Source organism: Coregonus clupeaformis, chromosome 30, assembly GCF_020615455.1.
Source record: "Coregonus clupeaformis isolate EN_2021a chromosome 30, ASM2061545v1, whole genome shotgun sequence".
NCBI classification, from domain to species: Eukaryota; Metazoa; Chordata; class Actinopteri; order Salmoniformes; family Salmonidae; genus Coregonus; species Coregonus clupeaformis.
In genome coordinates this window covers 26,939,917-27,078,214 of record NC_059221.1, presented here as the reverse complement: position 1 = coordinate 27,078,214, position 138,298 = coordinate 26,939,917, and the positions used below count along the sequence as shown (strand labels likewise).

The following is a 138,298-nucleotide window of genomic DNA, read 5'->3' as shown; positions in this document are numbered from 1 at the left end:
AGGTCACCATGGCCCCTAATGTCACATTCACTCAACCCAACAAACCCTTTACTCCAACAGTTAAAGCAGCAGAGACTCATGGCTGCCCCCCTCCCCCACATCTGGGTGTGACTTTTCCCCAGCCCCCTGTCACCTACGGCGTTGCGTTACATTCCCCCAGCTACCTCCACGACACAGTCCTCTGTGAGCCCGGGCCGCGCCCCCCCAGCCCAGCTACCCCAGATGGGAGGGGAGAGGACAATGTCTGCAGTGAGGGAGATATGGGGGAGGAACTGTGTTGGTCTTGACCCCGAGCAGCAGGAACGGTTGAGGCAGTTGCTGTTTGAATTCAGAGACAGCTTTGCGCTGAGTGAGGAAGAGGTGGGTCAGACTCATCTGGTGCAGCATGAGATCGACACAGGTGATGCTCGACCTATCAAGATGCGTCCCCGCCGTATCCCGCTGGCACGCCAGGAGGCGGCAGACAAGGCTGTGTTGGAGATGCAGCGGGCAGACTTCATTGAGCCCTCAGACAGCCCCTGGGCGGCGCCAGTCGTCATGGTTCCGAAGAAGGGGGGCAAGCTGAGGTTCTGTGCGGACTACAGGCGGCTGAATGAGGTAACCAGGAAGGACTCATACCCCATACCACGTATCGATGAGTCGCTGGACCTGGTTAGGGGGTCCTCCTGGTTCTCCTCACTAGACCTCCGCAGTGGCTACTGGCAGGTGCCCCTCTCCCCAGAGGCCAAAACTGCGTTCTCCACTAACAGAGGACACTGGCAGTTCAAGGTCCTGTGCTTTGGCCTGTGCAACGCTCCAGCTACTTTTGAGCGTTTGATGGACAGGGTGCTGGATGGCATCCCCCGACAGCAGTGTCTGGTATACCTCGATGACATCCTGGCCCATGGCAGCTCCTTCCAGTCAGCCCTGGGGGCGCTACGGTGTGTGCTGGAGAGGGTGGCTGCCGCAGGTCTGAAGCTCCACCCCGAGAAGTGCCACTTCATGAGGAGAGAGGTGTCCTTCTTGGGCCACCGAGTGGGGAAGGAGGGGATCAGCACCATGGAGGACAAGGTAGCGGCTGTCAGAGACTGGCCCACCCCCCACCGACCAGCGTCAGCTGAAGAGCTTCCTGGGCCTGGCCTCGTACTACAGGAGGTTTGTACGGGGCTTCTCAAGCGTTGCTGCTCCACTGAACCGCCTGCTGCCGAAGGACAAGGCTTTCACTTGGACAGTGGAGTGTGAGGAGGCGTTCAACACCCTCAAACGTGCACTGATCGAGGCCCCGTGCTCGCCCCCTGACCTCACATTGCCCTTTATCCTGGACACAGACGCGAGCAATGTGGGCATGGGTGGGGTGCTGGCCCAGGTGGGGCCAGAGGGGGAGAGAGCGGTGGCGTACTTCAGCAAAACATTTGACAAACATGAGTGCCGCTACTGTGTCACCCGGCGGGAGCTCTTGGCTGTTGTGGCTTCCGTCAAACACTTCAAGTACTACCTGGGTGGTCTGCCCTTTACTGTAAGGACTGACCACTCTGCTCTCCAGTGGCTCATGTCTTTCAGAGAGCCAGAGGGGCAGGTGGCACGCTGGTTGGAGGAGCTTCAGCCATATGACTTCACGGTGGTGCACAGGGCAGGGGCACGCCACTCCAACGCCGACGCCATGTCCCGTCGGCCCTGTACTGCAGACGGCTGCCGCCACTGTGAATGGAGAGAGGGACGGGAGAGAGAGCTGTGTGCAGAGGAGGGGGTCTGTGCCACAGTGTGTCGGGCGAGCGGGCCTGTCTGCTGTGAGCTGCAGACTGTCGACGTGGCTGAATGGGGGCAGCAGCAGGGACGGGACACAGACCTACAGCCAGTGCTACAGTGGGTAGAGGCGCAGGTGAGGCCACCATGGGAAGAGGTGACAGCGCTCTCACTCGCGACCAAAGGGTTGTGGTCAAAGTTTGAGCGACTGCGGCTGGCTGATGGCGTGTTACAGCGGGCATGGAAGGAGTCAGCTACGGGGGAGGAGAGGTGGCAGGTGGTGGTCCCAAAAGCATTGCGGGAGGCTGTGCTCCAGAGTACTCATGGGGGGTGGGGACTGGACACTTTGGGGTCACAAAAACACTGCGCCGCCTCCGTCAGGGCTTTTACTGGGGGGCAGCACAAGAGGGATGTGGAAGACTATTGCCGCCGCTGTGACAACTGCACAGCGAGAAAGGGCCCCCCAGGCCGCTCTCATGCTCAGCTCCAACAGTTCCCAGTGGGGGCTCCCATGGAGAGGGTGGGAGTGGATGTAGTTGGGCCATTCCCCACCACAGACAGTGGAAACCGCTGGGTGCTTACGGCCATGGACTATTTCACAAAATGGCCCGAGGCCTATGCTCTGCCTGACCAGGAGGCAGAGACCATCGTCGACGCCCTGACAGCGGGGATGTTCAGCAGGTTTGGAGCTGCAGAGTCCATCCACAGCGACCAAGGCAGAAACTTTGAGTCCCGTGTGTTCGCCACCATGTGTGAGAGGCTGGGTATGCACAAGACCCGCACTACTCCTCTCCATCCTCAAAGTGATGGCCTTGTGGAGCGCTTCAACAAAACGCTTGGACAGCAGCTGGCCATCGTCTCTTCCAAACACCAGCGTGACTGGGACAAGCACCTGCCTATGGTCCTCATGGCATGCCGCTCCGCTGTCCAAGACTCCACCTCCTGCACGCCTGCCCTCCTCATGCTGGGGAGAGAGATCCGTACCCCCTGCGGAGATGGCGTTTGGTCGGCCCCTGGATAGCCCTCATGTTTCCCCGGGGCCGGAGTATGCCCGGAGACTCCAGGACCGCCTGGAGACAGCCCACACCTTCGCCAGAGAGCAGCTGCTGAATGCAGGTGTGAGGCAGAAGAGGAACTATGACGTGCACACCCGGGGAAGGCACTTTGTGGCTGGGGAGCTGGTCTGGGTCTACAGCCCGCTAAGGAAAAAAGGCAGATGCCCCAAGTTGGACAGTCACTGGGTGGGACCCTGCAGTGTCCTGGAGAGGGTAGGGGAGGTTGTTTACCGGGTGCAGCTTCCTCCCAGGGGGAGAAAGGTGACACTGCACCGGGACAGGTTAGCCCCATATAGAGGGGCCTCTTCTCCCCAAACCCCAGGAACCCCCACAATTCCCCTCTCTGGCAATGACATTCTCCAGGCACCCACCCCCCAGGTGCCGCAGACAAGGCTCCAGACAGCCCACTCCCCCTGTGTCACCGCGTGGTTCCCCAGAGCCACGGACTGTATTACCCGTTCCCGCTTCCTTGTCCCCCATGTCCTTGCCTTCATCCCCTGGTTCCCAGAGGGGCACTCTGCGGCCATCACAGCCACGCAGGCAAAGGAGACCTCCGGGTCGCTTCAGAGACTTTGTTTGTTCCCTCGGGGACGAGGGACTTTGTGGTGGGGGGGCTGTGTAGCGACCCGCACAGACAGCTGTGTGTTATGTGTTAGGCTAGTAGATGGTTGTGTTGTACCTAACAGTACCCAGTGTTCGCGGGGTCCGACATGTCAATCAACCTGCTATCTACCAATCACGGGAATGCCTGGAATGTTCTGATGCCGGGCATCCTGGCGGTTGGCGGAGTGGCGTGGAGGGGGGTTGGGCAGGGGTATGGAGCATTGGAAGTTAAGACCAGGTTTAGCCTTTGTTCTCTCTCTCTTTACGTCTGAGCTTCACAAGAGAAGGTCACGATTGGCTTGTGGGTTATCTTTCATTTATTTGGCGTGGGCTACGGCCAAACAGTAGCCTGTGTAAAGTTGGTTTAATAAACCGTCCATTCGTAAACTCAATCCTCTGTCTGGACAGTTGTTCTTTTATGATCTAGTCAGGACATCACAATATATTCTGAAGAACAAGCAAGCCCCTATCTGAGAAGCATTTCCGACTGATCGAGCGTACTCAATGAGCGTAGATTTAATCAAAAGTGAATTAGTGGCTTGGAAATACTACATTGCAAAAGGAGTTAAATAATTAGTAGGAAACCCTTTAGTCAGCATTTGGATGTCGTCAGATTGACTTTAGATGCGGTATAACATTAGCTAGCTAAGATTGAGGGGACACCAACTCAGATTTAAGCTAGCTACCGTTATTGCTGGCTATTTTTGACGAACTTTGTTAGCTAATGACATTGCCATCCATATGAAGACATGATAATGATGGCAAAGTTGTTTTCTACTAAACATTTGCCTACTTTAGCAATGTCATATTTCCAGGCCACTATAATTGTTGTTCGCCTCCATCGATCACGAGTTTTGGGCACAGCTATGCCAAAGATTTTTTATAACTAAACCAAGAGAGACCACAGCCTGTCGTTTCTAATGGGAACAAAGTAGTCATAGTGGGCAGAACAAGCAAGGATGTGGACAGAGCCAAGCACGAGCTAGCGAGATCCTAGCCCGTTCTAGCATACATCTGCATATTTCCGTTAGGGAACGCCTACTCTGTGAAGTGCGCGTGTGCAATAACTCAATTCGCCTTTGCACTCCTTCTAAACAACGCGATTTTTACAACTTTGGCAAAGGTTAAAGTCTACAAAAAGGAGTCCACTCTGTTCATAACAGATTCTAGTTTTGGGAACCGAAAACTGTATTGAGATCAAATGTTTAATCGATGAGAAAATCTGCAGAATGTCGGCCAAAATCCATCTCGTTTCATCTTCTCCCACTGCCGGCCATATTTGGTAGTGAGTGGAAACGCCTAGCAGATGCTATACATGTATACATCCGGTGAAATATCTGTCTCATTGTTTTATCTGTGGCTATGCGTCTTGAGAACGTGCATAACAATGGTGAAGTTCGTTTTGCATGGCCCGGTGCTCCCCGGTTGAGCGGAGTTTGTATTTAATTCCATTCCATTAGTCCTGAAGTTAAATCTCCACCAACCCGGGGCACCGGGCCATGCAAAACTAACTCCACCAATTGCATGACGCGAACCAGTGACGGAGGTGCAACCTATGAATAGCTAAATGTGTTTTGCATTTGTCCAGCTGAGTGTGTTTCTTGGAGTTCCAGATATCGCTGGAGGAGTCGTGGTGGCCACTGGAGGGCAACTTTACTGGAGCTCATCTTCATGAAGTTAATCTACAACAGTTGATACAAGTATCATATATTAGGTAATACGGGGCTAGCTAGTACAAGTACATATGGATTTACAGTATGAATCATATTTAATTAATGTACAGGTTCCACTTTGGCCCAAGAGAACAATCCAGACTAAGAATTTGCAAAAGGTAAGATCATAATAAATACTAGTATTATATGGGCAGAGTGGACCTGATCCTAGATCAGTAATCCTACTCTGATGGCAAATTCTCTCTCTCCCTCATTCCTTCTATAACTTCAGATTGACCCCCTGGACAATGATTAGTAGATGTGGGTGAGTGGACATACAGATCTGGGACTAGCCTAGCAGCAGCTCTTCTCAACTATTGGCAAGGATTTATTTGACATCCAATCACCATGAGAGATGCTTTATTCTGCATTCAACACTTCTATTGCAGGAGAGGTGAGCACCTATCAGATCCTCCTGCTGTCCTTCACCCCTTGGTGCAGTCTGCTGACCATCGCTAATGCCAGGAAGAACTCCACCAACCGAAGTAGGAGCCATGTTCATCGCCATGCAACGTTCTACTGACCGAGATAGACTATGCTTTGAATAGCAACTGACTGACAGGCAGTCAGAGACACACACACACTCACATTTGACTTGACCTTATATTGACAGCACTCAACTCACAGGTACCCACCTCTCCCTTCCCTTCCCATCCCATCCCATCCCATCCCATTAATCTCCCTTTCTCCACCTTAGGTGCCACGTTGTCTCCCATCTCCTTTATAGTGGCCACAACTACACCCTACCGTATAACCTCTTGGTCTAGCCAGGTGAATGAAGAGCTTCACCAGAGATGGAAGAGGAAGTGAGAGATCCCACTCCCTAATTTGTTCTGTTTCAATTTAAGTCAATTAACTAAGTAGACCAGACCCAACTGCTATCGCATTGGGTGTCTATGGGAGAGCCACCCCCTTAAGTACAGTCGTGGTCAAAAGTTTTGAGAATGACACAAATACTGATTTTCACAAAGTCTGCTGCCTCAGTTTTGATGATGGCAATTTGTATATACTCCAGAATGTCATGAAGAGTGATCAGATGAATTGCAAAGTCCCTCTTTGCCAAAAAAAACATTTCCACTGCATTTCAGCCCTGCCACAAAAGGACTAGCTGCCATCATGTCAGTGATTCTCTCGTTAACACAGGTGAGAGTGTTGACGAGGACAAGGCTGGAGATCACTCTGTCATGCTGATTGAGTTAGAATAACAGACTGGAAGCTTTAAAAGGAGGGTGGTGCTTGAAATCATTGTTCTTCCTCTGTTAACCATGGTTACCTGCAAGGAAACACATGCCGTCATCATTTCTTTGCACAAAAAGTGCTACACAGGCAAGGATATTGCTGCTAGTAAGATTGCACCTAAATCAACCATTTTTCGGATCATCAAGAACTTCAAGGAGAGAGGTTCAATTGTTGTGAAGAAGGCGTCAGGGCGTTCAAGAAAGTCCAGCAAGCGCCAGGACCGTCTCCTAAAGTTGATTCAGCTGCGGGATCGGGGCACCACCAGTGCAGAGCTTGCTCAGGAATGGCAGCAGGCAGGTGTGAGTGCATCTGCACGCACAGTGAGGCGAAGACTTTGAGGATGGCCTGGTGTCAAGAAGGGCAGCAAAGAAGCCACTTCTCTCCAGGAAAAACATCAGGGACAGACTGATATTCTGCAAAAGGTACAGGGATTGGACAGCTGAGGACTGGGGTAAAGACATTTTCTCTGATGAACCCTTTCCGATTGTTTGGGGCATCCGGAAAACACCTTGTCTGGATAAGATAAGATGAGCGCTACCATCAGTCCTGTGTCATGCCAACAGTAAAGCATCCTGAGACCATTCATGTGTGGGGTTGCTTCTCAGCCAAGGGAGTGGGCTCACTCACAATTTTGCCTAAGAACACAGCCATGAAAAAAGAATGGTACCAACACATCCTCCGAGAGCAACTTCTCCCAACCATCCAAGAACAGTTTGGTGACGACCAATGCCTTTTCCAGTATCATGGAGCACCTTGCCATAAGGCAAAAGTGATAACTAAGTGGCTCGGGGAAAAAAACATCTACATTTTGGGTCCATGGCCAGGAAACTCCCCAGACCTTAATCCCATTGAGAACTTGTGGTCGATCCTCAAGAGGCGGGTGGACAAACAAAAACCCACAAATTCGGACAAACTCCAAGCATTGATTATGCAAGAATGGGCTGCCATCAGTCAGGATGTGGCCCAGTAGTTAATTGACAGCATGCCAGGGCGGATTGCAGAGGTCTTGAAAAAGAAGGGTCAACACTGCAAATATTGACTCTTTGCATAAACTTAATGTCATTGTCAATAAAAGCCTTTGACACTTATGGAATGCTTGTAATTAGACTTCAGTATACCATAGTAACATCTGACAAAAATATCTCATAACACTGAAGCAGCGAACTTTGTGAAGACCAATACTTGTGTTATTCTCAAAACTTTTGACCACGACTGTAGACAATGGTAAACAGCCTGAGTGAACTATCTTTATTCATCCACCATATTTGGCGTCACCCTGGCCCAGCCGGGGACTGAAACTCCACCCTCAATGTAGCCCCAAAGATGAAGGAAGCCCACCTGCTTGCTCTGCCCCTCCATTACTGTTTACACCATATTTGCTTGAACAATAAAGTTGTTGCCTGAGTCAATACTTTTAAAGATACATCTTACTTCACAAGGGTGAAAATCCTACATTCAATGCATATCAAGTTTTTCCTTTCCACTATCAACATGAAAAGTTTGTGAGGTATAATGTAAATAAAAACGTTGATATCATTAGTTCATTGATTTGTCATGCCCAATCTGAACATTTAAACCATCACAAGTTATGTTAATGTATTCCATTACTGTACCCTTGGGGACCTGTGATGGAGACATTGTCCTTAAGGTTATGCAGTCATTCTTGTCCTAATAGAGCACTGGTGTTCATGAAACAGAGTACAATTTCTATAAGTAGTCTGCAACTAGGTTTCCGTGAATATGGTTTCTAACATAAGATGGGAAGAACTTCACTAAAGAGCAAGTACAAGTCTGTATTGTAATTATATTTTTAGAATACAGTATTGGCCAAATGACTACATAACACCGGCGACTATAGGGTCACCTGAAATGGCACCCCTACCAGACTCCCGCAGTTCCTTTTAACTGAGGGGGAACACTTCAACCATAGAAAGACCGGTTCGTGACAGGCCACCTATTGAGTTGGATCATGACTTTTGAGCATTAAAATGGACCAAACAACACTTTATCAAAAATATATACTTTTATTACAAGTTTCTCTTTAAATTACAAGATTAATACCACTGGCACTTTCTGTTTGTTTGCCAGTTCCAACAGTCATCAATCAATAATACATACCCCGATGGTAGTCTCTCGACAAACGGGTTGCCTCCCACAATGCCGGTTTAGGCTACACGTTTGGCGTAGAGAAAAGGGCAGAGTTGGAACATCCGGCATTCTTACACACTTGTTGCCCTAGCACAGTGCTTGTTACTCTCGTCGAGAGTACCTAATTTCAGTGCATCATTCAGATATAGCTTGCTAGGTAATGGGTTGGTTGTGCTGGAAAATATATAATCATGCTAGCTAATTGTTTCAATGCACCTTCCAAATGTGAAATTACAAGACAAAAAGGACACTTACCTAAACTGTTCCTTTATGTCCTCGTGGTTGTGAAGGAATGGTAGCTAGCTAATCTCTTTACCAGAGACTTCTGCCAAAATGCGCAGTCCATGGGGGTCTAGAGTATGAAGTAAACGCCTGACTGTGTTTTGGGTCACCACATAACCTGTTTGGATGCATTGAAGATGCATTAGTTTGTATCCATTAAGTTTCCCATGTCTGCCCAGGTAATCATTGTTAAGTTCAATTCAAATCTGGTATTGGGAACAAAAGAGGTCAACACGACTTCTAAGATATACTAGTATTTTAATTAATGCAAACACTTCAATGGTAAATATGATGTTCGTATATACGGGTCCACTGAAATACCACACAGGGCACTCAGAGAACTGATCCATTGTTCTAAGTTCTTCTTCAAATACTCTGACAGAGATAGTTCCCGCTCCCTGCTGGCCAATCAGAGTAGAGACTGAGCGTGGTTTAGACTTACTCAGCCTATCGTTGGCGCACAGGCTGGTCCCAGACCATTGGCGCTTCACTGTTGCACACTGTTACCAGGCATAAGTTGTTATCATCACAACCTGTCCAGAGTCGGCACTTTTGCAGTACACATGTCCTTGAGCGCGGTTTAACAAAGAGGCAGTGTTTGTGTCTGTGAGACACAAGTTCTTATCTCATCCTACCCCCTAACGTTCCTCACATGAATCACAGCTTGTTATGTGGAACAATTTATATCAGTACAGTACAAACCTATTATGTTTAATCATTAATGCATTCTTTCTAAGCTAGGCATCACATCTAGTTATAAGAAAATAGATCCCCACAATCCCCCTTTTCACACCCACTGGGTGTGAACCCAAAATAAGAAAACCCAAAATAAGAAATTTCAGGGAAATTTAGGATTCCCCCTATTGACACCCTCTAGGGTGTCACTCATTAAACTACAATACAAACAAAAATAATCACACTTATATTAATAGGCGATAATGATAATAAAAAGGCCTTCAGTCATTCCATCTACACCTAACTTGTACTAGGTTGGCTACCAGCCACCCAGGAACTTCAAACCTTCACATAAGGAAAGACAAACATTCACAATGGTTAACTTGATTAATAAAGCATAAAACACAGGATTAATAGAACACAAAACACAAGATTATTAAAACATAAAACACAAACAGGGAAGTACATTTTGGCCCCCTTTAGACACCCTCTAGGGTGTCACTCCACCAAGCCTGGTAGGTCATATCCTTCATTCCTTAGGTCGGAGTCCGGGATTGGGCCGTATCTCACCATCTGTTGGGAAACCGCCTTCTCCATCGCCTTGCTCACCAACCCTCGGACACAGGGAATAAGACAACATCCACAAAGAACAAGTATACCCATAGAAGCTATAACTTCACCCAGAATAGTTACAACAATAGTTTTCCATTTACCAAATATGTTATCAAACCAACTGTTTAGGGAGCTATCAATACCAGAGTTATCTGCCAGTTCGTTCGCCAGCGTGGTGAGTCCCTGAAGCGCTTTGGTCACGGACCCGTCCGGTGCTGTATTGTTGGGGATGAAAGTACAGCACATAGATCCAAACAGAACACAAACTCCGCCCCGCTCAGCCAAAAGCATATCTAAAGCTATTCTATTCTGCCATGCCATTAAGCTAGTTGCCGCTGTCTGCTCAGCCAATCCCTTTATTGCATCACGAGTGTGGTTTATAAATATTTGCTGGTTATAGTAAATATAATTTATCCAATCTACGTTTTTATTAATTGTTGACCACCAGAAAATACTTGATTCAAACCCAGCTGCGATCTGATTCCTAGATTTGAATTCTTCTGGAACCCCTCGAGGTACTCCTATCCCATCAATATATATCCTTTCATCAAAGGATCCCGGGAGGAGGTCCCACTTTCTACATGACAACTCACCAGTCTCTGACACGTTAGATTGTTTGCGTATTGTCACGGTTTCTGCCGAGGCTGCTCCTTCTCCTTGTTCGGGCAGGCTTCGGCGGTCGTCGTCCCTGGAGTACTAGCTGCCACCGTTCGTTGTTTCTGTGTTCGTTTGGTTTGGTCTGTTTTGGTACACCTGTTTCTCATTTTGTCTTGATGATGTGTCCTTTAAGTTCTCGTTGTTTCTGTCTTGTGGTTGTGTGTGGTTGTTCATTGTCAGCAGGTGTTTCCATGTCCGTTTATGCTCTATTGCTGTAGAGAGTCCGCACTGTTGTGCGTGTTTTGTTTTTACACGCTGAGTGCGTTCTTTTTCTTGTGCCTCCGGCTCTGTTTTGTAGCCGTTCTTTCGGTGGACTTTATTAAAGTATTTTGGACTACTTCTGTATCCTGCATCTGATTCCACACCACACCTACGCCCCTCTGACAGAACTACACACCTCTCATGGAATCAGCAGGAGCAGCAGCAGCGACCGAGTCATGGGAGGAGCGCGTCCGCGGACAGGATGACAGGATAGCCCAAATCACCAACGCTCTGCAGGGAGTAATGAATACCCTGCATCGCCTGGAGACCAGTTGGGCACCCACGCCTCCTCCCACATTACCACCAGCACCGACCGGTCAGTCCTTTTGTCCACGCTCCGGAACCCAGTGGGATTCGGCTCTCGCTCCCGAGGGCGTATGATGGTACCGCTGCCGGGTGTCAAGGTTTCCTCCTACAAGTTGAACTCTACCTCGCCACCGTACACCCGGTGCCATCGGGACACGAGAGCGTTTCCGCCCTCATCTCCTGTCTCACCGGCAAGGCGTTGGAGTGGGCCAACGCCGAATGGAGGAGAATAGACCCCGCGACGATCACCTATGCGTAGTTCTCCCGTCGCTTCAGGGCTGTATTCAACCATCCACCTGAGGGGAAGGCGGCGGGAGAATGTCTATTCTACCTCCGACAGGGGAGGAGGAGCGCCCAGGAGTTTGCACTGGAGTTCCGGACTCTAGCGGCAGACGCAGGGTGGAATGAGCGGGCCCTCATAGACCACTTCCGCTGCAGCCTACGGGAGGACGTCCGTCGTGAGTTGGCCTGCAGGGACACCACCCTTACGTTTGACCAGTTGGTGGACATGGCCATTCGCCTAGACACCCTGCTGGCTACCCGCGGACGTCCTGAGTGGGGGTCGTCCATTCCACCCTCCAGCACCTCCGAGCCTAGTCCTATGGAGCTCGGGGGTGCTGGCGCTAGAGAGGAGAGGAGAAGGAGCCCCAAGGGGACCACCCCCAGTACCAACTGTGGCCGTGGAGGACACACTGCGGCGAGGTGCTGGGGGGGGTCTCCTAGAGGACGAGACGGCAGGCCACGCACTGGGGAGTCCCTCCAGGTGAGTAGGCGCCCCACTTACCCAGAGCTCTCTGTTGTGCACCTAACCATACCTGTTTGTTTCCCACAGGTTGCACCTCGTTCCCAGCATAAGGCGCTAGTAGATTCAGGCGCAGCCGGGAATTTTATAGATCGGAAATTTTGTGCAGAGTTAGGGATTCCCCTCCTTCCTGTCAACAATCCTTTCCCTGTACATGCTCTAGATAGCCGTCCGTTGGGATCGGGGTTGATTAGGGAGGTCACAGCTCCACTTAGGATGGGGACGCAGGAGGGTCATGAGGAGACTATTCAGCTATATCTTATTGACTCTCCTGCGTATCCGGTGGTGCTGGGGCTTCCCTGGTTGATTACCCATAATCCCTCTATTTCGTGGCAACAGAGGGCTCTTAAGGAGTGGTCTGCCCAGTGTGTAGGGCGATGTCTGGGCGTTTCCATAGGGGCGACCTCGGTGGAGAGTCCAAACCAAGTGCCCGCATTGCACATTCCCCCCGAGTATGACGATTTAGCAATTGTGTTTAGTAAGGCGAAGGCGACGCAGTTGCCCCCACATAGACAGGGGGATTGTGCGATAGACCTCCAGGTAGGAGCTGCGCTTCCGCGGAGCCATGTGTATCCTTTGTCTCAAGAGGAGAAGAGAGCTATGGAGACTTACATAGCCGAGTCTCTGAGACAGGGATACATACGGCCCTCCACTTCCCCTGCGTCCTCAAGTTTATTTTTTGTGAAGAAAAAAGATGGAGGTTTGCGCCCGTGTATTGATTACCGCAGTCTCAATCAGATTACTGTGAAATACAGTTATCCACTCCCTCTGATTGCGACTATGACGGAGTCTTTACACGGGGCGCGGTTCTTCACAAAATTGGACCTCAGGAGCGCATACAACTTGGTGCGAATTAGGGAGGGATACGAATGGAAGACAGCATTTAGTACCACCTCGGGTCATTACGAGTATCTCGTCATGCCATACGGGTTAATGAATGCTCCTTCAGTCTTCCAATCCTTCGTAGATGAGATCTTCCGGGATATGCAGGGGCAAGGAGTGGTCGTGTACATTGACGACATTCTGGTGTATTCTTCTACCCGAGCTGAGCATGTAGCCCTGGTGCGCCGAGTGTTGAGGAGATTGTTGGAGCATGACCTATATGTCAAGGCAGAGAAATGTCTGTTTTTCCAGGAGTCTGTCTCCTTTTTGGGTTATCAGTTGTCTGCGTCAGGGGTGAAGATGGAGATTGACCGTGTGTCGGCCGTGCGTAATTGGCAAACTCCAACCACTGTTAAAGAGGTGCAGCGGTTCTTGGGCTTTGCGAATTACTACAGGAGGTTTATCTGGGGTTTTGGACAGGTGGCAGCTCCCATAACGTCTCTTCTAAAGGGAGGTCCGGTGCGCTTGCAGTGGTCTGCTGAGGCTGATAGGGCTTTTGGGAGACTGAAGGACCTGTTTACCTCGGCGCCGGTGCTGGCGCATCCGGATCCCGCGCTACCATTCCAGGTCGAGGTAGACGCGTCTGAAGCCGGTATAGGGGCCGTGCTCTCGCAACGGTCTGGCACGCCACTGAAACTCCGCCCCTGTGCTTTTTACTCTAAAAAGCTCAGTCCGGTGGAGCAAAATTATGACGTGGGGGACAGGGAGCTGCTCGCCGTGGTCCAGGCCCTAAAGGTGTGGAGGCATTGGCTTGAGGGGGCTCAACACCCTTTCCTCATTTTGACTGACCACCGAAACCTGGAGTACATCCGGGCAGCTAGGAGACTGAACCCTCGCCAGGCTAGGTGGAACATGTTTCTGGCCCGGTTCGTTTTTAAGATCACGTACATCCCTGGGTCCCAGAACGGTAAGGCAGATGCCCTGTCCCGGCGGTATGACACGGAGGAGAGGTCCGTTGAGCCCACGCCCATACTCCCGCCGTCTTGCCTGGTGGCACCGGTGGTGTGGGAGGTCGATTCCGAAATCGAGAGGGCGTTGCGTACCGATCCTAGCCCTCCACAGTGTCCTGTGGGTCGGACGTACGTTCCGCTCGAGGTTCGGGATCGACTTATATATTGGGCTCACACGTCACCCTCCTCTGGACATCCAGGGATTGGCCGGACGGTGCACTGTCTTAGCACTAAGTACTGGTGGCCAATGTTAGCCAGGGATGTGAGGGTTTATGTTTCCTCCTGCTCGGTGTGTGCCCAGTGTAAGGCACCCAGACACCTGCCCCGGGGTAAGCTACAACCCCTGCCCGTTCCACAACGACCCTGGTCTCACCTCTCGGTGGATTTCGTTACTGACCTTCCCCCCTCCCAGGGAAATACCACCATCCTGGTCGTTGTGGATCGGTTCTCGAAGGCCTGTCGTCTCCTTCCCATGCCGGGTCTCCCCACTGCCCTACAGACCGCTGAGGCACTATTCACTCACGTCTTCCGGCATTACGGGGTACCCGAGGATATAGTGTCTGATCGAGGCCCCCAATTTACCTCTTGAGTCTGGAGAGCGTTCATGGAGCGCTTGGGGGTCTCGGTGAGCCTTACCTCGGGGTACCACCCGGAGAGCAATGGGCAGGTTGAACGGGTAAACCAGGATGTGGGTAGGTTTCTGAAGTCGTATTGCCAGGGCCGGCCGGAGGAGTGGGCGAGGTATGTTCCCTGGGCCGAGATGGCCCAGAACTCCCTTCGCCACTCCTCCACCAGACTCACTCCTTTCCAATGTGTACTAGGGTACCAGCCGGCTCTGGCACCTTGGCATCAGAGCCAGATCGAGGCTCCTGCGGTGGATGAGTGGGTGCGGCGCTCGGAGGAGACGTGGAACGCTGCTCACGTACATCTGCCACGGGCCATCCGTCGACACAAGGCGAGCGCCGATCTCCACCGCAGTGAGGGACCGGTGTACGCACCGGGAGATCGAGTCTGGCTCTCGACCAGAAACCTGCCCCTCCGCCTGCCCTGCCGGAAGCTGGGTCGGCGGTTTGTGGGGCCTTTTAAAGTCCTGAGGAGGTTGAACGAGGTGTGTTACAGATTACAACTTCCTATTGATTATAAGAATATTAACCCCTCGTTCCATGTGTCTCTCCTCAGGCCGGTGGTAGCTGGTCCACTCCAGGACTGTGAGATAGCAGAGACTCCCTCCGCCCCCGCTGGACATCGAGGGGGCTCCGGCGTACACAGTTCGGTCCATCCTGGATTCGAGATGCCGGATGGGGGTCTCCAATATCTCGTGGAGTGGGAGGGGTACGGTCCGGAGGAGCGGTGCTGGGTGCCGAGGAGAGATATCTTAGACCCGTCCCTTCTGACTGAGTTCCATCGTGGTCATCCCACGCGCCCTGCTCCGCGTCCTCCTGGTCGTCCCCGAGGCTGGGGTCGGCGCACGGCTGGAGCCGCGCGTCAAGGGGGGGGTACTGTCACGGTTTCTGCCGAGGCTGCTCCTTCTCCTTGTTCGGGCAGGCTTCGGCGGTCATCGTCCCTGGAGTACTAGCTGCCACCGTTCGTTGTTTCTGTGTTCGTTTGGTTTGGTCTGTTTTGGTACACCTGTTTCTCATTTTGTCTTGATGATGTGTCCTTTAAGTTCTCGTTGTTTCTGTCTTGTGGTTGTGTGTAGTTGTTCATTGTCAGCAGGTGTTTCCATGTCCGTTTATGCTCTATTGCTGTAGAGAATCCGCACTGTTGTGGGTGTTTTGTTTTTACACGCTGAGTGCGTTATTTTTCTTGTGCCTCCGGCTCTGTTTTGTAGCCGTTCTTTCGGTGGACTTTATTAAAGTATTTTGGACTACTTCTGTATCCTGCATCTGATTCCACACCACACCTACGCCCCTCTGACACGTATGTAGGTGAGTTCACAATCTGTTATCACCACACAACCATCAGATGTAAGCACGGGCCTGGTTTTGGTTCCTAAAATCCTCTGGCTGCAACAAAGAGGAGAGATTAGTCATGGTCTCTTTAGTTGTGACATTCTCTGTGTGGGAGCAGGAGCTAAGATGCCCTACCCTGTATCCTATCTTATTAGTCCTAGAAAAACAATAATAAGAATCCCCTGAGACTTCAAACGGAGGCAACCTTGGTCGGGGTGACTTTGTTATCGGGGGATACAGATAGTGCAAGTTATTACAAGACTCCTTCACCACATTCCCAGGTGGCTTGAACAATTTAATCATGGAGGATAAACCTGACGGAGAGTTAAAGCCTGTCAAGGGGAACTGAGTAGTTGTTAACCTTGGTTTGGCTGTCCCACAGGCATAACAGTCCTCTTTAGACATAGTTCTTGCCGTATACTGAATCCATTCCAACCACAGGTTAGGATCTCTATACCCCGTCTCCACCTGTACTACTTCCTTCAAGTCTATAGTTTGCACTGTCTCACTACCTCACTCAGAGAGGTTTACTCTATAGGGTGCCCCAGTTGAAGAGGATATCTCACTTGTCAGGTCTGTAACCTGTTTTAGCGTAATTCAAACTTTCAGACAGTACCTACCCTTATATGGGTCGCACTGCCATTTCTGGTCATTCCCTACTTTCACAATACTACACCTGTCCTTAAACTGTGTATGGAGATTGACCCCCCCTGACATACGGGTGTGGTTAATAAACTATCTTTACACATGTTCAGCTCTCAATTTCAATTTCTGATTTCTTTCTTTTTTTTACTGTATCTAAAAAATTGTTTGTTTGTTTTAAGTATTTTGTCCTCTCCTTCATATATATTTATTATTTAATCCTACCATCTCCTACCATCCCCCTTTTGACACATGATTTGCCCATGTGTCAATATTACCACCTACCTAAACAATCACTTAGGTAATATTGGTAATTTATCATCCAATTGCCATCCCGTATTTTTATTATTATTATTATTTTAAAAAATTGACTGTCCCTTGCTTCTTTATTGCTCCTATCTTCCTGATCTCATTACTAAATAAATGATCTAGGTAATAGCTGTTTCGCATTAGATTGTGCCTTCCTCTGATTACTGCAGCTCATTGCATTAATTTAGTTTCAAATACCAACTTGTTGTTTATTAAAGCATACTAAAAATGAAATTTAAATGACAACATTTGATAATACCTCAATTTACTTCTATCCCGTAAAAGTAATCCAAGATTAGTACAATTGACTAGCAACAGGTATCCCTCATTCGGGGAAAGCTCTCTCTCTCTCTTCTGTTATTTTATGGTTCAAATCATATACAGTGGGGGAAAAAAGTATTTAGTCAGCCACCAATTGTGCAAGTTCTCCCACTTAAAAAGATGAGAGAGGCCTGTAATTTTCATCATAGGTACACATCAACTATGACAGACAAAATGAGAAAAAAAATCCAGAAAATCACATTGTAGGATTTTTAATGAATTTATTTGCAAATTATGGTGGAAAATAAGTATTTGGTCAATAACAAAAGTTTCTCAATACTTTGTTATATACCCTTTGTTGGCAATGACACAGGTCAAACGTTTTCTGTAAGTCTTCACAAGGTTTTCACACACTGTTGCTGGTATTTTGGCCCATTCCTCCATGCAGATCTCCTCTAGAGCAGTGATGTTTTGGGGCTGTCGCTGGGCAACACGGACTTTCAACTCCCTCCAAAGATTTTCTATGGGGTTGAGATCTGGAGACTGGCTAGGCCACTCCAGGACCTTGAAATGCTTCTTACGAAGCCACTCCTTCGTTGCCTGGGCAGTGTGTTTGGGATCATTGTCATGCTGAAAGACCGAGCCACGTTTCATCTTCAATGCCCTTGCTGATGGAAGGAGGTTTTCACTCGAAATCTCACGATACATGGCCCCATTCATTCTTTCCTTTACACGGATCAGTCGTCCTGGTCCCTTTGCAGAAAAACAGCCCCAAAGCATGATGTTTCCACCCCCATGCTTCACAGTAGGTATGGTGTTCTTTGGATGCAACTCAGAATTCTTTGTCCTCCAAACACGACGACTTGAGTTTTTACCAAAAAGTTATATTTTGGTTTCATCTGACCATATGACATTCTCCCAATCCTCTTCTGGATCATCCAAATGCACTCTAGCAAACTTCAGACGGGCCTGGACATGTACTGGCTTAAGCAGGATTGAGTCCCTGGCGGCGTAGTGTGTTACTGATGGTAGGCTTTGTTACTTTGGTCCCAGCTCTCTGCAGGTCATTCACTAGGTCCCCCCGTGTGGTTTTGGGATTTTTGCTCACCGTTCTTGTGATCATTTTGACCCCACGGGGTGAGATCTTGCGTGGAGTCCCAGATCGAGGGAGATTATCAGTGGTCTTGTATGTCTTCCATTTCCTAATAATTGCTCCCACAGTTGATTTATTCAAACCAAGCTGCTTACCTATTGCAGATTCAGTCTTCCCAGCCTGGTGCAGGTCTACAATTTTGTTTCTGGTGTCCTTTGACAGCTCTTTGGTCTTGGCCATAGTGGAGTTTGGAGTGTGACTGTTTGAGGTTGTGGACAGGTGTCTTTTATACTGATAACAAGTTCAAACAGGTGCCATTAATACAGGTAACGAGTGGAGGACAGAGGAGCCTCTTAAAGAAGAAGTTACAGGTCTGTGAGAGCCAGAAATCTTGCTTGTTTGTAGGTGACCAAATACTTATTTTCCACCATAATTTGCAAATAAATTCATAAAAAATCCTACAATGTGATTGTCTGGAAAAAATGTTCTCAATTTGTCTGTCATAGTTGACGTGTACCTATGATGAAAATTACAGGCCTCTCTCATCTTTTTAAGTGGGAGAACTTGCACAATTGGTGGCTGACTAAATACTTTTTTTCCCCACTGTATATTATTACCAAATTATAATCTTCTCCACACTTTTCACAGTATTATAAATTACCCTCAACTTGGTAAAATAAACTATCTTAAAGTCCTCCTCTCATGCCTTTAGAATTTACTAGTGTGGATGATTAATTAACACCAGAAAGTTAAAACAGAGTTCAGAGGCCATTGAAATCATTCAACAAACTGTTCCATCCCATATTATAATAAACATTACCATTATTCTAAATATTTCATAAATGTTACTTATCCCAAGTGTTCATTAAGTCCTCATGACATTCATTCTCATAAGAAATCATATATACCCCAAACTCAGCCAAAACCGAAAAACTCCATAAAATTCACTGTGCGTGCTCCTCTAAGACCTATCACCCTTGACCTGCTGAAAACCCCCCTAAATTGAAACAACAAGGCTTTATAAACATCATACTAGGTGTGTTGTTTTTTGTTTGAAAAACCCAATTTGAAAAACAACAACCACAAATAGCCAGGCCCCACTTAAATACTGCCTAACTTCACTACTGCTCCCCCTAGCCCTGAGCAATATTCCAATGAGGTAAGCTAATTCTCTTTCTCCTGGTTATAATTTTTGTTAACCTTCAATTACCATCAGTAATCTAAAGATGGTAGTACACACAAAACATGATACAGATATCCCCAGTCCTAACCCATCAATAATTGTTTGTATTAATCTAATTCCTCATAACTAATCCATAAAACCACTCAAAATTCCTTGATTATTTAATTGATTACCCTAAATCTGCTACATGTGATCTCATCTCAAATGATCCATTATCAATTATTTGATCAACCCCCTAGGAAAATCTGTCTCCTCTTCTATTGTTCCTGTCCCCCCTGTAAATGTCATTTCATTTTTTTTGCCAATACAATCACGGTTACATCAAATGTTCCCTCCTTTGTTACAGTTACTAGCTTTCTGGTCCTTTTTCTCATTTGTTAGAGATATTACCAATATCTTCACTATTTTCTGTGAACCTTCTCTTCATGATTGCTACTGGTGATCCTGCCATCTCTACTTCTGGTGTGGTCTGATGTCTATATTAGGGTGTAAGGTAAATTATTCCTGTTGTGTTTTTCAGCTAAACGTTTTATTTCCCTCAGTTAATGGTATTTTCTCCCTAATATATCTTCATACTCTTCTTCTTTCCCTAAATGAGATGTAATCCCTTGCCTTTCCTCTACTATCCTTCTATCATTACTGGATCAATGATAATAACTGAAATAACTATTACACATTATATTGTGCCCTTTTTCTGATAATGTTATAATTGTAGCCTATTGCATTACTTTAGTTTAAAATATAAGTTTGTTTATTTAACAAATCTAGAACCCACCACAGGCTGGTGCTATTCCCCCAGCACAACAGCCAAAGCCACTTGCATCCCCTAGTGTCCGTATCGAAAATAAATTCTCGTTCTAGAATTCACCAACTATTTGCATACACCACTGGCGTCAAGCAACCCATCGAATAAAGTAATAACAATTAGAATTTATCAAAGCACTGCCTTCCAGTCAAGCATTCAGACCTCCACTTGAAATCCCACAGCTCAACCCAACTCGCTTGACTGTCTCTATTATAATTTTTTTCCTCCCGCTAACCAGAGCTATAAATTACTCTCCTTTGTCCTCAACTCAATTTTCACAGCTCTATCGCCATTTCAGTTCGCTATTCAATTTTTTAAACTGTTCTCTTTGATTAGGCCCTAATTAATAAAACAAATACTTGCTATCGTTGATAAGCATACATTTAATGATATTCCTATCATTTGAACTATCTCTCACCCCTCCCCTTGCTCCTTTCTATCCAACGGGGAAGGCGCGGGGACCTAGTAACATATTTTCATAGACCTTTCTAGAATACTTCTACTTAAGCTATCTAATTCAACCTTTCACATTTCTCAATCCACATAATAATCTAGGTCTATAGCCCCAATGCGAAAGCTTTACTCACTGTCCCTACCTGTGTTCGAACCAGGGACCCTCTCCATACATTGCCAGTCACCCCACACATTCCGCGATGCTTTCAAAGTACGCCAAACAACCACTTCCATGTCGCACAACCAGCCACGTCATCACTCCCGACTAGCCAGCCCTCTCATCTCAAAAACCCTAGTAGCAAAAATAAAACACACTCTCAAACAGCGTTCTGCATTTACCTCTATCATCGGGTTTAAAAACTAACGTAACAACATTAACCATCCTCTATTGCTGTAGTAACGTCTTGTTTGGTTCAGTTTATTTATTACGGAGTGTCCATAATACTATAATAATACATAATCGAATTCCCCTCATACATACAGATTTCACCTTATGCCATTGAAATGCCAAATAAACCATAATAGTTCAATGGAGCCCCCTATTGGCTCTCCACTATTTATACATTACTTCCATAACCACATTAGTTATGGTCCGATTACCCATTAAACCTTATCACATGATCAAACAACGGCACAACCTTAAACTCATATGGGGCGGCAGGTAGCCCAGTAACCAAGAGCACCGTGCCAGCAACCGAGAGGTCGCCGGTTCCAATCCCAGAGCCGACCAGGCGAAAAATCTGCCGATGTGCCCTCGAGCAAGGCACCCAACCCCAATTGCTCCTGCAAGTCGCTCTGGACAAGAGCGTCTGCTAAATGACCAAAAATGCAAATGTAAATATTCTTTACTTTCTCACCCATGATGTACGTCTACGTTCGGGTGAGCAAGTTCATACGTATATATCGTTAGAAATGTATAGGTACCTCTCAAATAATCGCTTCGTGGTGTTTTTAGCCAATTCTTAATCGACACAAATCACCCCCTAGTCCTTCCTGACTCTTCAAAAGCCACACTCTCGCTGTCTCCAGCCCCTCCCCTCGCGGCTCTCCCTTCTGTGTCCAGTCGGAACAGGCTTTGTCTGCTTTTCGTTTTAGCGTTTCCAATATTCTGCCGTTATTTAAAGTACGTTAGTCTATTTATTTAAATCAAATTATTCCCACTAATTAGTTAAAGTCGGTGCATATTTATATTTCAACGATAAACCAAATTATTTCAGTCTAATTATTTAACTAGTATTTTGCAGGGTCAAACATCAAACGTTAAATCAAATTTTAAACCAAATTGCCTCAACATAATTATTTAAAACCAGTATTATGCTATGTTAAACATCAAACGTTACAGTTCAGTTATATCAGTTCAAACGTTTCAGTTTAGTCATACTAGTTATTCATTATTTTACCTTTATGTTCCCAATTGTTATTAACGGGTTATACGGTTTAAGCAACCACAAACCCAACAGTTATTCACAAATTATACAGTTTCGACAGCCACAGACGTCTTTAATTCCTAATTAGTTTTCTATCAAGGTATACAGGTTTATTATTTTTAGTAACCCGCATTCCCTCTTTTATTTCGTCTGCAAACACTATTTTATTACACTGGGATCATTCACACTCTCATGCATATGACACCCTATACTTTAAAGTGCTCCTCCGATCTGGGCGGTACCCCCAAGTACAGCTCCCTGCCGAAGCGCAACACTATAGTGTACTTTAAAGTGCTCCTACGATCCTAGCCGTACTAGTTACGGACCTTGCCGATAGCGCAACACTATCTAAAATTGTAAGTGTCCCTCTGATCCTAGCCGTACTCTCGTAGATACGATCTTTGCCAGTAGCGCAACACTTTTAACCCAATAATTCCCTGTATCCCCAGTTCCCACCCCTGGTGGTCCTAGCCTGGGGATTTCAGTATTTTTCCCCGATCCTAGCCGTACCTAGCCCTCTGGTACGTGCCGGTGGAACAATACTCTATGGTACCAAGGTTTAACATCACATTCACCACAGGTTTGCATGTCACAATATGGTGCTTATCTACTCATAATAATTTCATAATTTAGTTCACTTACATCAGACAGGTGTTTCACAAAATTAATTTGGATAAAGCCAATGTGCAGAACTTCAGTTATATAACAATAGGTGTCTGCTTACCTGTTTTTAGTAGTCCGGACTCTTTGTGAAACACACCGTCCAATGACAGAGATGTCCAATGGGCCGGACAATACCCAGCGAAGTCCCTTCTACCAGATCACAGTCAGTGGTCACCAATTGTTAAGTTGCGTCAATTCAAATCTGGTATTGGGAACAAAAGAGGTCAACACGACTTCTAAGATATACTAGTATTTTAATTAATGCAAACACTTCAATGGTAAATATGATGTTCGTATATACGGGTCCACTGAAATACCACACAGGGCACTCAGAGAACTGATCCATTGTTCTAAGTTCTTCTTCAAATACTCTGACAGAGATAGTTCCCACTCCCTGCTGGCCAATCAGAGTAGAGACTGAGCGTGGTTTAGACTTACTCAGCCTATCGTTGGCGCACAGGCTGGTCCCAGACCCTTGGCGCTTCACTGTTGCACACTGTTGCCAGGCATAAGTTGTTATCATCACAACATGTCCAGAGAGTCGGCACTTTTGCAGTACACATGTCCTTGAGCGCGGTTTAACAAAGAGGCAGTGTTTGTGTCTGTGAGACAAGTTCTTATTTCATCCTACCCCCTAACGTTCCTCACATGAATCACAGCTTGTTATGTGAAACAATTTATATCAGTACAGTACAAACCTATTATGTTTAGTCATTAATGCATTATTTCTAAGCTAGGCATCACATCTAGTTATAAGAAAATAGATCCCCACATCATGAAGGAATAGTTAGCTAATGTATGTCAAGGAGGTCCGATAGTTTTTTCCGTGTGCTTTAGAGCCGTTGATAACTCAACACAATGTAGGTAAACTAATGACAACACCATCTATATTGCTCAATAACACTAATATCTCCCAATGCCTCAAATTTAGGCGAAAAATAAAAGTTGATCAACTCAAGCAAACCGGACATAATGTCAACCTGTGCATGAGAGGTAACCAAGCTTGCCAAGTAGCCTATGCTAACGTTTCAGCATAGTAAAGGCTATTTCTCATAATAATGTGAAACCAGATTATTTTGTAATAATGTCATCTTTCTAGGTGTAATGTGATTTCTCATAATAACGAGTTATTGAATTAGTTCATAACATGATCTTAGAGTATCTCCTAATAATCATATAACAAATATGTGTTTCTGATTGGCAGCAATATGCCACAATAAGACACCTATATGGTCTTAATTTTCTGTGTTTTGAAAAAATGCAAAGCGTGTAGACCTTCAAAGTTGTGAAACGTTACGTTAAATAGTTTGAGATGGTTATTTTGTGATGTAGCTTGGAGACGTACAATTTAGTTGATTTGTTTTTTAACGAGCTTCAATGCCATATAACACTCCTTCCGTGGCCTCCAGCTGCTCTTAAACGCTAGTAAAACTAAATGCATGCTCTTCAATCGAACGCTGCTTGCACCCGCCCGCCCGACTAGAATCACTACTCTCGGCGGGTCTGACTTCGAATATATGGACAACTACAAATACCTAGGTGTCTGGTTAGACCGTAAACTCTCCTTCCAGACTCACATTAAGCATCTCCAATCCAAAATTTAATCTAGAATCGGCTTCCTATTTCGCAACAAAGCCTCCTTCACTCGTGCTGCTAAACATGCCCTCGTAAAACTGACTATCCTACCGATCCTTGACTTCGGCGATGTCATTTACAAAATAGCTTCCAACACTCTACTCTACTCAGCAAATTGGATGTAGTCTATCACAGTTCCATCCGTTTTGTCACCAAAGCCCCATATACTACCCACAATTGTGACCTGTGCGCTCTCGTTGGCTGGCCCTCACTACATATTCGTCGCCAAACCCTCTGGCTCCAGGTCTCTATAAATCAGTTCTAGGCAAAACCCCGCCTTATTTTAGATCATTGGTCACCATAGCAACACCCACCCGTAGTATGCGTTCCAGCAGTTATATCTCACTGGTCATCCCCAAAGCCAACACCTCCTTTGGCCGCCATTCCTTCCAGTTCTCTGCTGCAAATGACTGGAACGAACTGCAAAAATCTCTGAAGCTGGAGACACTTATCTCCCTCACTAACTTTAAGCATCAGTTGTCAGAGCAGTTTACCGATCACTGCACCTGTAGACAGCCCATCTGTAATTAGCCCACCCAACTACCTCATCCCCATATTGTTATTTACATTGTTATTTATTTTGCTCATTTGCACCCCAGTATCTCTATTTGCACATCATCTTCTGCACATCTATCACTCCAGTGTTAATACTACATTGTAATTATTTTGCACTATGGCCTATTTATTGCCTTACCTCCATAACTTACTACATTTGCACACACTGTAAATAGATTTTCTATTGTGTTATTGACTGTACGTTTTGTTTATTCCATTTGTAACTCTGTGTTGTTGTTGTTTTTATCGCACTGCTTTGCTTTATCTTGGACAGGTCGCAGTTGTAAATGAGAACTTGTTCTCAACTGGCTTACCTGGTTAAATAAAGGTTACATTTAATTAGGCCCCGTGTAGCTCAGTTGGTAGAGCATGGCGCTTGCAACGCCAAGGTTGCGGGTTCGATTCCCACGGGGGGGGGGCAGTATGAAAAAGAAAAAAAATGTATGCACTCACTAACTGTAAAGTCGCTCTGGATAAGAGCGTCTGCTAAATGACTAAAATGTAAAAAAAAAAATATATATATTTACAGACATAATTGGGGGGATTCAATTATGCCTCGGTGGAAGGAGTTTGCTCCCGGTGAAAAGTGATTGTATTAGTTTTGGATCCGAACTCCCTTCCGTGCATGAGCCAGCCACTTATGGATTTTGGCAATACTGTCATTTATTTTCTTCCCCAGAGTCAGATGAACTCATGGATACCATTTTTATGTCTGCGTGCGGAAGTTGCTAACTAGCGTTAGCACAATTGCTAACTAACGTTAAAGTAGACTTCCAGTCATTGCGCTAACGCTGGCTCTGCGGAAGTAGATAAATGGCGCTCCTCCCTGACGGCTTTTGCCCTTCAAGGTGCACCGCGGCTCATGTTAATAGAACTCCCTCAATCTGCCGTCTAGCTCCGCCTTTTCCCTGACGTTAGATATCATCTTCCAATCATAGCTAGCTAGGTCACTCCGAACAAAATTGTTTTTAGAAGCTACTAGCTAGCTATGTTGTTCTCCTTTATCTTTGCAAGCCAGTCGGCTAACAGACGTCGACTCATGGACACACTTCAATAACCGACCGAGAATCAGGTAAGATCAGCATTTTGAATGTTCGACCAGCACCTTGTCCTAGACGTTTGAAACAGCGCCAACCTTGAAAAGGCAGCCGGCTATCAAGCAAAGAAACGTTAGCTAGCAACTTGTTTTTGTGTCCAGCTGGAAACGGTAAGTACAAACCGAGTTCACTCGAGTCTGAATTCTGTAGCAGATAATAACATTTGAGACTGAGGTATAAACATGTTTTGCCTACAGAAATAATAAGCACATATCTACCTGTAGTTTGTTGCTTATTTAGCTATTTTGTGTAGCTTGTGCGTTTAACCCTTTCCTCTGTGATTAGAATGAGCCGGAATTTGGGGTCGGCTGATGGTGTCCTCACGCTGGTGTCCTTTGGATTGAACACTGATGGAAACTTCAGCTCTGTGTGCCCGAATGGATCAATATGGGTTTGGGAAGGGCTGGGGGAATGTGCCCAGGACGCCAGGGACATGGCCAGTGTCATCCTGGGTCTGTTGTCAATAGTGTGCTTCATGGTCTCTTCCCTACCGTAAGTCTTGATTGGGTTGACATTATTTCAGCCCATTTCTGATTTATGGACAACACCTTTACTATTCCCATTCTGTTGTGTTCATGAATGCAGGCAATACTACAGCTCTTGTAAGAGTGGGAATATGGACAGTGCCTTGTCCATTTGGTTTCTGCTGCTGTGGCTGGGGGGCGACTCCTGCAATCTTGTAGGCTCATTCTTAGCTGACCAACTGCCGCTACAGGTAAGTGACAGCTATCTGGGTCAGTCAATATTGCTGAAATGGTTTTTGGTGTCTGTCTAAAATGAGGATAGGGATAAACTGAAATTGTCAACTCCATCAAGATACTAATGTAAAGATAATGACATTTTTTAATGTTACAAAAAAAGTGTAATGATATGCATATAAGTATTCACCTTGTCCACTCCACTGACATGTCTCTCCCCCTTCTCTCATACAGACGTACACAGCAGTGTATTACGTCCTGGCTGACTTATTGATGCTGGGAATGTACTTTTACTATGTGGCTAAGAACAGGATGAATAACAGTGAGTTTGTTTTTGTCCATAAATATATTTGATCTCTTTTTCAAATTAACTGCTGTGAGATTTGTTGTCAATACTAAATCAAGGCCACTGGTCAGTGTACATTCCACCCATTGACTATTAATCGATGGGCCTTTGTGTGTATAACAGTATTTCCAAACTCCAGTCCTCGACAACTCCAAACAGTACACATTGTTGTAGCCCCGGACAAACTCGCCTGATTCAACTCATTGAGGACTTGATTAGTTGACAAGTGGAATCAGGTGTGCTTGTCCAGAGCTACAACAAATGTGTACTGTTGGGGGTACTTAAGGACTGGAGTTGGGAAACACTGCAGTATAACGCACAAACGCATGACATGACAGGGTATGGCTGGTCCATGTTCTGCCGAATCAGTAAATGTTCTTTCCAAGAAGCCTTTGTAAAAATGTGTAATTATGCCAAAAAACATTGCAAGGTTGTTTTATTGACTATAGGCTTACAGTTGTTATGTAACAGTTAAGTGAACCTAACAGGTGTGTATTTCAGCATGGGAATAGCTTCAGATTGGACTGTTGTGGTCTATACATAGAGGCTCCCCAGGATTAGGCTAGTGTTGAGAAACATTGCTCAATACTAGTCCTTGTGATGGGAAAAGTCCCCAAACTTTGCTATTTTAGTACACTACCAGGTCCAAATTATTCTACATTAACGTTTTATTTTTTCCACTTATTGTCCAATAATGTCAAAAATGACCCACTACTGATGTCAGCAATACCGTGCATCACCACAACATTCTGTTATTTCGTTTCCTTATTGTTGTGGTAGCCGACGACACAGCGACTCATGGTTGCAGGAGTTTGCTGAGGCAGCGTCTTCCAAAATTGAAGACTAAGCCCTTTTTTTCCTTCCTCAACCCAGCCAGGTCAGTCTTAAATGTGGTCGGTGTGGTCTACATCCTGGGCTTCTCTGCAGGCCTTGTGGCCTTACCTGCGTCAGGGTCCCAACAGGATGTGGTCCTCTCTGGGTTTAAGAGGCGGGCCTTGCTGTCAACCACTGTGGATGGTGTTAAGGTGAAAAGCAATCAGTGGATGTTAATGTAATTTATGTGTTGATTTGACACTGGCCCCTGGCCAACTGTTATGCGTCACATGCAAACTCTGTGTGTGTGTGTGTCCAGGCTTTCAGCACCAAGGAGATCATTGGGTTTATCATTGGGTCCATATCCTCAGTGCTCTACCTCTGCTCCAGACTGCCACAGATGCACATTAATGTGAGTCTGAAAAAGGGGAGTGGGGAAGGGTTGTTGAGTGAACGAGTACTGGGTAGACTTCCTACCTGAAAGTCCTGCATGGCTCTTTTCTTTCGCTCATAGTTTTTTCAATCTCTTTCTCTGTAGTATACGAGAAAGTCGACGGAGGGTGTGTCCTACTTCCTGTTTGCCCTGGTCATCCTGGGTAACACCACATACGGCCTGAGTGTGCTGCTGAAGAACCCTGAGCAGGGCCAGGGAGAGGGAAGCTACATCATCCACCACCTGCCTTGGCTTGTAGGCAGCCTGGGCACCCTCTCTCTAGACCTCCTGGTATCCTTCTCATTACAATGCCTGCTGGGCCTCTGGCCTCTTCAATCACACGTGTACTTGTAACATTTAGCTTTGACTTATCACTTAGCTTCTGCTTTTGACTCTGTCCTTGTATTACAATGACCCTAATGAACTTGCCTAAAGGCAACTGGTTCAGGTTGGTTTGTGACTGGTATGATGTAAGTATTACCTGTACATTATCCTATATTTTGTAAACGTCATGAATTCCCTTGACTCACTGCATCAGATCTCCATACAGTTCTTGATATACCGCAATAACGCCCCTCTAGAGTTGGAATCGCAGCACGATGAACGAGCTGCTCTGCTGGACAAATGAAACTACTCCCTGGGTGCTGGATCTAGCAGTACAGACACTTATCCCCACCAAATTGACTCTCAAATTCACATTCCTAAACACAGTCATATTCTTTTTGACGAACACAGGAAATCCCTTTCTTGAGATTTTATAGTTGTATTTGTTATTTATACAATCAGTTTTTGTAACTTTTTGTGTTTTGAGAAAGACTCCACATTGTTCATTGGGATGCAGCTGTAGTTTACTGTAATTAATGTTTACTCTTAATCTTTTAGTGACAGACCGTCCAGCTGTTACTCTCTAAATACTTGTAGTTTGTTACAAACCCATCCTGACAATCATGACACTACTAGTAACTGCATGGAACCCTCTTGTGGTTGTATTGGAATAGTCTTGTTGTATTTCAGAAGTGATGATTAACTATAAATCTTTTTTGCAGATCACCTCACCTGTCTTCTGAGTACACAGTCATGGAAATCTTACTGCCTTAATATGTTCATGTGGATTTATTGTAACTTTTCAGTAAAGTGTAAATGTCTGAAGTACTGTACTTTTTAATTATATTTGATCATTTACATCAATTGCCTTAAAGATGTCCTCCAGTTTTTTCCTTTTACTGTTAGTGATATCCCAAGTGTAAATACACTAAAGTACACACACTCAAGGGTAAAACCATTTTTTTGTGCAAAATACAGTATATATTCTTTAGTCAACTGCAAACTTCAAGGAGTAGGGCATTGAAGGAATTGGTCTGATGGGAAGCCGTGACTTCATCGGCCTCCCCCATTGCTTGAGGAGCAATTGAGAACAAAATAGGACATTCCCCCCCCACACACACACACACACACACACACACACACTTGTGCTATGTCATGACTTACTTGGACCACCTATTGAGATGTGCCTTTTGTTAAGTAAACCGGGTGTTAAATGAGGTGAAAAGGAGACTGGACTACATTTTGCATATGTACAAATGTGTGTGTAAATTTTTTAGATTTTGATGTCCTTTTTGTTGAAAACATTTTTGGTATGGTTTCAGATCTGGAGACTTGACCAGTTATGTTTGTTCAGTGTAAGAATACCATGATGCGCACTAAAGATTTTGGGTGATGGAATGGTCCTATTTTCCTTTTTTTTTTTCCTTGGTCTGTTCGCCAAACACATGGTGGTGCATCACAGTCTACTGATATGCATAGCAAGGATTTGGGTGATTTTAAGATTTTTATCACATTGATAATGTCTCAATCCCCACTTACTACTACATTTTAGACCATTTTTAAATGGTCCTTAAGAAATGATTTGCTGGGATGTGTATTTAATTTAATTTGGTTAATTTTGATAAATGTTTGCTTATTTCTCACCAACACGCTCAATGGGTTGCATAATAAATCAAGCTTTTAAATGAAACTGAAAATTGCTATGGAACCCTGTAATTTGGCCAGAGTACCTGATCAATAGTTTGCTAGATATGATGGGAAAGTGATGTCATTTGCTGCCTTACTTCCATATTCAGTCCCATACTGTTTTTGACTGAACTTCAAGATTATATAATCAAATTCATGAAAACATGTTAATTTCATATACAGTGCATTCGGAAAGTATTCAGACCCCTTAACTTTTCCACATTTTGTTACATTACAGCCTTATTTTAAAATGTATGAAATTTATTGTTTTCCCTCATCAAGCTACACACAATACCTCATCATGACAAAGCAAAAACAGGTTTTTAGAAATTTAAACAAAGTGTTACAAATAAAAAACATACCTTATTTATATAAGTATTCAGACCCTTTGCTATGAGACTCAATTGATCTCAGGTGCATCCTGTTTCCATTGATCATCCTTGACGTTTCTACAACTTGATTTGAGTCCACCTGTGGTAAATTCTATTGATTGGACATGATTTGGAAAGGCACACACCTGTCTATATACACTGCTCAAGAAAATAAAGGGAACACTAAAATAACACATCCTAGATCTGAATGAATGAAATAATCTTATTAAATACTTTTTTCTTTACATAGTTGAATGTGCTGCCAACAAAATCACACAAAAATTATCAATGGAAATCAAATTTATCAACCCATGGAGGTCTGGATTTGGAGTCACCCTCAAAATTAAAGTGGAAAACCACACTACAGGCTGATCCAACTTTGATGTAATGTCCTTAAAAGAAGTCAAAATGAGGCTCAGTAGTGTGTGTGGCCTCCACGTGCCTGTATGACCTCCCTACAACGCCTGGGCATGCTCCTGATGAGGTGGCAGATGGTGTCCTGAGGGATCTCCTCCCAGACCTGGACTAAAGGATCCGCCAACTCCTGGACAGTCTGTGGCGTTGGTGGATGGAGCGAGACGATGTCCCAGATGTGCTCAATTGGATTCAGGTCTGGGGAACGGGCGGGCCAGTCCATAGCATCAATGCCTTCCTCTTGCAGGAACTGCTGACACACTCCAGCCACATGAGGTCTAGCATTGTCTTGCATTAGGAGGAACCCAGGGCCAACCGCACCAGCATATGGTCTCACAAGGGGTCTGAGGATCTCATCTTGGTACCTAATGGCAGTCAGGCTACCTCTGGCGAGCACATGGAGGGCTGTGCGGCCCCCCAAAGAAATGCCACCCCACACCATGACTGACCCACCGCCAAACCGGTCATGCTAGAGGATGTTGCAGGCAGCAGAACGTTCTCCACGGCGTCTCCAGACTCTGTCACGTCTGTCACGTGCTCAGTGTAAACCTGCTTTCATCTGTGAAGAGCACAGGGCGCCAGTGGCGAATTTGCCAATCTTGGTGTTCTCTGGCAAATGCCAAACGTCCTGCACGGTGTTGGGTCTGTTTCTGACCGTTTGAGCAGACACATGCACATTTGTGGCCTGCTGGAGATCATTTTGCAGGGCTCTGGCAGTGCTCCTCCTGCTCCTCCTTGCACAAAGGCGGAGGTAGCAGTCCTGCTGCTGGGTTGTTGCCCTCCTATGGCCTCCTGCACGTCTCCTGATGTACTGGCCTGTCTCCTGGTAGTGCCTCCATGCTCTGGACACTACGCTGACAGACACAGCAAACCTTCTTGCCACAGCTCGCATTGATGTGCCATCCTGGATGAGCTGCACTACCTGAGCCACTTGTGTGGGTTGTAGACTCCGTCTCATGCTACCACTAGAGTGAAGGCACCGCCAGCATTCAAAAGTGACCAAAACATCAGCCAGGAAGCATAGGAACTGAGAAGTGGTCTGTGGTCACCACCTGCAAAACCAGTCCTTTATTGGGGGTGTCTTGCTAATTGCCTATAATTTCCATCTGTTGTCTATTCCATTTGCACAACAGCATGTGAAATGTATTGTCAATCAGTGTTGCTTCCTAAGTGGACAGTTTGATTTCACAGAAGTGTGATTGACTTGGAGTTACATTGTGTTGTTTAAGTGTTCCCTTTATTTTTTTGAGCAGTGTATTTCACACCTGTCTCACATTTCTGCAGCATTGAAGGTCCCCAAGAACACAGTGGCCTCCAATGGTTAAAAATGGCAACAGTTCGCCTACCTAGCGCGCAGGGCAGCTGAATCAGGTCCACCTACCATCAACAGCCCGAGACGAATAAAAAAAAATAGGAACACAAGGCTTTATCGTTGGGTTTTTTACAGAAATGTTTGCAGATCGACTAGGAATGCCTTGGAGATCGACCAGTCGATTGCGATCAACCGGTTGGTGACCACTGCTCTAGAAAGTTGAGTGAAATTCAATCTCGTGCTTCTCTCCGTTGGCTGATATTCAGCCTATTCTGCGCAGTAGTCTCGGGGGAGCTGTGGGGCTACTGCACGCCCGAGCGCAGTTTAGAGGGAATATTGGTGTCCACATACTTTTGTATATATAGTGCATCATGCTCTTCTTTTAAAGACATTAGTTTGGCTCATGAAATTCCATGGCCAGTTTCTAATGCAGCTCAGCCTCTTTGTCTTTGTCCTCCGGCCCGGGGTTAGTGACACAATATTCCATCCTGGCTGCTGCAGATGTAGCGGGCTTACTTTGATCCTTATTCCAAGCTATGGTGATCATCTGCCTCTAGAAAATGATTACATTACTGCATTAGAGAACATAATTTATTCAAGAGTTGAGTTCATTACATAATTTGTACTATGGGCGTGCAAGAGATGACTGACAACATTACACATTCCCTGCAGTCCAGGGATGGCACATGTTGAATGAATGTGTCTTCCATCTGAACTGTCCAAATGGTCATCATCAGGGGTTCCAGGGGTTGCTGGCTATCAATGACCCGGTCATTTGTCTCTAGTCTTGCTGGGGGTCCGCCACCAGTCTTGAAAAGCTCCCTACGAGCAACAACATTTTGTCGTCTTTGTTGATTTTTATGTTTTTTCAAAGGACCTTAGAAAGACGAGGTGAGATCTTGCATGGAGCCCTAGGCCGAGGGAGATTGACAGTTCTTTTGTGTTTCTTCCATTTGCGAATAATCGCATCAACTGTTGTCACCTTCTCACCAAGCTGCTTGGCGATGATCTTGTAGCCCATTCCAGCCTTGTGTAGGTCTACAATCTTGTCCCTGACATCCTCTGAGAGCTATTTGGTCTTGGCCATGGTGGAGAGTTTGGAATCTGTTTGATTGATCGCTTCTGTGTACAGGTGTCTTTTATACAGGTAACAGGCTGAGATTAGGAGCACTCCCTTTAAGAGTGCGCTCCTAATCTCAGCTCGTTACCTGTATAAAAGACACCTGGGAGCCAGAAATCTTTCTGATTGAGAGGGGGTCAAATACTTATTTCCCTCATTAAAATGCAAATCAATTTATAACATTTTTGACATGTGTTTTTCTGGATTTTTTTGTTGTTATTCTGTCTCTCACTGTTCAAATAAACCTACCATTAAAATTATAGACTGATCATTTCTTTGTCAGTACAAAATCAGCAGGGGATCAAATACTTTTTTCCCTCACTGTGTGTATATATATATATATATATATATATATATATATATATACTGAACAAAAAAATGTATGCAACATGCAACAATTTCAAAGATTTTACTGAGATACAGTTCATAGAAGGATATCAGTCAATTGAAATAAATTCATTAGGCCCTAATCTATGGATTTCAAATGACTGGGCAGGGGTGCAGCCACGGGTGGGCCTGGGATGGCATAGGCCCACCCACTGGGGAGCCAGGTCCAGCTAATTAGAATGAGTTTTTCCCCACAAAAGGGCTTTATTACAGACAGAAATACTCCTCAGCACCCCCCCAGTCATCCCAGATTTGCCAGTTCTTGCTGTGAGATGTTACCCCACTCTTCCACCAAGGCATCTGCAAGTTCCCGGACATTTCTGGGGGGAATGGCCCTAGCCCTCACCCTCCGATCCAACAGGTCCCAGACATGCTCTATGGGATTGAGATCTGGGCTCTTCGCTGGCAATGGCAGAACACTGACATTCCTGTCTTGCTGGAAATCACGCACAGAACGAGCAGTATGGCTGGTGGCATTGTCATGCTGGATGGTCATGTCAGGATGAGCCTGCAGGAAGTGTACCCTCCAAGAGTGTGCAAAGTTTTCATCAAGGCAAAGGGTGGCAAAGGGTGGCTATTTGAAGAATCTCAAATATAAAATATATTTGGATTTGTTTAACACTTTTTTGGTTACTACATGATTCCATATGTGTTATTTCATAGTTTTGATGTCTTCACTATTATTCTACAATGTAAAAATTTTTAAAAATAAAGAAAAACCCTTGAATGAGTAGGTGTGTCCAAACTTTTGACTGGTAGTGTATAGTTGAAGTCGGAAGCTTACATACACTTAGGTGGAGTCATTAAAACTTGTTTTTCAACCACTCCACACATTTCTTGTTAACAAACTATAGTTTTGGCAAGTCGGTTAGGACATCTACTTTGTGCATGACACAAGTCATTTTTCCAACAATTGTTTACAGACAGATTATTTCACTTATAATTCACTGTATCACAATTCCAGTGGGTCACTAAGTTGACTGTGCCTTTAAACAGCTTGGAAAATTCCAGAAAATGAAGTCATGGCTTTAGAAGCTTCTGATAGGCTAATTGACATAATTTGAGTCAATTGGAGGTGTACCTGTGGATGTATTTCAAGGGCTACCTTCAAACTCAGTGCATCTTTGCTTGACATCATGGGAAAATCAAAAGAAATCAGCCAAGACCTTCAGAAAAAAAATGGTAGACCTCCACAAGTCTGGTTAATCCTTGGAGCAATTTCCAAATGCCTGAAGGTACCACGTTCATCTGTAAAAACAATAGTACGCAAGTATAAACACCATGGGACCATGCAGCCGTCATATCGCTCAGGAAGGAGACGCGTTCTGTCTCCTAGAGATTAAAGTACTTTGGTGCTAAAAGTGCAAATCAATCCCAGAACAACAGCAAAGGACCTTGTGAAGATGCTGGAGGAAACAGGTACAAAAGTATCTATATCCACAGTAAAACAAGTCCTATATCGACATAACCTGAAAGGCCGCTCTGCAAGGAAGAAGCCACTGCTCCAAAACCGCCATAAAAAAAGCCAGACTACGGTTTACAACTGCACATGGGGACAAAGATCGTACTTTTTTGAGAAATGTCCTCTGGTCTGATGAAACAAAAATAGAACTGTTTGGCCATAATGACCATCGTTATGTTTGGAGGAAAAAGGGGGGACTGGCAAGCCGAAGAACACCATCCCAACCGTGAAGCACGGGGGTGGCAGCATCATGCTGTGGGGGTGCTTTGCTGCAGGAGGGACTGGTGCACTTCACAAAATAGATAGCATCATGAGGAAGGAAAATTATGTGGATATATTGAAGCAACATCTCAAGACATCAGTAAGGAAGTTAAAGCTTGGTCGCAAATGGGTTTTCCAAATGGACAATGACCCCAAGCATACTTCCAAAGTTGTGGCAAAATGGCTTAAGGACAACAAAGTCAAGGTATTGGAGTGGCCATCACAAAGCCCTGACCTCAATCCTATAGAAAATGTGTGGGCAGAACTGAAAAAGTGTGTGCGAGCAAGGAGGCCTACAAACCTGACTCAGTTACATCAGCTCTGTCAAGAGGAATGGGCCAAAATTTACCCAACTTATTGTGGGAAGCTTGTGGAAGGCTACCCGAAACCTTTGACCCAAGTTAAACAATTTAAAGGCAATGCTTCCAAATACTAATTGAGTGTATGTAAACCTCTGACCCACTGGGAATGTGATGAAATAAATAAAACCTGAAATAGATAATTATCTCTACAATTTCACATTCTTAAAATAAAGTGGTGATCCTAACTGACCTAAGACAGGGAATTTGTACTAGGATTAAATGTCAGGAATTGTGAAAAACTGAGTTTAAATGTATTTGGCTAAGATGTATGTAAACTTCCAACTTCAACTGTATACAGTGGCTTGCGAAAGTATTCACCCCCATTGCATTTTTCCTATTTTGTTGCCTTACAACCTGGAATTAAAATATATTTTTTTTGGGGGGGGTTGTATCATTTGATTTACACAACATGCCTACCACTTTGAAGATGCAAAATATTTTTTCTTGTGAAACAAACAAGAAATAAGACAAATAACTGAAAACTTGAGCGTGCATAACTATTCACCCCCCCCAAAGTCAATACTTTGTAGAGACACCTTTTGCAGCAATTACAGCTGCAAGTCTCTTGGGGTATGTCTCTATAAGCTTGACACATCTAGCCACTGGGATTATTGCCCATTCTTCAAGGCAAAACTGCTCCAGCGCCTTCAAGTTGGATGGGTTCTGCTGGTGTACAGCAATCTTTAAGTCATACCACAGATTCTCAATTGGATTGAGGTCTGGGCTTTGACTAGGCCATTCCAAGACATACATTTTTTTCCCCTTAAACCACTCGAGTGTTGCTCTTTAGCAGTATGCTTAGGGTCATTGTCCTGCTGGAAGGTGAACCTCCGTCCCAGTCTCAAATCTCTGGAAGACTGAAACAGGTTTCCCTCAAGAATTTCCCTGTATTTAGCGCCATCCATCATTCCTTCAATTCTGACCAGTTTCCCAGTCCCTGCCGATGAAAAACATCCCCACAGCATGATGCTGCCATCACCATGCTTCACTGTGGGGATGGTGTTCTCGGGGTGATGAGAGGTGTTGAGTTTGCGCCAGACATAGTGTTTTCCTTGATGGCCAAAAAGCTCAATTTTAGTCTCATCTGACCACAGTACCTTCTTCCATATGTTTGGGGAGTCTCCCACATGCCTTTTGGTGAACACCAAATGTGTTTGCTTATTTTTTTCTTTAAGCAATGGCTTTTTTCTGGCCAATCTTCCGTAAAGCCCAGCTCTGTGGAGTGTACAGCTTGAAGTGGTCCTATGGACAGATATTCCAATCTCCGCTGTGGAGCTTTGCAGCTCCTTCAGGGTTATATTTGGTCTCTTTGTTGCCTCTCTGGTTAATGCCCTCCTTGCCTGGTCTGTGAGTTTTGGTGGGCGGCCCTCTCTTGGCAGGTTTGTTGTGGTGCCATATTCTTTCCATTTTTTAATAATGGATTTAATGGTGCTCTGTGGGATGTTTAAAGTTTCAGATATTTTTTTATAACCCAACCCTGATCTGTACTTCTCCACAACTTTGTCGCTGACCTGTTTGGAGAGTTTCTTGGTCTTCATGGTGCCGCTTGCTTGGTGGTGCCCCTTGCTTAGTGCTGTTGCAGACTCTGGGCCTTTCAGAACAGGTGTACATATACTGAGATCATGTGACAGATCATGTGACACTTAGATTGCGCACAGGTGGACTTTATTTAACTAATTATGTGACTTCTGAAGGTAATTGGTTGCACCAGATCTTATTTAGGGGCTTCATATCAAAGGGGGTGAATACATATGCACTCACCTCTTTTCCGTTATTAATTTTTTTGAATTTTTTAACAAGTTATTTTTTTCATTTCACTTCACCAATTTGGACTATTTTGTGTATGTCCATTACATGAAATCCAAATAAAAATCAATTTAAATTACAGGTTGTAATGCAACAAAATAGGAAAAACGCCAAGGGGGATGAATACTTTTGCAAGGCACTGTAAATGTATCATGATATTCGTAATTGTGGATTGATTCCACTTCTACCCAATGCCTTTAATGAAGGTTTTTTATTATGTTTTCGTGCATTTCTGCGCATTACTTGTCCTTTTATGAGAACAGAAAAATTTTACGTTGTTGATTTTAGTGTTGATTGTAAAAATAAAATAAAAAAATCTTATTTTTAAGACATTAATAATCAAACATGTAGAATTCGATGCAATGCAGCACCCTTTTAATAGTACATTGTATTTCAGTAGTAGCATGTATTTCACCATATTATCCCACTGTAACCTTGACTTTACCCCGTGTACACTCAACCTTAATATATCATGTCATGTGGAGGTCAAGCTGACCTCTGACCTTTCCACTCCACATTCTGGTAGACCCTGGGTTACCCTGGTAGACCTGTCACTGACTCTAATGTTACTGGAAGACACAGCCATGTTGTTTCTCTTCATTAGTGCAGTTATTGTTATTACTGTCCTGTTATTGAAAAAAAACTAGTTATGGAATTCTGACCCTGAGAAACCCTCCTCTCACTCACACACACACACACACACACACACACACACACACACACACACACACACACACACACACACACACACACACACACACACACACACACACACACACACACACACACACACACACACACACACACACACACACACACACACACACACACACACACACACACACACACACACACACACACACACACACACACACGCACACACACATTCTCCCTCATAAACGTACACACATATAAGTGACATTGAGGGCCCACCCAGCGAGGGAGGAAAGGTCAGAACAAAACTATCCCGATGGGTTCTATAAGGAGATGAACCCTGTGGGGGGCTGATCTCATGCAGTGACAGTAAGGGAGTAGGAGTGTGTGTGTGCGTGTAGTTGTAGTCGGTTGTGAAACAGTGGCAAAGAGGTTGTGTTCCTAGGCAGTCCCAGGGCTTCTTACGGAGGGCAGCAGGAAGAGCCAGTGATAGCGGGCCATCATCCATCACCAGGATGAACAAGAGGCTGTTTATAAACACACAATGCTGGGAATGTCTTAATGAGCCTGCTCTCTCTCACTGCAGGGCCAGAGCCCACACCATCACACACATTCCCCTCCGCTCTGCATCCTGGGTGCTCCGCATACTTCATATATATCCCTCTATGCTCTCTAGTTTTACATAATGCAATTAATTGAGGGAGGTATCAACTAATGTTTAAGATTTCACCTCATGGAGTAGGCCAAAGCAAGGTGTGCATCCTCTCAGGAAAGTGTGATGCTTTCACTTGATCTAAATTGTAAGGTTTGCCTACAGTGACCTTTGTAGCACAGCACAGTAGTAGGTGTCTATATTTCTTTGCAGGCATTATTCCGTTCAATAAATGACTGATCATATTTGGTAAAATAATCGCATACATTACACAGTCTATATAATAACCTTATACACTATATATGCCATTTATTTAGCAGACGCTTTTATCCAAAGCGTCATTTTACGTATGGATGGTCCCGGGAATCAAACCAACTACCCTGGCGTTACAAGTGCCATGCTCGACCAACTGAGCTACAAAGGACCACTATAATAACATATTGCATAGATACCTGTGCAAAATCTACTCTGAGAGCCCCTTGTCTTCTTGAAAGACATCCATGGTATCTAATACCCTAATCCACCTCATACAATGTTTCTGATGTTGTGTCCTAAGCAAGGTCATGTGCATGAGTGAGTGACTGCCTCTTGATTGAGAGGGAAAGTTATTGTTTGTACTTTGTGTGTGTGTGTGTCTGTGTGTGTGAGAGCGTGTGCGAGCGTGTGTGTTTGTACGAGTGCATGTTCATGTTTGGCAAGTGTAGGATGCCAGAGGCTGGACTGCAGTCAACATTACAAATGTAAGGGGAGGAAAAATCAAGAGGCTATCATAAGTCAACACACGAGGAGAAGACCCACTGGTGAGCTCATATCACTCTTTTTAATACATTTTACTCGATGGGGAGTATATTTATAATTTTCTGACCTGTTAAAAAGGTTTTTATTTCAATATGATCTGTTATTCAAACTCTGCTATGGACTGTGTATTTGAAAAAATTTGTTTTACCATCATGTTCCCCAACTCCACTAGAATGTGATGTCTTGTTAATGTGAAGAGGTTTAGCTGTCGTACTTCTCCTGAGTAACCTGCTACCTGATGGATGAAGTGCTAAGGCGCCATAGTGCATCTTATCTTACAGACTTACAGAGAAACAGAGATTTAAGAAGTTTTAACAGTGTGCTTTGGAAGGCTAATCAACTCCAACTAAGTCTTGATGAATTCTCTAATGATTTATTAACAACTAAGTCTACAGATTTGTTTTACACATTAGTGATGCACGCATTGAGGAACTGAAATAGGATAGGTTAGAGAGGTTTGGTGGTTACACTTTGACTTTTTAAAAGATTTTTGCCACAATGTCGAGCCAGTGTTTTGACTTGATTCTGTGTCCGTTCAGTCATGACAACAGTATCCAAACTTGTTTGTGAAAGTTTTTAAGACCTAATGTTACAAACAAGTAATGGATAAGGAAACTTAAGTTGGTGGGCTTGCATCTACAGTACGTGGGGGGACTGGACTAAAATCTTGATTCTGTGGAATCCATTTGAGAGAGAAACGTTTCTGAAAACGGCAGTTGTACTATAGAGGAAATGGCTCAAGCTTTCTAAAACGACAACAGTGCCCTACATTTAGCTGAAATCAAAGACTTTCATTGTGAATATTATGTTAGTATGTTCAGAATCTATTATAAACTGTTTGGATCTAGTTAGGGTGAACATGTAATGTCCTAAGCAGGCATTTACAGTGCATTGCAAAAGTATTCATCCCCCTTGGCGTTTTTCCTATTTTGTTGCATTACAACCTGTAATTTAAATTGATTTTTATTTGGATTTCATGTAATGGACATACACAAAATAGTCCAAATTGGTGAAGTGAAATGAAAAAAATAACTTGTTTAATTTTTTTTTTTAAATTACGGAAAAGAGGTGCGTGCATATGTATTCACCCCCTTTGCTATGAAGCCCCTAAATAAGATCTGGTGCAACCAATTACCTTCAGAAGTCACAGAATTAGTTAAATAAAGTCCACCTGTGTGCAATCTAAGTGTCACATGATCTGTCACATGATCTCAGTATATACAGTGGGGAGAACAAGTATTTGATACACTGCCAATTTTGCAGATTTTCCTACTTACAAAGCATGTAGAGGTCTGTAATTTTTATCATAGGTACACTTCAACTGTGAAAGACGGAATCTAAAACAGAAATCCAGAAAATCACATTGTATGATTTTTAAGTAATTAATTTGCATTTTATTGCATGACATAAGTATTTGATCACCTACCAACCAGTAAGAATTCCGGCTCTCACAGACCTGTAAGTTTTTCTTTAAGAAGCCCTCCTGTTCCCCACTCATTACCTGTATTAACTGCACCTGTTTGAACTCGTTACCTGTATAAAAGACACCTGTCCACACACTCAATCAAACAGACTCCAACCTCTCCACAATGGCCAAGACCAGAGAGCTGTGTAAGGACATCAGGGATAAAATTGTAGACCTGCACAAGGCTGGGATGGGCTACAGGACAATAGGCAAGCAGCTTGGTGAGAAGGCAACAACTGTTGGCTCAATTATTAGAAAATGGAAGAAGTTCAAGATGACGGTCAATCACCCTCGGTCTGGGGCTCCATGCAAGATCTCACCTCGTGGGGCATCAATGATCATGAGGAAGGTGAGGGATCAGCCCAGAACTACACGGCAGGACCTGGTCAATGACCTGAAGAGAGCTGGGACCACAGTCTCAAAGAAAACCATTAGTAACACACTACGCCGTCATGGATTAAAATCCTGCAGCGCACGCAAGGTCCCCCTGCTCAAGCCAGCGCGTGTCCAGGCCTGTCTGAAGTTTGCCAATGACCATCTGGATGATCCAGAGGAGGAATGGGAGAAGGTAATGTGGTCTGATGAGACAAAAATTGAGCTTTTTGGTCTAAACTCCACTCGCTGTGTTTGGAGGAAGAAGAAGGATGAGTATAACCTCAAGAACACCATCCCAACTGTGAAGCATGGAGGTGGAAACATCATTCTTTGGGGATGCTTTTCTGCAAAGGGGCAGGACGACTGCACCGTATTGAGGGGAGGATGGATGGGGCCATGTATCGCGAGATCTTGGCCAACAACCTCCTTCCCTCAGTAAGAGCATGAAGATGGGTCGTGGCTGGGTCTTCCAGCATGACAACGACCCAAAACACACAGCCAGGGCAACTAAGGAGTGGCTCCGTAAGAAGCATCTCAAGGTCCTGGAGTGGCCTAGCCAGTCTCCAGACCTGAACCCAACAGAAAATCTTTGGAGGGAGCTGAAAGTCCGTATTGTCCAGCGACAGCCCCGAAACCTGAAGGATCTGGAGAAGGTCTGTATGGAGGAGTGGGCCAAAATCCCTGCTGCAGTGTGTGCAAACCTGGTCAAGACCTACAGGAAACGTATGATCTCTGTAATTGCAAACAAAGGTTTCTGTACCAAATATTAAGTTCTGCTTTTCTGATGTATCAAATACTTATGTCATGCAATAAAATGCAAATTAATTACTTAAAAATCATACAATGTGATTTTCTGGATTTTTGTTTTAGATTACGTCTCTCACAGTTGAAGTGTACCTATGATAAAAATTACAGACCTCTACATGCTTTGTAAGTAGGAAAACCTGCAAAATCGGCAGTGTATCAAATACTTGTTCTCCCCACTGTATACACCTGTTCTGAAAGGCCCCAGTTATGCACGCTCAAGTTTTCTGTTTTTTTTGTCTTATTTCATGTTTGTTTCACAATAAAAAAGATTTTGCATTTTCAAAGTGGTAGGCATGTTGTGTAAATCAAATGATACGAACCCCCCAAAAATCAATTTTAATTCGAAGTTGTAAGGCAACAAAATAGGAAAAATGCCAAGGGGGGTGAATACTTTCGCAAGCCACTGTATGTTCCTTTTTACATTTCACAACAGTCTAGTCAATGCGCATTAACTGTAGTAACATTTAGAGTATTTACAAGTATTTACAAATCATGTGCTGTAAATCCCCCCCCCTATTTTAGCACTGGACTTTAACCACAAATCCATCCCCTGGCCCTCCCTGCAAGGCCACCCTAATCTAAGTGTCAGTTTCCTGTTTAAATCAGTAAACACTGTGCTATCTGAGTCTGGCTACCAGCAAACAGCGTGCAGCGATAAAGAGCCAAGCTGGGAAGATGTGCTGGAGGTTTAGAGAAAGAGAGAGATTTATTGTGTGCTTACAGCCTTCAGTCCAAACGTCGAGTGAATCAAGGGTAATGTGTTTATCCCACCCTTACCCCTCTCCTCCTCCTCCTCCTCCTCCTCCTCCCCGTACTCCTCCTCCTCCTCCTCCTCCTCCTCCTCCTCCTCCTCCTCCTCCTCCTCCAGAAAGCTTCCCTTGGGGATGTGCAACATGCTCAGGCCCTTGTCCAACAAAGTGACAACTGGGCCACACTAGAAGATCCATGGCCACATGTATACACTCCAAGAAATTGTTCCCATCACTCATTGTGATCAGGGAAATGAATGAATGCGCAGCCACATCCACTCTCGTGTACGCGTTCCCTTCATTATCGTGCTCTCTCACTATCTTGGAGGTAGAGTACAGTATAAGGCATAGCAAGGGCTTGTTTTGACGGATATGTGAAGACATAACTAATGCAACAGTATACATGACAGAGGAATATAACAACAGAAGCCTCTCCTGGGATTTGTTAATGTAATTGTACAATGACAAAGAGAATCAAACAAATGTAATAATGACATAATGTATTTGGCATTTCTCTCAATCAGGGAACTTAGCTAGTCAGTTGTGCCTAGGTATCAGATAGAGTGAGATTAGATGGATCCAAAGATGACACAATGTTTTTTAAAGTTTTTTTTAGGGGGTAGATCAGCTTTAATATTGCAGATAGATTGTAACTTCCATCAATGTAATTGTGTACATCACTTCCAATCCCCCATATGTTTTTTTTTCGCAAATATATATATATATATATATATATATATATATATATATATATATATATATATATATATATATATATACACACTAACGTTCAAAAGCAATTTTTTTGTCCATTAAAATAACATCAAATTGATCACAGTGTAGACATTGTTAATGTTGTAAATGGCTATTGTAGCTGGAAACGGCTGATTTTTAGCTCCAGATACTCAACTAGTCTCAAGAAGGCCCGTTTTATTGCTTCTTTCAGCACAACAGTTTTCAGCTGTGCTAACATAATTGCAAAAGGGTTTTCTAATGATCAATTAGCCTTTTAAAATGATAAACTTGGATTAGCAAACACAACGTGCCATTGGTACACAGGACTGATGGTTGCTGATAATGGGCCTCTGTACGCCTATGTAGATATTCCATTAAAAATATGCCGTTTCCAGCTACAATAGCCATTTACAACATTAACAATGTCTACACTGTATTTCTGATCAATTTGATGTTATTTTAATGGACAAACAAATTGCTTTTCTTTCTTTTCAGATCACCCAGTAGTGCTATCTGCATGCAGGGTTAGCTCCAGGTAAATATTGCAATCCTTTAGCCATTCCTGGACCTGTGTCCAAAAACAAGCTACAAATGGACAGTACCAAAACAAATGATCTAAAGATTCTGTCTTTTCGCAGCAAAATCTGCAGAGCTGGGAAGATTGTATCCCCCATATAAATAGCATTCTATGGTAGCAAGAATTTTGTATAATAATTGAAATTGAAAAATTCTAAGTTTTGAAACCGGCGTCATTTTGCGTATCAGTTCATAAACACTATGCCATGGAATCGGTACGTCAAAAATCTCTTCCCAACTATTTTGCAATCTACAGTGAGGGAAAAAAGTATGTCAAAAATGTTATAAATTGATTTGCATTTTAATGAGGGAAATAAGTATTTGACCCCTCTGCAAAACATTACTTAGTACTTGTTGGCAAAACCCTTGTTGGCAATCACAGAGGTCAGACGTTTCTTGTAGTTGGCCACCAGGTTTGCACACATCTCAGGAGGGATTTTGTTCCACTCCTCTTTGCAGATCTTCTCCAAGTCATTAAGGTTTCGAGGCTGACATTTGGCAACTCGAACCTTCAGCTCCCTCCACAGATTGTCTATGGGATTAAGGTCTGGAGACTGGCTAGGCCACTCCAGGACCTTAATGTGCTTCTTTTTGAGCCACTCCTTTGTTGCCTTGGCCATGTGTTTTGGGTCATTGTCATGCTGGAATACCCATCCACAACCCATTTTCAATGCCCTGCCTGAGGGAAGGAGGTTCTCACCCAAGATTTGACGGTACATGGCCCCGTCCATCGTCCCTTTGATGCGGTGAAGTTGTCCTGTCCCCTTAGCAGAAAAACACCCCCAAAGCATAATGTTTCCACCTCCATGTTTTACGGTGGGGATGGTGTTCTTGGGGTCATAGGCAGCATTCCTCCTCCTCCAAACACGGCGAGTTGAGTTGATGCCAAAGAGCTTGATTTTGGTCTCATCTGACCACAACACTTTCACTCAGTTCTCCTCTGAATCATTCAGATGTTCATTGGCAAACTTCAGACGGCCCTGTATATGTGCTTTCTTGAGCAGGGGGACCTTGCGGGCGCTGCAGGATTTCAGTCCTTCACGGCGTAGTGTGTTACCAATTGTTTTCTTGGTTAATATGGTCCCAGCTGCCTTGAGATCGTTGACAGGATCCTCCCGTGTAGTTCTGGGCTGATTCCTCACCGTTCTCATGATCATTGCAACTCCACAAGGTGAGATCTTGCATGGAGCCCTAGGCCGAGGGAGATTGACAGTTCTTTTGTGTTTCTTCCATTTGCGAATAATCGCATCAACTGTTGTCACCTTCTCACCAAGCTGCTTGGCGATGATCTTGTAGCCCATTCCAGCCTTGTGTAGGTCTACAATCTTGTCCCTGACATCCTCTGAGAGCTCTTTGGTCTTGGCCATGGTGGAGAGTTTGGAATCTGTTTGATTGATTGCTTCTGTGGACAGGTGTCTTTTATACAGGTAACAAGTTGAGATTAGGAGCACTCCCTTTAAGAGTGCGCTCCTAATCTCAGCTCGTTACCTGTATAAAAGACACCTGGGAGGCAGAAATCTTTCTGATTGAGAGGGGGTCAAATACTTATTTCCCTCATTAAAATGCAAATCAATTTATAACATTTTTTACATGCGTTTTTCTGGATTTTTTTGTTGTTATTCTGTCTCTCACTGTTCAAATAAACATACCATTAAAATTATAGACTGATAATTTCTTTGTCAGTGGGCAAACGTACAAAATCAGTAGGGGATCAAATACTTTTTTCCCTCACTGTTTATGGGACGACTGGCAATCCTTTGGTCCTTAAATGAAACTGGTATACTTTTTTATTTATCACAATTTTCTTTAACCAATTATGTTCTTTAATGCATGGCCGACAGACAAGTTCCTTACTTTTTCCCCCTTCCACTTTCCTCGTCCATTTTTGCGGTAATGCTGCAATTATTTGGTTGTAATTTTGGGTAGAGCAGACATTTCCATATGTTTTTGTTAGCTGCATTTGCAACATAACTCCACCAGTCCTACCTATGATATCATCTATGAAGATTATACCTTGAAAAAAACATTTTTTTTTTTACAATTAGTATAGAGTTTAACCACAATATTTGTTGCATTATTTGTTCTGCCTCTTCTGGAGGATTAAATTGAAATTGCAACCAACTTTCTATGGGTTGTTTTAGAAATAGTAATATTTGGGAGATTATTTCCTTTTCAAATAACTGAAAGTGAGAGTTTATAATTTGAATAAAGGGAAAAAGGCCATTCTTGAATATTGGGTGAGACAATCTTACTAATTTACTAGAGAACCAGTTCGGATTTAAGTATAACTTTTGTATGACTGAAGCTTTTAGTGATAGGTCTAATGCTTTAATATTTAATCATTTCTGTCCTCCGAATTCATATTCATTATGTAAATAGGCCCGTTTAATTTTGTTTGGCTTGCTGTTCAAAATAAAATGGAACATATTTTTCTCATATAATTAAAAAAACTGTTCGCTAGGCGTAGGCAAATAAGCAAATAGGTAAACTGGGATAATACTAAAGAGTTAATCAGGGTGATTTTTCCACAAATTTACAGGTATTTACCTTTCCATGGTTGCAAGATCTTATCTATTTTTGCTAACTTTCTATTAAAATTTATTGGAGTGAGATAATTTATTTCATTTGGGATATGTATTCCGAGTACATCCGCATCACCATCAGACCATTTTATTGGTAAACTACATGGTAATGTACAATTTTTATTTTTTTGTGATCCAATAAGTAATATAGTACATTTATCATAATTTGGTTGTAATCCAGAGAGGTTAGAAAATGTATCTAGATCCTCTATGAGGCTGTGGAGGGATTCTAGTTGTAGATTTAAAAGAAAACATGAATCATCAGCATACAATGACACAATGTTAATGTGAGGTTGCTTTGTTTGCTTCAAAAGTAGCAGAGCACCTACTCTGGATTTTTTTTAACCCCTTTTTCTTGATATCCAATTGGTAGTTGCAGTCTTGTCCCATCGCTGCAACTCCCGTACGGACTCAGGAAAGGTCGAGAGCCATGCGTCCTCCGAAACACCACCCTGCCCCGCACTGCTCGCTTAACCCGGAAGCCAGCCGCACCAATGTGTTGGAGGAAACACCGTACAACTGGCGACAGTGTCAGCGTGCATGCGCCTGGCCGCCACAGGAGTCGCTAGAGCGCGATGGGATAAGGACATTCCAGCCGGCCAAACTCCCTAACCCGGCCAATTGTGCGTCGCCTCATGGGTCTCCCAGTCGTTGCGGGCTGTGACACAGTCTGGGATCGAACCCGAATCTGTAGTGACACCTCAAGCACTGCAGTGCCTTAGACCGCTGCGACACTCGGGAGGCCCCACTCTGGATATTTGCTGTGTTTGAAGAGTATATTGTTCCAAACAATATGTAAAAAAAATGTTGGGCTAAATCAAAAAGGGTGCTTTTGAGATATTAATATTAATATTTTTTATGTTGAATAAAGTAATGTGAACATTTCTATTTCAGAATCTAGACATACTCCATATTTTAGAGCATAATAACACCAAGATGTCTGTATCATGTGCAGTTCAGGAATCATATAGTCTTACAAGAGGCATGTATAGGTCTAAAAAGGGTCTAAAATATTTTTGGGCCTTCCTGGCGTGGAATCAGCCATTAGAGAAGAACAGAGGACTGCATGCCCGATCATGAATTAGTGAAACATAACTAAATAGTCACCATAACTATGATCACTGTTATTACTCCATGTTATGCATTTGTGCATACTGTATATGCATCCTACCTACAGTGTACCTTGTCATTTGCACTGCTTTGTCAGCATAGATGCTCAGCACGTGGGATAGATAATTTAATTAAATGCTGCTCGATGGTCGGCTTGGTTCACACACAGGCCAGTGTAATTAGACAGTTGAGGAATGAGGTCAGGGTGGGAAGGACACCATTAGTTCTCTAGAATCATGCTGCATGTCAAACCCCATCAGGGAGAGGTTAGGGCAAATCTAGGGTCTCTCTCTCTCTCTCGCCAGGGCTCGACTCGACCCAGTCAACTCGAATTTCCCAAACTCAAAACCTGCCTAGTGTCAAATATTAACTGCAACACAAACAAAGCAAACATAATCTGAGTAAACACTCCCTGGGGGCTCCAAAGATGAGCTATCTGTCACACACACTCTTACAACACACACACACACAACACACACCCACACACACACAGTGGTGGAAAAAGTACTCAAATTCTCATACTTGAGTAAAAGTTAACATACCTTAATAGAAAATGACTCAAGTAAAAGTGAAAGTCACCCAGTAAAATACTACTTGAGTAAAAGTCTAAAAGTATTTGGTTTTAAATATACTTAAGTATCAAAAGTAAAAGTAAAAGTACGAATAATTAAAAATTCCTTATATTAAGCAAACAAGACGGCACAATTTTCTTGTATTTTTTATTTACGGATAGCCAGGGGCACATGCCAACACTTAGACATCATTTAAAAACAAAGCATTTGTGTTTAGTGAGTCCACCAGATCAGAGGCAGTAGGGATGACCAGGGATGTTCTCTTGATAATTGTGCAAATTGGACCATTTGCTGTACTGCTAAGCATTCAAAATGTAATGTGTACTTTTGTGTGTCAGGGAAAATGTATGGAGTAAAAAGTACATAATTTTCTTTAGGAATGTAGTGAAGTAAAAGTAAAAGTTGTCCAAACATATATATAGCAAAGTAAAGTACAGATACCCCCCAAAAAGACTTATGTATTACTTTAAAGTATTTTTACTTAAGTACTTTACACCACTGCGTACACACTTATCCACGTACATTTACTCTCAGACACACACACAACACACTCATACACATGCACACGTACACACTCTTGTGTTCACATGCACACTCAAACAAACAAGCATACATACGGCTGTGCGTGCACACCCACATACACAATACCTACCCAGGAAGAGTAACTACAGCATACTAATAGTACATAGTGTAGATGGGGAAGAGTATTAAAGGTATCAAGATGTTTATGGAAAATATAATAAATACAATAAAGATTGACCACAGGTCATGTCCAGTTCTGTTGGTACAGAGACAAGATAGCGGTGAGTTGCCAGCTACAGCTAACTCATTGATCCCCCTCTGTGAACTCCTGGTCCGTGGTGGGGTGGGATCCATCCACCCAGGCCAAACCTGAGCTCCCCACCAGGGACAGGCCCCCATACGTCAGGACCTCTCTCTTCCCTCTGAACTCCCAGCCAGGACAGCTGTTTGGACATGAGTCCAATCTCTCTCTTCTTCTCACACACTCCTCGCTGTCCCTCGTCTCCCCCTGATGCCTCCCAGAGGAGCAGAGATCCATCGCACTGCCACAGACTTCAGCTGCACGCCTCCACTGTGGCTAACAGTAACCTTTAGTTTTGCATCTCAGAGGGTAGCTTAAAATAGGCAATGATATCACAGCTAGGAGACTGAGGAGACCTGTCGTCAGCATGGATATAAAGAAATGTTTGGAGAGTTGCAGATTCCTCAGATGTGTGATTCCCTGTGTGTGTGTCGATAGATTAAACGGGTGTTCCTAGAGACTGACTGTGGATCAGCTATCCAGATGAGAGAGTGGAGTGAGTCGGAGATGACCATGTCTGCCGGTGGTTACCTCTCTGCCTCTGATGGATACGGCATCACCGAGCCTCTGCAGTACTACGGTGAGGGACTCTTTTTATCTGAACTCTAGTCCGATTTGATGGTGTGCTGATCCAAACACAATGTATCCTGATACATACTCTGTAATTGTATGGTGATGACCTAATCAAATCAAAATGTCATGATTATACATTTATATTTCATTTACATTATATGTTTATGCTTCCTTTGTTCTGCTTTAGTTTGTGTGTTGCTTTTTTGTTATAATTTGTAGTGCCATAGGCCTGTAGATTAGATGGGGAGACTTGCAAGAATACACACAGTGTGGGTGTAACCTATACATTTCTAAACAACTGTCTTTATAAAAAAAAGAAATTGAATGGAAAAATACTTACAAGAATGGGCTGCTAGCCTGCCACATATCCAGTACACAGGATGTTAGCTAACAAAGAATTTGCATTGGAACGAGGGCCTATTTATAATGGTTGCAGTGGAGTGTTGTGACCTAACCCTAATTATGAGGGTTCTTCAGATTGTGGTCCTCTCCTCTCCTGGCTGAGGGGTGGATATGATATGGCTGTATAATGGGGGGTAGCGTTAGTGTGCGTGGGACGGAGGGAGGGAGGCCAGGGTGTTTACATAGGGCTGAAACGGTTTACAAACAGAGCTCACCACAGCGTTGTCACGCAAGCACAAGCTCAGTACTGGCCTCCATCCTCGCCAGGACAGGAAACATCTGGGAGACGCAGAGGATAGACGGGATGAGTGAGGAAAGTGGTGATGGAGAGAGAGAAGGATGGAGGGGAGGAAAAATAGAGAGTCAAGGTTCTAGAATAGAGGGGGTGAGGTGGGTTGTGGCTGAGGATAGGGTGAGTGTTGTTGTTCAGAAAGGAAGGGTCATAGGTTGGATTCTAGAGGTCATTGTGGTGTTCAGTACATGTCAAGACATCTTAAGAGCTCATAGCTATGGATGACTATTCAGGCTGATATTGTATGAAGACACTCGATATGCGCCTGAGTACAATGTAACTTATACATCCCGTAGTATTGATGCATTTTGAGAAAGGATGGACCTTAATCATTAGATTATTTTGTGTTTAAAATAAGAAATCTTTCACTATTTCAGTTCCTATCTGAACTAATAAAACGCTAAGAGACTCAGCTTATGGAAGTGGATCCTTCTGATCAGAGTGACTGATGTTAGGGCTGATCTGTGACCAGTGGTGACACGTTCCCTCTGTGGAGACGGGACTTGAATTTGCTAAATGCTTCACAGCTCCACCGCCCCCCCCCCGCTACGCTTACAAGACATCATCAGACACCAATCTACGAGGCAATAAAATACTGAATGAAACTCTATAAAAAATATTTGAATCATAAATGACCATGTAACCTCTCAGCTGCATCCTGTTTCCACAGTCCAAACTGATTCACAAGGTCTTGCTCAGACATTTTTTTATTACGTCCCACAGGACCAATAAAAGACATGCATGAATCACGTAAGATGGTGGACAAGGATCACATTCTTGTGATGCACTTTGACTTGAAACTAGTGTGACTGGGATAATGGCTCTGGTGGACCCTCTTGGCTAGCCACTAGACATTCCCAGGTCCACCCCTGTGGGGCACGTAAACTTAACCGGTGGGTCCAGGACCAAAACACCAAATCCATTTATTTTGTGTTGTTTCCCCATCACACAGATGTGCTGGGGGACCCTTTGGGCTACCCTTTCCAGGAGCCAGACCTACAGGGCCTATCCTTCAGCCAGCAGCAGTACAGCCCCATCAATGTGCAGTTCTCCGTCTACGGACCTCCATCCTCCCAGCCCTTCCACCCACCCTACACCCACCCCTACAGCCCCCACTGCCTGGACACTCCCTGCGAGCCCAGCCCAGAGCCCCAGTGTGGAGGCCTGGGGAAGGGGCAAGGTGGGGGAGGTCTGCCCCTGGTCAAGAGGACCAGGCTGGGTCTGGGAGGAAGGGTGAGGGGCCAGGATGAGCTGTGTGTGGTGTGTGGGGACAAAGCCTCTGGCTACCACTACAACGCCCTCACCTGTGAAGGCTGCAAAGGTAGGGGAGGCAGTGTTTTCGTCAAAGTTTACAACAACATTTCGGGGGTCAACCTGAAAGTTTTATCACAGAGCCCGCTACTTCCGATATCTGGCTGAATATGGGGTTTGAATTTAAATTAAAAAACGTCTTTATCTGGAATAACTTTAATTGAAATGGACCCCAACTACAGGTGGTTGCTACTCCAACCCATGTCATAATCTCTATCATTACTGTACTCCTGTGTTTTAGGTTTCTTCCGAAGGAGTGTGACGAAGAAAGCAGTGTACCGGTGTAAAAGCGGTGGAGGCTGTGAGATGGACATGTACATGCGGAGAAAGTGCCAAGACTGCCGCCTGCGGAAATGTCGTGCTGTGGGCATGCTGGCCGAATGTGAGGGGAACATACCATATCAAAAAGGCTGTAGGGATATTTGAAACTATATTTGACTGAAAGCAATGTCAATAATTTGAAGAGAGGCAGAGTAAGCTAACAATAAGATCAAGAATCTTGACCAGTGACCATATCTCCAATTTATAGCCAGGCAGACTTAATTTAACTGCTAAGACAACCAAAATACCTTGGACAGGGATCCCTTGGAAAAATGTGTATGATCTCAATACTCTTGTGTAAATAAAGGATAAATAAATATAATATATTTGCCTATGTGAGTCTGGCAGAGGCGGTTGTGTTGCCAGGTTTGCCTATGTGAGTCTGACAGAGGCAATTGTGTTGCCAGGTCTGCTGACGGAGGTGCAGTGCCAATCCAAGAGGCTGAGGAAGGGGACCAAGCACAGAGGAGGAGGGCCTGAGGAGGAGGAGAACATGGGGAGCAGGAGCGTCAGCTCCACCAGCAGGTTACCAGGACAGGTACATCACTTTCTCCTCTCCTCCTACATTCAAACCTTCTCATCTAGTTTTCTGACCTTTCGCTATTGTGTTAACTTTCTTGGATATTCTGAATGGGGAGGACATTGTAGCTTGGCGTTTTTGAAAGATACCACAAGATCATATTATTTGTCCCAAGCAAATATCCAAGGGTCTAGATAGTTACAGACCCTTGGATAATCATCTTGTTGGATGGATTGTAACAATGGAGAACCGCAGATCTCTTCCTCAAATCCCAAGTTAACTTACTTTAGTTCATAGGTGGCCCTCTCCCAGATCACTTTCTTGGATTTCCTGTTTAAGTTCTGGGACCATCAGGGGGCATGTCCCAGATAAAATTTTTCGGACATTGCATAGGCCTCTTAATAGTAGGCTGGACCAATAGTCTGTAACACTTTTGACTGATTTCTTATGGGGGTGCCCTGTAATACGACCCTACTCCAAGTCAGAATGGTCCCACTGGACAAACACTGGTTGAATCAACGTTGTTTCCGCTTAATTACAACCAAAACATTAAATGTGATGATGATAAATCAGCGTGGAAAACTGGGGCATATTTATTACGGAAACCGTTTACTGTTTAAGAACCAAATGGAAGCAAACAGAGCAAAACAAGAGTTTCTATTGGACAAATTCAGGTAGGTCCCTCCCCGTTTAGTTTCTTTTGCTTCTGTTTAAGAAACATTTTGCAACAGAATCGGCATAATGAATACGCCCCAGATTGGATTTGCAAAAAGTCATCAACGTAAGGGAATTTCATATTTTTTCGCCCAACTTTTAACCTAAATCCAATTATTTTTTACAACTCCACCAAATGTAAATCAAAGCTAGACGTTGAACTGACATCTGTGCCCAGTGGGGTAATTTCACTCAGCAATCAAATTATCTGTTTGTAATGCATTTCTTCCTGTAACAGATGGTGTCTGCAAATTTGTCAGTAGAACAGAAGCTTGTTTTGGACAGGATGGTGGAGGCTCATCGGCAGTACAGGGCGCAGGACACTGCACACTGTAGGGTGGGTCGCTGATTAGAATAGTAATTCTGCTGTCAATGGATTGAGATTTTAAAGTTATGTTGTCATTTTTCTACCATCTCATTGAGAGCTTATTCAGGCAGTTCTTTTCTGCAGGTGTTTGATTGGACTTGTACAGAGGTTGGTGGAGACAGACTAACGGACATGGCATGCCCTCCCTCTCAGAGGCTGCTGCAGTTTGCCAAGAGTGTACCTGGTCAGTTGGGCCGCACCTCATACATAAGCTTCCTCTCCTTTCTTGTTTCTGCACTGATATGAAAAAACGACAGGTAAAATGGAAAGCAAATACCTGCTAAGCTTACACCATGTTGCTTTCCCTGACCATATGTTTTCATATCAAAACCAGCCCTGTTTCTCTCTCTGTGGTCACTCTGCATCTGATACCTCCTGCAGTATTAACTAATCTAGTGTCTGGTGTCCGTGTAGGCTTTGAGCTCCTGGACTGCTCGGACCAGACCACCCTCCTCTCTAGTTCCTCTGTGGAAGTCATGTTTCTGCTCTCAGCTCAGCAGTTCACCCAAAACCCAGCAGACTCTAGCCCAGGTATTGACACCACCACACCACCATGAGGTTTGCGGGTGTCTGACTCATTTGTCCTGGCTCCATTTCAGCCTGCTACACAGTAAAATTGCAAGAGTTAATTCAACTCCCATGGAGTAACATTCAACACAATTTTGGGGTTTACGGTTCCACCCCCATTTTGAGTGAAAACCACCCTGGTCATGGGGTAAATTAAAAAAATAGAGTACATATCAATTAAATAGAGTACATATCCAATCACATTCAACTCTTAGAGTTGATTAAATGTAACTACATGCCATTTCACACTTTCTGTGTTTTAAATTAACAACCAACTCCATCAGAGTACATTACTCTAGCAGTTCACTACCTTTTAACACTGTAGGGTGTAAACCCTTATTTGCATATTTCCCGGTGTGCCTTTCGAGTGAATGATCACATTATGCTGGCTTGCTAAGTGATGTCTAGTTCCTATTGGAATCCATTCAGAGCGAGGCTATCCAACAATTTGATATTTTCATCACCAGTCAACCTGCATTCAGAATGATTGTCAGAGTAAAGAATTAGTATATTTGAGAACACCTAGAACTTCAACACTGTGAATATAACACTTCTTGCAGTGTACTCATTTCATTTCATTTCATTTCAGTCATTTAGCAGACGCTCTTATCCAGAGCGACTTACAGGAGCAATTAGGGTTAAGTGCCTTGCTCAAGGGCACATCGACAGATTTTTCACCTAGTCGGCTCGGGGATTAGAACCAGTGACCTTTCGGTTACTGGCACAACGCTCTTAACCACTAAGCTACCTACTCCAAAGAAGTGTAAGGGGGCTGTGGATACTCCATAGATATCAATCCCTGTCTCTGGTTATTCTTAATGAAGTAAAAAGTACACATCCAAATGAACACCAGTTATTACTCCAGGGAGCGAATCACTCTGTTGAGGGTTAAGATAACTCCAGTGAACACTATGATGCCAACTCTCCTTGATTTACTGTGTACTGAAGAGGTAGGGGCTAGGGATGGAAATGGAACCTGGCCGATTATGCCAGAGAGCTCATTGTTTTATTTTATTTTACAAGCACTACAACCTTTCAACCTCTCAACTCATCATTGGCTGAAAACCTTAGAGTACAAGGAAAACATTCATAGTGGGACTGGCCCTGTAAACTCAGGTAAGTCACACTGTCCTATCTAGACACAGTATACTCACCACCATAGTATCCCCTATTACGAGCTTTATTTACAGTACTATTTGAAGAGAGGTTAAAGGGATAAGATCGTTTTAGTTTATTTTATGTTTTAGCCTATTTTCCACTAGCATTGTTACAGGCTTTAAAACTCCTAGCCCGAGAATCTGGACTTTGATAAATAACAAACTAACTAACTTAAAAACTGTTTGGATGAAACCACAACACCCCAGGTGAGTCGAAAATATGCTAAAACTTCTAAATTTAAAGATGTTAAAATGAAGTAAGCGTACAGTGGGGAAATAAGGGAAATGGGGTTTTGTCCTGTTTCCTTCCATGTTGAGTCTTAGCTAGTGTGTCTGTGTGCAGGAGTCAATGAGGACTTGCTAGGACCGGTGCTCAACTTCTTCCACAGCATGGCTGCACTGGGAGTGACCGAGGCTGAATATGCCCTGCTCACTGCTACAGCACTGCTATGCTCAGGTGACTGGCTCTCTATGCCTGACACATTACTGTATGAAAGGCTAAATGTATTTGTTAATTTATTTTAAATACATATAACACAAGATGTTTAGTTGATAAAGACACATTTTCCTCCAAGAGTGTCTGAATATCTCCTCTAGCTTGGCTAGATGGTGACGACCAACTCTATGTCGTTCTGTCATCTGTCTCTGTTAGCAGACGAAGTGTTGCTGCGGGCGGTGGCGTGTGTGGAGAGCTTACAGGAGCTGACCCTGGAGCTTCTTTCCAGGGTGTGTGGAGCCCGGTGTGGAGCCCAGGGCCCTCAGGGAGCTCAGCGCTTCGCTCGCCTGATGGGGAGACTCACAGAGCTGCGCACGCTACGACACAACCACCTCACCCGGCTCCGACAGCAGCTCTGGGACAGTCAGCCCTGAGACAGACACTGAGTATGAAGAACAGAGAGACAGAGATACGAACAAATAGTAAAAATAATCTACATTTTGGCTTAATATTGAATGTTTTATCAAGTTTGTACCAAACAATTTAAGGTAACACTATTGGCCATTTAGTATTATTATGTTTATAATGAAAAATACCAATACCATTCTTCTAAGTGATTGTTTTTTACTGTAAAGTTTGAATCACCGACCAGTATTAAACCAATGTGAGTTTTGTTATATGGAAAACACAGATTAAGGTATTAAAAAAGTATTTTATCATACCTTGGCAGTCATCCTGTTTGTGTTGTTTTCAAGGTGAAGCGGAATCGACCACCTGGTCATTATACTGCCATACAGTGCTCTGGTAGGTCTGTTACACTGTGTTCTCTTGGAGTTTAAAGAGGAAGTTTACTAAAATATAAATGTTCATGATTTTACACTTACCTAGGATGTTGTGGGCTGACAGTAATAGCTTGGCAGACTATTGCAAAACAGCATTGGTATCAATAGTGGCTCACATCAGAAAATTATTGAATACACCTTACAGATACCTCAGTCGTCCAACTTCTATTGTAACCCCATCACTCCCTAAGAACATACACTGTGACATAAGGAATTATTTATCATGGTTGCTGACATAAAAACTTTCAGAAGGCTTTAATAAGTGCTCCACAAAGCTGGGAGACATCCTATTTGCAACATTCAAAAAGCTATAATGTTCTTAAAACAATGTAGTGTAGAAGCGTAAGTAAAATGTAAAAGTCAAGATATATTCAATGGATATTGTTCTGATATCTATCTGTGCCCCTGTGAAAGCTGTCACTAGTGACCACGTTGACGGCAGTAAAGCATAGTCGGGTAGAAATACATAAAATAGACTCTGATATTGTTTGATAGATTCTAAAGTACATCAAGTAATCATTTCCTTTTAATTTTGTGTTATGAGATCTATTCAAAAACAAAAATAAAGAGAATACACAGGGATTAATAAAATAATCATTTAAATAAATTCCTTTAATCTTTATGCACAACTTAATATTTGGAATCCTCAGTTAAGTTGTCCCCTCTGTTCATGGTGGTGTCCAAATGAATAACTTAATTCAAGACATATCTACATGAAGAGAAGAACCAAAACCATGAGTACTACTTTAATTTGTGACTTTGTTTTAATAGCAGATGTACTATTTTGTTACCTTTTTGTGTTTTGAAGTTGTTGTATGTGTTTATAAATGTATTTGTATAGTTATATTTCTTTTTTTCTTTTTCAAGACATACACAACACATGTAAACACAGAAAAGGGGAAAAAAAGGACATGACCAGAAGGAGTATAGAAAAACAGGAATACAAGGAGACAAATACAGCAGTTAAGCGAACAAACAATACATACAAACATACATCATACATACATACATGGATAGATAAAGCTAATCAATGAAGCATCATTAACTGGAATATAATAATTGTAGTAGTAATTGCAGTAGTAATAACAACAGTAATAATTTGAACAATAATATTGTTAAAAAGCGGAATGAATTAACCCCATTTCACTTTCCATTGAGTCTTTCATCATTTCAATCAAAAGGAAAATAATCAATTCCAGTTCATTCTTGTCTCTACTACACCAATCACTCCTCTATTGCGTGCCTAGATATACATTTCCAAAGTGTCTTTATCAGAGTCTGGTGGGGTTAGCATCGTTGGATTGTGGAGCTTTCTGAGAGGATTTGTGCAGGCTAAAAGCAGTGGCTGTGGGGGGAAAGGTGGGGCAACGAAACAATCCATAAAACCATTGGTCTATACAATGTCATTTCCAGGTAATACTTTCTCTTTCCGTGTCCAGTTCATCTTCATTCCCTCTTTGTTGGGTTACATCCATGTCCATCAAAGTCATTGGTGTTTCCTCTCCCTTCTTATCAACCATGTCCCTAGATCGTAGTTATAAACAGGTCTCCAAGCTGTGCAATGGGCTGGCGGGGCGGCAGAGAGAAGCAGCTGGTAGTCTTGCATCTTTTGGGGTCAGATGATCTCCATTCTCAGCATCAGCAGCAGCAGTGGCGTTGTTGTTGCAGTTGAGTGTAACGGGGAGGCTCTGCTGGCGGTAGGGGGCGGGGCGGGAGGCGGAGCGGTGGCGAGGAGGTGGCTGAGGGGGCTTGGCAAGGGAAGGAGCTTGACGAAGAGCCAGGCGAACGTTGTTGCAGTCTGAGCGCTCGGATTCTTCGGTTTCAATGTCTGTCTCGTCAATCAAGGGGATGTTGTGGACCAAGTCATTGATGAGAAATTCCGGGTGTGCCATGAAGTCGTGGATGGAGTTCTTGGATTCCGGCTTCTCAATGCCATCATAAAGTGGGCTACGGAATGCTTTCACCACTTGGATCTATGTTGAGTTTGGTATAATAATGGTCATACAAGGGGGAAAATGTGGAACGGAAAAGGGAATAGATGGGACAAACAAGTGGAGAGAGATTTAGCATTTAAAAAGTGTCACAGTGGCAGATTTATCTGTCTGAACTTACCTGAAAAAGTTGTTATGAAAAGATAAAACTTTTGATTCTTCTGAAAATTCCACTTAATGTTGGTTAAATTCTTAATCAAAAGTTTTATTGTAGTAGGTTTGCCTGGGTGTGGGGAGGCGTGCCTCTTTCTGTCCATTGAGGTAATACCTAAATATTTTTTTTGCCCATTTAGGGCAGGGTTTCCCAAACTCATCAACCTTTGATTATTTTAATTAGCTGTGTAGTGTTAGGGTAAAAAACTAAACCTGTACCCAGGGGGGCCCCTAGGACCGAGTTTGGGAAACCCTGATTTAGGGGACCCCTTTTGTTCAGGAGCATGCCCAGAGGCAACATTTCTGTATAGCCTCTTTAAAGGCAATCAATTACCTATGAGTTGAAATGCCTCACTGACCAGATTAAACCTATTGTATGTGTACAATATGTACATGTCCGCTTGGAAATACCCTGTAACTTTAAAGCAATTTAGGGAAAGTAAAACAAATGAATGGTAACTTAAATAATGACAAATAAAAGTTGCAGTTGTCAGTTCAATATGATACATTTTAAATTAATAAAATACTCATTGATGGATGTACAACATTGTCTGACACACTCACACACACGCACACACATATAGAAATATTTTTGTACAGAGCTATAAAACTTACATATGGGACAGGTGAAACAAGTAGAACACAGAGCATGGGATTGAGACCAGTTTGCAAACCAAACAACAACTGACATGCAGACAGACTGATCATGTGAGAGCCTCATTTACTGCCATGCTGTAAAAAAAACACGTTCAATGTGGTCGTGCATGAGATTGTCTTGATGCAAAAGAAAATGCTTATGGGTGCAGTTGGATGACATACTGTATCTATCGACTGTTGCAATGTCCAATGAGCCATAATGCTGCCAGCTACCAGTAAAGCAAAGGGAAAATCACCAACAATACAGACCAGCCACAGTAATAACAGTGTATGTGAAGTAATCAGTTCAACTTTTTAAAATAATTATTGTAAGTGAATTGTATCTTTCTATTGAATATCTTGAACATGCACTTTGTAAGTTGTTTTGGGTATGTCTCAACTATGTTTTTAAAAAAGATTTAAGGACATTAATACAGTCAACCAGATCAGTACAAAAATGTCAATATAGTAGACAATGGTTGTATTTCATAAGGCACAATAGTCACCACACTGGAATTGCAAGTGTTGTACAACAAATCATTACCTCCAATGTCAGAACAAATGTATCAAAAACTGTTCCTCATAGTCACATTATAAGCATGTGAAACATGTATGATACACCACCAGTTGTGGTGTCCAGCCACAACTTACACTCAGAAAAAAAGGTGCTATCTAGAACCTAAAGGGGTTATTTGGCTGTCATCATAGGATAACCCTTTGAATAACCTTTTTTAATTCCAGGTAGAACCCTTTTAGTTCCAAGTAGAACCCTTTTGGGTTAAAAGTAGAACCCATTCCACAGACGGCTCTACAAGGAACCCAAAAGGGTTCGACCTGGAACCAAAAAGGGTTCTCCTATGGGGACAGCCGAATAACCCTTTTGGAACCTTTTTTTCTAAGAGTGTACCCGTGTCCTTGATCAAAAATAATAACAAATGATGGGTTATTCATCCACTCAAAGTCAGGACCCATTCACACAGAACTCAACATAGGTCTTAAAGGCATTATTGTGAAGTTAACTTTAATATTGTTAATGAGGAAAACAATAAATTAATAAATAAGGTGTTCCTGTAATTACTATGGCTGGTCCTAGATTGTAAAGAGATGTGCATATTGTGAAGTATAATCAAATCAATATAATACATTCATTCCCACAGAGAATGTTATATAAAGCAAATAAGTGTGTGAACATGAATGCAATCATATTACGTTGCGATGGACACTTTGGGCTGAATCTTAACTTGAGATACACTACATGACCAAAAGTATGTGGACACCTGCTCGTCGAACATCTCATTCCAAAATCATGGGCATTAACATGGAGTTGGCCCCCCTTTGCTGCTATAACAGCTTCCACTCTTCTGGGAAAGCCTTCCACTAGATGTTGGAACATTGCTGCGGTGACTTGCTTCCATTCAGCCACAAGAGCATCAGTGAGGTTGGGCACTGATGTTGGGCGATTAGGCCTGGCTCGCAGTCCAATTCTTCCCAAAGGTGTTCGATGGGGTTGAGGTCAGGGCTCTGTGCAGGCCAGTCAAGTTCTTCCACACTGATCTCGACAAACCATTTCTGTATGGACCTCGCTTTGTGCACGGGGGCATTGTCATGCTGAAACAGGAAAGAACCTTCCCCAAACTGTTGCCACAAAGTTGAAAGCACAGAATCGTCTAGAATGTCATTGTATGATGTAGCGTTAAGATTTCCCTTCACTGGTACTAAGGGGCCTAGCCCGAAACATGAAAAACAGCCCCAGACCATTATTCCTCCTCCACCAAACTTTACAGTTGACACTATGCATTGGGGCGGGTAGCGTTCTCCTGGCATCCGCCAAACACAGATTCATCCATCGGACTGCCAGATGGTGAAGCATGATTCATTACTCCAGAGAACGCATTTCTAGTGCTCCAGAGTCTAATGACGGCAAGCTTTACACCACTCCAGCCGATGCATGGCATTGCGCAAGATGTGCGGCTGCTCGGCCATGGAAACCCAGTTCATGAAGCTCCCGATGAACAGTTATTGTGCTGACGATGCTTCCAGAGGCAGTTTAGAACTCGGTAGTGAGTGTTGCAACCAAGGACAGACAATTTTTATGCGCTATGCGCTTCAGCACACGGCGGTGCCGTTCTGTGAGCTTGTGTGGCCTACCACTTCACGGCTGGGCAGTTGTTGCTCCTAGACATTTCCACTTCACAATAACAGCACTTACAGTTGACCGGGGCAGCTCTAGCAGGGCAGAAATGTGACAAACTGACTTGTTGGAAAGGTGGCATCCTATGACGGTGCCAAGTTGAAAGTCACTGAACTCTTCAGTAAGGCCATTCTATTGCCAATGTTTGTCTATGGAGATTGCATGGCTGTGTGCTTGATTTTATACACCTGTCAGCAACGGGTGTGGCTGAAATAGCCGAATCCACCAATTTGAAGGGGTGTCCACATACTTTTGTATATATAGTGTACATGCAAGTAACCCTTGTTTAAATCATGCGCTGATTTAAAAAGGGAGATTTGCGCGAAAGTCTGAGTTTTGGGTGAGCATTAGGAATTATGCTTAGGTCCTTATTCCTGTTTGCTCAGTGTACTGTACTTCAGTTTGCACAAACAAAAATATTTGTTTGTTTATTACCCAAGCAAGCATGGCCATAAAAAAACAATTTCTTCAGCAAGCACATCCAAAAAGACCAACTTTTGTAGCAAGCACAACCAAAAAAAGACCCGTTGTACCTCTGAAAATGACCACAAAGATCTTGGACAAGAAGCGACATGACTCAATAACTGTGTTGTGATGAGGGAGTGAGGCAACACAGAGACACTGTTAAGGTTGACTTCTGCTCATTTGTTTTCTCTCCTACGAGTTGTTTGTTCCCATTAAGTCAATTATTTCGAAAATAAAACATTCTTAGGTACCCTCTGAATTAATGTCCCCTGACGGAATTTGTAAACTTTCGAGTATAGTGCCCTCAATGGTCAATACCAAACAGCGGTTGAAAATGAAATATTATTCAAGTCAATGTGTTCACTTGGTTTCTTTTAAATGGGACACCTAACTTTGAGAAGAAAATGAGAATGCCAGTTTTTTTTGGGTGGAGGTTGAATCCCATGGACGCTCCAGACTTAACACTAGACAAAGGAAGAGAGGGTGCTGGAGGGGAGGACAGACAGGTATTAATGATAATAATGCAAACAAATTACGCAAGTCAGGGTTGGGCTCAATTCATTTCCACTCAGTCAATTCAGGGAACAAATTGGACATTAAATTCATGGTATTGGTAAAACAATTCTCAGTGAAGATAATGGACCATCCATCAACGTACACAGAATAATGACTGAACTCTATTCCTGAATTGAATTCAGTTGAAATTACCCCAACCCTGACACAACATTTAGGATTTTCTTCATGAATCCTTTTTCTAAACAAATACATTCAGCTAGAGATCAGATGAATTTGAGTGTGATTCATAGTCTTCATAAAGCCATGAGAAACATAGGACAGGGGTAAAAACATAGAAACAGAAACATAGGACAGGGGTAAAAACATAGAAACGGAAACATAGGACAGGGGTTAAAACATAGAAACAGAAACATAGGACAGGGGTTAAAACATAGAAACAGAAACATAGGACAGGGGTAAAAACATAGAAACAGAAACATAGAACAGGGGTTAAAACATAGAAACAGAAACATAGGACAGGGGTAAAAACATAGAAACAGAAACATAGGACAGGGGTAAAAACATAGAAACAGAAACATAGGACAGGGGTAAAAACATAGAAACAGAAACATAGGACAGGGGTTAAAATATAGAAACAGAAACATAGGACAGGGGTTAAAACATAGAAACAGAAACATAGGACAGGGGTAAAAACATAGAAACAGAAACATAGGACAGGGGTAAAAACATAGAAACGGAAACATAGGACAGGGGTAAAAACATAGAAACAGAAACATAGGACAGGGGTAAAAACATAGAAACAGAAACATAGGACTGGGGTAAAAACATAGAAACAGAAACATAGGACAGGGGTAAAAACATAGAAACGGAAACATAGGACAGGGGTAAAAACATAGAAACAGAAACATAGGACAGGGGTAAAAACATAGAAACAGAAACATAGGACAGGGGTTAAAATATAGAAACAGAAACATAGGACAGGGGTTAAAACATAGAAATTTGACAGACATTCTTTCACAATAATATGAATGTATTTATTTTTAAGACAATTATTGATGCCATAAGTCAATGGTGCTAGCTGTCAATGATTTTAGCGGCCGATATATTGATGATTTAAATGGTTTGACCATCCAGATCTGTTTACACTTGATTGATATCCAGATACAATGGAACCCTGACTACCACCGGAGGTGGTCAGGAAGATCAGATCACAATCAGATCACAATGCGTCTTTTAATCATCTACACCTGACAAAAAGACACAAAACAAAATAGGCCTATGTTAGGAAATAGAAAGGAAATAAAAATGTCTTCCGTCATGAGATGCAGAACCTACGATGAGAGACAACGAAAGAGACCAAGTAAAATGAGGGTAGTTATTTGTACAAAGCAACACTGCAGATCCTTATTTGGCAGTCTGATCGGACCTAGGGACAGAGAAAATTGTGTATTGGTAAGGTGACCAAAAAGTAATATCTCAGAAATGTCACTGTTGCAGGCTTATACTCGAAGGTTTACAACTTTCCAGAAGTGCACACACTGAAAATACATGTTACTATTTTTTTTATGTTTTTTTGTGTCACTTTTTACCTTGGTTTGTCATCTAAGAAATTGTTTAAATTGGCATGGCTGCTTCATTGTAATGCTCTGAATAAAATGTTGATCTCATTGAAAATAAGCAGCATACAGACAGTCTTCTCTGGGCAGTTTGAAACACAATTGATCACAGACTGCGTCGAGCCAAACAAAGCAGCAAGATAAAGAAATAGATTACGGCCAGGATTAAATCAGATTAGCGGTAACCTGCGTTAGCCGACAAACACATGGCTCTTGTTCAGGCTGTTGGAGGTATAACTGGGGTATGAGCAGTCAAATTGGTGAGCTGCTTCTCTTGTGGTCATTGTCACAAACCCCCCCTCTCTTTCCCTACCACGTTAGTAGTTCAAAACGGTGATATAATGTGTAGACTATATCAATGATCAAAATAATGACACTCAAATGTAAAATCATTCAACGAAATACATAGCCTATGTTCTTCTTATTTGTGCATTCGAAAAGCATAAATTAGAAAACATTTTCAGAACTATAAAATGTTCATACATAAAAAATATAGGTTAAAATAAAACAAAATATAATATAGTCAATAAAAAGCAATTATATTCTTAAATAATGCTGGCCAGCTAATGATCATGTTTGAAGAAGCAAAGTAGTCTACACGGAATTACGAAGACAAACGAGTATGCAGCCTGACACTCGAACAAGAGCTATGCGGTTGTCGGCTAGCACAGATCTGATTGAATCCCGGACTAAGATCATGAGGTAGTAGTGAAAAGGATGTAAAGAAATGTAATATTAAATGAACAAATAATACCACAAAAAGTCAACTGAAAAGGTCAGTGGGTCAGGCGCCTCAGTGTTGACTCCCCCACCCCCCAACACACAAACACACACATAGACAAACACACGTATCTTTGATGCTTAATTGCATTTCTGGGCAGGCAAAGGTGCATTTCAACATGCTCATTTTGATGATGGTGAGTGGACTGTTTTTTGTTGTGTGCCGTTAATGGATGGCAGAAACTCACTCCCAGGCGCACCAGTTGCATTGGAGAGAACTACGTGAGTGGGAGTAGAAATATTGGTTACGTCATGGAGTTGGCTGAGAACTGAGGAGCGACGACGCGCAGCACCCTGAAAGGAACCACTTCTCTTGAAGGTACTCACTACCTCCATCTGTTGGAGAAGAGAGAGAGGATATTAAAGCAAGGACATGACAGTCGTGCAGTACCTCATGTCAGCTGGTAGGGGGCCCTGTGGTGCATATTGGAGGGAACCAGCAGGCAGAATGAATCACGTTTAAAAGGATGGTATAGTAGAACTTGTAGTTTTGTAGAGGTCATGTTCCACTATGAAGGTATCAAAAGCATGTATTAGATACAAAAAAGCATTTTAATAGACAATCCTAATCCAATTTAGACCTCTGTTTTAAATCAATGATGTTGCCCTCAAAACATGGACTGGTAATGTTAATTCTATTTGTCTCATCTAGATGTTGGTGTGAGTATAAGAAAGACAACAATTACAACTCTTGTAAAATATTTCATATACTTGTTGTTAGGATTGATAGGTAAGATCATTGAATACTTGTCTGTGTCACAGTGACGAGGATTGACAATGAACAAAGAATACATCAAAAATAATGACAGAATCTGTAATAAAAATATCTGAACATGCAATGGAATCAAAATTACTCTTATAGGTTACAATAATATAAATAATTATGTTTGTCCTATCGATAAATACAGTGCCTTCAGTAAGTATTCACAACCCTAGAAATATTTCCACATTTTGTTGTGTTACAAAGTGGGATTAAAATTGATTTAATTCTAATGTTTTGTCATTGATCTACACAAAATACTCTGTAATGTCAAAGTGGAAGAAAAATGTGAACATTTATTTTAAAAAATACAACACTGAGTTAGAAACAACTTTGGCAGCGATTACAGCTGTGAGTCTTTTGGGGTAAGTCTCCAAGAGCATTGCACACCTGGATTGTACAATATTTGCCCATTATTCTTTTAAAAATTCTTCAAGCTCTCTTAAGTCAAAAAAAAAAAAAAAAAAAAAGTCGGCTGTTGATCATTGCTAGACAGACATTTTCAAGTCTTGCCATAGATTTTCAAGCCGATTTAAGTCAAAACTGTAACTAGGCCGCTCAGGAACATTCAACAAAGTCATCTTGGTTAGCAACTCAAGTGTAGATTTGGCCTTGAGATTTAGGTTATTGTCCTGCTGAAAGGTGAATTTGTCTCCCAGTGTCTGTTGGAAAGCAGACTGAACCAGGTTTTCCTATAGGATTTTAACTGTGCTTAGCTGTATTCCATTTCTTCTTATCCTAAAAAACTCCCTAGTCCTTGCCAATGACAAGAATACCCATAACATGATGCAGCCACCACCATGCTTGAAAATATGAAGAGTGGTACTCAGTGATGTGTTGTGTTGGATCTGCCAAAAACAAATCGCTTTGTTTTCAAGACAAGAAGTTAATTTCTTAACCACATTTGTTTTAGTATTACTTAAGAATTCCATTTTTGATTCTGTACAGGCTTCCTTCTTTTCACTCTGTCAATTAGGTTAGTATTGTGGAGGAACTACAATGTTGTTGATCCATCCTCAATTTTCTCATATCACAACCATTAAACTCTGTAACTGTTTTAAAATCACCACTGGCCTTATGGTGAAATTCCTGAGCGGTTTCCTTCCTCTCCGGCAACTGGAAGGAAGGTTAGGAAGGACGGCTGTATCTTTGTAGTGACTGGGTGCCCTTCTTTGCAAGGCATTGGAAAACCTCCCTGGTCTTTGTGGTTGAATCTGTGCTTGAAAATCATTACTTGATTGAGGGACCTTACAGATAATTGTATGTGTGGGTTACAGAGCTGGGTAGTAATTTAAAATATCACATTAACCACTATTATTGAACACAGAATGAGTCCATGCAACTTATGTGATTTGTTAAGCACAATTTTACTGTTGAACTTATTTAGGCTTGCCATAACAAAGGGGTTGAATACTTATTGACTCAAGACATTTCAGCTTTTCATTTTTAATTAATTTGTAAAAAATTCTAAAACCAAAATTCCACTTTGACATTGTGGGGTATTGTCTGTAGGGCAGGTACACAAAATTCAGGCTGTAACACAACAAAATGTGGAAAACGTAGAGGGGTGTGAATACTTTCTGAAGACACTGTATAAGAAAACGTATTTTGGTATCTTACAGAATGATCCAAACCCATTGTATTATAAATAACTTTTTCGAATGAGAATATTATGTGCATGTTTTACTCTGTTCATATGACTGTGTTCATATCATATAAAAAACCAAGGAATTAATTGTGGTGAAATGAATTAAGGCATCAAAAGGTGAATAAAGTGTTACACAAATCAACAGAGATGAGTCGAGCATGCAAAAAGCCTCCTCTTCGTAGGACAGTACAGTACATACTAGAGCCCTTGTTGGGGAAAGACAAGGGACAGAGAATGGTGGAGCCCAATGTACTGTACCTGAGTCTGAATGCGATTGAGGCCCCTGAACCAGAGGATCTGCCCTCGACGCAGCTCCCTCTCAGCATGGTCAATCTCTTGCTCATCATCTGCCATGTCGTCATCAATCATCTCCTCCTTACCGAGCGCATGACCCGCCTCCTTCAAACAGGGCAGGCGGCTGGTGGGCACCGTGGTGATGAGCTGTTTGGGTCAGGGTCAGCGTTAGTTGACAAGGAGAAGAACACAACTTCTAAAGCAAAGGGTTTCGGTCTGGTGGGTCTTAGGCAGTCCTTCTTGTGTCAAAGCCAACTAAAGACTAGGTTATGAATATGTGGGTTTGTCTATGTCAAAAGCCTTAATTGGGTCTTGACACAAAACCACTGTAGAACCACAGTTTGGGTAACACATTTACACATTAACTCCAGCATAAGTACCTGTCCCCACAGTAGCTCTCCTACTCCCACGAGCAGACACCACAGCCACTGCTCCACATTGAGCGGTGTGCAGCTGAAAGGTTTCCCCCCAAACTGCACAATCACAAACTGTACAGAACAAGACACAGGACGAGAGAGATTTGATCACAAAAAGTGGTTGCCATTGGTTAGCACAACATATCCTGTGAGACAATAATTAAGTAGTAATGACTATTGGGTACAGTATATGACATGGTTGAATAACATTACTAGTATTGCTATAACGTAAAGCAGGGATGGGCAACTGGCGGCCCACGGGACGCATGCCCCCCTTTTGAAGGCCCGCGGAATATAATTTTTGTAGGAACTCAGGCGGGGTCTCAACTTTCTGTGAGAATAGCAGAATACAAAGGGTGCAATTTCGAAATTTGGTTGTGCATCAGCAGTTTTTCTCTTGTCAGTCACTGATAGTCAGTCAATTAGCCCATGTCAGCAAATTTTTTTTAGATTGCTAATATAGTTTAGCGGCCAGCTATCTAAACTTGTTATCATAGTTGAATTACCGGCCGGGGGGCCCCCATTGATTTTTATTGTCAGTCTCACTCAGATGTCATATTAAAAACAGCTCATTTTTCTCTCCGCCCCATGGCAAAATGAGTAGAATTGCATGAAATGAGTTATACATTTTCAAAATCTTCTTTCCACCCATAGCAAAATGTGTAGTTACAGCAAACTTGCTTTAAAACTGCAACATTTTCTCTACACCCCATGGCAAAATGTGTAGAATTGCACAAAATTAACTTTACATTTCAAGAGGGGGGCCACTAAAATGTTTTGCTCGCAATGTGGGGGGGTATGGATGTGGGTACGTAGACCCGTGAGCAACTACGGCCCCTCATGATGAGTTCAGAATTTTTGTGGCCCCCACCCCCACCAAAGTTGCCCATTCCTGAACATATAAGAAGGAAACGCTTGTGGTCCTCTTACCTGCATTAAAAAAGTCCCCAGCACAATACTGCAGAAAATAGGGTTGTGGAATATGCCGTCAAAAACGTTCCTTTCACCGTGGATCTTGCGGGCATTGATCTCGTTGAACAGTTGCATGAGCACAAAGGTGTTGAAGATGATTGTGTAATGCTCGGAGGGGGGAGAGTGCAGAGGGGCATTGCGTCCACTATCAATGTTGAAGATCTTTTCTCCTGAGATGGAGAGGAACACAAAAAAGACAAGCGGACAATAGAGTCACATATAGTCAAAGATATACTTCCTCCTTGCAAAGGTATACTAAATGATCATGTAAAATGCTACGAGCTAAATAGAGCACTACAGTTCCATGACTGCTTTTCTTCAACCTTCTTGTCCCTCACCATTGCCTTTACATACATCCCCCGTCCCTCCTCCCCCCACCCCCCACCCCCACCCCCACCCCCAGTCTCCATCCCTCCTCCCATCTCCAGCCTCCTCCCACTTCCAGGCTCCATCCCTCCTCCCACCTCCAGCCTCCGTCCCTCCTCCCACCTCCAGCCTCCGTCCCTCCTCCCATCTCCAGCCTCTGTTCCTCTTCCCCCACCCCCAGTCTCCGTCCCTCCTCCCATCTCCAGCCTCCTCCCACCTCCAGTCTCCATCCCTCCTCCCACCTCCAGCCTCCGTCCCTCCTCCCATCTCTAGCCTCTGTCCCTCCTCCCATCTCCAGTCCATGTCCCTCCTCCCATCTCCAGTCTCCGTCCCTCCTCCCATCTCCAGTCTCCGTCCCTCCTCCCACCTCCAGTCTCCGTCCCTCCTCCCACCTCCAGTCTCCGTCCCTCCTCCCACCTCCAGTCTCCGTCCCTCCTCCCATCTCCAGTCTCCGTCCCTCCTCCCATCTCCAGTCTCCGTCCCTCCTCCCATCTCCAGTCTCCTTCCCTCCTCCCATTTCCATTCTCCGTCCCTCCTCCCATCTCCAGTCTCCGTCCCTCCTCCCATCTCCAGCCTCCGTCCCTCCTCCCATCTCCAGCCTCCGTCCCTCCTCCCATCTCCAGCCTCCGTCCCTCCTCCCATCTCCAGTCTCCGTCCCTCCTCCCATCTCCAGTCTCCTTCCCTCCTCCCATCTCCAGCCTCCGTCCCTCCTCCCATCTCCAGCCTCCGTCCCGCCTCCCATTTCCAGTCTCCGTCCCTCCTCCCATCTCCAGTCTCCGTCCCTCCTCCCATCTCCAGTCTCCGTCCCTCCTCCCACCTCCAGTCTCCGTCCCTCCTCCCACCTCCAGTCTCCGTCCCTCCTCCCACCTCCAGTCTCCGTCCCTCCTCCCATCTCCAGCCTCCGTCCCTCCTCCCATCTCCAGCCTCCGTCCCTCCTCCCATCTCCAGTCTCCGTCCCTCCTCCCATCTCCAGTCTCCGTCCCTCCTCCCACCTCCAGCCTCCGTCCCTCCTCCCACCTCCAGCCTCCGTCCCTTCTCCAGTCTCCGTCCCTCCTCCCACCTCCAGCCTCCGTCCCTCCTCCAGTCTCCGTCCCTCCTCCCATCTCTAGCCTCCATCCCTCCTCCCATCTCTAGTCTCCGTCCCTCCTCCCATCTCTAGTCTCCGTCCCTCCTCCCATCTCCAGTCTCCGTCCCTCCTCCCACCTCCAGTCTCCGTCCCTCCTCCCACCTCCAGTCTCCGTCCCTCCTCCAGTCTCCGTCCCTCCTCCCATCTCCAGTCTTCGTCCCTCCTCCCATCTCCAGTCTCCGTCCCTCCCCCCATCTCCAGTCTCCTTCCCTCCTCCCATCTCCAGTCTCCGTCCCTCCTCCCATCTCCAGTCTTCGTCCCTCCTCCCATCTCCAGCCTCCGTCCCTCCTCCAGTCTCCGTCCCTCCTCCCACCTCCAGCCTCCGTCCCTCCTCCAGTCTCCGTCCCTCCTCCCACCTCCAGCCTCCGTCCCTCCTCCAGTCTCCGTCCCTCCTCCCATCTCCAGCCTCCATCCCTCCTCCCATCTCCAGTCTCCGTCTCCCACCTCTACCTGCAGCCCTCCTCCCCTCCCCCCTAGTCTCCAGCCTCCCACCTCCTCCTCCCTTGTGCGTACCCGCGAACAGCAGGGTGAAGATGATGGTGAGCTGGTAGATGGCGTGGCCCAGGATGTTCTTCATCATGGTCCGGGAGATGAGGGGGTTGTTGCGGCCATAAGGCTTCCTCAAGAGCAGGGACTCAGTGGGCGGCTCGGTGGCTAGTGCCAGGGAGGCAAAGGTGTCCATGATCAGGTTCACCCATAACATCTGGACAGCCTTCAGGGGAGAGTCCTGGAGGGGGGAGAGAGAGGGAGGGGGTATGGAGAAGGAGAGGTAAGGAGAGAGGGAGGTAGAGGGAGAGAAAGAGGCAGAGAGAGGGGAGGAGGCAGGCAGAGAGAGGGAGGTAATAAGGAGAGAGGCAGAGAGGTAAGGAGAGAAAAAGAGGTGGGGAGAGATAATTTTGCTTTAAAGCTTGTTTGGAATGTCCATAAACCGTTACCTAAATCCTTGACCATTTACTAGTGAGTTACTTACAGTAAGTGGTCTATTTGGAGTTTACACAACAGTGAATTGTGATGTGGTGTGGAGTGCGAGAGTCAGAGATGGAGTAAATACCTGTGTGATACAGGCGCCGGTGAAGGCCACGATGACAGCCACCACGTTGACAGTGAGCTGGAACTGGAGGAACTTGGAGATGCTGTCATAGACATTACGGCCCCACATGACCGCCTTCACAATGCTAGAGAAGTTGTCATCAGTCAGGATGATGTCAGAGGCTTCCTTGGCTACGTCGGTACCAGCAATGCCCTACACAGAGCCACAAAAAATATCCACTTTAAAAGTACACTGCTTTGAAAAGTATTCACCCCCTGCTTTCACAGGTCTCACATAAAAAAAAACTATACATGTCACTAATACCTATTTATGTGCATGATAGTTACATAGCAGTAATGTAAGTACTAATGTAACAATACTAAAGTACATACCATGCTTATGTAACTATAATGTAAATACATAGGGTACATTTAGGGAAATGTAGTGTTAAGTATGGGATTTAATATTTTCCCAAATGTACTAAAATGACTAAAGATTTGTGTCATCATCATCATCATAATCATTATTATGATGTCTCACCATGGCAAAGCCAACATCGGCCTTCTTCAGGGCAGGTCCGTCGTTTGTTCCGTCCCCTGTCACAGCCACTACCTGCCGCTGCTCCAGTACGGTGCTGTCTATGATGCCTGCAGGGAGAGAAAGTTATCATTGGAAATTATACAGCTGCATGGTTTACAAACTTTTTGCAAAAACAGTACTGTAGCTTTGAGTGGAGTATCTCTGACCCACCTTTGACCAGTGTATGTTTGTCTGTAGGCGAGGACCTAGCCAGAACTCTCAGTTTGGGCCAAACCTTGTCAATGCGCTCCTGCTCAACCTGTAAGAAAGAAAGATTGTATTATAGGGGTATCCACATAAACTGTTGAGTCATGTAACACTGAGTTATTGAAGCTAATGAATTGAGTCAGGGCACTTGCATTTTTAGTCAGTAAAAGAGTGTCAAACAATACATGAATTATGAATTCTACCTCTCCTTTCTCATTTCTGATTCGTCGGTTAAATTCCTTTCCGTCTATACACAGGAAGTCATCCCCAGGCTGGATGATGCCACACTTGGCAGCAATGGCGCGTGCTGTGTTGATGTTGTCACCTGTTACCATACGCACGGTGATACCTGCCCGCTGGCATTTCTTGATAGCATCTGGGACCTGGTTAATAAAAAGACACCAGAGTTTTGCTAAAACCTTGGCACCTCCTCTTACTAGCTGATGTACATCATCCTACAGAGCAATTACTGAATATGTACTAAACCTACAACAAAACCTATAATTTGGAAACACAGAATAAAAATCTTGCGACATTGTGATTTGTCCAAATGATCAGTGACGAAAAATCAAGGCACTGGAACAAAGTTCCTTGTTAGTTGTCGCATCCCACAGTCTGTTGACAGACACTACAGTGCCATTTATGTTATGTGCGTCTGTCCATGAGAGATTACAATACCTATAACTATACCTACAGTATAACAAACCTGTTGTGTCATCCTACTGTGCCAGCCCTTCCATAAGGGCATGGTTCTCCCCTCTCTAATCCTATGTTTTTACAAGTTCTTATTTAGACATTTGTCAACAGAATTATCCACTTGAAATGAAGAGCAAGAAACAGGCAGTTGTCATCCCCGTGGAAAAACTCCACTCCAAATCTACCTACATCTGTAAAAAAAAAATGCACCCCAATAGAGAATCCCTCTGTGTAAGGTCTTGTTTACCTCTGGGCGGACAGGGTCCTCGATGCCCACCACTGTGATACAGATGAGGTCATTGACGATGCCCGCTTCGTCCTCCCAGTCGGGCTCAGGGATGGCCGGCAGGTCCTTGTAGGCCACGCAGATGGTGCGCAGGCCGTCGCAGGCCATAGGCTCGATCACCTTCTTCACCATCTCGTCCCTGTCCCGCGGGCGGAAACCACGTGGATCGCCACCGCCAGCCATGATAGAGGAGCATCTGACAGACAGAGAGTCAGGACACAGATGCTCTGTATATTAGGGCACAATATTAATGTTAGTCGTTTTGTTTTGTTCATCAATCCTCATTCAAGGCCCACTTTATCTTGAGGCCCCCACCACCCCTTTCTCTATCAAAAGCTGTTGCCTGAAATCAAATCCAACTTTGGGCTCAATTCAATCTGTATCGCAGAAGTTCAGCGTTACAGCGTGGTTTTAATTTAAAGGCAATTTTACCGCGTTAGAGGAGACTTCATTCACGGTAAATGCTGCATATCTCGGCTCAATCGGAATTTACCTTTACAATTCTATCACGCTTCAAATCAAATCAAATCAAATTTTATTTGCCACATGCGCTGAATACAACAGGTGTAGACATTACCGTGAAATGCTTACTTACAGCCCTTAACCAACAATGCATTTATTTCTTAATAAAAAAGTAAAATAAAACAACAACAACAAAAAAGTGTTGAGAAAAAAAGAGCAGAAGTAAAATAAAATAACAGTAGGGAGGCTATATACAGGGGTGGTACCGGTGCAGAGTCAATGTGCGGGGGCACCGACTAGTTGAGGTAGTTGAGTTCAGCAATACGGATTGAATAGAGCCCTTTATTTGTATGCGTGATTCACAGAGAAACTACTTTTGCTACTTGTCATGACAAGGCAGGCAGTCTCCAGAGTCAGACTCACTTCTTGAGCAGGATCTCAGAGGCCCCCTTGCTGTAGAGGCGGAAGGATCCATCAGGCAGCTGAACCACCGTGCTCATGGACTTGCGCACAGAGTTGAAGGTGTAGACCTTGTAGAGCTTCTCCTCAGGGATCTGTTCCCTCACAGGGGCATAGTCCCTCTTCAGGTCCAGGATGAAGCCAAGTAGGGCACACTCTGTCTTGTTGCCCACCTGCTTGGGTAGGCCTCCCTCCTTATCCGGGGGCTAAGGGATAAAAGATGAAGATACCATGTTTTTGCTCAATACATGTGGAGGAAAAAAGAGAGAATAGGAGACTGGGCGAAATGAGTCAAGGACAAGAAGGACAATAAAAAGTATGGAGATACAATGTGTATGTACATTCTGAATTCTATGAATGGTTTATATATGTTGTGTTGACATGAACAAAATACATTTCCATCCAAATGGCCATTAAATGTCTTCAACTAAAATAAACTGGATAACCACAAAATAAAAAAGCTGTGTCATTCCGCATTGCAGATATTATCCAAAATACAAATGTGGGAGCATTCAACAGTGTGCAGGTATCTATCTATCTTTCATAATCCACAATCTCTCACCATAATCTTGGAGGTGTAGGCGCTGTTGACAGCTATGGCATTGACGAGCGTGTCCAGCACCTTAGGATTCATCTGGTCAGGGTGCGGGACCTTGTGGAAGTGCTGGTCGCCCGCGTAGGCCTGCACCACGGTCATGCGGTTGGTAGTGAGGGTGCCCGTCTTGTCGGAGCAGATGGCCGTGGCGTTGCCCATGGTCTCACAGGCATCCAGGTGGCGCACCAAGTTATTGTCCTTCATCATTTTCTACAGGGAAGGAGGAGGAAACAGACGGAGAGGAATCTTACTGTTTGGCCTACACCTGAGAAACTACAATACAATTCAGCTGCATGCACAATATACTTTATAGTGTAATCGTACCTTGATTTTGCCACATGGGGGATATTCGAGCAAAAACGTGATTTAACATGATCGTCACAATGTCTGCAGCAGTGCGCGCACAGACACACACACAGTTTATTACCCTTACCTTGACAGAGTAGGCCAGTGATATAGTGACAGCCAGCGGCAGCCCCTCAGGCACAGCCACCACCAGCACTGTGACGCCGATGATGAAGAACTTGACAAAGTACTGCACATAGACGGGGGTACACTCAGTGAGCCACTCCCGGCCCTGCACCACAAAGGTCTCGATCACAAAGTACATCACCAGGATGATCACTGTGATGGCTGACATGACCAGACCTGAGGAAGAGGACAGACAGACACACAGACATGGCTGCTTAGATCAAAGGAACATGTGAAGAGTTTGTCAGCAGTCGAGTATGCACTGCTAGCCAACCTTGTGCATACACAGGTCAAGTCAGAGTGAACAAGCAGGCCAGCAAAAATTAGATTATGAACGCTGAACGCTTTAGTCAGCCCTCACCTGCCTTCCCGATCTGCACGGCCAGTTTAGTGAGTTTGCCCTGGAGCACAGACTTCTCTTTTTTAGGTACGTTGCCCTTTTTCTTCTCCGCTTCCACCTCCCCACCTTCAGCGCTCTTCAAGGGCTGCATCTCCATGGCAACAGCCTCATCCTGTTTCTTGGCTAAGGTTGGGGGTTGTCACAACGTTAGGGAGTGGTTAGGACGGGTTAGAGAAAAGCCAAGAGGTGTAGTGAGCGTTCCGGCACAAAATGGCTGCCATGCTTCCCCCAGGTTGGTTCTACATAAATCAAGATATTGCTTCCATCTTATTTGAGAAGTAAAATGTTTTGAAATATTTTGTATAAATTATTACCTTAAACCATCTGTTGTTTGCATTGTTTCCCAAACGATTTATATAAAGTAGCCTACTTGAAATTAGGGATGATTCCTCTGCCTTGGAATCCCCGTTTCTTACCTTTGTTCTGATTGTTTTCCAGTGTCCCATCTTGCTTGCCTGTGATTAAGCGAGAGAGAGAGAGAAATATCTAGACTGATACAGCTGAATGTGACAGACATATTGCTGCATGGGAGGCAAACATCGCTCCCATTTTAACCCCCCTAAAGGAGTAAAAATCGAATGGGAAAATGAATAGACAAAATGAAAGTGACAGAAACGTGTGAAGAAATCGCCATGACTTATATCAACATGTTAAACGTACTTTTCAAAATATTTTACAGTTTGTAATTTTCTTTCAATTACATTAGGGGTCCACAATTTCCCATGGGAGTCCCATGGAATATCTCTAGCAAACCCCTTCACCAATCTAACTAGTCTAGTAGGGGAAACACCTACCATTCGTGATGCTGATCTGTTTTGCTTCGACTGCAGGGGTATTATTGCCCTCTGATGAGATAGTGGTTTGGGATTTGAGATAGGGACAGGGACAATAAGAGATTTTATCAAATTAAGAGACAAAAACAATCAAAACAGTAAAAAGGATGAGCAACAGAAACAACAAACAAGGAATGAATAAAAATGAATGAATGAGACCTCAGGAGCAGCAAATAAGTAAACAATTGCATCATGTCTTTCTGTGATCTTCATTGTGAAGCTTGGTCCTAACCAGAGGCTTCCCCCTCTGTGTAACCCCATCTCCATCGTGCTCTCCCTCTTTCCATTCAAGTACTGATCGCTTTGCAGACTCCTATGCTTTTAGATATAATTATTAAACAGCTAGCTACCCCTCTTCATATCAAGGAGAGGGAGACGGGGAGAAAAGTCTCTGCCCATGTACTGTAAATGCACACTGTACAGCTCAGAGATGCTTTGCTCTCTCTTTCTCTTAAGCAGAAGTAACATCAGGCCTTGAATGACACAGCTAAATGGAGCATCTCTTCAACACACCTATTGAAACTGCCAATTCATGATACTTATATACAGTGGGGGAAAAAAGTATTTAGTCAGCCACCAATTGTGCAAGTTCTCCCACTTAAAAAGATGAGAGAGGCCTGTAATTTTCATCATAGGTACACGTCAACTATGACAGACAAAATGAGGGAAACAAATCCAGAAAATCACATTGTAGGATTTTTAATGAATATATTTGCAAATTATGGTGGAAAATAAGTATTTGGTCAATAACAAAAGTTTCTCAATACTTTGTTATATACCCTTTGTTGGCAATGACACAGGTCAAACATTTTCTGTAAGTCTTCACAAGGTTTTCACACACTGTTGCTGGTATTTTGGCCCATTCCTCCATGCAGATCTCCTCTAGAGCAGTGATGTTTTGGGGCTGTCGCTGGGCAACACGGACTTTCAACTCCCTCCAAAGATTTTCTATGGGGTTGAGATCTGGAGACTGGCTAGGCCACTCCAGGACCTTGAAATGCTTCTTACGAAGCCACTCCTTCGTTGCCCGGGCGGTGTGTTTGGGATCATTGTCATGCTGAAAGACCCAGCCACGTTTCATCTTCAATGCCCTTGCTGATGGAAGGAGGTTTTCACTCAAAATCTCACGATACATGGCCCCATTCATTCTTTCCTTTACACGGATCAGTCGTCCTGGTCCCTTTGCAGAAAAACAGCCCCGAAGCATGATGTTTCCACCCCCCATGCTTCACAGTAGGTATGGTGTTCTTTGGATGCAACTCAGCATTATTTGTCCTCCAAACACGACGAGTTGAGTTTTTACCAAAAAGTTCTATTTTGGTTTCATCTGACCATATGACATTCTCCCAATCCTCTTCTGGATCATCCAAATGCACTCTAGCAAACTTCAGACGGGCCTGGACATGTACTGGCTTAAGCAGGGGGACACGTCTGGCACTGCAGGATTTGAGTCCCTGGCGGCGTAGTGTGTTACTGATGGTAGGCTTTGTTACTTTGGTCCCAGCTCTCTGCAGGTCATTCACTAGGTCCCCCCGTGTGGTTCTGGGATTTTTGCTCACCGTTCTTGTGATCATTTTGACCCCACGGGGTGAGATCTTGCGTGGAGCCCCAGATCGAGGGAGATTATCAGTGGTCTTGTATGTCTTCCATTTCCTAATAATTGCTCCCACAGTTGATTTCTTCAAACCAAGCTGCTTACCTATTGCAGAGTCAGTCTTCCCAGCCTGGTGCAGGTCTACAATTGTCTACAACTGGTGTCCTTTGACAGCTCTTTGGTCTTGGCCATAGTGGAGTTTGGAGTGTGACTGTTTGAGGTTGTGGACAGGTGTATTTTATACTGATAACAAGTTCAAACAGGTGCCATTAATACAGGTAACGAGTGGAGGACAGAGGAGCCTCTTAAAGAAGAAGTTACAGGTCTGTGAGAGCCAGAAATGTTGCTTGTTTGTAGGTGACCAAATACTTATTTTCCACCATAATTTGCAAATAAATTCATTACAAATCCTACAATGTGATTTTCTGGATATTTTTTTCTCAATTTGTCTGTCATAGTTGACGTGTACCTATGATGAAAATCACAGGCCTCTCTCATCTTTTTAAGTGGGAGAACTTGCACAATTGGTGGCTGACTAAATACTTTTTTCCCCCACTGTACGTCTGTCTGTGAATAAACAGTATAAGAAACAGACATCGTAAGTCAATCACATGTAAATACATCCATGTACAGTACCAGTCAAAAGTTTGGACTCACCTACTCATTCAAGGATTTTTCTTTATTTTTACTATTTTTTACATTGTAGAATAATAGTGAAGACATCAAAACTATGAAATAACACATATGGAATCATGTAGTAACCAAAAAAGTGTTAAACAAATTAAAATATATTTTATATTTGAGATTCTTCAAATAGCTAACCTTTGCCTTTATGACAGCTTTGCACACTCTTGGCATTCTCTCAACCAGCTTCACCTGGAATGCTTTTCCAACAGTCTTGAAGGAGTTCCCACATATGCTGAGCACTTGTTGGCTGCTTTTCCTTCACTCTGTGTTCCGACTCATCCCAAACCATCTCAATTGGGTTGAGGTCGGGGGATTGTGGAGGCCAGGTAATCTGATGCAGCACTCCATCACTCTCCATCTTGGTAAAATAGCCCTTACACAGCCTGGAGGTGTGTTGGGTCATTGTCCTGTTGAAAAACAAATGATAGTCCCACTAAGCCCAAACCAGATGGGATGGCGTATCGCTGCAGAATTCTGTGGTAGCCATGCTGGTTAAGTGTGCCTTGAATTCTAAATAAATCACAGACAGTGTCACCAGCAAAGCGCCCCCACACCATAACACCTCCTCCTCCATGCTTTACGGTGGGAACTACACATGCGGAGATCATCTGTTCACCCACACCGTGTCTCACAAAGACACGGCGGTTGGAACCAAAAATCTCCAATTTGGTCTAATGTCCATTGCTAGTGTTTCTTGCCCAAGCAGGTCTCTTCCTCTTACTGGTGTCCTTTAGTAGTGGTTTCTTTGCAGCAATTTGACCATGAAGGCCTAATTCACACAGTCCCCTCTGAACAGTTGATGTTGAGATGTGTCTGTGACTTGAACTCTGTGAAGCATTTATTTGGGATGTAATTTCTGAGGCTGGTAACTCTAATGAACTTATCCTCTGCAGCAAAGGTAACTCTGGGTCTTCCATTCCTGTGGCGGTCCTCATGAGAGCCAGTTTCATCATAGCGCTAGATGGTTTTTGCGACTGCACTTGAAGAAACGTTCAAAGTTCTTAACACTTTCCGTATTGACTGACCTTCATGTCTTAAAGTAATGATGGACTGTCATTTCTCTTTGCTTATTTGAGCTGTTCTTGCCATAATACGGACTTGGTCTTTTGCGAAATAGGGCTATCTTCTGTATACCCCCCCTACCTTGTCACAACACAACTGATTGTCTCAAACGCATTAAGAAGGAAAGAAATTCCACAAATTAACTTTTAAGAAGGCACACCTGTTAATTGAAATGCATTCCAGGTGACTACCTCATGAAGCTGGTTGAGATAATACCAAGAGTGTGCAAAGCTGTCATCAAGGGAAAGGGTGGCTATTTGAAGATATATTTTGATTTGTTTAACACTTTTTTGGTTACTACATGATTCCATATGTGTTATTTCATTGTTTTGATGTCTTCACTATTATTCTACAATGTAAAAAATACTAAAAATAAAGAAAAACCCTTGAATAAGTAGGTGTGTCCAAACTTTTGACTGGTAGTGTATATATGAAGAGTTCATTTCCAAAACGCTATATGCACAGATTTTTCACATTTGTGTTTTTTCATCAGAAGTGAATGCCTATGGGTGTGTAAAATATTTCTGGTCTCAGATTTTTTGTTCATAGATTTTATATATGTATTAAAATGGGTTTTGTTGCAAAACACTATATATCCATTGTTTAGCTGGAATGGAATGTTTGTATGCTGTATATTTAACATATAAATTCAACTCATCATAAATCCAGCCTCAGGCTCAGTGTTTGGTTAGAGTTAGGACTCGCCCCAAATGGCACCCTATTCCCCATATAGTGCACTACTTTTAACAAGAACAAAGATCTCATTTTACTGTATTGATACACTTTAAAAAATATATAAAAAATATTGATGTCACAAATGTATCATTTGTACAGTTGTACTGTGTAAATCTTTGCAGTGCTACTTTTGTCTCTGAGAGTGATTGTTTTTCTCTGTCTGTCATTGAACAACTCCATGCCATGATTGCATGTGGAAAAAAAACACACCAATCACTTCTAATAAGTGCCCCCCCCAAAAAAGCTAATTTACCAACATTTCTGAAAATGGATATATAGCGTTTTGGAATGAAACTCTTCATATCCATTTTAAGTATCCCTGGTATATGTATTGAGTTTCAAATGTACTATATTTGCTTCATACTCACAAAAATGATACCCAACGTCTTAAGGACATTACACCTTCTGCCTGCCTTATTATCTCACCTTTCTTGTCTTTCTCCTCCTCCTCCCCCTCTCCAGCCCCCAGTAGAGTGAAGATGATTCCAGTTTGAGAGTTGATCCCCACAGCAGTAACTAGCATCTTTCCTGAGCCTTCCATCACATGAGTTCCTAAGGGGACACAAAGATTAAATTCCTAAATAGACATGGGAATAACTCACAATGATCAACACTACAGTGCATTCAGAAAGTATTCAGACCCCTTCACTTTTTCCACATTTTGTTATGTTACAGCCTTATTCTAAAAGGGATTCAATTGTTTGTTTGTTTTTCCCTCATCAATCTACACACAATAACCCATAATGACAAAGCAAAAAAACTGGTTTATAGACATTTTTGCAAATGTATAAAAAAAAACTGAAATATCACATTTACAAATCATGTCCAATCAATTGAATTTACCACAGGTGGACTCCAATCAAGATGTAGAAACATCTCAAGGATGATCAATGGAAACAGGATGCACCTGAGCTCAATTTCGAGTCTCATAGCAAAGGGTCTGAATAAGTATGTAAATAAGATATTTCTGTTTTTTATTTTTAATAAATTTGCTACAATTTCTAAAAACCTGTTTTCGCTTTGTCATTATGGGGTATTGTGTGTAGATTGATGAGGGGAAAAATCATGTAATTCATTTTAGAATAAGGCAGTAACGTAACAAAATGTGGAAAAAGTGAAGGGGTCTGAATACTTTCCGAATTAAATGTATTAATCATATCGCACCTCAAACAGAAGGGAGAATTTCCATTAATATCGTTTGCGATCGATATGCTGTTCAAAGAAGGTTATTGCGGAAAATGTATTTATATGATGTAGATATAGTGGACTGCTAAGTTCACATTACACAGTGACATCATCTTCACTGAGACCTAAAACTCTCATTCCTGGAGTGACAAGCCAGCCTCTTGTTCTAGAGTTTGCATGGTTGGCTTGAGTGTCATGTGCCGTTGGGAACGCAGGTTGGAATCCAGAGGCAATGCAGAATTACACTCACCAATCTGTAGCTACTGTAGTTTGTTTTTTTAATCACTGTGTAAGGTCACTTTCCCCTGTTTTTCCTACTGACCAGTGATCTAATTACTTTTGTACAGCAGAGCTCCATTATGTTCCCATTAATAAAAATACTCTATCTCAAGAGACCAGGGGTTGTTCAATAACACTGCCTAATACCAGGGAGTGGAATAGCTCAGAATACTGCTAAATATGTTTGATGTTGATGATTGCTTACATATGTAATGGCTTGGGACTGTTATGAACATGTGCACTAAACTACAGCATGTAGATGGTCAGAGCAAGTAAAGTGACTGTATTTCATCTGGAACTGATAAATTCCACAGCATTTACAGAGTTTGCATTCATCCAATGTGTGGTGGCCCAAACATCAAGTGATTTATGAGCAACACGAGAGGTTCAGTGGGGAGAACAAGTATTTGATACACTGCCGATTTTGCAGGTTTTCCTACTTAAAAAAAGCATGTAGAGGTCTGTAATTTTTATCATAGGTACACTTCAACTGTGAGAGGCGGAATCTAAAACAAAAATCCAGAAAATCACATTGTATGATTTTTAAGTAATTAATTTGCATTTTATTGCATGACATAAGTATTTGATCACCTACCAACCTGTTAGTTTTTCTTTAAGCAGCCCTCCTGTTCTCCACTCATCACCTGTATTAACTGCACCTGTTTGAACTCGTTACCTGTATAAAAGACACCTGTCCACACACTCAATCAAGCAGATTCCAACCTCTCCACAATGGCCAAGACCAGAGAGCTGTGTAAGGACATCAGGGATAAAATTGTAGACCTGCACAAGGCTGGGATGGGCTACAGGACAATAGGCAAGCAGCTTGGTGAGAAGGCAACAACTGTTGGCGTAATTATTAGAAAATGGAAGAAGTTCAAGATGACGGTCAATCACCCTCGATCTGGGGCTCCATGCAAGATCTCACCTCGTGGGGCATCAATGATCATGAGGAAGGTGAGGGATCAGCCCATAACTACACGGCAGGACCTGGTCAATGACCTGAAGAGAGCTGGGACCACAGTCTCAAAGAAAACCATTAGTAACACACTACGCCGTCATGGATTAAAATCCTGCAGCGCACGCAAGGTCCCCCTGCTCAAGCCAGCGCATGTCCAATGACCATCTGGATGATCCAGAGGAGGAATGGGAGAAGGTCATGTGGTCTGATGAGACAAAAATAGAGCTTTTTGGTCTAAACTCCACTCGCCGTGTTTGGAGGAAGAAGAAGGATGAGTACAACCCCAAGAACACCATCCCAACCGTGAAGCATGGAGGTGAAAACATCATTCTTTGGGGATGCTTTTCTGAAAAGGGGACAGGACAACTGCACTGTATTGAGGGGAGGATGGATGGGGCCATGTATCGCGAGATCTTGGCCAACAACCTCCTTCCCTCAGTAAGAGCATTGAAGATGGGTCGTGGCTGGGTCTTCCAGCATGACAACGACCCGAAACACACAGCCAGGGCAACTAAGGAGTGGCTCTGTAAGAAGCATCTCAAGGTCCTGGAGTGGCCTAGCCAGTCTCCAGACCTGAACCCAATAGAAAATCTTTGGAGGGAGCTGAAAGTCCGTATTGCCCAGCGACAGCCCCGAAACCTGAAGGATCTGGAGAAGGTCTGTATGGAGGAGTGGGCCAAAATCCCTGCTGCAGTGTGTGCAAACCTGATCAAGACCTACAGGAAACATATGATCTCTGTAATTGCAAACAAAGGTTTCTGTACCAAATATTAAGTTCTGCTTTTCTGATGTATCAAATACTTATGTCATGCAATAAAATGCAAATGAATTACTTAAAAATCATACAATGTGATTTTCTGGATTTTTGTAGGAAAACCTGCAAAATCGGCAGTGTATCAAATACTTGTTCTCCCCACTGTAAGTGTGACAGATACATACTGGGAAAATTGTGTATATTGCTTGATGAAATCGTATCACACATATTTCTAAACCTGCATCTGAATACTTTCAATATTTGTTATTCGGCTCCGTCACCAATGTGGATTAGGCTGCTATATCACAATCACAACAGCATGCTTCTTTTAGATCTCTGCATAGACCTAGCCTAGTGGACCTATGGAGTGAGTAGTCCAGTTCCGAGGATCATTATTGGGTAGAGGATGAGTGAGGGTCCCCTGTGGGTCTAATGGATCCATGACCCGGTGCTCAGGATGCTGACCAGGGGCTACAATCTGATTAGTCCTGTCAGGCTCCAGGGAGGAGTCACTCTCTTACTGGGAGAGGCAATGAGATTTCCCCTCTCGGCACTGCAGCCAGCACACAGAGACACTAGGCAGGCCATTCACTCAGGCAGATCACCAGTTATGCATACAACAAAAGTACACACACACACACACACACACACAGGCACAAGCACGTACACAGATAGAGGTCTAAATGTGGCTGAGCACCTGCCTTTTTGCCCTCTTATGAGAAAAATGCCCTTTCAGATTGGTGGCGTCTTTTAATTATTACATTTTATTTCACTTTTAGTCTATTTTCTCTCTTGTTATTTAAATGAATTGCCCATCAAACTTGCTAATTTCTCATTTTAGAATAATGGAAAATCCGCCCTCCCCCGCTCCTCTGCCGACTGCGCACTGACAGCACTCATACTGCAGGCAGAAGCTACCGGCGCCAAACGGTCGTGTAGTAGTGGCTCTGTTTTGAGTTGCATGTGTCATCTCACGGTCAGGAACAGGGAAGGGTTCAATTTGACTGTTTGTTAGTAGGCTTAAGAGGCAGGTGTCAGCAGCAGAACAAACTCCAATCACGGATCAAAGACTAGTTAGATTGTTTCGACAGCATAGCTAACTAGCTAGCTAGCTAACTAGCTGATTTACATAATCTACAATCTCTATGATCAGCTGATAGCCCACCCCTCTTTGCCCTCTCTTTGAGCAGTAGACTATAAACTTGCTTATACAGTGGGATGAGTGGGATTTTGCGTTGGGGGGTGTGCACACACAAACATACACACAGACACACACACACACATACTGCACAGAGGCAAACACCACTGGCATGGCCTCTGTCTCCTGACTGTAACATGACTACTGTATTATATGCAAACAACTCACCAGACAGCAACATGGGGTCCTTGTCAACAGACTTTTTTACATGGTCAGACTCTCCGGTCAGCGAGCTCTCATCGATCTTCAGGTCATTGCCCTGTATCAGAATCCCATCAGCAGGCAGGAGATCACCTGTGTGGGAGCGGAAGCAGGAGGAGACAAGGGACCAGAGACTTATAAGGATCTATAAGGAATCATAAGGATCCAAACATTGTTATGACTGCTTAAAATAAATCTACACAATACCAGATATGTTTAATGTATTATTTATGCATTTATGGTTGAGCTGTTATATGAATGTTTGATTCTTAATAGACCTTTGGTAAGATACAGTCGAAGGAACTACAAATGCATTATACACAGGTAGCTACGTAGATAGTCTAACCAGGTAAACTACATCAGGTGACCTCTCCTGATCCTGGACTGACCGTATTTGATTTGGGCCACGTCCCCGACCACCATTTCAGCCACAGGGATCTGGATGACAGTGCCGTTACGCACCACGGCAAATCGCTGCTCCTGCTCAATACGGCTCTGCAGCCCCCGGAACTGCTTCTCCTTGCTCCAGTCATTAAAGGCCGTCACCAGCACTACGCAGACGACGGACAGCAAGATGGCCGCGCCCTCAATCCAGCCAGCCTCCGCCTCACCCTCGTCCTCCGCACCGGATGCCACATTCCCACAAGCTGCAGAGAGAGAGGGAGAGAGAGAAATAGGAAGAAAGATAGAGCAGAGAGAGAAATAAAGAAAGAGAAAGGGTAGAGAAGTGAGGGAAGAGGGAACTCCGCTCACCTGATGAGTTACCTTAACTGAGAGAACTGAAAACGTGTGTTAACTCCCATAGCTAATGCGTAGGCTTTAGCTCAGAGGGCTAATTAATGCTTTCTTAAGGCATGCGGAAGGCCAAAGTCTGATCCCTGGACAGTCAGTCACACCTACCTTCGCTCTCCTCTCCGGGCGGTTGGTAGAAGGACAGTGCGAGGGAGATGATGGCAGCTATCTCCAGGATGATGAGAGTTACATCCTGTAGGGCCTCCCAGACCAGCTCCAGGAACGACTTCGCCTTCTTAGGAGGGATAAAGTTCTGGCCAAACACCTGGCCACGCTTCTCTAGGTCTGACGGGTTGTCCGATAGGCCTAGAGAGGACAGGGAATGCTGCTACTAAACATGGAGCGCGACATCCCTTCATCCACCTCACTGGATTTAATTTTAAATGCTATTAGAGGGCATCAGATTCTCGTGTGAATTCAGTAGGTAAGGGGGTAGCTAAGGAACTGTTGAAGATTATTGTAGAGTGAAATGTTATTTGGATGTTCTATCAGGACGCCAACATACGACCAAATATTTGTGAAATTGCAGGTCTCTGCCATGAATCTGAATCTGTTTCAGTGCATCATGCTTCAGAAAGTTAGTGTGTAACACTTCATAATAGGTTTATATTAGAAACTGGCCATGTGAAATACTGTTGTCATAAACATTCATTACATTATATTGGTCATAGAACTTGAGATAATTACAGTTTAGGCCATGTTTCTTACAGCCTTGTGTAGGTATTATGACAGAGCATTAAAATAAAATGCTATCAAAATGTCTACATTAGAGCAGACAGAACACAGCATAAGCCATCTTTCAATTACGTCTGTAAATGTACATTTCAATAGTCTCACTCACATGAATCATATAACAGACATATAAATGTTTGAGTGCTGACACTGGGTGCTGGGTGCTCTTTTAGTAAAATGAGATAGATGGGGTGGGAACGGCCCAGATGGCTAAGTCAGTGTGTGTCTGCTTCTCTGTGGGGTGTGCGCTCTGGCACACACACCTCATGTCCTCCCCTGCCAAACGTCACCTGCTGCTACTGGCAACCCAGCCATCTCTCTCTCTCTCTCTCTCTCTTTATTTGTCTCTTTTTCACCCAAGCCCATTTGTTGAGGTAGTCAAAATGTAGTCGCACTATAACCGAGTTCAGAAATTATGTGTGAAACAGTCTGGTGATAAGAAGACACGTGAGCAGGAACATCTCAGGGCGATGAGATATGCAAATTAATAATTCATCTGACTCTCTGTGAAAAGTCACCTTTTACTCATTCAGACAATATTCTCGCAGTTGCCATGGTAATGACAGGTTCATGAACAAATTCCTCTTCATCTCTCTAACTGAAACAGCCTACATGTATCTCTACTGAATTATAAAAACAGTTTTGTAATCATCATAAAAGTGTGCAGATATTAGAGGTGCGTTGAATCGTAGGCATTTGTATCATTTAACGTAATCTAAAAAGTGACAAAATTACATCATTTTAAACTATAATGGGGAAAATAAAGCAATATGATGAAAACATGAAATGCTCATATAGTGGTTTGAGCATCTCTCCTCAGGCCTATTTTATGTTTGCTGCAGGAGGCCATGATGAATGAGAGGAGGTGTCTGTCTCTCTGCCTCACACCCACCAGATTGCTGATGCTTTTGTAGCTTAGCAACATAACATGAAAGCATGTTCGGGCAGACTGAGTTGGGAATGCACAAATACAGATACAAAACCAGGTGGATGAGGACAGTACAAATGAGGACATCTGGTAGAAACCATCTATGCAAACACGATGGCAGTAGCGCTATAGCATAAAATATCATCAACTGGTTCTTCATAAAAAATCCAGTTGATTTGACCTATCAGTTTGAATTTGATTAGTAAGGTAGACTAATAAGGTGTGTTGTATGTTTCCAGTGAAGTATGTCACTGAGAGTGGTGTGTCTGAGTGAGACTCTCACCATCGGCTGGGGATGTCTTCAGTCTCTGACAGAGGCCCTCTGTGTCTGTGTAGTTCTCCTGGATCTTCTGAATGGCCTCTGCACCTCTCAGCTCCATGAGGTCCCGCAGGTCCTCCAGAGTGGCCCCAAAGTCCCCTGCATGGTTGACCTCTGTTCCCCCTCCACTACCTCGCTTCTTGGGTTTGAACTCCACCGAACTATTGGCTAAGTCCCCCATGATAATGTGTGGTAATAGAAGTGTATTGATTCTTCAAAAAACAATTATTCTCTGATGGACTTCTTTGAAAAGGGCCAGGGTAGGAAATGCTTGACTATGTGATTTTTAGATTAATGTTCCCCCATGCCACTCCCTCCTTTGCCCCTTCTATGATTCTCCATATCAGGGCATGTGTGAAAGAACATTTGGAAATGTTTTTGTCATGTGATTTGACGGTGGTTTATTCCACCTTAATCTGGTCTGTTTCACAACCCCAGAAGACAAAAGAGAATCAAGCAAAATGATAGGGGGGATACCAATCCATAGAAACAGATATTTGTAAGGAGAGAAATAGAAAGAAGAGCTCAAGCGTTTGGGGGTGAAGAGGAAGATGCTTTGGCATGTGGAGTGTAGGATTCACCTAAAGGCTGGAGAAGATGGAGAAAATGGGTTTTGTAGAGAATATTCTTACATCATTCAATCCTATCTAAACATTGAGTTGTGAACATTTGCCAACAGAGACAAATAGGATATTCCCCTTAAATTACTATAAAGCCAAGTCTGAAAATAACTCTCATATTGTAAGAATTTCAGCATCTTGACAGGATTTCACTCCGTCATAAAAATGTGATATATAATTTGCACCAAAGAGAATTATTAATGAGCCAATAGGAGTTGCTGGAAACCCACCCCCTCCCTCACTGGGACAAAAATCAAACAAAACAAAAAAACAGACATATAATTTATTTATAAGAGGTCTATTGATTTGTAGTTTATTGATTTAGGATGTTATGGCTTCTCTAACTGCTTAGTAGTGGGGTGGCTCTCTGATCAGGGGGACATACTTAACTGTAATAAATGTTCATACTAAAAATAGGAGGAGAAAGACGTTGGGATGAAAACCCATGCAAATATACAATATCTTCATACTGTTATGTATCTAGGACTCTAAGTTACATCCTTGAATTGTGGCATCAAATTGTAATCATTACAAAGAAATGTGTACATTTCCTTATGATTTTATACTTTTTAGGCCCTATTCAATGTTTTAAAGGAATTAGCAAATAATCTAAAGGTGTGCATGGGATTAGCTGATTATTTTGGCTCCTCATGAATTTGACAAGCCTTTAGGTAATGCATCAGACCTACACTATTCTGAGTATTGTATGACCTTCGCATAATAACCTCCTCTCCTCCTCATCTTCAAACAGTGAATTGCATTCCCTCGATGCTATTCCCCCCTTTACATGCTATATGGGCCCAGGAATCATCAAAATCCCAATAACATTTTTAAGGTTAAACACATTTCCAGAATATATTTGTTATCACAGTACAGTCTTCTGAAAGAGCGTCGTGACGCTCGTATGGAAATAGCCAATCCATGTCTAGAAAGGGCTTTTACCAAGGCGACGCGCACAGCCATGATGCTCAGCGATCTGGGATACAGAGGATCCTCTCCTCCGAGTGATGCGAGGCGAAAAGCGCCTCCATCGTGGCACGAAGCATTAGGCTATATTAAGATTTCTTATATTTCCACAGTATCAAAAAGTGAATGGAAACATATGTGTTTATATATTATAACTTAAAAAATCATAAATGTACCTTGCAAGACGGAGCATGTTTTAGTACATTGTCAAAATCCACCATGTCCTTTACTTGTAACCTTCAGATATCAGTGTTAACCTTGGTCTGCACAAAATCTCTCTCATGTTAGCGATATCCTTCCCTTACGATAGAAATGCACACAAAAGTAGGGAAATATACACCTTTCCTTACATTCATCATTTTTATTATAGTTTTTCCAGAGGTGGAAGGGGGTATGATGGGCCTAATTTGAATGAGAACATATTTTCGAGGCAACAGATTTCAAAAGAATTGCAGCTCACGGAAAAATACGATTGGAACATAATGTGTTTCTTGATGGTGGGAAAAGTATAACATTTTGCCCGCGTGAATGTGCTACATTTAATCTGTGAGCTGGCCTACTACAAGGTTATCACCGGATAGACACGGGCTATGGCTCATTCGCTGAATAACTCACCTCTGTGCACTGATTTGACTCAGTCAGACATAAAATAACGGCATACTCATATCAATCATAGAAGTGACCAGTAGGCCTATACCCTATTCCCAGAATACGCCAAATCGGGATTTTTATATTCCAGATGCCAGTGCTTCCCTACTATGAATAATAATCTATTCCTGTTGCCCACAACATTAATGTAGCCTACCTAGATAGTTTTCTCGGTAATAACTGATAATTGCCTGTAATAACTGACAAATAAATGTTTTATAGTATCTCGTAATGTAGCCAAGTCACTATATTGGATTCATGAATACATTTTATCTCATGGATTGTTAGTTTTATTATAGCCTACCAATGCCATAATATTTTGGATGACTGCTATCAATACTAGTGTTCTACCGAGAAAGGTAGGCTATAATAATAATAATAATGATAATGATAATAATAATAGGCCTAGGTCTAATAAATGGTGCAAATATTCGCCATTTTCACAGGTCACTCCAATATCATGAGGCATTTTGATGCCATAGTATCCTTAGTCCACCATAATGATAGAACACCATTGAACTGAGATTTTTTTTTGAAATACTCACCCGGCCATGTCCAAGGACGTCAAAGGAGAGTTTAGAAAAACAGGAAATCCAATGTTCTTCACTTTTAAATTCACTTCATATCCGACAGAGAAAAACGTTTGAAGGATGTAGACTATACTGACGTGATGTCCCATCTGTTGTTTCTGGTCAGGATATGAAAATGTATAGCACAGAATTGTGCAGATGTCTATGTGGAATTCCTCTAATGCGGAAGAAAATTATATGATGCAGGGTAGATGTTAGCGTGTTTGCATAAATTAATGGTTAAGGACCGCAGGTAGCTATTTGATATTATTACTGTTATTCTGGTCGTTGCTCCCAGTTACTCTCGTTGCTGTAATTTTTTCGTCTAATTGATAATACAGCACAAGCTCCAATGGGTGAACAAGAATTTGGGTCTACATGCTGAAAAGATGCCTCGCTTACCGCACTCGTCCTATGGTGATGGCAACATTAAAATGGGCTGTTCTATGCGACGGGTCGGAGGGGGAGGAGTGGATGGATGGATGCTGCGACTGCCGAGCTGACGCTCGTAGCAATCCCTCCCCTTGCTCACCAATACTTTACAATCACGTTAGACCAGAATATTGTTACTAATATCCCTATATAGACTGTCTGAGCTTTAGACAGTCATTGGTAAAACGTCAATATAATTTAAAATATTCATCAAATCATCATATAATAAATAATATTCAGAATGACTTTCATCAATTCATGGAGGTAGATAGGCCTATATAAGCTACTTGATAGCCCTACATTGAAAAGGGCCATGTAACATGTTTATGTGGCCTCATCACAATGAAATGTTTTTATTATCATCATAATAATTAGCTAAGCATTTAGTCTACAGAACATGCAATAGACAATCAGAGCATATAGTGTTACATAGCCCACTACACATAGACAAAATGACAGGTTGTTTCTCTGGTCTCATTTATATGCACTGTCCATTCATCATAATCAGATCTCTCCTTCTCCCAGAACATGTTGCCTTCTAATGCTAAACTACATTAATTATAGAGGTAGCCATGCAGCCAGCGACTTCCCCATTAATAAAACATAGCCCAGTGCCCACACAGGAGTGGGGTGAGGAAGAAGGAAGAGGAAGGAAGTTATTGAGTCCATGACCTTCACCTGCACGAGTCTGATTTACACTTGGTCTCTTCATCCCTCTATAAAAAGAGACCATATTTTTAAAGCAACACCCACACAACAATTTACATACTCAATTAATTCATTTGAAATCCTTTAAATGTCCTATCAGAATAGTAACAGATGTGAATTGAGATCTGCCGGGCTCTAGCATACCGCAACTGGAAGTTATCCCTCTTCTGGCATAAAATGGAATTGCCTGATTGCATATTCAGAATCTAGGTAGAGATTATTAAGGCTCACCCTGTGAAATGAGCTGAGTTGCTGGGCCTCTTTCATGTCATAAATGTGATTGTCTCACTAATGTTTATTCATTAAACAGCAGGGCACCTCCCATAAGCCTAACGTGACGATGTGAAACCATGATGGTGATTGTGGGTGAGAGATAGGAGGACAATAAAGAAAGGATGTAGTAGGAAGGCTTTTGAAAAATATATTCCTAATTGATATTTTGGGAAAAGTCTAATGTTCAAGTTAGCCTACATTGTAAAGCTTAATTAGATACCTTGATCATCTAACAACGACCTATTGTTGCTCTCTATTGATGGAGTGGATGGAGAGGAATTTAGCATGTGAATGTACCCTTCCTTATGTGCAACTTGGTGAATATATTGGTAAAATCCCAAAGAAAATAAAGAAATGGTAAAAATCTTGGAATAACAATTCAGTATTCTTTACTTTGATTTAATCCAAGATAAATGATAATAATTCACAGTACATTAGCCTGGTAATAGGACTCACGGTCCTGTTAATTGTAGAAAGCAAACTATGCAGGAATACAAATACAATGTTTTGTAGAACTAGAAAAATGTCAACACAAACTTTTAAATGACTAAATATCATGTAATGAATTGAAATTAAATCCATAAATTAAAAATTGCCCATTATTTTCTCTGATGATTTTTTTGAATTATATTTCAGTTCACTTTCTAATTTATTAGTTACAGTATTGTCAACACTATACAAATAATTTTCAACACCTTATGCATATTCATCTTATACCTCATGTGATTGCATTTTAACTGTATTTGTGTTCAAATTTAGAAGGCTTTTGGGGCTTGGCTGGCCTGGGTTGTCTTCACCTTCTCAATCTGGAAACTCTGACACAGCAACCTTCTTGGCATTGTGTCATTAAAGAGGGCTATTATGAATGATAAAATGAGGCAGGATTTTAAATGGTTGGATGCCATATTCCCTGCTGAAAGCAAAAAATTCCCTCTAGCCAGAATTAAATAGTTACTGATAATGGTTTTCTGCACTGTATTTTTAGAAGTGTGTTTGATTTGCACAACAGCATGTCCCAGATGGAGAGAGTTGGCATCATATAAATATCATTTGAAAGTACATACAGTATCTATGGTTGACCATTCTTACTACTAGACTGGATGGATGAGAGCTCTACATGCTTTCAGAAGCCCCCAGAAGCAGTACCTAAAATGAGAAAAACAGTGAAACATTGACACATAGGCTAACCACATATTAAAATGATAAAAATTACAAGTTCACACACACTTTTACACAACATCTAGGTATCAAATCAAATCAAATCTTATTTGTCACATGCGCCCGAATACAACAGGTGTAGACCTTACAGTGAAATGATTACTTACAAGCCCTTAACCAACAATGCAGTTTTAAGAAAAATAAGCAGCAGTAAAATAACAGTAGTGAGGCTATATACAGGGGGTACCGGTAGAGTCAATGTGCGGGGAAACAGGTTAGTCTAGGTAATTGATGTAATATGTTAAAGTGAATATACATAGATAATAAACAAAGAGTAGGAGCAGCGTAAAGGGGGGGGGGTGAACGACAATGCAAATAGTCCGGGTAGCCATTTGATTAGCTGTTCAGGAGTCTTATGGCTTGGGGGTAGAAGCTGTTAAGAAGCCTTTTGGACCTAAACTTGGCGCTCCGGTACTGCTTTCCATGCGGTAGCAGAGAGAACAGTCTATGACTAGAGTGGCTGGAGTCTTTGACCATTTTGAGGGCCTTCCTCTGACACCGCCTGGTATAGAGGTCCTGGATGGCAAGAAGCTTGGCCCCAGTGATGTACTGGGCCGTACGCACTACCCTCTGTAGTGCCTTGCAGTCTGAGGCCGAGCAGTTGCCATACCAGGCAGTGATGCAAACAGTCAGAATGCTCTCGATGGTGCAGCTGTATAACTTTTTGAGGATCTGAGGACCCATGCCAAATCTTTTCAGTCTCCTGAGGGTGAATAGGCTTTGACGTGCCCTCTTCACGACTGTCTTGGTGTGTTTGGACCATGTTAGTTTGTTGGTGATGTGGACACCAAGGAACTTGAAGCTCTCAACCTGCTCCACTACAGCCCTGTCGATGAGAATGGGGGCGTGCTCGGTCCTCTTCTTTTTCCTGATCTCCTTTGTCTTGATCACGTTGAGGGAGAGGTTGTTATCCTAGCACCACACGGCCAGGTCTCTGACCTCCTCCCTATAGCCTGTCTCATTGTTGTCGGTGATCAGGCCTACCACTGTTGTGTCGTCGGCAAACTTAATGATGGTGTTGGGGTCGTGCCTGGCCATGCAGACATGGGTGAACAGGGAGTACAGGAGGGGACTGAGCACGCACCCTTGAGGGGCCCCCGTGTTGAGGATCAGATTGGCAGATGTGTGTTTACCTACCCTTACCATCTGGGGGCGGCCCGTCAGGAAGTCCAGGATCCAGTTGCAGAGGGAGGTGTTTCGTCCCAGGGTCCTTAGCTTAGTGATGAGCTTTGAGGGCACTATGGTGTTGAACGCTGAGCTGTAGTCAATGAATAGCATTCTCACGTAGGTGTTCCTCTTGTCCAGGTGGGAAAGGGCAGTGTGGAGTGCAATAGAGATTGCATTATCTGTGGATCTGTTGGGACGGTATGCAAATTGGAGTGGGTCTAGGGTTTCTGGGATAATGGTGTTGATGTGAGCCATGACCAGCCTTTCAAAGCACTTCATGGCTACAGACGTGAGTGCAACGGGTCGGTAGTCATTTAGGCAGGTTATCTTAGTGCTCTTGGGCACAGGGACTATGGTGGTCTGCTTGAAACATGTTGGTATTACAGACTCAGTCAGGGACATGTTGAAAATGTCAGTGAAGACACTTGCCAGTTGGTCGGTGCATGCTCGGAGTACACGTCCTGGTAATCCGTCTGGCACAATAGCAATAGCAATAGCACAATAGCACAATTGGTTAGGAGCCCGTAAAACGGCAGCCATCTCCTCCAGCGCCAAGTTGCTAGCACCAACTTTTTGACAGATTTCTGCTTAAAGGGATAGTTCACTCATAGTACAAAATTACATTGGTGTCCTTGCCCTGTAAGCAGTCTACGGACAAGGTTTGACAGCAATCCATGCTTTGGTTTAGTTTTGCTGGCATTGCTTACAAATGCTAACGTTTTAGCATTTGTGGCACAAATCCAATCCAAATCCTGGTACCGACATTAGCATTTTTTTGTGCATCATGTCCAAATCATCTAAAACATCTAAAATGTATTGTGAAAATCAACAAAGTCACTTATAGATGATTTGAACATGATGTGGGAAAAATGTTAATATCGGTACCATGACTTGAATGGGATTTGTTCCACAAACGTTAGTACAGTTACCAACATAGACAATATCATGATATGTAAACTTCTTGCCACAAACAGTCATCTTACCAGTGCAGGTGACTCCTGCATCTTCATGGTGGCCACAGTCATGGTTCCCCAGTCCACTGTGGGGACACTGCAGCAAAGAGTCTTCAGAGCCAGAACAGGCAAGGTCATCCAGAGAGATGGAGCCCATGCCCTTTCCAAACCTGGCAGATCCAAAGGCCTCTAGTGCTTCTCCACAGCCCAATTCTCTGCACATCACCTGAGCATCCCTCTGATCCCAGCCATCATCACACACTGTACCCCACTGGCCAGAGTCGAACACCTCCACTCTACCAGAGCAGTTGTTGGGACCGTTGACCAGACGCACGCTGGAAATGACAACTGTAAAAGACAGGGAGAACTGTTAAGATGACGGGGTGGGATTGTTGTTGAGTTGAAAACTTTGTAGATGGAACATGAAGACAATTTACAGATGTAGGATCTTAATTTGATCACCCTGTTGTAGGATACCTTTCCTGCAATGCAGGACATTTAGAACATGTAGTGTATTTGAGGTTTAAGAAGGCTTCTGAAGTTTGTCATTTCCACTTTGAAATTTCAGACTTGAGTTTCCCTTACGAAAAATGTATCAACCCCAACAAAAATGCCCATTAATTATAATCCACATAATAATTCACATTTCCTGTTGCTGCAGGATTATGCCATTGACCTTAACAAGGGCCCCAGGACCAGTGGACGCAAAATAGCCCCATAACATCAAAAATACACCACTATATTTTACAGTAAGTATGGGGTTCTTTTCTGCTCATGCATTCTCATTTCGACGCCAAACCCCACCACTGGTGTGCGTGGCCAAAGAGCTCTATTTTTATGTCTTCTGACCAAAGAACTGGTTCCAATCCAAGTGCCAATGCCATTTAGCAAACTCCAGGTGTTTACATTTGTTGGATGACATGAAAATAGAGCTCTTTGACCATGCACACCAGTGGTAGGTTTGGTGTCGAAATGAGAATGCATGAGCAGAAAATAACCCATACAGTACCTACTGTAAAATATGGCAGTGGATCTTTGATATTATGAGGCTGTTTTGCTTCCACTGGTCCTGGGGCACTTGTTAAGGTCGATGACATCAGGAACTTTACCCAGTACCAGGACATTTTAACCAAAAACCTGGTTGCCTGTTTGGAGTAATGGTATAAGATCCCTCCCAATGTGTTCTCCAACTCATAAACCATTTTAGAAAAAGGCTCAGCACTGTTAACCTCGCAGAGTGAGGTGTTGAAAGGTATTGATGTGAGGGTTTGAGTGTGGTTAGGCCTTACTCCCACTAGGGGGAGTGGTAGGACCACAGTCAAGCCCTCACATCATAACTAGGGGTGGTTTATGATCCCCAATCGGAGACAGCTGTCTAGAGTTTGTCTCTGATTGGGGATAGTATTCAGGCACCTCTCACGTCCACCTGTGTGTGGATCATTGTTCGTGTGTGTCTGCAATTGTGTCCACAGCATGTAAGTCACTTGGTGCTTGTCTCTCCTTGTTTATTTTTGAATTCTTATTAGTGTGACAAGTTTAAATAAAAAGAATGTCACTCCACGAGCGCTCCGTCTACCGTCTCTTAACTAAGCACTGTGACAATTGACCCTTACCTATTGAGAGAAAATAAGTATTACTTGTGCAATAAAATCTCTTTCTCTGAGCAGTTATATTAGTATGAAATAATATAATTCCCCCAAAAAATTTAGCATACAATATAGCTCAGTATTTTAATGATTTATTTTATACAGTCATTTTTGCTCATCTTTATTAAGGATGTCAATAATTTCGGAACCCACTGTATGTAACCTTAGAGTGCTATATAAATAAATAAAGCTAACTGTGCTTTAAATTAACTAAAGGTTACAGTGGCTGTTTAAAGGAAACTGAAATATGGATTACAGTTCTCTTGGCCCATAAACTAGTTTCAGGATCAGGAACCATCTAACAGTTGAATATGGAACTTCCCCTTTAATCTCACCTAAGCAGACCACACTTGCATCCTCAGGATGCATGCAGTTGTACTGACCCATCACATCAGAGGGCCAGTCAAAGGGAGAGTCCTCTGTTCCAACACAGGCCATGTTGTCCAGCAGAATATGAATACCAACTCCCATACCAAACCAGGCCCATCCGGGGGCATCCATAGCCCACATACAGCTGAGCTGTCCGCAGACCACGTCAGCATCGCTCACGTCCCAGTCATCATCACACACCGTACCCCACTGCCCCGCATGATACACTTATAATATAGTTGTATGGAATTGATCTTACTGTTTCTAAATGGGTCCTCTTGTTCTTGAATTGGAGGTTAGGAAAATATGGAGAAGGGAAATTGACAACGAGAGTGAGATATTGTGAAAAACAGGTAATAAATGATCCTTAATTAATCTGAAAATAAACTATTTTTGTCTACTGTAATTGTAGACAGACTTACCCATCATGCAAGTCACACTGGCATCTTCATCATGGCCACAGTCATGGTTTCCTATCCCTCCAGACCTGCATTCCAGTAAAGATCCCTCACTTCCCATGCACGCCACATCATCCAATAGGATTGAGCCACTCCCTTCACCAAAGTGAGCCTGGTGAGGAGCCTCTGTGGCTGGTCCACAGCTCAGCTCCCTACACACAACTTGGGCATCTAGCAAAGCCCAGTTATCATCACAGACTGTCCCCCAACTCCCATCCTTGTAGACCTCCACCCTGCCAGAGCAGCGATTGGGACCATCAACTAGGCGCACTGTCAAGTCAGCTGTTTGAGTTAAGAGGAAGGGAAAGGGAGAAACACTTTACGGGCACTGACTTTTTGTTTTACAAATACGTATTATGACTCGTTTTGCAACTGAAACAAAGTAAGGAATAATCTTTAGATTACTCACAATGGGAATTTGAATCTGAAGGGGATGGACCTGAGAGAGCGAGAGTGAGAGAGCGAGAATGGTATGGTGATACATCTTTCCCCTTCAACTACTGCTGGAGAGACAGACAGCACCTGCCATTGTCAAAGTTCAAAAGCGGCAGGTAGCTTAGCAGGTAATAGCGTTGGGCCAGTAACTGAAAGGTTGCCGTTTCGAATCCCTGAGCTGACTAGGTGAAACATATGTTTATATGCCCTAATTGTGCCTGTATGATGGATAAGAGCATCTGCTAAATGACTAAAATATAAATCTCTTATTCGGACCTAAAATAAACAGACCATAAATAATGGTCAGATTTTTGGTGATAGGTGACCACAAACTGCACTGAGGCAAATTGGTTGTGTCAGTTAGGGGTTTCTTCTCATGACATTTGAATATACAGTATGTCTGATGTGACCATAATTTCTGTGCATGTAGTGTGGTTTTCTGCAATTGAAACAGAGTAAAGACCTACTGGGAACACACTGTTTAAATCATTATTGTTTCCACGTCATGACAATGTAATTACGTTGAACCAACTTGGAATACACGTTGAATTGACATCTGTGCCCAGTGGGGAATCATTTTTAGATTACTCACAATGGAAATCTGAAGGGGACGGACCTGAGAGAGAGAGAGAGAGAGGAAGAGAGACAGAGAGGGAGAAAAATGGTAGCATCACACAAGCCCCTGGCTGGTGTTGGTAGTTTAGATAAATATTCTGAGAAAATTCAACCACAGACTTACCTGACTGCCCCTCACATATCGCTCCTGCATCCTCAGAATGTCCACAGTTGTGTGACCCCAGTCCATCTGAGCTGCAGCCAAGCAGTGACTCTTCATTCCCAGAACATTCCACATCATCTAGCCAGATCTCCCCCCTCCCTTGGCCAAAGTGGGCCTGGTCCGGGGCTCCCAGGGCCACCCCACAGCCCAGTGCTCTACACACTACCTTGGCATCCAGAAGGTCCCAGTCATCATCACACACTGTACCCCACTGGCCTGCATAGTACACCTCCACCCTGCCAGAGCAGTTGTTTGGGCCATCCACTAAACGTACTCCTCCAGCACTGACTGTGGAGGCTGGAAAATAATTGTTTTGTAAAGTCCCACATTAAGGGACTGGGTATTTATATGATAGTCACATATAGAGGAACTACAGTGTATGATTGCCATCATGGAATTACATTATTATTCTTTTTTATTAAGATCAAACTTAATAACAGAATGAATTACAAGTCTGCTTCACTATACTTACTTCTATCTAGAACTCGAGATGCTCCTTCATTGGTGCAAACAACTACATGAGTGGAAAATAATGATAAACATACAATGAGGTAAAGATGTTATATTGTATTGCCATGTCAAAGGTCCTGTGTATGTGTGAGTTGATAAGAGGTGGACACAGACGTGTTTCAGTTCTCATTTGCTATTAGTTAACAGATTAATTGGAAAACAAAGTAGACCAGGATATTAGTAGTCATATACTTCACAGTGATGTTAGTAGTCATATACTTCACAGTGCTGTTAGTAGTCATATACTTCACAGTGCTGTTAGTAGTCATATACTTCACAGTGCTGTTAGTAGTCATATACTTCACAGTGCTGTTAGTAGTCATATACTTCACAGTGCTGTTTTTAGTCATATACTTCACAGTGCTGTTAGTAGTCATATACTTCACAGTGCTGTTTCTGAACTTTCGCAAAGCAATAGGGAATTTATACAATGGAAATGTCAGTGAGCAGAGTAACCACTGTGGATTAACCCAATAATATTAAATAAATGATTATTTGCTGAGAACCTACAGTTGAAGTCGGAAGTTTACATACACCTTAGCCAAATACATTTAAACTCAGTTTTTCACAATTTCTGACATTTAATCCTAGTACAAATTCCCTGTCTTAGGTCAGTTAGGATCACCACTTTATTTTAAGAATGTGAAATGTCAGAATAATAGTAGAGAGAATTATTTATTTCAGCTTTTATTTCTTTCATCACATTCCCAGTGGGTCAGAAGTTTACATACACTCAATTAGTATTTGGTAGCATTGCCTTTAAATTGTTTAACTTGGGTCAAATGTTTCGGGTAGCCTTCCACAAGCTTCCCACAATAAGTTGGGTGAATTTTGGCCCATTGCTCCTGACAGAGCTGGTGTAACTGAGTCAGGTTTGTAGGCCTCCTTGCTCACACACGCTTTTTCAGTTCTGCCCACAAATTCTCTATAGGATTGAGGTCAGGGCTTTGTGATGACCACTCCAATACCCTTGACTTTGTTGTCCTTAAGCCATTTTGCCACAACTTTGGAAGTATGCTTGGGGTCATTGTCCATTTGGAAGACCATTTGCGACCAAGGTTTAACTTCCTGACTGTTGTTTTGAGATGTTGCTTCAAAATATCCACATAATTTTCCTTCCTCATGATGCCATCTATTTTGTGAAGTGCACCAGTCCCTTCTGCAGCAAAGCACCCCCACAGCATGATGCTGCCACCCACGTGCTTCACGGTTGGGATGGTGTTCTTCGGCTTGCAAGCGTTCCCCTTTTTCCTCCAAACATAACGATGGTCATTATGGCCAAACAGTTCTATTTTAGTTTCATCAGACCAGAGGACATTTCTCCAATAAGTACGATCTTTGTCCCCATGTGCAGTTGCAAACCGTAGTCTGGCTTTTTTATGGCAGTTTTGGAGCAGTGGCTTCTTCCTTGCTGAGCGACCTTTCAGGTTATGTCGATATAAGACTTGTTTTACTGTGGATATAGATACTTATGTACCTGTTTCCTCCAGCATCTTCACAAGGTCCTTTGCTGTTGTTCTGGGATTGATTTGCACTTTTCGCACCAAAGTACGTTCATCTCTAGGAGACAGAACGCATCTCCTTCCTGAGCGGTATGACGGCTGTGTGGTCCCATGGTGTTTATACTTGCGTACTATTGTTTGTACAGATGAACGTGGTACTTTCAGGCGTTTGGAAATTGCTCCCAAGGATGAACCAGACTTGTGGAGGTCTACCATTTTTTTTCTGAGGTCTTGGCTGATTTCTTTTGATTTTCCCATGATGTCAAGCAAAGAGGCACTGGGTTTGAAGGTAGTCCTTGAAATACATCCACAGGTACACCTCCAATTGACTCAAATTATGTCAATTAGCCTATCAGAAGCTTCTAAAGCCATGACATAATTTTCTGGAATTTTCCAAGCTGTTTAAAGGCACAGTCAACTTAGTGACCCACTGGAATTGTGATACAGTGAATTATAAGTGAAATAATCTGTCTGTAAATAATTGTTGGAAAAATTACTTGTGTCATGCAAAGTAGATGTCCTAACCAACTTGCCAAAACTATAGGTTGTTAACAAGAAATTTGTGGAGTGGTTGAAAAACGAGTTTTAATGACTCCAACCTAAGTGTATGTAAACTTCCAACTTCAACTGTACACACAAAACTACTATATGAAATCTTAGAGCCCTGTGTGTACATGTAGTACACAAAATATTGTGTTTTAAGTATTTTGTGAAACACACTATTTGCTCATATGGGACAAACATTTTCATAAATAGTTAACATAAATATTCATAAATGGTATTGTTAAAATATAATTTGCTCACCTGCAATCACAAATGCTATGTACCACTTGCGCTTGGGTGTAAGAGTCATGATCAAAGTTGAGAATGAGTATATTGTCATGTATGAACCTTTTTATAGCCAGATTTTGTAACCTTTTGTGTGTCACCTGATTCCTCCAAAGAGGAAAACCGATACCTAACAAAAGGTAGCATTTATTTATCACTGAATACATGTTACATAACACCCGTGATGATCACTATTTGAAGAAACCACACAAAGGCATCTTCTCTGGGAATAAGAGTAACACACTGTTTATCAAAACAGAATACAAGCTTTGGAAAAAAATAATGAATTTAATTTAAATTCAAAGATGGTTGTTTCAAAGCCAAATTAGTATGTTCCAGGTGCTTTCCTCTTCCCACTTTAAATTCCTTGAGGGGTAGGCATGTTTCATGATAGGTAGTAGGGTGGGGTCAGTTTCGTCAAGCTAACTTAGAAACACAACATCTCCTAGTTAGTTAAACATTTTTGCTCATGTAAACTAACCTACTAGGAAATTACAATAACATTTTGGATTTGCTGGTTCACTTAGGGGGCTTACCCTCTGACCAGTTTCCCAGTGACTTTGACAAGTTTGCTTGTCTCACACAGTAAACATTTAAAGCGTTTGAGTGAATTATTGTTCTCTCCATATCAATTATTGTAATAATGTGATGTAAGCCCCTCTCTTATTCAAAATGTTAACATTGGAAACGTAAACACAAGCCAACATTCATTCAGCTCAATACAATCTCAAAGGCTGTTGACTAGTTAATCCCGACAATCTTCCTTTGACAGTGGAGGTAAATATCTTAAATCCATGGTTTAACCAAAATAAGCTCCCAGCAACAATATATAAACGCACATGTTAACTTTTCCCAGTCTAACACTAAGCAAGAAAATTGTCATTTGAGTGTGACGCATCAATATCTCAATGGGTTACACCTTAAAGGGAAACTCCCTAGTCACTAAGGACCCAATTCTAAACATGCATTATGTAAATGAGAGACTAAAGCAGGGGGAAAAAATCTAGTTCAGAATTTTTTTGGGGGGTGGGGAGGTGGGGGGGAATTTGGCTTAGAAGCCTCAGCCTTGACCAAATTCCACAATACTAGAATTCCCCCTTAGAAATCATACAACTGCTAATGCTCTTACTATTGGTTTTCAAACAATATTTAATTATGAATTAATATGCTTGTATAGGAATAAATCTCATATCTTGCACTTTTCACGATCACATTGTCTTTGGATTATGAGAGGCTGAGTCATTGTGAATGAATTGTACATAATCCCCTCTGCATAATCTGTTTTTGGGGCAGGCATTGTAGCTTCAGATCAACCCTTCTCTCCTTCGGCTAAGGCATAGACAATGTCAGAAATCTGGGTCAAAGTTAATTACTACTTTTCCTGCGGTGTGCCAAAGTGCGGCATATATGTTTGGTGTAGTAGCCTATGAAAAACTGTGTTGAGCAGAAGTGAAGAAACAACCACTGACAGCATTGCATTTTACTTTGCCATGGAGATATTCATCCCTATTTCAATGTACTCTCATAGCTAAAGGGGCTCTTTGGGGCCACTTACAACAAGGTGCTCATCATATCTTCCTACCCAAGGTAAGCTGTGGCCTTTTATTTTGGCATAGAATGTGTGTGTGTGTGTGTGATTTTGAAATTGAGTATATCTGAAAGTTACATTCTGTTCTTTGAAATAAATAATCCATAATACTGTACCAAATAACTTAGCATAAATGTGGTCCAACCCCTGCCTCTTGCAGAGCCCCCCTACTTTGGGTTCAGGGAAAGTTATGTTACACAAGTGGATGCAAAATGTTCTGATTACACTGAATGAGAAATCTATGTGCAGTGCATTCCATCACATAAAAGTCCATTATCTTGTAAAAACTTGTTTGGCCATGTCCATTGTGGCTCACACAAAGGTTGGTGTCAGGTGAAGGGAGGGATCCCACTTTGGTTCAAGTGTACACAATGACTACAACAGTGGCGGTCAGTGAAGTTTAAGATGAGGGAGGACAACATTTATTTTTCATGAGCATTGTCTTATTTCTATTATAGCATATTGGATGACTATCATTCATATTCCATTCACCCAGTTCAATGTAACAGAGATAGGTTAAGGCTACTACAATTTTCTCTACACCCATCATGAGGTTTCTACAACCTAGCCTATGAATTAAAGTTTACAACGTAGGTGCACACAGGTTGAGAGAAAATGTTGAGGCGACAGACAGCGACACATGGACAGACAGTGACACATTCAATACCGCCTTGCACACTCTTGCCTGCATCTAGCTGATCTAGGGTGTAATCATTAGTCCAACAGTTGCAAACCAGAGTTTTTATTGGACAGATTCAGGTATGTATATCCCCGTTTCGTTCCGTTTGCTTCCGTTTAAGAAAAGTTTTTCAACAGAATTGGCGGAATGAATACACCCTTGATCACGCGTAAACACAGTTCACTTTCATAGCAGCCATGCTGTATTCCTTCTCGTATCTATACACTCTCCTCCTCTCACCTTTTCCCTTTGCACATCAGCTGTATGTGACCAGGCAAAGAAAAACTTTCCAAGCCAAGCCATATCATAACCGCTACACACAGCCTAGATCTTTGTCACCATATTAGCTAAAGTAATGTCATAGTCAACATAGCTAATAGAACTAATGCGTTAGTAAACCCGCTACAATCATGCAGTAACATTAGTGTACAGTCAAGTAAGCAGTTTAGCACTTACACCAGTGGGCCCCGGTGGCAATAAATTAGTAAAACTAAAAGCTTACCTTGACTTGGAGGAGTTCCAGTGTTGTGTTGGATAGTCATAGCCAGCTAGCTAACATAGCATCCCTCTGTTTGAGAAGGGTGTTTGAGTAGGCTAAACTCTCTAGCTGCATTTGCTACCTAAGTAAGTAAAACTGAACAGATTTTAAAAAATGACAAAATCGCTCTCTTGCTTCCCCTTCATTTTGGAAGAAATTGATTAGTTCAAAACTGCTCAACTACTGTCTTTCTCTCTCTTTGAGTCAACGACTCACCACATTTTATGCACTGCAGTGCTAGCTAGCTGTAGCTTATGCTTTCAGTACTAGATTCATTCTCTGATCCTTTGATTGGGTGGACAACATGTAAGTTCATGCTGCAAGAGCTCTAATAGGTTGGAGGAAGTCATAATTACTGTGTAAGTCTAAGGGAGGGGGTGAGAACCATGAGCCTCCTAGGTTTTGTATTGAAGTCAATGTACACAGAGGAGGAAGGAAGCTAGCTGTCCTCCAGCTACACCATGGTGCTACCCTACAGAGCGTTGTTGAGGCTACTGTAGACCTTCATTGCAAAAAATTGCGTTTTAATAAATTATTTGGTGACGTGAATATATTTAGTATAGTTTTATCTAAAAAGGATAACTTTTTTAATGTTTTACTATTTTTATGAAATTCACTGAGGAGGATGGTACTCCCCTTCCTTCTCTGAGGAGCCTCCACTGGACTACAACTACTGCTATTTGAATGCTAGTCTCATCTTTTTTAATCTAACCACTTTTTATTCTCAATAATGGCCTCACCTACCAACATATCTGCCTAGCCTGCTTCATTTCCTCTTCTGCCGGGCAATCTTAAAGTTGCAGTAACTCACTGATTTATCTCTTTATCAATGGCAGTCTGTTGCCGCCAATGTAGCAAAAAGATAGAAGATGATATGCAACCAATGCATTGAATTCATGTTTCATGGTTTAGATAGTAAACAACTAGAGTCATATTACTTAATGTGTGTGTGTGTGTGGTGGGAGGGGGGTGGAACGCAATGGTCAATGAAAACACTTTTAGATTGCTCAAACACAGAAAGCAACAATATTTGTTACATTCTTTGTCTTCTCCAGACAAACCATGCTAGTCACCGTGGCAGCCCCACCTTGCTTCCCTCCACATCCTGCTCTCTTCCTCCTGACCTGTCTCCTGTGGGTGTTCCCAGCTCAGAGCCATGCTGGCAACATCCTGGTGTACCCTGTGGACGGCAGCCATTTGCTCAACATGGACATCCTCCTACAAGAGCTGCACCAGCGGGGGCACTCTTTAACGGTGGTCCGCTCGTCTACGAGCTGGTACGTCCCTGAACATGCCCCCCACTGCTCCTCCGTCACAGTGCCGGTGCCCGGGGCCAGCAGCCTGGAGGACCCACAGTACATGGCATACTTCATTAAGAGGAGCCTGGAGATATGGACACGAGAGCGCTCCATTTTGTCCTTCATCAAGCTACAGAAGGAGACTATTAATTTGCTGAAATGGCCCTCTTAGCCATGGAGGACAAACAATTAATGGAGAAGCTGAAGGCAGCCAACTTTGATTTAATGTTGACCGATCCTGGATTTGCAGGAGGAGTTGTATTGGGGAATTACTCGGGTCTTCCTATTGTGCTTAACGTTCGTTGGATCACTAATGCAGAGGGACACTTTGAGATTGCACCTTCGCCTATTTCTTACATTCCAACTATCGGGTCGCTGGTCACAGATAAAATTAGCTTAGCCAACAAACTGAAAAACGTATTGCATTATGGAATCGCTATTTATATTGATTATGGCATAACAAGATCCTTATACCAGGGTGTGATCAACAAATACATCGATCCAAACACCAACATCTATTGTCTCATTCAGGGGGCTGACCTATGGCTGATGAGGGTGGACTTGTCTTTGGGGAGTCTGCTGGGTAGCCTCCTACTAGAGATCTCAGAGGTCATTGCAGCTGCCTTCGCCCTCCTGCCTCAGAAGGTGGTGTGGAGACACACGGGAGAGAAGCCCTCTACTCTAGGCAATAAACACACTGCTGGTGAACTGGCTGCCTCAGAACGACCTACTGGGCCATCCCAAAACAAGAGCCTTTGTGACGCACAGGGGCACCAATGGGATCTATGAGGCCATCTACCATGGGGTTCCCATGTTAGGCCTTCCTCTCATCTTTGACCACATGCTGCATCTACAGGCCAGGGGTGTGGCTAAGGTTCTCGAGGTGACGTCCCTAAAGGTGGAACCTATGACACAGGCACTGACAGACATCCTGGACAAGAGGAAGCCCTACAGAGAGAATATGCACAGGATGTCGAAGCTCCACCACGATACACCTCTCAAACCAATGGACAACACCATCTTCTGGCTAGAATTTGCTATGAGACACAAGGGTGCAGCACACTTGCACACTGAGTCCTACAAGATACCCTGGTATGCTTACCACAATGTGGATGTGCTGGTACTTCTCCTGACTGTTGTAGTCTCTGTCCTGTTACTAACTCTAATGACTTGCAAGGTTTTAGGTAGGGCACTTTGCTGAAAGAAAAAGGAAAAACTGCAGTAGTTTCTGAAGAATTAGTTTTACATTCTACAGTACAGTACAGTACATTCAAATTGTCTGGTGCAATTGAAATCTACTACAAGACAATAGATGGTTTATCAATAGTTCTCTTTTTCTTGTAATAAAATAAAAAACAGCAGTTTAGCAAATGTGAAATCAATGTAATCTTGTCAATGTCACAATATTGCTAATTCAACATTTTTATAGATTTTTAAACAACTTAGTCACATATAACCATGTTCATATTCACCTAATACCACAATCTCTTTCTTGGTCAACACAAATAAAAATAATTACAAAATAAAATGGTCAACACAACATAAGGCAAATATGGGCAAACAAAGTGATGCATTTCTTGCTTTTATGTCCTAGATTTCTGAGTGGTGGATTTGACTATGTTTGTGTGGTACAGCTGAATATTTAGAACAGTTAAAAAATAAAGTGCCCATTAGCTGTATGGTATTGACAATACACATCTTTCCAATTTATGAACAGTTCCATTTTTTTGCACTACGCAATAAAAAAGTTAAAAAGTTAAAAGTTAAACTAAATATAGCCTATTGAATTATCTACAGAAGGTTACAGAAATTGTCTCAAGTTTCCGGGGATCATGATCAGACATGCAAAATATCTTAAGTCAGATGTTTAAAAATGAATATAGAACCTATACACTGAGTGTACAAATCATTAGGTATTTCCATGACATACTGACCAGGTGAATCCAGGTGAAAGCTATGATCCCTAATTGATGTGAACTGTTACATCCACTTCAATCAGTGTAGATGAAGGGGAGGAGACAGATTAAAGAAGGATTTTTAAGCCTTGAGACAATTGAGACATGGATTGTGTATGTGTGCCATTCAGAGTGTGAATGGGCAAGACACATTTTTTAAGTGCCTTTGAATGGGTATGGTAGTAGGTGCCAGGTGTCAAGAACTGCAACGCTTCTGGGTTTTTCACGCTCAACAGTTTTACGTGTGTATCAAGAATGGTCCACCACCCAAAGGACATCCAGCCAATTTGACACAACTGTGGGAAGCACTGGGGTCAACATGGGCCAGCATCCCTGTGGAATGCTTTCGACACCTTGTAGAGTCCATGCCCGACGAATTGAGACTGTTCTGAGGGCAAAAGGGGGTGCAACTCAATATTAGGAAGGGGTTCCTAATTTTTTCTACACTGTGTATAATAGATACCAGTTTGCAACTTTGTTATATTCCATTAGGAAAACATATCCCATCGTAACAGTGCCTTTAAAGTGTGGTGTGTCCTTTTCTGACATGTGCCCAAGGGTTGGTATGGCAAACTACTCAATAACTTCTGTTAGCTGAGGGGACTTTTTATATACAACTATCTAAAGATAACTGGGTTACAATTCCTTTTAAATGTTTTTTTCTCTCTGATATAAAAGCAAGAAAAAGTAGCAGTAAAACTGATCCTAAAATAAAAGATGGCAGGTGTCATTTTGCTAAACAATCCTCATTTAATTTCTGGTGTTCTTACTTCAAACTACCAGACAGAACCTTTTATGTACCAAGATTAGATTTTAGCACCAATTAGGACTAGCTATTTTATTAAATGACAATGTAAAGGGAAATGTTACTGATCCTTTTATTAACTAGAGTTAAAATCAACAGTGATTTTTGAAAGCAGTTGGCAAAATAATTTAATCTTCCATAAAAAAAGTAAATTGCAGCTCTGCAAAATAAAAGGATCCGGGAAAAGTGATTATAAGCAGAAGCGCCAAAATGCTCATCTTGTAGGCTATAACATTCATTTACCAACAAATAAAAAATGAAGGGAATACAAATATTACAGATACTGCACTCTAGATTAACTATATTACCTTTTTGTGTGGGAGGAATCTTCTGGATAGTGAACATCCGTTCAAAGTAACAGGGATGTACACAGTATACACTGTATACACTGTTAAACAGAGGCAGACACCTGCTGTAGCGTATATGATACAGAGGACATTGTGTTACAATGCAAACAAGTATGAAGTGTAAAAGAATGAGCAACAATCACATCCCCACACTCATAACTGCTTTTGACCTTCTATGAAAGCCAACCACACAACCTATAGAAAAATGTAGCCTAGAAAACCATGTCATCAGAAAGACGTCAAACTGAGGTATTCAACATGGTATGCCAGAGGTATAGCCAACTGAACTGTATTAAATAGTCAAATGGCAGTCTTTGCTCAATGTTAATTTCCGAAAGCAAGTATCGGAGGCTCCTAACTGGGGTAGCACTTAACCATGCTTGATTGTGTCTGACTGTTTGTAGGCTATTGAACTGTGGACAAAGATGCATCTATGCCAGCCAAACATAATAGAATCCTCAACAACTCAGACCTGAAAATTTGGTCCAAAATAAATCACCAACTATTCTGGTCTTGCACATTTGCGTGAAACAAAATAAGCCATTGTAGTAGAATTAGAGATGACTTGGAAAGCAGATCAAAGATAGTATTGAATCAATATTGATCAACTCAAAACGTTTGTCTTTCAGAAAGAGAAGAGTTTGATTTATGCATTTCATTATCTAATTTGTATTTTTTCAATGTCAAATTCCATAATTTTCCAGACCTGTGAAATCGTCACGTCTAATCCTGATTGGTTAATGGCCGAGAAATGCCAGAGCAAATTCCGCTAGATGGGCCAGCTGCAAAGTCAAAATTGGCTATATATCATAAAAGTTCATGAAAACAAAATTTGCTTTTTGGTCTTAATTTAAGGTTAGGCATTAGGGTTATCAGTGTGGTTAAGGTTAGGTTTAAAATCAGATTTTATGACTTTGTGGCTGTGCCAGCTAGTGACCACTCTGCAGAATCCCTGCCTCCAGGGCAAGATTCATGACAATAAATGCCATGACAATAAATGCCAACCTGCTTCTGTTAGAGGTGAATATTCATGGTCATTTACATTTACATTAAAAAAAAGGTATAGTAAACAGATGATTGAGTTGATGTGGACTTAAGAGGCAGAGAGGTTGTACCTCTCACAAATATAACTATAATAAAACAATTGTTTAAAGAACAAATGTATACATTTTTTCTAATTAAATGTAAATATTGACATACAAATCAGTAAGAAATCTGAGCCATGGGTGAATACAATTTAACAATGTTTTATACGGGAGACTAGATGGGCAATTCCACAGTACGGTAGGAGTGACACTAGGCAGGTTTCCATTGACCAAGCAATGTCACATCAAAAGAATGCGCCACGTGTAATGGAAACTGCAGATATGAGAATTTTCTATCCGTTCGACATGGGTGGATTTTTCTTTCGGCAAACGTTCTTTATTGCGACAAATGATGGAAACTGTGTTTTTCGAATAAATGATGATTGCCGAATAATTTTGAAGGTACGCGGGGCACGTGATGTCATCATGTAACTATAAAGCTCCACTACACATTTAATTGTAAATGCCTACTGCTTGCCAAATCTATTTTTCAACTATAAAAATGTTTCTTTGCAGGACAAGGATTGCTTTGACTTTCAAGAATGCCTGAATTGCTTCGCCTTGCTTTTCTGGTTGGCTGGATGCAAGTTTCACCATCCAATTATTTAAGATCTACAGGAGTCTCACCATGGCACGGACCGTGGCGATTCGTTGGCACATGATTATGATTAGAATATGGCAAATATTAGTCAATTCTTGCATTCTATCCATGCTGGCTTTTGTGGGCTACCTGAGACATCAAACAGATAGGTGGGAGGGCATACAAGCTGTCGCCAATTTATTAATGCGCAATTTGCCTAAATGAATAATGGAAACACTTAAACCACTTCATTTCTATACAACACTTTTTTTTTGGTATGTGCCGTCATTACGTCCAGCTGTTTTTATTGACACAAAACAGTTCAATGGAAACGCACCATAGCAGGCAATTGTGGCAACAATTTTCTATGCAAACTTTCTAAAATGCGACAGAAACAAAAAATAAAAAACCGGACAAGTTGATGGAAACGTAGCTACTGAGACTTTTTTTTTTATGTCCATTAAACAAAAAATCCAATGATTCCAAAGTTAATCAAACCACACAACTCTATGCACAAGGACTACTTTTACAATTTCTACTGAAAATGTTACAAAAACACATTTACTTGAAAAACAGTGCAGATGCAAAGTTCGGTAACAGTATTACGGTTTGTGCTGTTGGTGCCGTCATTCTGTTACCAAACTTTGCATCTGCAATGTTCTGTGGAAATTGTTCAAACGAGTCCTTGTGCATAGAGTTGTATGGTTTGTTTAACTTTGCAATCATAGGTTTGTTTGACATACATTTTAAAGTGAAACATCGGAATCTCAGTGTCACTGTTTCCGTGGAATTGCCCTAGATACAGTATTTACTGAGCAAAATTATTTCAACATGACTTGCCATTTAATTAATATATATATATATATATATATATTACTGCATTCTATATGTTTTTGAATGTATGTTTGTGTTGCAATTTTCAAGCACTTCTGACACCACTCAGTAAGGTTTAAAAAAAAATGTATTCTCCTAAACTGTTGGTACCTTGATGTCAAATGAACAAATATTGTGAAGCATTCTTGTTGATTTGGTTCAACAAGAATGATTCACAATATTTGCTCATTTGACATCAAGGTACCAACAGTTTTGGAGAAGAAAAATCTGACTTATTTACTACCAAATAATTGTATGATGGTAATGTCTCTGGCTTACAATGATTCTGTCCTAGTCTGGCGATAAACAAAATGCAAAATGTCCCAACAGGGACTTGCCTGTTTATAGCCATGTGAAGTAATAGTCTACAAGGGGACATTTCATGAAAACTTTTTGGGAAAGAAATGTGTGATGCCAAAAGAAAATGTGAAATCTGATTTTATAGTCAACTAACATGTTACAATAGAAAATATTAGCATTGTCCCTTCAGCAGAAGAAACAAAATCTTCAACTTTCAAAACACTTCTCTTCTGTCTGTGTTCTACACATCTCCTGACTCACTTGCTTTTGCTCACTTTTATTTCACATTCCCTTTATATATGAAAGGGTAGGGCACCCAGCATTCTCCTTCATACTTCTTCCTGAAACAGAACAGCCTTTTCACTTTCCTTGCTCCTGTCCTCGCCATAAAGTCAATTTCTCTTATTTGGGACACGGGTGCCCCCTCTGCTAAAAGCAGCAGAAGCACGTGTTTCTAGGATGGAGTCTCTCTGCTCCCTCCGGGTGCGGCTGCAGCTCCAGCTGCAGACCCTGCCCCCAATCCTGTGACCAGGTTCCGGAGCAGCTTGCGGCGGCCGGCCTGATAGTCCTCCTCATCCACATTGACCAGCAGTTTAATGGCCTCATGGCCCACCGCCTGTTTGAGTGAGTCTGTGATGAAGACGCCCTTCAGGGCCTCCAGCAGGGAGCCGTTGATGTAGTCCCGCCAGAAAGCATCTAGGTAGGTGAGCTCCGAAAACTTGATGTCGCAGATGATGGAGCCCAGGTCCCGGGACTTGAGGATAGTGTTTGCCTGGTTGAACCGCTCAAACTGCCTCTCCAGAGCCTCCTGCTTGTTGGAGAAAACGTTTCCCTGAAGCGCTGATTCATGCTGGCAGTACTCAGCGCGCACTCGTAGGCGGATGTCTGCCGGGGTGTGGGGTGAATAGGGAAGAGCAAGGGGAGTAGTGACACAGAGGAAGAGGTGTGCCGTCCATTGCCATGGAAATTATACTGTCAATGAATCATGCCACAATCTTTAATTTTTAATCAGCGTCTGTATAATTTGGATGCAGATGCATGTGCTTTAGCCAACTCCTTTGTCATTCATTGTCATTAAATAACTGTCGAAAAGCAGATACAACCTCTGACAGCATAAAGTTAATTTAGAATTATTTTTTTAGTGCTTTCATGATAAACACTCAAAATGCCCTTACCACAGGTTTGCTTCTCCCTGCAGTCCCCTGTGGCGTAGGCCCTCTTTCTTTTGCGGCTGGGTAATGGGGGGCCTGGCTTGGTGCGGGAAGGGCCCACCTGGTTCCCCGATGGAGAACAGCAGATCACTGGCTGGGGGCCTGTTAGTGGAGTGGGTGGGGAGTGCAAAGACATTTACAGATGTATGTATGTCACTCTATTTCCACCAACTCTATTAATTCCCCCAACACACACACATACACTGCATCACCAAAAGTATGTGGACACCTGCTCGTCGAACATCTCATTCCAAAATCATGGGCATTAATATGGAGTTGGTCCCCCCTTTGCTGTTGTAACAGCCTCCACTCTTATGGGAAGGCTTTCCATTAGATGTTGGAACATTGCTGCGGGGACTTGCTTCCATTCAGCAACAAGAGCATTAGTGAGGTCGTGCACTGATGTTGGGCGATTAGGCCTGGCTCGCAGTTGGCGTTCCAATTCATCCCAAAGGTGTTCTATGGGGTTGAGGTCAGGGTTCTGTGCAGGCCAGTCAAGTTCTTCCACACCGATCTCAACAAACCATTTCTGTATGGACCTCGCTTTGTGCACGGGGCACTGTCATTCTGAAACCAGAAAGGGCCTTCCCCAAACTGTTGCCACAAAATTGGAAGCACAGAATCATCTAGAATGTCATTGTATGCTGTAGCGTTAAGATTTCCCTTCACTGGAACTAAGGGGCCTTGCCCGAACCATGAAAAACATCCCCAGACCATTATTCCTCCTCCACCAAACTGTACAGTTGGCACTATGCATTGAGGCAGGTAGCGTTCTCCCGGCATCCGCCAAACCCAGATTTGTCCGTCGGAATGCCAGATGGTGAAGCGTCACTCCAGAGAACGCGTTTCCACTGCTCCAGAGTCCAATGGCGGCGAGCCACCATTCCAGCCGACGGCATTGCGCATGGTGTTCTTAGGCTTGTGTGCGGCTGTTCGGCCATGGAAACCCATTTCATGACGTTGCTTCCAGAGGCACTGTATTCCAACAGAAGCTAGACGATTTTTACGCGTTCTGTGAGCTTGTGTGGCCTACCACTTCGCGGCTGAGCCGTTGTTGCTCCTGGACGTTTCCACATCACAATAACCGCACTTGACCGGGGATGCACTAGCTGGGCAGAAATTTGACGAACTGACTTGTTGGAAAGGTGGCATCCAATGACGGTGCCACGTTGAAAGTCACTAAGCTCTTCAGTAAGGCCATTCTACTGCTAATGTTTGTCTATGGCGATTGCATGGCTGTGTGCTCGATTTTATGCACCTGTCAGCAACGGGTGTGGCTGAAATAGCAGAATCCACTAATTTGAAGGGGTGTCCACATACACTATATATACAAAAGTATGTAGCTGTATACATGCAGAGCCACAGACTCACCTGTCCTTCTGTGGGGTGCAGCTTCCCTGCTCTCTCCTCCTCTAGGGGACACATAACGCACCGACGTCTCTTCCAGGTACTTATCCACTGGGTCTGGGCACACTGAAAAGCAAAGGACATGAATGCTTTTGGTTAGTGACTTAATATTTCAATTTAATGTAAACTGTCAATTATTAACTAAGGGACTAGAAAGTGTGTTTTCAAGATGATGGCGATTCGGAATAACATTTAGGAGATTGACAACATAACATTTTGCAGATTGGCAATCTAAGTTTCTCTGTCTTGACACCATTACATTTCGTTTGCTCTTTCATTTGTAATACATTTTCAGGGGGTCTGAAAAAGGCAAAGGCTGATAAGGAAACCACCACTCACCGGTCTGTCTCTTCCTGAGTGTGACGTAGGGGAGCAGGTCATGCCGTGTGATGATGCGGAGCAGCTGCAGGACGTGTCTGAAGTTGGTCTCATCACATCGCCCCTGGCGCTCCAGAGCCAGCAGGAAGTCCCGGCCACTCCTGATGCCTCCACGCTCATACTCGTCGATGACGTCCACGAACAGGAATGAGAGCACTCGCACGTCGCGGTGCGTGAGCTGGGCTCCCACTATGTCGAACATGCGGTGCAGCGAGTACAAGCCGTAAGCATTGTCTACGGCCTCCTCGGGCCAGGGTTCGAAGCGTCCCGACGAGAGCCTCCTTGAGGAGGCAGAGTTAGTGCAGGAGGCCAACGTGCCCCTATTCACTGCCACTCCGCTGGAGGTCCCCACCGACGAGGACCCCACACCACCCATCAGACCTCTGTGGGGGGCAAGGTGCCCCGCAGCACTACTCTGAGTAGAGTCCAGCTGGTTTGGATGAATGTGAGGCCTACCCTGGTGAGCTGACGAGTTCTGGGGGACGAGGAGAGGAGGGTTGACGTTTGCATTGGGGAGGGGATGCTGCTGTGAGGTCATCACTGTGTTAGGGGTGGACGATCCCAACAACTTCTGTGTCGCGTCTGAATACTTCCAATGCTTTCCTACAAAAAAAGGAGGGACAAAACACTATTCACTAGGGTGACAACATTTAAAATTTCCCACGGGGGGCCAGTATGAAAAATAAAAAAAATGATGTATGCACTCACTAACTGCAAGTCGCTCTGGATAAGAGCGTCTGCTAAAATGACTAAACCCCCCCCCCCCCCCAATGTGTAGTGCTAACTTTTTAGGTGCCAGGGAGCATTAAAACATTTAATGACTTCATCATAATTTCTCAAAGTTTGTACCGACAAATGTAGCTTATTGAATATAATTATACAATATGCATAAAAATGCATCCTTCAATTGCAACGCCTGCATATGCACAGAATTTATATTTTTAATAGGCTACCTTCAAACACCAAGTTAGGCATACCTAATTTCAAAATAGACCATGGTATGATCACTGTCAATCGTGAATGACAATTCTTCAGGTTTTACCAGTGAAATGTCAAAACTGTGTCTGCATGCTAATCATTTGATCTCAATCAGTTTCATGGGAATATGGATTTAGATCATCTTGAATTGCTGTTTCGTGAGTACATTAGAGCAGATGGTGTTAAACTATATAGCCTTCCATTAGTTTGTTGCAATCAATTAACAGTCTGCCTAGTAGCCGGCACTGTTGAGTTTTGTCCACATGAGGTGGTGTTTTTGGTGTAACAATAATGTTATTCTATGGTATAATATTTGGTTATGTTATGTAGAATACTAATTAATCATTATGTTATCCTCCAAGACTAATTCAGCTTTACTAAACCAGCACCATAGTGAGAAGTGGTGCGTTTCGGAAGCACTACACCCCTGCAGTCTGCTGCACTGAACGAGCAATTGAAGCTCACCTAGCCTACTCTTTGGCCTAGCGCAAAACAGCGTGGCTGTTTTAAGAAAATCTGGGAATATTTGGCCAAAGAAACATTTCTGGTTGGTCTCAGGGAATGTAAAACGGTTCGGAAAGGAGAATATTAAAACGGGACTGAGTGAAGTAGCTTCAAATATGTTGAATAAGCAACTAATGAGCATGGAGAGCCTCACACGTTTGACGAAATTACCTTATACATTTCAGTCTAATATGGCTGTAGCTCTTCATTAGAAGCACGGTTTGTGTAAGTAGTTAGACCTAACTGTCCTCTCCGAATTTAGCCCGAAAGGATTAGAGAAATATGATTGGTTGACATAGGCCTATGAAATTGGCCTACATTTCGTCTTGCACAGCGCAGAAAATCAGATATTAAATTACGACTGGAGAAGTGGTTCACATCACCAGTAGGCTTAGGCAACCACATCCTTACGAAATTTATATTTTCATAAACGCAAAGTGACACGTAGGAATGTCTGACTGGAAAACTCTTACCTTTACCTATGTTTGTCCTGTACAACTACAGTCCTTCGGCGGGGTGCTGAAATTCATACTTTTAATAACTTTTATCGAACGCAACCACCGAATTTGTCCTGGAATGCGCTTTTGCCAATTGAATATCAGTTTATGTAGTACGTGAGTCAAGGCCGCTACGTCTCTAGTTGAGCAAGACAAATTAGGAAAGAATCAATGGTTGTATTCCAGTGTTTGTCTAGTACCCCTGGGGGTACTTAAGACTCATGAGACCATAGGCTTATTGGTAAAACGCACACTTAAAGGGTACTCTGGGCAGAGCAAACTGTACTTGATGGTACAGTAAGCGAAAAAGGTTGGGAACCATTGTTGTATTCGATCAAAGTTTTTATTAAAAGTATGAATGTCAGCACCCCGCCGAAGGACTGCAGTTGTACAGGACAAACATATGTACATGTAAGCGTTTTCAGAATTTACATTTTTACAAGTATCGACTGATGGTGACTCAATGTTGTTAGCTAAAGTTATCAATACTCAACTCCGCCTCGAAGAGAACTAACTAAATTGAGGCGTTCCTCAGCTAAGCTACAGTTCACTAATCACAACAGTCAGAAAGCTAACGTACTTTGTTGTAGACAGTAATGACCAGCTAGCTAACGTTAAAGTACTGACTAGCTAACGTTACCTACATGATGACATTGACGACTGTCGCTAACCCTAAATGACTAGCTAACCTTAGCTAGCTGACTAAACCACCCAGCTAACTGGCTAGCCACCTAGCTACAAATAAGCAGCTTGTTATTGTGAAAACGTAGCTAGCTAACGTTAACTACGTCAACTAGTTTCAATTTAGATAAACTAGTTAGTTAGCTAAACATTTCATTTACACACAACAAAATGCAACAAAAACGGTTGGTCACCATAAAATAAGACACCACCGGTAACTAACTAGTTTGTTCAAAAAAGCTAGTTAGCCAACAAGGACTAGGTCGCTTATGCTAGTTGCCTAACTTTAGCAAAGTAGCTATTGATGCTTACCTTAGCTACGTTACCTTGAGTTAATGCCTGGATTCAAAATAATTAAACTTGAAAGACCATAGGTAATTACTTACTTAACGTTTTTGGTTGAATGCTTAGCTCCTTCAAGATCAGAAAACACAGTTATTGTGGATAATTTCACACTCTTTCACGAGGCTAACAATTAGCATGCCCATTTTCGTTTCTCAGCTAAAATGAAAGAACATCCGGTACACTACACAGTAGGATTCACATCCGGGTTAAACAATGGTTTAGACACTGGTGATTTCCAATTCGGGCAGCGTTAGAATACTTGTAAACCAGACACTCTTTTCCTTCTTCGAAGTTCTCTCTCTTGAATTAATCTTTGATTTAAACACAGTTGGCTACTAAAAACACACACGTTTCTCTACATGAGATGGATTGTTTGTTTATGACAACAAAAACAAACAGGATTAATGTGTTTGGGTTATGATAGGTGATTTGAAGCTCATTTACAAATTAGGGACAGGTCGACATTTACTGCGGGGGAGGGTTGGTTTATAATTGGCACGGGAGGGTATTGTATTTTTTCCCTGGTTTACGTTCACTCTTTTGCAGGTTTTACTATATCATTTGTTGCATCCTAGCCAAATTTCATCATCTGCTTGCATGTGCCTCCCCTATATCAAGCTGTTTTGGTACTTCCCTTATGCACCACGCTTTTCCTCCTGCTAACTTTCACTATACCACAGGTCAATATAGTCTACCAGTCTAACTGTCTATCCTGCCCTCTATCCACCATTCATAGTGACAATAGTGGTAGGTGGATCGTTTGTCCAGATCTGCAATAGGCTAACTAGCAATCATACCACATAAAAGCATTCAAAGCTGCATACATTTTCAATATGAATCCACAATAACAAATAGGAATAGCTGATAGGCAGCGGAAAGGCCAGGTGCATCATTGCGCATGAAAGAACAGTGAAGACATTAGACACGCAGCTCAAAAAGCTCCCCTATAATATCTTGTTTAGGGACAATACAATTATCCTACCTAGACTAGCCTACAACACCACAATGCAATGAATAATTGCATTATTATTTTCAAAGGAGTACAAAATTCTACTCTAGGCTGCAGTGAAAATGTCATGAATAACGACGCAAAAGCCCTGTGATTTGTGATTGTTTCATTCCATTTGGATCAGTTGTGGGTCTACTCTCGAAAGTTTATAAGGTCTAGAAAGGCACAGTGCCAGGCCAGTCTAGCAGTGTTTTTACTTCTGATACTGAGATGCGCTCTGCCTCCTCTCCAATCCGAGTGGCTATTCCTCGCGCATCTAGATGCTAACGCTTCAATATAGCAAAAATATTTGTCATTTAACTTTTTAAATGTATCAAAAGTCTGCGCACATTTGTCCAAAATATAATTCCAGCATCCTCAAAATGGCTTGACATTAACCAGGGTTCCATCCAACCTTTTTATGCGAGGAAAGTACATGTTGGATATAAAATGTCACAACATCATGGGAAAGCATGCAGTTTATTAGGCTAGATTAAATAAATTATGATGAACTTCACAGGGTGGTGAAAGTGCACGGTAATGAGCTTGATGCTCCTTTCAATAAATATCGAGGGTCTTATTCTGCTGACATGATGATTAATTAATATTAATATGCCATTTAGCAGACACTTTTATCCAAAGCGACTTACAGTCATGCGTGCATACATTTTTTTTTTTTGTGTGTATGGGTGGTCCCGGGGATCGAACCCACTACCTTGGCGTTACAAGCGCCGTGCTCTACCAGCTGAGCTACAGAGGACCACATGATCGATGCTTGGCTGCCGTTTGACAAATAACAATTATCTTGCAGATACAGTGTGGGTTTAACCTACATGATGAGATTATTATGGACAAAAGTGACCATGATGAGATTATTATGGACAAAAGTGTCCATAATAATCTCATCATGTAGGTTATACCCACACTGTATCTGCGAGCAGTTGGCTCGAGCGCGCCAATACCAGAATGGGCACATTTGCTATACCTACACAACATTTTTTGTGACAAAACCATCAGTTCAAACCTAGAGTTGAAAATGTGATGGAAACCCATTTAACTTGTATTTTTTATTCAGTACATGGGAATTTAATTGCAAAAGTTATTTTTATGTGCACTACTTATTTACGCACAGACTTTTGTCCGCAACAAGTCATTTGATGGTGTGATGTCACGAGAGGCTGTGTCCTGGAGGGACGTTACATCCCCCTGAGGTGGCTGCAACCCCAGACAGCTATGGCTCCATCTGCTGGTATGGTCGGGAACTCCACCCCTCTATGGCCAATCTTCCCACGCAGCTGAAACAAATGAGGAGCTGATGAGCTGAAGGTTTGGGAAGGGAAGAGACACAGTCTCCAACCTGGGCTCTCTGGAGGACAAGAGTGCTGCACGTCCACTTCCATGAGGAATATAAGGATTTGGAGATACTTACCTTTGGGAAATACTCACCTTTGGATATATGCACCTGTGGAAATACGTGAGAGACATTTGGAAGGACTTTTTGCTGGGTTGGCCACTAGCTGCAACGTGGACTACAGTAAGGCTGGGGAAAAGTTATCTGAGCGAGTGAGAATCATGATTTTGGATGTGGAAGAGACATCCCTGAACTGTTAACCCTTAAAGAGCCACAAGAGAACATAATTGTGTTATATTTTCGTTAATTTCCCAAGACCTATAATAAAATCCTTGTTTTGTTTGAACCTTGTCTCCTTGCACTACTTGAGCAATCCCGCTGAAAGCTGTGTAGCCTCTCGTGACGTCACAGATGGTGGAGAATACAGGCACGCTCAAGCGTTAATAGTGCATGTCAGAGGAGGATACCGAAGGTTTGATCACCCAGTTTTCCAAGTTGGCCGTAGGCTCCCCGCCCGACTGAAATGGAGGACATATTGAAAGCCCTTGTTGCTGGCCAGCAAGCCCAGATGCAAGCAAACGTGGCTCTCTTGGAGGAGCAAAAGAAAGCCAACCTTCTGAAGGCAGAGGAATTGCAGTTGCAGAGACAGAGGGTGGTCCAAAATACCCGCCCAATAAAGGCAAGTGACTTTATATCTAAGATGGGAGCTACCGATGACATTGAGGCATACCTGCATGCATTTGAGGCCACGGCCACTAGGGAAGCCTGGCCCAAGCAACAGTGGGTTGGTCTGTTAGCCCCCTTTCTAACCGGGGAATCGCGGAATGCTGTCCGGGACCTGGGCCCTGACCAGGTTACTGACTATGATGCCCTGAAGTCTGAGATCCTCAGCAGATATGGACTCACAAAGTTTGGTATGGCCCAGCGCTTTCACAGTTGGACCTGCCAACCAGACCAACCTCCTCGGGCGCAGATGCATGAACTTGTCCGAATCGCAAGGAAATGGCTGGATCCGCAGAGGAATACAGCAGCGGCGGTGGTGGAGGCCGTTGTGGTGGATCGTTACCTACGCGCCCTGCCTTATGAGGCAAAACGGTTCATCAGTCAACAGGCCTTGACCACGGCTGATCTGACCGTGGAAGCTGTGGAAAAGTACCAGGCCACAGCGGAGATGCTGAATGCTTCCCGAAAAGACCCCAGGAGTGCGGCCCCACCACAAATGGGAAGAACCCGTCCAAAGGACCCCAAGGTCTCAAACCCAGCCACGTCAGGACTTATCCCGGCTCCAGGGGGAGCCAGAAACCAGGCGGGTCCAAGAAGAGTACACCAGGAGGGGGAAACTCGACAGTGTTACCGGTGTGGGGAGATGGGACATATCTCCTGGCAGTGTGGGAAACCAGCCGATGAACCTATGCCCACTGCGGAGTCCTCCAGCTCAGCACCCACACACCGTTTTGCCTCGCTCTTGGGAGTCGTAGATGGCGGCCCAGATCGACCCCCCACCTGCCCGGTAACTGTGAATCACCATGATGTGGAGGCCTTACTGGATTCTGGTAGCCGGGCCACCCTGGTGCGTAAGGATTTGGTGGGCCCAACGTGTCTGACCCCGGGGAAAGTCCTCCCAGTTTCCTGTGTCCATGGGGACACCAGAGAATACCCCATTACTGAACTTACAATGACCAGCACACGGGAACCATAAACACGACGGCGGGGGTGGTTGATTCCTCCCCCGTCCCTGTCCTAATTGGACGAGACTGCCCAGCCTTTTACCCACTCTGGAGAGAGTCTCAGGAGAGGATAACCCGAGTACCTCGGAAACGGAGAGGCAAGACTCATCCTGGGAAGGCTCCGGTGCAATCCTCCGAGTTACTCACTCCCGCCCGGGCTCTGATAGGGATGGCAGGTGCCCAGACCGACACAGAGACGGAGCTACAGAATCTGGACAAAGAACTGTCTGGTCTGAAGGGGACCGCTGAGAGGTATCGTTTGTTAAAGCAACAGTTAGACATGAAGACAGAAGAGTTAGATATCCTCCAGGCTAAACTCCAACAGAGCTCCTTCCCTAAGCAACAGGAGGAGCTGGAGAGGCTGCGCAGGATCATCGAGGAGTGTGAGGAGACCCCTGCGCAGTAGTAAGGAGGTCCAGAAGAAGGCAGAGGAGAAGTACAAGGTGTTGGAGAACAAGATGAAGAATGCGGAGGCAGAGAGAGAGAAGGAACTGAAAGCTGCTCAACAGAAGCTAAACTCTGCTAAAACCAAGGCTGATGCGTTCAGTAAGAAACTCAAGGAGAGACAACAGGAGGCTGAGTCCCTGGTCCTAGAGTTGGAGGAGTTGAAGAGAGAGCAGTCTGGCAAGCACCACGGCAATGCGGACGCCCTCTCCCGGCGTGATGCCTTCTTCGCTGCCTTTACCCCGACGAGGACGTCGGTCCCGAGGAGGGGGATGTGTGATGTCACGAGAGGCTGTGTCCTGGAGGGACGTTACATCCCCCTGAGGTGGCTGCAACCCCAGACAGCTATGGCTCCATCTGCTGGTATGGTCGGGAACTCCACCCCTCTATGGCCAATCTTCCCACGCAGCTGAAACAAATGAGGAGCTGATGAGCTGAAGGTTTGGGAAGGGAAGAGACACAGTCTCCAACCTGGGCTCTCTGGAGGACAAGAGTGCTGCACGTCCACTTCCATGAGGAATATAAGGATTTGGAGATACTTACCTTTGGGAAATACTCACCTTTGGATATATGCACCTGTGGAAATACGTGAGAGACATTTGGAAGGACTTTTTGCTGGGTTGGCCACTAGCTGCAACGTGGACTACAGTAAGGCTGGGGAAAAGTTATCTGAGCGAGTGAGAATCATGATTTTGGATGTGGAAGAGACATCCCTGAACTGTTAACCCTTAAAGAGCCACAAGAGAACATAATTTTGTTATATTTTCGTTAATTTCCCAAGACCTATAATAAAATCCTTGTTTTGTTTGAACCTTGTCTCCTTGCACTACTTGAGCAATCCCGCTGAAAGCTGTGTAGCCTCTCGTGACGTCACAATGGAAACACAACTCTCATGGGAAAATGTGCATATTATCTTTATGCAGATTTTAGAATATTCGCATGAAAATCTGTCACCATTGGATGGAAACCTAGCTATAGACACCCTAAAGACTCTGGCAAGTGCTCTAGTCCAGTGTCACTTTGATTATGCCTGCACATCATGGTTCACCAGCAGCCCCAAACATCTCAAGTATAGGCTACAGACCAGCCAAAACCAGCTTGTAAGAATTGTACTTAAACTCCCCCCTCACACTCATCTGCTGGTCGAACATTTTAAGCAGCTAGGCTGGCTATCTGTGGAAAAAAGAGTCGTATTAATTGAACTTGGTCTGGTCCACAGAATTATCATGGACTCAGCCCTTAGCTACCTATCCAATTTTACTGAACAAAAATATAAACGCAACATGCAACAATTTCAAAGATTTTACTGAGTTACAGTTCATAGAAGGAAATCAGTCAATTGAAATAAATAAATTAGGTCTGTTGGTCACAGATACCTTTAAAAAAAGGTAGGGGCGTGGATCAGAAAACAAGTCAGTATCTGGTGTGACCACCATTTCCCTCATGCAGCGCGACACATCTCCTTCACATAGAGTCGATCAGGCTGTTGATTGTGGCCTGTGGAATGTTGTCTCACTCCTCTTCAATGGCTGTGCGATATTGGCGGGAAATGGAACACGAAGTCGTTGATCCAGAGCATCCCAAACATGCTCAATGGGTGACATGTCTGGTGAATATGCAGGCCATGGAAGAACTGGAACATTTTCAGCTTACATGAATTGTGTACAGATCCTTGTGACATGGGGCCGTGCATTATCATGCTGAAACATGAGGTGATGGTGGCGGATGAATGGCACGACAATGGGCCTCAGGATCTCATCACGGTATCGCTGTGCATTCAAATTGCAATTGTGTTCGTTGTCCGTAGCTTATGCCTGCCCATACCATAACCCCAACTCCATCATGGGGCACTCTGTTCACAATGTTGACATCAGCAAACTACTCGCCCACATGACTCCATACACGTGGTTTGTGGTTGTAAGGCCGGTTGGACTTACTGCCAAATTCTTTAAAATGACGATGGAGGCGGCTTATGGTAGAGAAATGAACATTCCATTTTCTGGCAATAGCTCTGGTGGACATTGCTGCAGTTAGCATGCCAATTGCATGCACCCTCAAAACTTGAGACATCTGTGGCATTGTGTTGTGTGACAAAACTGCACATTTTAAAGTGGCCTTTTATTGTCCTCAGCACAAGGTGCACCTGTGTAATGTTCATGCTGTATAATCAGCTTCTTGATATGCCACACCTGTCAGGTGGATGGATTATCTTGGCAAAGGAGAAATGCTCACTAACAGGGATGTAAACAAATTTGTGTGCAACATTTTAGAGAAATAAGGTTTTGTGCATATGCAAAATCTCTGGGATCTTATATTTCAGCTCATGAAACATGGGACCAACACTTTACATGCTGCGTTTATATTTTTCTTCAGTGTATTTTTCATTTGTTAGAGCTGTCCACCAGCATAATACTAGAAACTCTAATATTCACTGTTTTATTTATAAGAGTCTATCTGGTAAGAACACATTTTAATATACTGGCGCTGTTGAGTGGAACAAACTAACACAGCAACCGAAAGCCATACCAACCATAACAACTTTTTAAAAGAATGGCAAAAGCTGGCTAATGTGTGAACAGTATAACCTTTTTTTTTGTCTGTATCTAGCTACAGTACCAGTCAAAAGTTTGGACACACCTACTCATTCTAGGGTTTTTCTTTATTTTGACTATTTTCTACATTGTAGAATAATAGTGAAGATATCAAAACTATAAAACAACACATATGGACTCATGTAGTAACCAAAAAAGTGTTAAACAAATCAAAATAGATTTTCTATTTGAGATTCTTCAAAGTAGCCACCCTTTGCCTTGATGACTGCTTTGCACACTCTTGGCATTCTCTCAACCAGCTTCATGAGGTAATCACATGGAATGCATTTCAAATAACAGGTGTGCCTTCTTAAAAGTTAATTTAGGGAATTTCTTTCCTTCTTAATGTGTTTGAGCCAATCAGTTCTGTTGTGACAAGGTAGGGGTGGTATACAGAAGATAGCTCTATTTGGTAAAAGACCAAGTCCATATTATGGCAAGAACAGCTCAAATAAGCAAAGCGGAACGACAGTCAATCATTGCTTTAAGACATGAAGGTCAGTCAATATGGAAAATTTCAAGAACTTTGAAAGTTTCTTCAAGTGCAGTCGCAAAAACCATCAAGCGCTATGATGAAACTGGCTCTCATGAGGACCGCCACAGGAAAGGAAGACCCAGAGTTACCTCTGCTGCAGAGGATACATTTATTAAAGTTAACTGCACCTCAGATTGCAGCCCAAAAAAATGCTTCACAGAGTTCAAGTAACAGACACATCTCAACATCAACTGTTCAGAGGAGACTGCGTGAATCAGGCCTTCATGGTCGAATTGCTGCAAAGAAACCACTACTAAAGGACACCAATAATAAGAAGAGACTTGCTTGGGCCAAGAAACACGAGAAATTGAAATTATACCAGTGGAAATCTGTCCTTTGGTCTGATGAGTCCAAATTTGAGATTTTCGGTTCCAAACGCCCTGTCTTTGTGAGGTGCAGAGTAAGTGAACGGACGATCTCCGCATGTATGGTGCCCACCGTGAAGCATGGAGGAGGAGGTGTGACGGTGTGGGGGTGCTTTGCTGGTGACACTGTCTGGGATTTATTTAGAATTCAAGGCACACTTAACCAGCATGGCTACCACAGCATTCTGCAGCTATATGCCATCCCATCTGGTTTGGGCTTAGTGGGACTATAATTTGTTTTTCAACAGGACAATGACCCAAAACACACCTCCAGGCTGTGTAAGGGCTATTTGACCAAGAAGGAAAGTGATGGAGTGCTACATCAGATGACCTGACCTCCACAATCACCCGACCTCAAACCAAATGAGTTAGACCGCAGAGTGAAGGAAAAGCAGCCAACAATTGCTCAGCATATGTGGGAACTCCTTCAAGACTGTTGGAAATGCATTCCTCATGGAGCTTGTTGAGAGAATGCCAAGAGTCTGCAAAACTGTCATCAAGGTAAAGGGTGGCTACTTTGAAGAATCTCAAATATAAAAATATATTTTGATTTGTTTAACACTTTTTTGGTTACTACATGATTCTGTATGTGTTATTTCATAGTTTTGATGTCTTCACTATTATTCTACAATGTAGAAATAAAGAAAAACCCTTGAATGAGTAGGTGTGTCCAAACTTTCGACTGGTACTATATGTAATTGTAAAAAATAGGGACCACAATAGAAATAAGTCCCCGACTTTATTGTGCAATCCTGGTCACTTTAAAAAATCTTTGTACTGTGTAGGTATACAGTTGAATTCGGAAGTTTACATACACCTTAGCCAAATACATTTAAACTCAGTTTTTCACAATTCCTGACATTTAATCCTAGTACAAATTCCCTGTCTTAGGTCAGTTAGGATCACCACTTTATTTTAAGAATGTGAAATATCAGAATAATAGTAGAGAGAATTATTTCTTTCAGCTTTTATTTCTTTCATCACATTCCCAGTGGGTCAGAAGTTTACATGCTACCAAATACTAATTGAGTGTATTGCCTTTAAATGGTTTAACTTGGGTCAAACGTTTCGGGTAGCCTTCCACAAGCTTCCCACAATAAGTTGGGTGAATTTTGGCCCATTCCTCCTGACAGAGCTGGTGTAACTGAGTCAGGTTTGTAGGCCTCCTTGCTCGCACACGCTTTTTCAGTTCTGCCCACACATTTTCTATAGGATTGAGGTCAGGGCTTTGTGATGGCCACTCCAATACCTTGACTTTGTTGTCCTTAAGCCATTTTGCCACAACTTTGGAAGTATGCTTGGGGTCATTGTCCATTTGGAAGACCCATTTGCTTCAATATATCCACATATTTTTCCTTCCTCATGATGCCATCTATTTTGTGAAGTGCACTGATGTCTTGAGATGTTGCTTCAATATATCCACATAATTTTTCTTCCTCATGATGCCATCTATTTTGTGAAGTGCACCAGTCCCTCCTGCAGCAAAGCACCCCCACAGCATGATTGTCACGGTTTCGGCCGAGGCTTCTCCTCCTCCTGGTTCGGGCAGGCTTCGGCGGTCGTCGTCCCCGGAGTACTAGCTGCCACCGATCTATGTTTCATGTTCGTTTGGTTTTGTCTTGATGTTGTACACCTGTGTCTTGTTAGTCCTCGTTAGTGTCCTATTTAGTTCTCGTTGTGTGTGTTTGTCTTTGTGTGTGATTGCTCTTCTGTTTCGTGTTGGAGCTACGTACTTCCCTCCAGTGTTTTGGAGAGGTTTTTCACACATTTTAGTGCGCCGTTTGATTGACGCCTGTGTGCGCCGTTATTTCGCCTTCTGGCTTATTGTGCTTATTTTCTACGTGAATATTGCACTAAAGTCTTTTGGACTGAGCTTCTGCGTCCTGCGCTTGATTCATGCACCACACCCACCTTCAGCACCCCTTGACAGAATCACACACCAAAAATGGAATCAGCAGGATCTGCAGTTATGCCTGAGTCGCTCGAGGAGCATGTTCGCGGCCAAGATGACCAGATACGACAACTGGGGACCGCTCTACAGGACGTCATCAACACCCTGCACCGATGGGAGGCCAGCGGGGTACCCACACCTCCACCTACCCTGCCAATCCCATCGGCCGGTCCACCAGTCCCAGGTCCGGAACCCAGGGGGATTCGGCTCTCGCTCCCGAGGGCGTATGACGGAACAGCTGCCGGGTGTCTGGGGTTCCTCCTACAGGTGGAGCTCTACCTGGCCACTGTACACCCGGTGCCCTCGGGACACGAGAGCGTTTCCGCCCTCATCTCCTGTCTCACGGGCAAGGCGTTGGAGTGGGCTAACGCAGAGTGGAGGAAGATGGACGCCAACACCATCTCCTACGCTGAGTTCTCCCGCCGCTTCAAGGCCGTGTTCGACCATCCACCTGGGGGCGGGGGAGCGTCTAGTCCACCTGAGACAGGGGAGGAGGAGCGCACAGGCGTTTGCTCTAGAGTTCCGGACTCTAGCGGCGGACGCAGGGTGGAGTGAACGGGCCCTCATCGACCATTTTCGATGTAGCCTACGGGAGGACGTTCAACGTGAGTTGGCTTGCAGGGATACCCATCTCACCTTCGACCAGTTGGTCGATATGTCCATCCGTCTGGACACCCTGCTGGCCACCCGTGGATGTCCCGAGGGGGGTCCGTCCATTCCGCTCTCCGGCACCTCCGAGCCGAGCCCTATGGAGCTCGGGGGTGCCGGCGCTAGAGAAAGGAGGAGGAGGAGCCCGAGGGGGCCTTTCTCCTGCACCAAGTGCGGTCGTGGAGGGCACACTGCGGCCAGGTGCTGGGGAGGGTTCTCCGGGGGAGAAGGCAACAGGCCACGCACTGGGGGGGCCTCCCAGGTGAGTAGACGTCCCACTTACCCAGAGCTTTCTGTTGCGCACTTTTGTATACCTGTGTGTTTTCCACAGGTTGCACCTCATTCCCAGCATAAGGCGCTAGTAGATTCAGGCGCAGCTGGGAATTTTGTTGATCGGAAGTTTTGTTTAGATTTAGGGATCCCTCTCCTACCTGTTGACAAACCTTTTCCCGTTCATGCCTTAGATAGCCGCCCGTTGGGGTCGGGGTTGATTAGGAGATCACAGCACCATTTAGGATGTGTGCGCAGGGGGGTCATGAAGAGACTATACAGCTGTATCTGATCGACTCTCCTGCGTACCCAGTGGTGCTGGGAATTCCCTGGTTAAGCACCCATAACCCTGCTATTTCGTGGCAACAGAGGGCTCTCGATGGGTGGTCTGCTCAGTGCGAGGGGCGATGTCTGGGTGTTTCCGTGGGGGCGACGTCGGTGGAAAGTCCAAACCAAGTGCCCGCACTGCACATTCCGCCTGAATATGGGGATTTAGCTCTCGTGTTTAGTAAAACTACGGCGACGCAGTTGCCTCCTCATAGACAGGGGAATTGTGCGATTGATCTCCAGGCAGGAGCAGCGCTCCCACGGAGCCACGTGTATCCTTTGTCTCAAGAGGAGAGAAAAGCTATGGAGACTTACATAGCCGAATCTTTGAGACAGGGATACATTCGGCCCTCCACTTCTCCCGCCTCCTCGAGTTTCTTTTTTGTGAAGAAGAAAGATGGAGGGTTGCGCCCGTGCATTGATTACCGTGGTCTCAATCAGATTACTGTGAAATACAGTTATCCACTCCCTCTGATTGCGACCATGACAGAGTCATTGCATGGAGCGCGGTTTTTCACAAAATTGGATCTCAGGAGCGCGTATAACTTGGTGCGCATTAGGGAGGGCAACGAATGGAAGACAGCGTTTAGTACCACGTCAGGTCATTTCGAATATCTCGTCATGCCATATGGGTTGATGAATGCTCCATCAGTCTTCCAATCCTTCGTAGATGACATTTTCCGGGATATGCAGGGACAAGGGGTGGTCGTGTACATTGATGACATTCTGGTGTACTCGTCTACCCGAGCCGAGCATATAACCCTGGTGCGTCGTGTATTGAGGAGGCTGTTGGAGCACGACCTATATGTCAAGGCAGAGAAATGTCTGTTTTTCCAGGAGTCGGTCTCCTTTTTGGGTTATCGGTTGTCCGCGTCAGGGGTGAGAATGGAGGTGGATCGTGTGTCCGCTGTGCGTAATTGGCAAACTCAACCACTGTAAAAGAGGTGCAGCAGTTCTTGGGCTTTGCGAATTACTACCGGAGGTTTATCCGGGGTTTTGGACAGGTGGCAGCTCCCATCACGTCCCTTCTGAAAGGGGGGTCCGGTGCGCCTGCAGTGGTCAGCTGATGCGGACAGGGCCTTTAGGAGACTGAAGGACCTGTTTACGTCGGCTCCGGTGCTGGCGCATCCGGATCCCGCGTTACCCTTTCAGGTTGAGGTAGACGCGTCTGAGGCTGGTATAGGGGCCGTTCTCTCTCAACGGTCCGGCACGCCACCTAAACTCCGCCCCTGTGCTTTTTACTCAAAAAGCTCAGCCCGGCGGAGCGTAACTATGACGTTGGGGACAGGGAGCTGTTAGCTGTAGTTCAAGCCCTTAAGGTGTGGAGGCATTGGCTTGAGGGGGCTCAACACCCTTTCCTCATTTTGACTGACCATCGGAACCTGGAGTACATCCGGGCAGCGAGGAGACTGAACCCTCGCCAGGCTCGATGGAGTATGTTTCTCACCAGGTTCGTATTTAAAATCACGTACATCCCTGGGTCCCAGAATGGTAAGGCAGATGCGCTGTCCCGGCGGTATGACACGGAGGAGAGGTCCGTTGAGCCTACTCCCATACAACCGGAGTCTTGCCTTGTGGCACCGGTGGTGTGGGAGGTCGATGCCGAAATCAGGCGAGCGTTGCGTACCGACCCCAGCCCTCCACAGTGTCCTGAGGGTCGGAAGTACGTTCCCCTCGAGATTCGGGATCGACTCATTTACTGGGCTCACCCGTCACCCTCCTCTGGACATCCGGGTATTGGCCGGACAGTGCATTGCCTTAGCACTAAATACTGGTGGCCCACTTTGGCTAGGGATGTGAGGGTTTATGTCTCCTCCTGCTCGGTGTGCGCCCAGTGTAAGGCACCCCGACATCTGCCCAGGGGTAAGTTACAACCCCATGCCCGTTCCACAACGACCATGGTCCCACCTCTCGGTGGATTTTGTGACAGACCTTCCCCTCTCTCAGGGGAATACCACCATCCTGGTCGTTGTGGACCGGTTCTCTAAGGCCTGTCGTCTTCTCCCTATGTCGGGTCTTCCTACTGCCCTACAGACCGCTGAGGCCCTATTTACCCACGTCTTCCGGCATTACGGGGTACCCGAGGATATAGTGTCTGATCGAGGCCCCCAGTTTACCTCCCGTGTTTGGAGAGCGTTCATGGAGCGTTTGGGGGTCTCGGTTAGCCTTACCTCAGGGTACCACCCGGAGAGTAACGGGCAGGTAGAACGTGTCAACCAGGATGTGGGTAGGTTTCTGAGGTCGTATTGCCAGGGCCGGCCGGAGGAGTGGGCACGGTACATTCCCTGGGCCGAGATGGCCCAGAACTCTCTCCGCCACTCCTCTACCAACCTAACCCCCTTCCAATGTGTGTTAGGTTACCAGCCGGTTCTGGCACCTTGGCAGCAGAGCCAGATCGAGGCCCCTGCGGTGGATGATTGGATGAGGCGCTCGGAAGAGACGTGGAAGGCTGCCCACGTCCACCTGCAGCGGGCCGTCCTTCGTCACAAGGCGAGCGCCGATCTCCACCGCAGTGAGGGGCCGGTGTACGCACCCCGGAGATCGAGTCTGGCTCTCTACCAGAAACCTACCCCTCCGCCTGCCCTGCCGGAAGCTGGGTCGGCGGTTTGTGGGGCCCTTTAAAGTCCTGAGAAGATTGAACGAGGTGTGTTATAGGTTACATCTACCTGTTGAGTATAAGAATATTAACCCCTCGTTCCATGTGTCTCTTCTCAGGCCGGTGGTAGCTGGTCCACTCCAGGACAATGAGATAGGGGAGACTCCTCCGCCCCCACTGGACATCGAGGGGGCTCCGGCGTACACCGTTCGGTCCATCTTGGACTCAAGACGCCGGATGGGGGTCTCCAGTATCTCGTGGAGTGGGAGGGTACGGCCCGGAGGAGCGGTGCTGGGTGCCGCGGAGGGACATCCTAGACCCATCTCTCCTGTCGGAGTTCCACCGGGACCATCCCGCGCGCCCTGCTCCGCGTCCTCCTGGTCGTCCCCCGAGGCCGGGGTCGGCGCACGGCTGGAGCCGCGCGTCAAGGGGGGGTACTGTCATGGTTTCGGCCCGAGGCTGCTCCTCCTCCTGGTTCGGGCAGGCTTCGGCGGTCGTCGTCCCGGAGTACTAGCTGCCACCGATCTATGTTTCATGTTCGTTTGGTTTTGTCTTGATGTTGTACACCTGTGTCTTGTTAGTCCTCGTTAGTGTCCTATTTAGTTCTCGTTGTGTGTGTTTGTCTTTGTGTGTGATTGCTCTTCTGTTTCGTGTTGGAGCTACGTACTTCCCTCCAGTGTTTTGGAGAGGTTTTTCGCACATGTTAGTGCGCCGTTTGATTGACGCCTGTGTGCGCCGTTATTTCGCCTTCTGGCTTATTGTGCTTATTTTCTACGTGAATATTGCACTAAAGTCTTTTGGACTGAGCTTCTGCGTCCTGCGCTTGATTCATGCACCACACCCACCTTCAGCACCCCTTGACAATGATGCTGCCACCCCCGTGCTTCATGGTTGGGATGGTGTTCTTTGGCTTGCAAGCGACCCCCTTTTTCCTCCAAACATAACGATGGTCATAATGGCCAAACAGTTCTATTTTTGTTTCATCAGACCAGAGGACATTTCTCCAAAAAGTACGATCTTTGTCCCCATGTGCAGTTGCAAACCGTAGTCTGGCTTTTTTATGGTGGTTTTGGAGCAGTGGCTTCTTCCTTGCTGAGTGGCCTTTCAGGTTATGTCGATATAGGACTCGTTTTACTGTAGATATAGATACTTTTGTACCCGTTTCCACCAGCATCTTCACAAGGTCCTTTGCTGTTGTTCTGGGATTGATTTGCACTTTTTGCACCAAAGAACATTCATCTCTAGGAGACAGAACACGTCTCCTTCCTGAGCGGTATGAAGGCTGCGTGGTCCCATGGTGTTTATACTTGCGTACTATTGTTTGTAAAGATGAACGTGGTACCTTCAGGCGTTTGGAAATTGCTCCCAAGGATTAACCAGACTTGTGGAGGTCTACAATTCTTTTTCTGAGGTCTTGGCTGATTTCTTTTGATTTTCCCATGATGTCAAGCATAGAGGCATTGAGGTTGAAGGTAGCCCTTGAAATACATCCACAGGTACACCTCCAATTGACTCAAATTATGTCAATTAGCCTATCAGAAGCTTCTAAAGCCATGACATCATTTTCTGGAATTTTCCAAGCAGTTTAAAGGCACAGTCAATTTAGTGTATGTAAACTTCTGACCCACTGGAATTGTGATACAGTGAATTATAAGTGAAATAATCTGTCTATAAACAATTGTTGGAAAAATGACTTGTGTCATGCACAAAGTATATGTCCTAACCGACTTGCCAAAACTATAGTTTTTTAACAAGAAATTTGTGGAGTGGTTGAAAAACAAGTTTTAATGACTCCAACCTAAGTGTATGTAAACTTCCAACTTCAACTGTATGTATTTTTTTAAACTGACAAATAAAATCAATCAATCCAAACTGTGCAGCGGCCATTTGATGAATGGAAAGAGACATCTATTACAAAACAACCAAAAGTTGAATGACATTCGGAGATTGTCAAGCCAAGCCTTTGATACTGGGTAGGTGTCGTATCGGGTGAATGCTGGCAATTATTGCTGATAAACAAAGGAGTCCGCTCATACTGAACTTGGATCATAAGGTTTATTCATATCACAAGCTTCAGCATAAGTGACAGATGTCATGACATCCGGAGAACGGCGTCCCAGATTGCAATGGCCGTTCTAACTTCTTCTTCGTTTAGCCCCTACTTATAAACAATGCAAAAAGATGGGTGGCTCCCTCTTCTGGCCAATCACCAGTCTCCCCTGGGGCGTCACCCCACAAACGCCACATTTGACCTAACATAAACAACATTCCATTTCTTCAAGAAAAACATTTAACAAAGGCATAATCCCAATACACGACATTTTCCCCCTTCGAGACTAAACAGTCTCGAAAACAAACAGAATAGGATTATGACAAGTGACAATTTATCTTATTGAGTATCTTTAACATTAAACCAAAAACATTCTTCTCTAGAGTGTAAATACCTTTCTATGAAATATGAATAACTGTTTATGAAGTGTGAATACAATACTATGAAATATGAACAAATCTTTATGGAGTGTAAGAGCGAAAAGCTGTCCGGCAACCTTCGTTCCAAATCCATCCATCAATCAAGACAGTAAAATTCTCTCACGGTCCCTCTGCCCCAGGCAACCACCTCGGTACTCCAGATAAACTCATAAACAATGTAAATGCATTTGAAACTATGATGCAATTAAATACACATGTAAGCCCCTGCAAACAAAATCCTATCCAAAAAATATCCACTCTAAGGCTGGTCAACCCATTGGACCCTATAGTGGACCTCTCCCTGCCTAGACTCCCTGTCCCTAAGCATCAACGAAATAAACAAAAACATCTAAGATCCTCACATGTATTCAATAACATCAAATATCATTCTACAAAAATTAATACGTAAGAGTATGACACAAATTATGTATTACACATGTCTATATTTCATTGCAGACACTGGAATGTAGTCCACTACACTTCATCTCCCCGTAGTCTCGACTTCCAATGGATTGTTGATGATGGAATCGGAATCTCTCCACACCTTCTTTGTTCCATCTCCTCCAGTCATTGTCCTTTCATATTGTCCCTTCATATTGTCCTTGTTTGAGTATTTCAATCTCCACATGTTTACCCAAATGCTTCTGGAAGAAAAGAAAAGAACCAAACAGTATCTTTTGCAAAACAACACTTTCAAATTGAACATCAATATCAACTAAGAATATAGAAATGATATATAAATGATGTATGAATCACATTAACCCACTTCCCCCCTTTGATTCATAAAATCATACTAAAATCACCCTAATATTGAAAAAAAAAAAAATTAAATTTGAAAAATGATCAAATTATCAAAAATGATATTTATCCATTCAGTTCCACTTGTCCATCTTCATCCAGATCAGGCACAGTCAACACCGGCATCTGAGTGTTGTCTCCAGGCATCACTCTCCAACCTATCTCAATATCATAGCTTTCTCAAAGGTCAGTAACAAATTACAAACATCACACACAGTGTTATCAAAGCTGCAACTAAAATCTGAACCATCACTGCCCCTACTGGCCTACCTGATCTTGCAACCAAGTCTTCGCTGACTTCCGCTCCTTCAGATCTACCAAATGCATCCCTTATATTCTTCAATGCATATATAACCCTAGTGATAATATCTGAACTATCTGGACTCAAAGTATAACTAACATTATCAATAGGATCTTCCCAAATGTTACACCATACCATGGAAAAAGTCCCCCCTTCTCCCTTAGCTTTATCCTTCAATGATAGGCTTGAAGACTATGTAGCCATGTCTCTTTCCATCCAATTTCAAACCTAGCTTCAGATTTCTGTGTCCGGTGCTACCCCTCTTTTAATGGTAAATCCTCATATGGAAGCTTCAACGTTGACATGTAACAACATCCTGTCCATCAATAGGGTAAGAATATATATTTCATCACCACAAACCCTCCAAATATCTCTAAAATTCCCCATAGTCACATTGTCAGGCAAAAGCTAATATTTTAACCATCAAAGTCCTGCTCTTCTTACTACCTGGTACATAAAAAGTTACATTATATTTGTCCTCTCTAACCTTATGTTCGTGCTTATCCAAAGTCATCATATAATCATCACAATCTGATATTCCCATAAACATACCCCTTACATCATATGTTTTATTAGAACAAAACAACTTTTAGCCCTCAATGGTTTCACCTCAAATGCTCCAGGGTTCGCTGTTACCTGATTTTACTTCACATCTAACAAATTCCCATAGGGTAATTCATTTAACCAAGAACACCTAAACCTAGGCTTCAACAAATGTTTTGACAACGACATTATTTTATCTGTTACTGATTGTTGTTGCTGATACAACAGCCATGACAACGCATACGACTGACACACACTTGATAGAGGTCGAGCGACCGTCTCTAACATGTTTGGTGCTGGAATTCTCAACAGACATGGACCCTCAAGATTCCTCACTGATCTTACAGAATGAGTTAACCGCTGGAACCAAAGATTCCTACCTGGCCATCTATCTCTAATTTTCACAACAGAAGAATCAAACTACATGCATATAGTTTCTCTCTTCCCTAACGAGCGGTACTGATCAGATACCTCTCCTTGTCTGTCATTAAAATCAAAGACCTCATCCTGTCCTCCATGATAGTCTCCTTCACCATTTCAGATGAATCTATATTATCTCTATTACTATCTGCTCTCCTATTTTAACCCTATTCGTACTATCCTTGACAGCACTCTCCAATTCGTAACATAAACCCCTGAGTCCTTCTTGCTACCCCCTTTAATTTCAGAAAAGTTGTTGTCGGTGTCATACTTCCTAAGATTTGCTATTGCCATCGTATCATTAATCCCTTATATACTCTGTGTATTATTTATTGTTGGAGTGACTACTGTAATAAACTTATCCTGAACTCCTTCGGTGACTGTGGAGGCTACAACAGACCTCAACTTTTCCATTATAAGCGTTACTTTACGAATTACATAGCCTTTTAACCAATAATTTTTAACCGGAACAAATTTTAATGCTTGCACTAGATAAGTATACTTCTTCTCCATAATTATCTCTGTAACATTACGCAAAATAAATGAACAATCACTCATATGGCCCTCTTCCACTTCATATCTTTGTACAAAATATACTTCCTTTGACTAGGTGCACCGCTTCCACATCTGGTCCTGATAACAATACTTCTCCATAATTATCTCTCCATGTGGGAGGAACGTCCCCATCCTAACCCTAATAAGTATTTTTCCCCCTAAAATTGGTGCTGGAGCTATTGGTTCCCTTATAATCAAATGCGATATATTTATGGCTTTAATAACTATCAATGTTGAAAGAGTTAAATTGCTTCTCACTGTTGTTTTAATAGACTGAAGTGTTAATGTCCTTAGTTACTTCATCCATTTTCCCCAAAGCTTTGAACTCTTTGCTTGTACTTCCATCTATCACCACTAGTGTCAAATGACGTAAATGTAACTTACATTCACTCTCTCTTCCTACTCTAAACCCTGACTTTCAAACTTTTGATTATAAAAAATACACCTATAATTACCTTGATCTCCCTGCTGGAACTGTAAATATAGATACTCAATCACCCTCAATCTTCTCTTATTGTTCAGCAACACATACTTTCTCAATGCATCTGCTCCTAACAGATCTAAACTCCTACCATATCTTCCCACTAAACTCTAAAATGTCCTTCACCACTGTTCTCTCTCTCTTACTACTAACTTTGAAACTTAGCTTACTGTCTTAGAGTTCCTTCAACCTAGTTCTCCTAACTTATTTTAATCTAATCTTTTCTCCTAACCTTTAAAAACCTTTTCCCACTGATTT

General features: G+C 43.5%; 5 protein-coding genes and 1 pseudogene across 16 annotated transcripts; 3 read left to right on the top strand and 3 right to left on the bottom strand.

Moving 5' to 3' along the window:
• The first annotated feature begins 25,810 nt into the window (after window positions 1-25,810).
• Window positions 25,811-29,459, top strand: LOC121545553 (lysosomal amino acid transporter 1 homolog). Of its 3 annotated transcripts, XM_041856163.2 has the most exons (9): window positions 25,811-25,956; window positions 26,267-26,473; window positions 26,567-26,696; window positions 26,914-27,001; window positions 27,899-28,050; window positions 28,158-28,250; window positions 28,377-28,562; window positions 28,810-28,912; window positions 29,318-29,459. In XM_041856163.2, exons 2-8 carry the CDS (start codon window positions 26,268-26,270, stop codon window positions 28,897-28,899), a joined length of 945 nt encoding a protein of 314 aa, XP_041712097.1. In that variant the 5' UTR covers window positions 25,811-25,956; window position 26,267; the 3' UTR covers window positions 28,900-28,912; window positions 29,318-29,459. The 3 variants fall into 3 exon arrangements, with proteins under 3 accessions (XP_041712097.1, XP_041712095.1, XP_041712096.1); XM_041856161.2 differs by having other exon boundaries at window positions 28,810-29,459; XM_041856162.2 differs by having other exon boundaries at window positions 25,811-26,091; window positions 28,810-29,459.
• A 10,329-nt stretch (window positions 29,460-39,788) lies between these two features.
• On the top strand, window positions 39,789-57,055 carry LOC121545551 (bile acid receptor). 3 transcript variants are annotated; one of them, XM_041856158.2, is made up of 11 exons: window positions 39,789-39,882; window positions 50,113-50,254; window positions 51,894-52,262; window positions 52,494-52,634; window positions 52,981-53,111; window positions 54,046-54,144; window positions 54,259-54,358; window positions 54,589-54,705; window positions 55,765-55,857; window positions 56,242-56,355; window positions 56,551-57,055. In XM_041856158.2, exons 2-11 carry the CDS (start codon window positions 50,158-50,160, stop codon window positions 56,766-56,768), a joined length of 1,479 nt encoding a protein of 492 aa, XP_041712092.1. In that variant the 5' UTR covers window positions 39,789-39,882; window positions 50,113-50,157; the 3' UTR covers window positions 56,769-57,055. The 3 variants fall into 3 exon arrangements, with proteins under 3 accessions (XP_041712092.1, XP_041712093.1, XP_041712094.1); XM_041856159.1 differs by lacking the exon at window positions 39,789-39,882 and adding an exon at window positions 44,506-44,546; XM_041856160.1 differs by lacking the exon at window positions 39,789-39,882 and having other exon boundaries at window positions 49,298-50,254; window positions 56,554-57,055.
• A 703-nt stretch (window positions 57,056-57,758) lies between these two features.
• On the bottom strand, window positions 57,759-91,821 carry LOC121545550 (plasma membrane calcium-transporting ATPase 3-like). Of its 7 annotated transcripts, none has more exons than XM_041856149.2 (23): window positions 91,331-91,819; window positions 88,516-89,139; window positions 86,681-86,878; window positions 86,170-86,427; window positions 85,748-85,873; window positions 81,629-81,754; window positions 77,086-77,136; window positions 76,708-76,746; window positions 76,253-76,414; window positions 75,854-76,068; window positions 75,388-75,630; window positions 74,790-75,031; window positions 73,866-74,100; window positions 73,126-73,305; window positions 72,887-72,974; window positions 72,677-72,783; window positions 72,158-72,349; window positions 71,620-71,833; window positions 69,573-69,784; window positions 68,607-68,714; window positions 68,191-68,373; window positions 65,774-65,860; window positions 57,759-59,149 (listed from the first exon to the last, which is right to left on the bottom strand). In XM_041856149.2, exons 2-23 carry the CDS (start codon window positions 88,730-88,732, stop codon window positions 58,712-58,714), a joined length of 3,921 nt encoding a protein of 1,306 aa, XP_041712083.1. In that variant the 5' UTR covers window positions 88,733-89,139; window positions 91,331-91,819; the 3' UTR covers window positions 57,759-58,711. The 7 variants fall into 7 exon arrangements, with proteins under 7 accessions (XP_041712083.1, XP_041712086.1, XP_041712085.1 ...); XM_041856154.2 differs by having other exon boundaries at window positions 59,039-59,149; window positions 65,713-65,860; window positions 91,331-91,821; XM_041856155.2 differs by having other exon boundaries at window positions 59,039-59,149; window positions 65,725-65,860; window positions 91,331-91,821.
• A 1,398-nt stretch (window positions 91,822-93,219) lies between these two features.
• On the bottom strand, window positions 93,220-99,350 carry LOC121545549 (deleted in malignant brain tumors 1 protein-like). Of its 2 annotated transcripts, XM_041856147.1 has the most exons (5): window positions 98,988-99,350; window positions 98,543-98,860; window positions 98,380-98,403; window positions 96,136-96,453; window positions 93,220-93,913 (listed from the first exon to the last, which is right to left on the bottom strand). In XM_041856147.1, the coding sequence occupies exons 2-5, from the start codon at window positions 98,637-98,639 to the stop codon at window positions 93,891-93,893; spliced, it is 462 nt and encodes a 153-aa protein (XP_041712081.1). In that variant the 5' UTR covers window positions 98,640-98,860; window positions 98,988-99,350; the 3' UTR covers window positions 93,220-93,890. The 2 variants fall into 2 exon arrangements, with proteins under 2 accessions (XP_041712081.1, XP_041712082.1); XM_041856148.1 differs by lacking the exon at window positions 98,988-99,350 and having other exon boundaries at window positions 98,543-98,914.
• LOC121545547 lies at window positions 96,880-108,694 on the top strand (annotated as a pseudogene).
• A 3,174-nt stretch (window positions 108,695-111,868) lies between these two features.
• On the bottom strand, window positions 111,869-118,843 carry LOC121545546 (death effector domain-containing protein-like). The gene is made up of 5 exons (XM_041856146.2): window positions 118,722-118,843; window positions 115,637-116,278; window positions 115,262-115,363; window positions 113,855-113,992; window positions 111,869-113,564 (listed from the first exon to the last, which is right to left on the bottom strand). The coding sequence occupies exons 2-5, from the start codon at window positions 116,211-116,213 to the stop codon at window positions 113,134-113,136; spliced, it is 1,248 nt and encodes a 415-aa protein (XP_041712080.1). The 5' UTR covers window positions 116,214-116,278; window positions 118,722-118,843; the 3' UTR covers window positions 111,869-113,133.
• Between the last annotated feature and the right edge of the window lie 19,455 nt (window positions 118,844-138,298).

Excerpts from the sequence above, each read along its gene's own strand:
- LOC121545549 (XM_041856147.1), bottom strand. The coding sequence starts at position 98,639 with ATGGGAAGTGAGGGATCTTTACTGGAATGCAGGTCTGGAGGGATAGGA. Across the intron at positions 98,404-98,542 it reads CAGTGTGACTTGCATGATGG|AACAAGAGGACCCATTTAGA; the intron begins GTAAGTCTGTCT and ends CTCCAATTCAAG. Across the intron at positions 93,914-96,135 it reads TGCAGGAGTCACCTGCACTG|GTACTGCTTCTGGGGGCTTC; the intron begins GTAAGATGACTG and ends TTCTCATTTTAG.
- LOC121545550 (XM_041856149.2), bottom strand. The coding sequence starts at position 88,732 with ATGGGGGACTTAGCCAATAGTTCGGTGGAGTTCAAACCCAAGAAGCGA. Across the intron at positions 76,069-76,252 it reads CGTGCAGATCGGGAAGGCAG|GTCTGGTCATGTCAGCCATC; the intron begins GTGAGGGCTGAC and ends CCTCTTCCTCAG. Across the intron at positions 69,785-71,619 it reads CTTCACCCTGCTGTTCGCGG|GAGAAAAGATCTTCAACATT; the intron begins GTACGCACAAGG and ends TCTCCATCTCAG.
- LOC121545553 (XM_041856163.2), top strand. The coding sequence starts at position 26,268 with ATGAGCCGGAATTTGGGGTCGGCTGATGGTGTCCTCACGCTGGTGTCC. Across the intron at positions 27,002-27,898 it reads TAAGAACAGGATGAATAACA|CCAGGTCAGTCTTAAATGTG; the intron begins GTGAGTTTGTTT and ends TCCTCAACCCAG. Across the intron at positions 28,051-28,157 it reads CCACTGTGGATGGTGTTAAG|GCTTTCAGCACCAAGGAGAT; the intron begins GTGAAAAGCAAT and ends GTGTGTGTCCAG.
- LOC121545551 (XM_041856158.2), top strand. The coding sequence starts at position 50,158 with ATGAGAGAGTGGAGTGAGTCGGAGATGACCATGTCTGCCGGTGGTTAC. Across the intron at positions 52,263-52,493 it reads CACCTGTGAAGGCTGCAAAG|GTTTCTTCCGAAGGAGTGTG; the intron begins GTAGGGGAGGCA and ends CCTGTGTTTTAG. Across the intron at positions 53,112-54,045 it reads CCAGCAGGTTACCAGGACAG|ATGGTGTCTGCAAATTTGTC; the intron begins GTACATCACTTT and ends TTCCTGTAACAG.
- LOC121545546 (XM_041856146.2), bottom strand. The coding sequence starts at position 116,213 with ATGACCTCACAGCAGCATCCCCTCCCCAATGCAAACGTCAACCCTCCT. Across the intron at positions 115,364-115,636 it reads ACTCAGGAAGAGACAGACCG|TGTGCCCAGACCCAGTGGAT; the intron begins GTGAGTGGTGGT and ends TTTGCTTTTCAG. Across the intron at positions 113,993-115,261 it reads TGCACCCCACAGAAGGACAG|GCCCCCAGCCAGTGATCTGC; the intron begins GTGAGTCTGTGG and ends CTCCACTAACAG.